We start from the raw sequence: 144,179 nt of genomic DNA, 5'->3' as shown, positions 1-144,179 counted from the left end.
CATGTTATCTAGAGCCTTATTTTACAGATGAGTAAACTCCTACATATGAAGTTCAGTGTCAGGCTTTCATAAGCAGAGCCCAAACTAGAGGGTTCCATCTATACTTATCAACAATGTGTCCACCACCTCTTTTCCATAATAGGCTGTCAGCAACTTCAGGGTAGCAACTGTGTCTGAATCATCTCTGTACAACCTTCAGCATTAACACAGCCATTCCAAAAGTAAGTGGAATGTATAATGGTAGCGAACAGGACAGATGGATTAGCTATATGCTCAGATCCCAAACAGGCCAAAGAACTAGATATTTAACATTCATAAAGTATGTTACAATTCAAAGTATTCCCCACATTCCTCAGCAAAGGAGTTTTCATAAATTATGGATATACACTGTGGAGCTAAGCTTGTGGAAAGGAGTACATATTTTAAAAGTAGAAAATATTGTTTTCTGTAATAACCTCTATTTTTTCAGTTTCCCCTTAATTCAATTTCCAGAATTACAAATAACATACTACCACCTAACTTATTTGAAGACTACATACCTATTTACTTTGACTATGAAGAAGCCACCTTAAATGAAAAAGGAAGCAAAAACTTCCTCTGAGTAGCCAAAACAGATTTTATGAAGCATAGGCACTAAAGAAATATATTGCATTGAATCTTTAATGTTTGTTCATTGCAGAGTGACTGAGTACTTATGTTTCCCTGTGCAATTAACTCACTCTGGGACTCTTAACTCTAGTTTGGGCACATTTCAGACATATAATTTTCATATCCTGTAGTCATTGAAAAGCAGCTAACAGGAGGTGGAATATATTGGCAAAAAGCAGGCTATTTCATCCCATTCTCATAGTTCACTGTAATTCCAACAGCCATAGGCATATGTCATAAAAGCTAAAGAATGGACACAATGCACGACCAGTCTATTGATTACAGTACTTCATAACATCTGCAAAATGTGTTATATAAACATGCTGTGCAAGAGAAGTGGGGTTTTGGCTTAGCAGCAGCCAGACCACAATGGCTTAAATCAAAAATTATTCATTTATCTTTCCATATTTAAAAGGCAAAATCATTACCTTTGTGTAAGTGAAGGCATTTTGTTACTGCAAGACTCAAATTCCCTTCCTTTGCATTTTTCAGCTTCTGAACAGATTTTCTGTAGTTATTTTTCACCAGCAGGGGGAGGTTAAAAGAAGGAAGTCCTAAAAATGTCCAAGTCTTCACCAGAGGGGCTGAGCCTTTTGGAATATGACTTTACAGCAAGATCTCACTTAGAAAGGTTAGGAAATAGTGTTTAACATTAACTGAGGAAACAAACTGAGGTAAAACAAGTAGCAAAAAGGAAATACTCTCAGCAGGACTGGCACTTGCACAGTGGCTTCAAGAACAGCTGAGAGAGAAACTCGGTGATTTCTGCACCACTGCACACTGACAAGAAATCTTTTTTTGCCATAAAATCACACTTGGCATATGTTTACAGTGAGAAGACACCTACAGGTCAACTCGGGGAGAGGCAAGTGCTCACTCTTTGTTGCACTGCAACTGATTACGTAAAGGCATCTGTTGTTATTTTTATGTGGAAATCTTCATGGGTAAACCCAAGTGTTTGGCCAGATAATAGGAATGAGCAGAGGGCAGCCAACTCCCCACTGTAGATTCCAGGAGTTCCAGCAAAGATGGGTGTGGCGGCCTGAAGGAACATACTGTTACCAAACCAAAGTGGGGTTTGGCTGCTTGCCACCACCAACAGGAAAATTCCAGAGACAGGGGTTGGTAAGGAAGGAAAGAGATCTTTATTCAAATGCCTCACAGTCTGGGAGAAAGGAAGACTCTTGTCTCTAAGTCCATACCCTCTGGGAAACACAGAGGGAAACCACGTCACCCTTAGTCAAACCAAAACCAAAGACAGCATCCAGACTTCCTTCTCCTATTCAAAGTACCATCCCTTGGGAGCCACAGGTGACTGCTGAGTGGTCATCCAGGCAGGTCTTAAGCTTTCTCCTTGGAACCTACACGTGCGGTTGGCACCACCAATGGCCACATGGCTTCCAGGGCCAGAAACTCCACAAACATACTGGCCAGTACATTCTGAAGGTGAGCAAGGGACCCATCCCTTCCTTTCTTTGGGTTTATATTCCCACGTGGGCCAGACCAGATGCTTTCTCAAACCAAACTTCTGTGTACTCCGAGAGGTTCCATCCCCCAACCAATCCCTCTTTTTCTCCTGGCTAGACTGGCAGGTTTCTTCGATACGGCACCTCCCCATGCCACCATTTTTACTTCTATGGTGCTTGTGCCTGCCTTCCCCTGGTCCCACCCCCAATCAGGTACCAGAAGTGGATAGGAGGGCTTCCCCACCATCCAATCATCTCACGAGCCTTGCGCATGCTCAGTCCAATACTTCCACCTGTTGCCATCTTGCCTGGTGGTGGGGCATCTGCTGCCAGGCTATCAGTGTCAATGCCATTCCATTTAGGATTTTTTCTGGGAGGCTGAGTAAGCAACAAACTGTGAAGCTCGCCTTCACCTTAGCACAATACTGAAGAGCCACCAGACAAAAATCACACTGCAGGGCAGAGGGAAGTCTGCTTTAAAAATGAAAATTTTGCCAAACCATTTGCATCTCCTGAGACACAAGAACAAGCATAGAAAATTCTGGGGGAGTCCAAGCTCTCACACATACTTGGTATGACCGCAAACAAGTTACAGATCTCTTTCTTCAGTTACTCTATGTACAAATTAACAAAGGAGCATGGACTACAGAATCGCTGAAATAATCTCAGTGCCAGCATCCTGGGATCTATGATTCAATTGCTAAATCAAAAATACGTAAGTGGTATTATCTTTCCAAACTAGTATTATCATATTTATTTGTTTATTCATAATAAGAAAGATGGGTCAATTATTGTCATTATTATGGGTCAAACTTCATGAGGTCTGTTTAAATTCTGGCTAGGTAACTCTATTGAAGAACAATAACACTTCTTATGCTGAGTTGGCTGTAAAATTCCTCTCTGGGAGAGAACTGTTTATATTTAGGACAAAGTCCATATCTGGTTATGAAGATGAGCCCCCTGGTCTGTGACTGAATAGTTTGAGCTGAGACTATACTAATAGTTAAACTGCTCTCCACAAGAAATGAAAAGAAATTGGTGTTGTTAAAAGGAAATGAGCTGCAGAAGGACAAGAAGAGGTGAAAGGCAGAAGCAAGAGGTCGTGCAGCTCAAAGAGCAGCAGAATCATAAATATAAAGGAGGTCTGGAGAATATCTCCCATGGCTAGTGTTATGGATCAAACTTAAGTAGACACTTTGTATTTTAATTTCAGGTGTGAACAACACATAATTTTTAGTATTCAAATTCCCCAAATATTTATTGAGATATAGTTATACTTCAAAAAAATTCATTGTTTATCTGAAATGTAAATTCAACTGGGTGCACTGTATTTTTATTTGCTAAATTTGGCAATCCTACCAGGGCAGAAATTACAAATATTTTAAGAATTTCCCTCTGATGTTGTTTAGCTGTACTAGGGTGTAAACCCCTTTCAGGGCTGCCACTAACCCATACATCAAGTTTGAGTTAATTAGTAAAAGGTGCCCCTTTCACCCAGGACTCAGTGAGAGCACAAGGCTTAAGCAGTGGCTCATGGGCTGAATTTCTGCCTCTGTTTTCTCCCCAATTCCACCTCCTTTTCATGTCTTAAATCCTTAGCAAATTCGGCTACACACAGTCCTAGGTCAAAGGTATGAGTAACAATGAAGTCCCATCCCCCAACCCCTGATACACACACCCAGTGCAGGACTTATGTGAAGCAATGCAGGAAAAGAGAAGCAGGTTTATTTCAGGGGATAAGCCTCAAAGCAAAGATCAAGTGGCCACAGAGAACAGAATTCAGAGGTGACTAAATAAAACAGTTCTTAGCTCTTACCAAAAATCCCTAGATATTGGAGGGCATCTGGGCTGCCCACTTTGTATTGGATGGGATTAGAGTCCATTATAAATGCCAGGGTAAAATTCAACCATGGGACTATTTGAGAGTATAAGTGTAGATATATAACTAAATAAAGAGGTAGAAGAGTGATAAAGATTTAGAGAACAGAAAGAAAGAGGAACTCCTACTCAGACTTCAAGACAGGTCAACTGTTACCTTCTCTGTGAAGATTTCCTGATGGCTCAAGGCATAATTCATTCCTTCTTTGTGCTCCATTATTCTTGACACCAAGCTCTGTTAAGCCACAGGGAAAGAAACAATCTGAATATAATGTACAACTCTCTCTCTCCAACTAGATTATGAATTTGAAGGTGGTGTAAGAAACTTCCAAACCTATAGAGAATTTTTATGAATTTATTTGAATCAAACTGACAACATATGCTGGGAAGCAAGATCCTAAATGCTCTGGACAATAAGAGTTTTGCAGCTTCTTTTATTTGTTTGAAATTAAGGAGGGAACTTAAGGAAGGTTACAAAGTGGGCAAAAGCAAGGCAGATATTGGATTACAGGATAGTTAACAAAAGTATGTGCTTTCTTGTGGGTGGTTACAATTTATTTCAAAGGTTCATAGACGAAGGTCTATGTTAACTTAGATGCATAAAAACAATGGACAGAGTTTGTTTAAGGCAAGGATTAATGTTTTATTAAAAGTTATATGCCTAGGGCATGACTATCCACAATGACCTGCCTAGTTAGAGATTTATGATCAGATCACCATGTGAGGCTACTTTCCATAGAACTCCTTTTTCTTTTTCTCAAAAAAAAAAGAAGCAATATGTCACCCCAATATATGTCTCTTTGGCAGAAGCATTATTTTGTTATTTCTAGGCATTTTGTATGTTTTATTTTTGCTCTTGTATATAGTATTTTTAACTTTGTTTTTCAGTTACTGTTGACATTCAATATTATATTAGTTTCAGGTGTGCAGCATAGCAGTTACATGGTAGGCAGTCAGACAGACGTAAGCAGAGCAAGGACGGTGGGCCAGGTACAGAAAGTCACCAGCATGGAAAGCCTCATGTGCCTAGCAATGGGAAAAACTGGGAAAACAAGGACCTCAGCCCCAGGGTAACCTTTCCTTCCCTAGCATATCATTGCTCATGCAGTTTAGAGCCCCTGACCTTTCATAGTGCTGGCCATGTGGTCCAGACCCTCCCCTGACCTTTCTTCTTGTGGCATGTCACTAGTCCTGAGGTAGACCCCTTCCAGGTGGAACAAAGGGCAGAAGAGTGGCTTCGTGTAATTCCCATCTAGGCCCTTTCATGACCACTCCCTTAAGCATTAACCCCTATGGATAATATCTAGGCCTCAATTCTGTTTCAGCTCCAGGCCCAGAGAAGCAGCAAAACCAGACAAGTGACTCCATGGCTGACATCAGGACCAGCTGCAGTGACTAATGAACCCCTGCTCTGGCACTGAACAATTACTGGAGACCATGACCCTGCAAGGACACATCTGGAAAGCTTATGAATATGCTATTGGGGTTCTCCCCTGGGACCTCCAGATAAATACCCTCAATATGGAGGACCCAGTGTGGCTCTCTCTATGGAGCAAGCCAGTACCTTTCCCCACCCTCTCCCCCCAGGTACACTTTTCCTTGTCTCTCTCTTTCTCCAAAGAAAGGGCCTTTCTTTTGCCTCTGTAACTTGTTTCCTGAGTCCATTTCTTCTACGACTGACTTAGTCTACCTCTGTGAGTTTCTAAATAAACTTTCTCTTACAGTTTCCATCTTGACTCTGAATTCTTTCTTAGCCAGAGCTCAAGTACCAAGGTTGCTAAACCAAGGCCCAGTCTGACTCCACCAGTATAACACCTGGTGCCATTTCACCTCCAACAGTTAGATATTTATAAAACTTACAAGGTGATCTTTTCCCCCTCATAACTCTAGTACCCACCTGGCACCATACACAGTTACTACAATATTATTGACTATATTCCCTATGCTGTACTTTACATTCCTGTGACTATTTTGTAACTTCTAATTTTACTTCTTAATCCCTTCACCTTTTTCACCTAGTTCGCCAACATATCTCTCATCTGGCAATCATAATTTATTCTCTATACCTATGAATTTATTTCTGCTTTGTTTGTTTATTTTTAGATTCCACATGTAAGTGAAATCATATGGTACTTATCTTTGTTTGACTTATTTCACTTAGTATAATACCCTCTAGGTCCATCCATATTATTACAAATGTCAAGATTTCATTATTTTTTATGGCTGAGTAATATTCCATTGTATGTATGGACCACTCTTTATCTAATCGTCTATCAATGAACATTTAGGTTGCTTTCACATCTTGGTTATTGTAAATAATGTTGCAATGAACATAGGGGTGCATGTGTCTTTCTGAATGAGTGCTTTGGATTTCTTCAGATATATACCTGGAAGTGGGTTTAGTGGGTCATATGGTAGTTCTGGTTTTAATTTTTTTAAGGAATGTTCATATTGTTTTCCATAGTTGCTTTACCAATTTTCAAGGCAGAAGGATTATCTGTAGGGGTTGGTTTTTTGTTTTCTGTTTTCTGGGGTTTTTTTTTTTTGTTCTGTTTTTTTGTTTTTTTTTGTTTTTTTTTTTTTTTTCAGAAATAGCAGATGGGCAGAAGCTCTGAAAACCAGTAGAAGTTACTCTTTTCTAAGATATACTCACATTTATAAGGGAAATCTCTATTAGTAAGGGGGTCTCCCTCTCTGTACCAGAAAGAGGAGGATGACTCAATCTCTAGAAACTCTTTTCAATGGAGAAGGCAATAGCCTAAATCTGTAAAACACTCATACCCCTGTTTACTGTGCTTTGCCCAAAAACCTCCCAAAATTGACCTCCCTCCACCTCTGACATCTTGTTTTTAGCTTGAAATGGCACTTAAGATGATAGCTTGGGACATTTCTGGGAGCTACTCAGTTTTCCTGGGTCTCTCCTATGTATACAGGAGATATACATGTTATTAAACTTCCCTTTGCTTTTCTCTTATTAATCTTTTATTATGGGGTAGGTGGGAGGGTCTTAGCCAAGAATCTAGAAGAATAGATGGAAAATTATTTTTTCTCCCTTACAAGCTTTTTTAAAGCAAACAGTGATTCATTAATTTATTAATTTTATAGCCACAGTGACTGGCAGATATTAACCACTTGATAAATTTTTGGGAAAGAAAAAAGATACTTTGAGTTTGAAATTAAGACTGTGGTACAATATAATAATGGTTTTCTAAGAAAAATGAATATACAGAAACCTCATTTGAAGTGAAGATGGGAGACTTCCAGCCAAGATGGAGGCATAGGTAGATACACTGTGCCACCTAGCACAACCAAAATAAGGTCAGCAACAATTTAGAAATAAGATAACAACCAGATCTGACAGAAAAGTGAACTGTATGAAAGTTGGACAACCAAGGAGTTAAAATATACACATTCATCCAGACTGGTAGGAAGGGAGGAGTCAGGCAGCCGGGTGGAGAGGGGTTGCAGCACAAAAGGCGGTGGCACCAGACACATAAGGCATCCCTGGCACAAGACTGCAGTGGGAAGACCCTGGGCATGCAGGCGGCTGGCAGACCCAGCGAGGTGCCGACTATGAAGCGAGGCACTGCATGCAAGGCGCCTGGCTGTCTGGGCAATCCCACATTTGTGTGCAGATAAACCAGGCGAAATTGGGCAGTGAGACAGACTGTGCAACCCAGGGTCCCAGCACCAGGGAAATAGAGCCTCGGGACACTGATTGAAAACACCTGTGGGGGTTGAGGCACAGGGACGGACTCCCAGACTCACAGGAGAGTGTGTTGGAGAGACCCACGGGGATCTAGAATGTGTACAAGCCCAACAACATGGGAATTAGCACCAGAAAGGTCCAGTTAGCTTGGAGGAAGCGGCAGTAGGGACTGAAATCTGACAGAGAGAGGAGCAAGCGCCATTGTTCCCTCTCAGACCCCACCCCCACATACAGCATCACAACCCAGCAACTGTGTTGCCCTGCCCCGGTGAACACCTAAGGCTCCACCCCTCATTCATAACAGGCCCGACAAGAAAAAAAATGGCCCAGACTGAAGAATAGATCAAAGCTCCAGAACAAATATAACTAAGCGATGAAGAGGTAACCAGCCTATCAAATGCACAGTTCAAAGCACTGGTGATCAGGATACTCACAGAATTGGTTGAATTTGGTCACAAATTACATTAAAAAATGAAGGCTACAATAAGTGAAATGAAGGAAAATGTACAAGGAACCAATAGTGATGGGAAAGAAACTGGGACTCAAATCAATGGAGAGGACCAGAAGGAGGAAAGAAACAACCAAACAGAAAGAATGGAGAAATAAGAATTCAAAAAAATGAGGAGCGGCTTAGGAACCTCCAGGACATCTTTAAATGTTCCAGCATCCGTTTATAGGGCTACCAGAAGGGGAAGAGGAAGAGCAACAAGTGGAAAAGTTATTTGAACAAATAATAAAGGAGAACTTCCCCAATCTGGCAAAGGAAATAGATTTCCAGGAAGTCCAGGAAGCTCAGAGAGTCCCAAAGAAGTTGAACCCAAGGAGGAACACACCAAGGCACATCTAATTACATTACCCAAGGTAAAAATGAAGGGGATAATCTTAGAAGCAGCAAGAGGTAAGGGGACAGTAATCTACAAAGGAGGTCCCATCAGACTGTCAGCTAATTTCTCAAAAGAGACCTTACAGGCAAGAAGAGGCTGGAAAGAAGTATTCCAAGTCATGAAAGGCAAGGACCTACATCCAAGATTATTCTATCCAGCAAAGCTTTCATTCAGAATGGAAGGGCAGATAAAGTGCTTCTCAGATAAGGTCAAGTTAAAGGAGTTCATCATCACCAAGCCCTTATTATATGAAAAGTTAAAGGGACTTATGTAAGAAAAAGAAGATAAAAAACATGTATAGTAAAATGACAGCAAACTCACAATTATTAACAACCACACCTAAAACAAACAAACAAAAAAAGAAACTAAGCAAACAACTAGAATAGGAACAGAACCACAGAAGTGGAGAGCACATGGAGGGTTAGCAACAGGGGAGTGGGAGGAGGAGAGAGGGGGAAAGGTACAGAGAATAAGTAGCATAGATGGTAGGTAGAAAATAGGGGGAGGGCACGAATAGTATGGGAAATGTAGAAGCTAAAGAACCTATGACACATGGACATGAACTAAAGGGGGGGAATGTGGGTGGGAGAGGGTGTGCAGGGTGGAGGGGAGTGAAGGGGGGAATGGGACAACTGTAATAGCATCATCAATAAAATATATTTTTTAAAAAATTAAAAAATAAAGTGAAGTAGGGAGGCCAGAAGGGGAAGCTCTTATGCCCTATATCTATGCAAAACACACCAGGAAAACAGCCTACCCAATTTCTTCTTCTTCTTTATAAAAGATATTATTCTCTTTTGTTTTAGTGGACTTGGCTCACAATGGTTGCATGTACTAGATTTCAATTCCTTGTTGTTCCTGAATAAATCCGTTTTGCTGGAAAAATATCTGGCTGACTTTTTTTTATAGTCAACACTCCTCATGTATACAATGGCTTGCACATTTGTTCTCATGCCCATAGAAAGTAAAAGAAAAGGACAGATATCTCAAATGCAAGATGAGGGAACTAGGCTAACTATAAGGAACAACAGAAACAACTGGGCATCAGCTTCTGATGTGGGCTTTATAAAACAGAAAATAAATAATTTTTCATTTACTTTAGTCAGTTTAGTATGGTCCTACCTCAAGGTCCCTTGCAAATCTAGAATCCTGTTTCTCATGATGTGGAATTGTAAATATAGTGTAAGTAATAGCATTACTGTTTCCCTAACCCAGTAGCATAGTTCACTATTCAAATTGTAATGGTGTGACCATGGCCAGGAGAACTGACACTTTGGGAACCTACACAATAACACGCTGTTCAAAAAGGAAAATATGAAACTGCCAATCCAGAGGGGACCCTGAAGCTTTGATTCAACTCAGAACTTTACCTTTAAGGTGGATAAATGCAATTTACTCTTGAATGCCCTGTTAATTCAATCCTGTTGACTAATTGCCTTTGGGCAGGGGTATTTTCTTCCGGGTCCACATCAGCCCCACAGTTGCCATCAAAGGGCTGAATGTAATTTCAACTCCTTAACAGTTAAGGAGCAATTACATTTATACAGTCCTAAAATTATTTCAGCCCTTGGAAGGCAGCCGAGGCTGATGAGGCCCCTGGTGAAAATAAGTTTGACACCCCTGCCTTAGGGCAATTTTGGAAGTGCTGGAACTCTCTGAACTCTCATATGAAAGAATTGTAAATAGAAATCTAGAAAGGAGAAAGGAAGGGACAAGTCAAGTCTCAGAATAATATTGCTAATAGTGATACATTTCTGTGGCCTACAAAATGAGAGACTTCCTTCTCCCTCTTTTGTTCACATTTTACTTTTCCTTAAGAGTCAAATGTGAAACATTCCCTGCCCATAGGTATCTTTGTGCTCACCCTTCTTCTAGGACTTTACCCTGTTAATTCTTGTTTTTTTTTTCTTACTCTTTTCCTTCCACCCTTCAAATTCCTCTTCTGGCACCTTTCTCTTGGCCTACATCCATGCTTAGCTCTCTCCCAAGCCAGAGACACTTTTCAGCTTCTCTGACTCTTCCTCACTAATATCTGGTCCTCCTCTCTTTCTAGGAGTATAAAGTCTTCATTTCCTACTCCCTTGCAGTTAGGTAGACTCATGTGACTAGTTCTGGCCAATGAATTTGGGAGTGAAGGCAACATTTCATTTAGAGACAAAGTTTAAAAGAGTAGGTGTGAAATGTTTGACAAGATATGGCAGCAAGATGATTGAAGCCTTGTCAGCCAGGTTCAACAGGACCTCTCCCCTGGCTTATGATGATCATACGGTATGAGTAAGAAATTAGCATTTTTCACTGAGAAATGGGTCAAAAACACTGATATGTGGGGGTTGTTAAGGAAATTTTTCCTATCCCATCCTGATCAATAGTCTCCTTTCTCTTCTACTTCACTGACAATTTTCTTCACAAAACAATCTAGTAAGTGGTTCTCAAATCATCCTGTGTATAAGAAATACCCAGAGTGCTTTTTAAGGAGCCAAATTTCTAGGCCTCAACCCAGACTGGATGAATCTAAATACAATTCTGGGTCTGACACTGGACCACCTTTTTATAGTCTTACCAGCTGATTCTGAGTCAGCTATCCTGTACCATTCCTCAGACATGTCCTACCATGAATGCACCACCCCCCATAGTCAACAGTCCCTCACCTCTCATTTATTCATCAACATTCTATAACCTGGTTTCTCCATCCCCTACCCCTTACCACAGGCCATGTAAGACTTCCAGAAACTCGTAATTGTAAAACCATTCAGTCTCTGTCCTACTCAAATTCCCTGGTGCATTTGGCACTGTTATTTGCCACTCCCTTTTTTGAAATTATCTCCTCCCTTGGCTTTCATGACAGGATACTACTGTTATTCTTGTTCCAACTCTATAACCAATACATTTTTTTAAATTTCCTGTCCTCTCTCATCCTTGGTAGAAGTGATCCTATGCTTTTAACTTTAGTCCTCTGCTCTTCATTATATACTCTCTTCCTTTATTAGTGTGCTAGAGCTGCCATAACAAATTACCACGGGGGGGGGGGAGCTTAAACAACAGAAATTTGTCTCACAGTTCTGGAAGCTAGAAGTCTGAGGTCATGGTCTCAGCAGGGTTGGTTCTGTCTGAGGCTGTGAGGAAAGGAAGTATTCCAGGTGTCTCTCCATGGCTTGTAGGTGGCTATTTCCCCCCATATTTCTTCATACATTATTCTTTCTATGTGAAATGAAGCAGTATATGTTAACCCAAAATATGACTTTTTGGCAGAAAGATTAGCTTGAGTTGATTATTTTTTTAAAAATACCAAACAGGAGAGAAGCTCTGAAAACCAAGTAGAAGTTACCCTTTTGTAAGAGGCATTTACATATATGAGGGAAATATACATTTACAAGGGTGTGTTCCTCTCAGTACCAGAAAGGGAAGGATGACTCTAAATCTCTAGAGCTTTGCCTGGTAACCTTCCATAACTGACTCCTCTTCCCCCAACATCTTTTGTCTTTTTCTGGAGATGGTGTTTAAGGTGACAGCTTTGGCCATTTCAGATAGTCACTCTGTTTTCCTGGGTATCTTCCATCTATACAGGGGGTAAACAGGTTATTAAACCTGTTTGGTTTTCTCCTATTAATATACCTTTTTATTACATGGGGATCTCAGTCAAGAACCTAGAAGGAAAGAGGGGAAATTATTTTTTCTCCCCTACATATGCATGTCTGTCTCTGTCCAAATTTTCCCTTTTTATAAGGACATCAGTCATATTGGATTATGTCTCGCCCTAATGACCTCATTTTAATTTGATTACCTCTGTAAATATCCTATCTCCAAATAAGGTCACATTATCAGGTATTAGAATTTCAGAATTCAACACATGAGTTTTAGGAGGAAACCATTCAACCCATGACATTCCTTCAGTGACTTCATCTACTTAGTGGCTTCAATGATCACTTCAGTAAATGTGACCCATCAGATTTGGCCTTGACCTTGCTCCTAATCACTGATTTTAAAAAGTAGTATTGTGCCTTGGCTGCTGTAGCTCAGTGGATTGAGCACAGGCTGTGAACCAGGAGGTCACTGGTTCTATTTCTGGTCAGGGCACATGCCTGGGTTGCAGGCTGGGTCCCCAGAGGGGGCCATGTGAGAGGCAACCACACATTGACATTTCTCTCCCTCTCTTTCTCCCTCCCTTCTTCTCTCTCTAAAAATAAATAAATAAAATCTTAAAAAATAAAAATAAAAAATAGTACTGTGAACCTATGATTTCTCCATAATACACTGAACAAGGAAACTTCTCCTCCAAACAGAGCTAACAGAAACTCATTACACAAATAGCTACAAGGGAAGGTGGTGAGTGTAGAGGTAGGGAGAGTATGGGGACCTATGGGAACCTATGAGAATGAGATCTATCCTCACTTTTGGATGTCTCCATTTAGATGTTCAGCCAGTACCACAAACCCAATGTACAAAACCAAGCAAATCTCCTCTTTCAAATCAATGACTTCAGGTGACCTCTATTTCTATGAGTGACTCTATTCAACAAGTCACTCAAGCTTCAAACTAGTTGTCATCTTTGTTTCTTCTCCTCCTTATTCCCAATAGTCAATCAATCACTAAGTCAGAGTCAACTTAACTCTCCAACGTGTCTGTGAGTCCTGTCTCTATTCTCTTTTCACTAACACCAGAGTAGGTCAGTCCCATATCATCCTGACTTAGACCAATGCAATGGCCTAACTGCCTTCCACACTTCCAAAACATTCTACATAACACTGTCCAACTATCATTCTAAGTAGTAGCTGCTGTAGCTGGCATTGGAGTCTATCCCAACATATCTTTCCAGCCTCGTTTCTTGTCACTTTACTTTCCCCTACTTTACCTGGCACTGTAACTAGAACATGACCCACGTTTTTCATCTCTCTTCATGATTTTATTATGTAAGGTAAGATACTTTCAAGGTGAAAGTAAGGTGTAAGGTGAGTGCATGGAATGTAATACCCATTTCTATACCCACTGTACTCCAGTATGATTTTCTCATAATCAATAAATACAGCTCAGTAAATATTTGTTAAATGACATGTGTGGTGTTCTATGTTTCACAAAAGATATATCATTAATCCTCAAATTAACTTTTCAGCATAGGTACTGCATTTGAAAAGTGTCTACTAATCTCATTCATACCTCAAAACATATAATTCCTCATGATTGTCAGCTCTTGGCTAACCTTACTAGACCATGAAGAAGGGAAAGACAGCTATTCTAGAGCTTTAGGAGCATACCCCTTTCCCAGCAAAGCATACCAGGCCACACAGAGGAAGGCTGTATTCCTGAAATTGCTTCTGTCACCAGTTTCAACTCCCTGCATCTTGCTTTCCTCTCTGCTTGCTCCCTTATGCTTCTCCGGCTTCCAGATAGTACTGCCCTTCCAGTGTGGTAACCTGTTTGATCAATCTTGTGGCTCTTGACTCTCCTGCGTTTCTTCCCAGCTCTAAATTACTTTCTTCTTCCAGACTCAATGTTCTGAGACACTTCCAAGAGACCATTAGGCTTGGCCCAAGAACCTTAAGACAAGGAAGAGCATAGTGCCATTTTTTCCAAGAGGGATCATCTATCTAAGGAGTTCTTTTCAAATTTTGTGCTCAAGTCTGATAGCGGTAACTGAAAACTACCTCCTGTCTTGTTTTAGCATGAGCAGTACAGCTTACAAATGCTTGGGTGCACAACCTTGCATCAATTATTCCTGAAATCCTGAGTCCTGATGTGGAGGCTATCAGGACCAAAATTGATTAACCTCTTAGCAAAATCTCCTCTGAAACCACCATATTTATTGACCACAGAGGGACTGTACATTGATTTCCCCCATTGTGTGTGGTGTCCTTATCACCTCCCAGCATAAAGCTCCTTGTTAATTTTTCTACACTGAAAAGAGAAGGGATTATCTGTTTTTCCCCTTTCTCATTTGCTTAAAATCCTGTCATACATTGATGCTTCTGAGATGGGTGATAGAAAGGTTTTGTCTGAAGGGCTTCAGGACACTAATCCAGACACATGGCAGACCTGGTATCAGTGTGTTTGTTGTGCTTCTCTCTTCACAGTTCCTGAGCAAAAAGCACAGGGCTAGGATGAAAATATTCACACGTTCTTTCCACAACTATCTAAGGAGTGCCAACTCTGCACGAAGTGCAAGGAAACCAGAGGTTGCATCCCTCAAGTAGCTCACAGTACAGTAGGGGAGGGTCACACAGATCATTTTCTTTTTTTATTATGATCATTCAAAGTACACATTTCTCACATTTTGGAGGGCCCTATTCAACCTTTTCTCATCAGCTTCTGCTATTTTTCCCCTGCAAAAGAAAATGAGAATTTTGCTTAGGGAATTTTACATGTAGATCCAGTGGGCAAAAGATAAAAGATTTCCATGGCAGTGGTTTATTACAGCTTTTTCTTTGCAGAGATTATTCAGCCATAGACAATATTCCATCCACAGGAGACTTTGCTTCATTTTCTCTTTCTTTCATCTTGAAAAAACTCTCTCATCAGGTAACATGGACTTGAAAATGCCCCACTTCCACAAAGAGATCACTTCCACACATTGTGAGTAGAGCAGAGAAAGATGTGAGGCCATGCTGCCAAATAAATACAAGAGACCAGGCCTGGTATCCAGCCCAGGCTGGATTGGGTAAGCAGGCGGGGAGTAAGTCAGAGTAAGAGAACTATGGTGGGGGAGGACCCCAGGCAGAGCAGACAGCATGAGCAATGGTGTGGGGGAGGGAGGAACACACCACCACGATTACTGGACAGCCAGCAAGAGATGGGAGATGAAGCTGGCACAGTAGACTGAGTCAGGTCACCAATGAACTAGCTTTACTTCCTCAGTAAATAGGAACAGCAAAATGTCTGAAAATTATCTACCTCTGTTATTTGGGAAACCTCTTCATCAATTTGGGGGTGATTTCTCCCCATGTTGCTATAAAGGAAGGAAGTTTTCACAAATGACACTGAAGCAAAGAGCACCAGTGAACTGGCAACAGAAGTCAGTATGACTCTTTGAAGATGCCATACAGTGATGCAGGGCTGAGGAAAGCCAGAGAAAAGATATCAGTCAGATGTTGATGCAGAAGGAATAGTGAATGGGATACATGGCCCATTGTAGCATATATTAGTTTCCTGTGGCTGCTATAATAAATTACCACAAACTTAAAACAACAGAAATGTATTTTCTCACAGTTCCAGAGGCTGGGGGTATACTCCCTCAGGAGACTCTAGGGTTGACTCCTTCCTTGCTTCTTCTAGCTTCTCTGGCTGTTAGCATTCCTTAGCTTATGGCCACGTCATTCCAAAGCCTACTTCCATCTTCACATGATTTTCTCCTCTGTATCTGTGCCTTCTCCTCTTCTGTCTTTTATAAGGACATTTGTTATTGGATTTAAGGCCTACCCAAATAATCCAGAATGATCTCATCTTGAAGGCCTTAACTTAATTACATCTGCAAAGACTTTTTTTTCAAATAAGGTCACATTCATAGGTTCCAGGGATTAGGGCATGGACATAGATGGGGAGAAGACAATCATTCCACCCACTACAACAGTGTTTACAAGGGGTAGAGGTATCCATTCTTTTTATGACTGTAAATTTAATACATGTTCATTATCAAAGTATAGAGAGTATTTTTAAAGCACAAAGAAAAATAAAACCCATCTTTAACTCCACAACTCTGGGACAGCCACTGTTGCAAATTTGAGGAATTATATTCCAGACTTCTATGAATATATGTATATATTTTTATTAGGCTCCTACTATACTTACTAATGTGTAATCTCCTTTCTCCTAATTATAGATATATTGTGAACATCATCCCATGCCATTAAATCTCTTTCAACAACATTTTACCAGCTGCATAACACACCATCATATGACTGCATCATAGTTTAATTAGTCAGCTCTGTACTCTTCAATATTTGAGTGATTCCCAATTTTTCAGTGTTATAAATAACATGGAGATGAGAACATTCATGCCAGCATATTTAAAAGAGGAATTGGGTTGTATGATACAAAAGGATATTGATCGTGTATACCTGACATTCTCTGAGTTTTATAGTAAAGCATACACTGGACTGCATGGAATCAGGCCAGAGTTAGGCCAAGGATTTGCCCTGAAGTTCAGAATCACTTTACTACTACTCTCTTTCTTTCTCAGAAAAATGCCTCATTTTTCAGCTTCATCTCCTGCCATGCTCTGTCTTATGCTTTTTATTTTCAAGTCAGGGTTAACACAACCATTGCCTATTTTTAAATTGTATTAATATTTTATTAATGCTCACTATCTTATCTAGTGAAGCAAACATCTTTATTCAGTGACGTACAAATACAGCTTTTTATTTTAAGCCCCATGATAAAGTCTGAAATGAATAGCACTATAAAAAGCTACTATGATTCTTTTTTTTCTGTACCTGCACTGAGAAATATATGTATCTAGACTAGAATAAATGCAGAATAGGAGAGGGACCATGGGTAAACTGAGTAAATACAGAGTTATTTGAAAAAGCTACTGAGGCGCCAGAAAAAAACAGAAAAGATTCATGTGAAAGAAGGGAAGGGTTTTCAGGAACAACTATAAGGGACACATGGAAAAAAACCAAGGTGGGGTGGAAGCAAAGGAGGGAGGTGGGTTTGGCTGGGGTGGGGGGAGTGGTGGCAGGTAAATGCAGACAACTGTACTTGAACAACAATAAAATATTTTTTAAAAAAGAAGGGAAGTTTATGTTGAAATTACAACAAAGTCAATACAACCTATCTCATAGTCTTATAATAAGAACAACAAAGAGCTTCCAGAGTGTTAATTAAAGAAAATTAGTATTTGCTGAGGAAGTTCATTCATTGTTTAATTTAAATTTTACTTCTCAATTACAATTTAATATTATTTTGTATTTGTTTCAGGTCTACAGCATAGTGGTTAGACAATCATATACTTTACAAAGTATTCCCCCCAACATTTCCAGTACCCACCTAGCACCATGCATAGGCATTATTGACTATATTCCCTGTGCTGTACTTTATATCCCTGGGACTATTTTGTAACTACCAATCTGTACTTCTTATTTCTATTTTTATTTTTTCAATTACATTTTACAGTCAATATTATTTGGTATTAGTTTCAGATGTACAGAAAAGTGGTTACAAAATCATGTACTTTACAGAGTGGTCACCCTGCTGCTTGAAGTACCCACCTGGCCCCTTGAATAATTATTATTGACCTCATTCCCTATGCTGTAATCTATAGCTCTGTAACTATTCTGTATCTACCAATTGTGCTGCTTAATCCCTTCACCCTTTCCACCCTGCCCCAAACCCTCTCTCTTCTGACAGCTGTCAGTCTGTTCTCTATATGTATGAGTCTACTTTTATTTTGTTTGTTCACTTACTTTGTTCTTTAGATTCCATATATAAGTGAAATCATATGATATTTGTATTTCTCTGACTGACTTAGCATAATACCCTCTAGGTCCATCTATGCTGTTGCAAAAGGAAACATTTCATTCTTTTTTATGGCTGAGTAATATATTCCATCATATATATGTACCACAACTTTTTTATCCACTTTTCTATTGATGGGTACTTGGGTTGCTTTGAGGAAGTCTATTTTTGTGACAATCCAGCTTACTTTTTAAAATGACATAGGAACTAGCAAGTTCTGATATATTTGTGATTTCTAGGATTATTTCCATAGAATTTTGGCTCCTAAAGTTAATATTCTTTCTGGTTTGTCATTCTGCATTCTTAAAGTGAGAAACTGCTAAAAATTTAAACATTTTAAAAGGTTAGTCTTGATGTTATCTTTGCATCTGAGTAGCACAAGGAAACAATTAAAAAGTGACAGCAATATACAATAGTAGTATATACAGTTTCAAAAAATATATTGAAAGTGCATTTTCATCACCCACTCTGGTTGACTCCAATGGTGATTTACCAAATTATATTTTTAGCCAGTCCTGGAAGAGGGAGTTGTTGAGAACTTCAGAAAAACACATTTCAGTCCAAACAATCAACCCAACAGCAGCTTCTGCCATCTTGCAGACTCATACAATTCATTGCTTTCCACACTGAGCCTTGACACAACAACATGAACACTTAGCCTTTGAATCAGCCAATAATGCACTTTTAGATTTGTCCCATTCAGTTATTTCTTCATTCATCAAATATTTACTATGTCCACTATCAGTGATCTCAAAATCTAATAAGAGAGGAAACACAGCTGAAAGCATATAGCCTTCTAAGTATAGTGAGAAAGGTAAAAGCATAGAGGAGGAACAAACACCTACCGTGTTTAAGCCATGCTCAGTCTCTCACCTCCAGAGTGAGATACCATGTAACTTGGTATCTCAGCTGACTAGCCAATGTCTAGACTCTTCCCATCCCAGTTACAGAGTTAACATTTATTTTTTTTATTTCTATTGTGCTTACTATATGGTACATATTTTATATACATTAACTTATGTAATCCTCAGAAACACCATATGAGGTATATAAAAATTCTATTTTGTGGGTGTAGAGAAGGTGAATTGAATCACCCAAGAATTTGAGCCCAGCTTGGCCTAACTCTGGTACTCTGGCACATCGTATCTCATCATGCTGAGCCTCCAATTTTAAAACAGAAAGTGGCTAATAAGTCAGAGGAGTTGACCAAGGTGAGTAAGAAAGGGTCTTTGGATTTCATCCTTAGGAAATCACATTTGTACTCATTGTACTAGTTAGTGTCCTAGGGCTGCCCTAACAAAGTCCAACAAACTGGGGGGCTTAAACAACACAACTGTATTGTATCCCAGTTCTGGAGGCTAGAAGTCCAAGACCAAGTTGTCAGCAGGGTTGGTTCCTTCTGAGGGCTCTGAGGGAGAATATATTGTGTCCCTTTCCATGCTTCTGGTAGCCTCAGGCATTCATTGGCTTGTAGGTGGCCATCTTCTCCCTGTGTGCCTTCATATTGTTTTCCCTCAGTGTCTATCAGTCTCTGTGTCCAAATTTCCCCTTTTTATAAGGTCATCAGTCTTACTGGATTAAAGCCCACATTAATGATGTCATTTTAACTTGATTATCTCTATAAAGACTCTATTTCTGTTTTAATTTTTATTTATTGGTTTTTACAGAGTGGAAGGAGGAGAGAAAAAGAGAGAGAGAGATTTGTTTTCCCACCCAATGATGCACTCATTGGTTTATACCTGCATGTGCCCTGACCAGGGATAGAACCGGCCATGCTGGCATATGTGGATGATGCTCTAACCAACTGAGCTACCCAGGGCAAGACTCCGTTTCTGAATTAGGTCACATTCTGAGGTACTGGGGTTAGGACTTCAGTGTACAGATTTTGGGAGGACATGATTGAACCTGTAATACACACTGAATAAGCACTTTCAGCTCAATAACTACAGAATGCAGGGAAGGGATAAGGGCTGTGATGTAAGGTGACAGGAATCAGCTGGGAGCTAAGGGAGGCTTGAGAATATTTTCTAAGTGGGAGAAAGCCTTCAGGAAAAAGAGAGAACTTCAAGAACTATGGAGAGAGGATACCTGATGGAGCAGAGTCTGCCAGGGAACTGGACGGGGTGCAGATCCTCAGAAAGAAGTTAGGATGCCACTTCTGCAACAAAGGAAGAAGGGAGAGATTTAAACAACTGATATTTATGTACATTTCTAGAGACATCTGCATCACATCAGCCCCAATGTCATCCCAGATTCTCCATAAGCCTGCTTCATATTTCTTCAGTAACTTAATTATAGCTTTATAACCATCCAATTTGAAGCTCTATAATTCTCAGGTATTGCTTACCACTTAATACAAAGTATCACAGGAGCTTTCCCATAGTAATTTCTAGAAAAACAGAGTGAACAAATGAGGGCATAAATATAAAGAGAAAAAGGAAACGTCACACAAAATAATCAGGTTTTGTATCACACTGCTCTGCATGGGTGAGGTTAAACAGTGAGGCAAAGCCTGTGGGCACAGGCAGGGAGAAAGCTCTGAGCAAGTGTGTCAACAAAGCACATGCCTGTGCCAAGAAACATGACAGAGAACAGTCCTCCATTCACATCTGCTCATATTCCAATAACAGGACACTAGGATAAAACAACTGCAAAATCCATCATCTTCATTTCCTGCTAGGGTAAGCAGCAGCTACGTGTGAACTGAAAACCTCATCATACAGTGAGCAGTTTCTATTAAAAGGATGCTGTATTGCCTAAAATTCAGTATTTCAAACCAGTTGTCAAAATTTGAAGCATTTAGATAAAGGGCAAGTACTACAAATTGGTGCAAGGTGAGCATTTTTGAAAATGGACATTTTGGATATGGTGACTGACCAGCCAGCAAAGTGCCAGTGATTCCAGCAGTGCTATGTGGAGTTGGCCATGGTGTGCTGACCTGGGACTTGGTAAAGCTTGCCTCTTGCTACCTCATCATGTTCATTTTGGCACATTAAGAAAAGCTCATTAGGGAAAATTGAAATGCTTTCCCCTGGATCTTTTAGCAGATCAGTGCAAGTGTACAGACTGTGACCTGAGAGGTCCCTGGGTGGCCAGCTTGTCTCTTAATCATGAACAGTGGCCTTAAGAACATAGCACAAAAGGCAAGTATGACAGCATTTCCAGTATTTCTGTTTCCCTTCCCAATTTCTCTTGGACTCATACTCATTGTATTTATAAAAAGAGTTTATATATAGCTTACCTGCCTAAAAGCATGATGCATTCCTTATAAAACATATCTTATAATTGAGCACATACTCTCTACTCTTTATTATCTCACTAATCTGACAGTTCTCTTTTGAAATGAAAAGCTCTCAAAAACGATCTGCATGTGTGTGCATGTATGTATGTGTATCATTGGCAAGAGAATATTTCAGTATTTAAAGCAACAGGGGACTAAATTCAATAAGCCTATCCCAAAAAGAATATGAAGTTTTCAGAAAACCTAACAGGTTCAAACGTTAAGCCTTTTCTCTTCAAGGTATGGACTCAAAGAAAGAGATTTTTGAAATTTTATATCAAATTACAAAAAGTATTATAGAGTCCCACTGCTCCACTGCCTGTTTATAATTCAAATATTCTATTTTCAAAGTAGAGTTCATATGAAGAAACAAACCACAGAAACAATGCCTGTGGAGTAATGCAGTAAGACAATTTCCTGCTTGGTTTTCTTTTTTCCCTTCTCTCTTCTCCTTTTGGGATCTAAGAGGCAATTAGTGTTGTCTGTATGCACTCTGGTTAACCATGGCAGAACTCAATTCAGAAAGTCCAACTGTTGCTCGCTCACACCAATTAAAGGGCTCTGTGCTTAAATATGCTCCAGGCCATATTTCATAAATGAGCCTTTCTGACCAAAATTCTCAGGTGGGGAAAGGCACTGAAAATTAATTAGTACTATTCCTGGGCACCAGTGAAGATGCTGCAGTGCCACTGTGCTTTAGGAAAGCTCACCTGGGACTTGAAGCTATGCTCAGAATTTGCATCAGCTCACTGATTTTCTAAATTGATTCTTACAAATGACAGATACTGACAGACAAGTTTCAGGGAAGGTAAAAGTCAAAGAGCAAGGAACCAAAAGTTGGGCTGAGCTTTCAGTTCATAATACACATGGCCTTGACCTTCCACTTCAGAAGATATTTGTATAGCAAGGATAGTGACTGAAGTTAAAAACAGCTTTTGGATCCTCTTTTGTGTGACCTAATGTTGAATTTAAGAATAAACAATGTCAAATGTTCAATTGGTTGGTCTCTGTTGGCTCTTCTCTATCCCATCACACCCTAACCCCAAATCCAAAAAAAAAAGAAAGAAAGAAGAAACGAAAGAAATTGGCAAAGAACTAAATTGACCTGTCATGATGATGGAGTACAATGATGTCTTAATTATAATACATTGCATTCACTAGAACAAAAAGTGGTTCTATTACAATATTTGCTTTGACACATTTGTCACTGCCCAGTACATTTGCCATCTTGCAACAAAATTATGAGGAAATTATCTCCCACCAAATCTTTAAATGAGTGAGGAGTCCCCCTACACACAGTCAACTCTGAAGCCCTCCTTCTGAACTGAGGAGAGTGCAAGGTCTAACAGTGATGGGGCTCCTGGAAACAACAAATTTTGTTCTGCATTTACTGCATCAGCCATATACCTAGGGTCTCTCAGATCACCTCAGTGGCTATTAAGGTGGCTCAATATGTCTATTTCAGTCTTCCCAAACTCATTGATCTTTAAATGTTAGAGGGTCACATGTCCCAGTGTTCACACATCTTCCCTTCTCTACACTTACTCCCCTGGTGAATTCATCTGTTTCATATTTTTGTTTTATTTTTTATTTTATTTTTATTGTTGACACTATTAGAGATATTCCCCATCTTTTCATCTATATGCTGACATCTCATATATATGGTGTGACAAGAGTAGGTTGTGAGTATGTGAAATGAAACACCACTTATTCTTAATATTACTATTTACTTATTGTATTATTTTCCATATGAACAACTGTAAAACTACTCTTGCCCCATCCTTTGTGTATGGGGGTGGGGGATGTATATATATTTTTTGAAGCCCAGATATGTATATCCACCTGCCTCAATAGCTCCATTTGAATATATAATAGGCATCTCAAATTGAACATGTCCAAAACCAAAACGTAGACTTTCCTCCTAAACTTGTTCCTCCTCAATTTTCTCCATCTAAATTCATAACAATCCCATCATTCCTGTTGTTCTGGCAAAATCCTTACAGTCATCCTGACTTCTCACAGTCACACTCCATGAGAAGGAACCCATCAGTAATACCTTCAGAATACATCTGGAACCCCTTCTCTCTTACTGTCCTGGTCCACCGCAGATTGTTGCTTCTGCCATGGCTTCTTTAAGTCTGTTTTCAACACAGCAGGCGGAGTTATCCAGTTAACAAATGTCAGATCATATTGCTTCTCTGTGAAAACCCTTGTACTGGGCTCCAACCTCTTCAAGTCCTTGTGCTGGACTACAAGACCCTCCATGATCTGCTCCTCCATATGACCTATGACTTTGTCTCCTACCATTCTCTGCCTCCTTTACTCAGCTCCAAACACCTGACATTTCACAGAGTTGGGTACACATAGATCTATCTCGGGGACTCTGCACTTGATGTCCTCCCTCCACCTGGCCTGTTCTCTTCCCCAGATACCTGCATGCATCATTCCTTGAACTTCTTCAAGTCTTCACTGAAAGGGTGCCCTCTCAGTAAGGCCTTCACTTGCCACCCAATTCTAAATGGCACCCTCTCCCATTTACCACAGGGGCACTCCTTGTCCCCCCACATTCCTTTGTTTTATTCCATAACAATGACATAGATTACATAAACAACATAGAGCACAATTTCATTTATTGTTTCTGTGTCTCCTAACACTTGAATGTATATTTTATGAGGTCAGAGATTTATTCCTGTCCTCTTCTCTGCTTTACCCCTAAGCCCTAGAACAGTACATAGCACATAGTGGGTGCTCCATAAATATTCATATATAACAGGTCACACATTGTCTTCATAATCACCAGTAAGAGTTGGCACGGTTCATCATGTAGGCTCAGGGTCAAATTCGGTTTCAAGATTAAGGGAATTTCACCTATACACTGTTTTCTTAAATACACAGTGTCATAGGAAACTGTGTGTAGAGACAACCAGAGCCCCCTGCTGCCTCCTTCTGTCTTCTGGAGCAGCCAGTTGGAGGCAGACACAGTCAATGCAGCCAAAGGCTGGATTCCGAGGGCTGGTCCTTGCATTCAGCCATGTAGCTGTTGAGATAGCCATTGGTCTTCTGCTTGGAAAGCCCTCCATTCAGGATGTTCTGGATGTATTGCATAATAAGGTTGATGGCCACTGGGTTGTCTACCGCTCTAGGAATGATCACATCCGCGTATTTCTTTGTTGACAAGCAGAATTCCTCAAAGGCACATTTGGTGAACAAAACGTACTGGGATAAAATCTCCTCCAGGTCTTGCCCTTTTTCGCTGACATCTCTTAATACTATGCGGGAAAGCCGGGTGTCCGCATCTGAGTCCAGGAAGATCTTCAAGTGGAACAGATCTCGCACTTCCTGGGAGTAGAAGGCCAAACTGCCTTCAAACAGGACCACTTCCGCGGGGTAGACAGTGACCGTCTCCTCCTTCCGGGAATGGGACACAAAGTCGTACACCGGAATCTGCACGGTTTGCCCTTTGGTGATTTCTTTGAGAGTTTTGAGAATGAGTTCATTGTCAAAGGCATTTGGGTGATGGAAATTGAACTGACCTTTCAGGGCTTCGATCTTCTGCTCTGAAGTGAGGACGCGGTAAAAGTTGTCCTGGCTCAGGATGACCAATTGTTTCTGGTGGCACTCCATTTTGCTCTGCCGCAGAAGCTGCACAACCTTTAGACAAAAGGAGGACTTGCCGCTAGCCGTGCCCCCGCTGACGCCAGTCAGGAAGGGCTCACTGTGGCAGTTGGTGAGTTTGTGGTTAAGTGGGATCGGCTTGCCATCGACGTCGCCATCGCTGTTGCGGGCCATGGCTGGCACCACCCCTTCTCAATGGCCAGCACGTGCTGACACACGAACCCTCATTAAACATTCTTTGAATAAATTAAAATTCCAAGGCAACCCGTCAATTCAGAAGAATGAGATAAATGTATTAAAGTAACTAAACGTTTATTAGAATGTTAAGTCCAGCCAAATATTTACTATTTGTAGGGGAAAAGCGTGTGTGTGTGTGTGTGTGTGTGTGTGTGTGTGTGTGTGTGTGTGTGTGAGCTAGAGAGAGAAAGAAACACAGAGAAAAAGAGACAGAACCTTTGAAGCAATAGAGACAGAAAAGGAGATGGGGTAACTAGGCAGAGATGCTCCCAGCCCCTGAGGCCCCATCAAAGCCAAGGCCAATTTTGCAGGCCTAATGTTTTATAAAAATAACTTGCAAAGTTATGATGAAGTATTATTGACAATCCAATAAGCCATAAAAAAGGCAGATTCATCCAACCCCAGGCTAATTTTTTTCATTGTGCTACATAAAAGGGCTATAATCAGTTACAGCTATAAACAGAATTACCAAGTCTGATTATTTTTTATCTGGTACTTCATCATCAATAGAAAAACATACTAGACTCAATAGAAGGAAAATGTAAGTGCTATAAGAACAAAATGTGGTTTAAAAAATTAATAATCATGTTTGCCTATTCTACTGTAAAGCCCTGCCTTTCTTACCACTCATTTCTGCCATTGGAGTAGAAAAGCTATCTCCCCCCCTTCCAAAAATTAAAATCAGGCACTTCATCTCAACCTGCATTTTTTTTACCATTTCATATTTTTCTTCCCAGACATGTTGTACCATGACAGAATTTCTCAGATGAAAGCAGAGTTCAAGATAAGTTACTATGCATACATCTAATTAAATATTTTAGAAAAATAGGTCTTTTGATCCAGTAAGAATTCAAAAATTTACTTATTTTTGTCTACTAAAAGTAAAATCGGGGTCATTAAGATGGCTGAACAAAGAATAACTAAGCTGGTTCAGACATCGACTCAGCTTGTGTTACAGCAGAATGAGATAAAGGCAAGAACACTAGCCAGTTTTTAAGAGTCTTGGTTTCTATACCTACAAGACAATTACTCTTTTGCCTGCCTATCTCAAATGGTTGTTGTGAGATCCAAATATGAAAACGAATGGGAGTGGGATCTATCAATTTTAAAATGCTGCCCACATATAAGCCAAAGTATTGAATACTTGAAAACTAGAAGGAACCTGCTTCTACTTGATTCCCAAGATGGGAGAGCAAATGGAATTGTTTAAATCTAGAAACATTTGGCCCCCAAAGACAATGAAATGCTTTAAAAATCAAAAGAACATTGTTGTGTTGAAACACTCAAAAATTCCTTTTATGTTTCATCTGCTATAATGTATTATCTTTGGAGGCAATATGATGCTTCCCTTCTAAAAATGTCACACCTTTGACAATAATAATTTAGGAATTTCAGACAATTCAATGAATTTCTCTTAGAACATCCTTTTAAAAAATTATCAAGTATAAATCTTTTACTCTCAATTTGTGTCACAACAATTGATAACCAGAATATCTGGCTGACTTGTAATTGCCTACATCCTACCAACATGGCTCTTGATTCTAGAATGCAGGGGGGAAGCAACTACCTTTATAAAAATCAGAGATACATATTGAAAGTCAGCTACTTATATAGCATTATTTTCTTATATGTGAAAAACCTTAATACCTAACCTGGGTAGAATGGTGTCCTCTCTGTTCCCTTTTATCCATGTAGTCACAATATGCTATACAATTGTACCTCATTTTCCATGAGCTCCTTTCCTCATTTGCAGATTCTTACACAGAAAGTATGCCAAGTGATTATCATGGCACCCTCTAGTTAGAATTCAGAAAGAGATTAAGTACAACTTAACATGTTTCTGCAGTTGAACTATGAGAGGGTTTACTTCACAAATCATCCACTAGTGCAATCTAAATCTCAAAACTATAAAATGGAAAAAAGTCAAATCCTTATGCTGTCAGTTATAAGACTGAGCTCCAGTAAACCTGTATAAGTAGGTCAACCAGTTGTACCTCAACATCCCAGCTCTGTAGGTTTCCCTGATGCTTTCTCTTGCTTTCTTTATTCAAAGGCAGCAAAATTACTGATAATAAGTACAAACATTAGCTTCCACCCTATTATGATACACAGTTGGCAGAAATCAAAGATGAAAGAAAAGTACTGTTTATTTTATCAAGTGCCTACAATGTGACCAGCAGTTTAGACATCATTTCACTCATTTATTCATTTGTTTCTTCACAATGACCTCTAAATATCAGACAACCCAAAATAAACACAGCAGACAACGTTCCTACTTTCAGGTAGATTACAATCAAGTTTAAGAAAAAGACATTTAAAAATAATCACACATCTTCTGTGGCTGGTTAGAGCATAATAAATCACAACAAGTAAATACTCCTACTATAATAATTAATTAAATACAGATACATCACAAAAATCATATTTTAAATGCCTGGGAGAAATACCTAAGGTCAATAACAATTAGGACTAGATGAACTACAATTTCAGAGATTATACAACCACTCCAAACTCTGTGCTACAACAAAGACATAAGGAAATCCTTCAGCATGGATGGACCTAGAGGTTATTACGCTAAATGAAATTACACAAGTAATTCAACAGAGGAAGGACAGTCTTTTTTAAAAATGGTGCTGGAGGAATCAGACATTTATAGGCAACAAAAATGAAGTTCAAATTAAACCTCATACCTTATACAAAAATTAACTCAAAATGGAGTACAGGTATAAATCTAAAACTTAATACAATAAAATTGTTTTAATGGGAAAAAGCTTCAGGATTGATATTAGTGTAAAAGTTCTAAATGTGACACTAAATGTGTGATCCATTTAAAAATGTTAAATTGGACTATATCAAAATTACAAAATTTACCTCTGTAAAAGACCCACTTTATAAGATGAAAAGACAAGCTACAGTCTTGGAGACAATATTTACAAACCATATATCTGACAAAGGACTCATTTCTGTAATACGCAAAGAACTCTAAAAATCCAGTGGGGAAAATGCAGACAACTGTACTTGAACAACAATAAAATAAAAATTAAAAAGTTATTTACAAATTTTAGAGACTGAAAAAAAGAACTCCAAAAAAAGTCAGTATAATTGGAAAGTAGACAAAAGACCTACACAGACATTTCACTGAATAGGATATGCAGATGGTTAATAAGTAAATTATAAGGTGTTCAGCATCATTAGCCATAGGGAAATACAAATTAAAACACAATGAATTATTGCTATACACTTATCAAAATGTCTAAAATACAAAATAGTTACAATAACAAAAGCTTTCAATGGATTAGAAACTGAATCCCTCATACATTGCTGAGTAATGTAAAGTGGCACACCAATTGCAGAAAATAGTTTGGTAGTTTATTTAAAAACTAAACATTTAGCCCTGGCTGGTGTGGCTCAGTGGAGTGGGTGTGGGCTGCGAACCAAAGGGTCGCCAGTTTGATTCCCAGCCAGAGCGCATGCCTGGGTTGCAGGCCAGGTCTCCAGTAGGCGACACGAGAGACAACTGCACATTGATGTTTCTCTCCCTCTCTTTCTCCCTCCCTTCCCCTCTCTAACAATAAATAAATAAAATCTTTAAAAAATAAAACCTAAACATTTAACTACCATATGATCCAGCAATTGCATTCCCAAGCATTTATCCCGGAGAAATTTAAATTCCATCCATAGCCTAGTTGGGTGGCTCAGTTGGTTGTAGCATCATCCCATACACCAAAAGGTTGACAGGTTTTTCTATTGTAAGTAATGTGCTCTGAACATTCATGTACAGGTTTCTATGTGGATGTAACTATTTTTTAAATCCTCGCCTGAGGATATGTTTTATTTATTTACTTGGTTGTTATTTATTTTTACTTATTTGTTTTCTAATCCTCACCCAAGGATACCTTTTTAAATTTTTTTATTGCTAATTTATTTTAATTTTCTTTGTTATTTAGTTATTTTAAATTTATTTTTAAAATTTTTAATCTTCACCCTAGGATATCTTTACTGATTTTAGAGAAAAAAAGAGAAACCTTGCTGTGAGAGAGAAACATGGATCACTTGCCTCCTGTATGTGCCCTGACTGGGGATCTAATTCCTGTGCCCTGCTCAGGAATTGAACCCATGAACTTTTGGTATATGGGATGATGCTCCAAACAACTTAGCCACCTGGCCAGAACACCAAATTACTTCTTAAAAATGAAGGTGGCCCTGGCTGGTGTGGCTCAGTGGATTGAGTGTTGGTGTATGAACTGATGGGTGGCTGGTTCAATTTCCAGTTAAGGCACATGCCTGGGTTGCAGGTCAGGTCCCAGTTAGGGGTACACAAGAGGCAAGCAGTCAATGTTTCTTTCACAGACCGTTCTCTCATATATTGATGTTTCTCTCCCTCTTTTTCTCCCTCCCTCCCTTCTCTCTAAAAATAAACAAACAAAATCTTTTAAAAATGAAAGTAACATGGAGACATTTTCAAATAAACAAAAGCTGAGACAATTCATCATCATAAGATCTACATTATCAAAAATATTAAAGAATATTCTTCAGAGTGATAAAAATTATAATATATTAAAACTTTGATCTACACAAATGAAGAATATCATAATGGCAAATACATGACTATAAACTATTTTTTCTCATTTTTAAACTTCTTTGAAAAATCATTGATTGCTTAAAGTAGAAGTAATGATATAATATAGGTTTTATAACATGGAGAAATAAAATGTATCACGACAGCACAAAGAACGGTAGGTAAATGTTGGTATAATGTTATGATTTTTTTATATTACATGTGAAGTAGCATAATATATTAATTACTATATGGCAGTCATTTATTTTATATACATAATATATATATGCATATTTGTATACATACACATACATTCACACATAAATACATGTGTTCTGAGACATAGTCCATAGGATTCACCATTTAAGTACATGGCACAACAAGTTTATAAACTCCTAATTGTGAGAAGGAACACAAAAGATCCACCAGGTGACTCAAGATATGTAAGTATTGAGGGTGTTTTAAGGATGGTGACAGAATGCCTTTGTATGTTCCATCGCTTTATAAGACAGGGGTGTTCCTTGACAAGCATAAGATGGACTTCTCTGATGAATTTTGCTGCCAGAGCAACTGTAGCCATTATATCTCCCCTTATTTTAATGATGTGTCATGATGTGTCGCTTTCTGCTTCAGCCTCAACTCAGCCACAAGGACAAAAGTCCATGGAATGTGAGTGAAGTTTAATGGCAGCTACTACCTACTCTCTTCACTTAACCCAAGAAGCCATTGCAAATAGCCCAAAGACCCACTGTGGGAGATGGACATTATTTCCCAGAAGTAAATACAGCTCAGCTTGTACTTTGGAACAATTGGTGAACCTTGCCACTTGCACAATCTTCTAGCAAAGGTTATCCAGTACCTGAACATGATCATGGCAGAATCACCAGGCCTCCTCACCATCTGCCTTTTAGGATATCTACTCATTGCTGAATGTGCAGGTTTGTTTCCTTTTAAAAGATACATTGAATATGCTTGTCTTTTAGGTATATAATATCTGGTACTGCCTTCTTCACTAAATAATGGATACAGGATTTGACAGCAATATTTAAGATTCTGGTAGTCAGTATGTGTGATGGCAAATACTGGTTCTCTGGTAGCTGTGTCTCCTTAGTATTTAAAACTAAATAGATTTACAATGCTTGTGGTACATTTTTAATGGACACTGTTGGACTTAGGATTTGACCATGTAATTCCTCTTAGAAAACAGTTATCTCCTTAGTTAAAAAAAATCTTAAAAGTTGGAAAATGCTTTAACAAGGAAATAGCAGAATATAGAGAAAAAAATAACTGTCATTTTGGTTATTTGTACTCATCACTTTGAAATCAAAAAGGGAAACATTAAAGCCACAAAGATGCTTTCTTTCATCTGCACAAAAATTTTTATTTTAAGATCTGTTATGTGTTTCAAAATTTTATAACTATATAATAAGACATGCCTTTAATTTTTTAATGTATATACCTTCAACTTAAAGCTTGAGTTAAAACAAATTTTTTCATTAGTAAGTTGTTATTTATCACCAACATTTTTCATGGATTAGGAAGAAATTATTTTATCTCTGACTCTAAACATCTCAGAGTTAATACATGAGGGAACTCAATACTTGCACTCTTAGGAGAGCAAAGCCAGTCAGAGAATTGACATAAAGGGTAGAAATTGGTTAATGCAATGTGTACCACTTGTTTTTTTCACAGCCTCAGTGACTTTATGCACTGTCCCCAAAGGAAAGCACACAGGAAAGAAATTACCTCATTTAGACAAACAGCATGTTCTCACAGGAAGCATTTATCACACTTAATTGTCAGCCTACTATAATCAAATCTAGTCACTGACAGTGCCAGGATCAGGGGTGCCAACCCTAAGGGTCCCCAGAAAGCAGACTGGCCCTGTGGTTCCCACTCCAGACATGATGTCAGACTGAAATGAAGAAATAATGGTACAAGAATGCAAAGGTTAAATCAAACTAGCCAAGTGGGTAGAGTCCAGGAATAAAGAAATTTAGCTGGAAAACTCACAAAGCAGGACACAAAGCTAGGCCTTTCTCCTCAGTGTGAGATCAGCAGGACAAAAGACCTAAGACCTTCCTTCAGGATAAGTGGTGAGATGATGGAGATGTTAAGAGGGCTGCTGACCCCTTGAAGAACTCAGATGTTGGGGGGAAAGGACAAATAGGAAGAAAAAAAAGAGGAACTGGGATTTCAGAGCTTGGGAAATAATGACTAAAATAGATAAACCTGAAAAAATTAAGATACTTGATCCTCAATCAATATGAGGAGAAAAGTAATGTGATTCTGGAGTGACTGGAGTCAAAGAAAAAAGGCCCTTGAGGAGAAATGAAGGGGACTTTCCCTAAGGAAGAGCAGTATTGAGGCAGCACTCTCTGCTGCTGTTAAATTGGCATTGACTTCTAAAAGCAGTTTTGATGAATGATCTACCGAGTTGTTGCATTTTCATGGCTGCTGCCCTTAGGTTTTACTGCATCAATTTGGATTTTGAAATCAAAACTTCTGTGAAACCAACTGAAGTTTCTAAACTACATGGACCAAAACTGTCTTTCATTCAGAATGAATGAATGAAATGAATGAGAGAGAGAGCATCGATCCATACACTTTAGAAAACTTTACAAAACCAAGTGACTACTACTATGGTGCCAGGTACAGTGGCAAGGTACTAGGGACATGGGGACAAACCAGACTTCCTTCTTTGGCCTAAGGCACCATAAAGTCAGGAAATATAATTTAATATAATGTGCTAAAATGTGTACCAGGTGCTAAAGGACCATAGAAAATGAAATACATTAACTGGGGAAACACTTGACAGAGAGATAATATTTTGAGCTGGGCCTTAAAAATGAGTAGATTCATCCTTGAATGTCTGATCTAGGGCATTCTAAGCACAGAAGATCACTCATGTGCAAACATCCAGATCCACAGAGAATGTCAAGGCTTTCAATAACTCATTATGTTTTGAGTGTTGAATAGGACAAATGAGGCAGGATACCAAGGCAGGGTCAGGTCATCAGATAATAAAAGCCCTAAACTAAAGAGTTTTTACAATAAAAAGCAATGTGGTCCTGCCTGGTGTGGCTCAGTGGATTGAATGCCAGCCTGTGAAGCAAAGGGTCACTGGTTCGATTCCCAGTCAGGGCACATGCCTGGGTTGTGGGCCAGGTCCCCAGTAGGGGGCATCTGACAGGCAACCACACATTGATGTTTCTCTTCCTCTCTTTCTCCCTCCCTTTCCCTCTCTAAAAAGAGAAAGAAAGAAAGAAAGAAAGAAAGAAAGAAAGAAAGAAAGAAAGAAAGAAAGAAAGAAAGAAAGAAAGAAAGAAAGAAAGAAAGAAGGAAAGAGTCTTTAAAATACTCCCTTTAGAAAGCCATGCGGACTCATCAGAAGTACAAACAAATACCACTGATGGCTGATTTTCGATGCTCAGGCTAGCAACATTATAATCAACTGTCTGAGGAAGGGGTAGCAAGACTACAGGAGACCAATCTTGAGGCTATTGTAATCATCCAGGGAAGGCAGGAGGGCCGGAACATGGACATTACCTATATAGTCAGAGGAGGAAAAGGAATTCAAGTAACATTAAGGAAGTAGAAATGATATGACTTAACCATCTGGGTATGGGAGGGGAACAGGTTTAGAGAAAGTGTACTGAGTATGTCCTGATCATTTTTATGTGATTACTGGACACAACCTAGGCCTAAAAGCATGAACTGTGCATCTGATTGCCAGAGTCAAAATCCTGGCTCTGACACATTAGTATGTTACTTGGGGCAAATCACTTAACCTCTCAGAATCTCTGTTTTTCTTAGTTCCAAAAATGAGGTAACAGTGCCAATCTCATGAGACCATTGTGAGTATGGAATGAAATGTTAGCAAATCACTGAGTACAGTGTACAGCACATCAGAAGCATTAAATAAACTTCAGTGCTCTGTCATATTACAGTGTACAGTTAGGGATCTGGAATTCAGAAGATGTATCTGACCAGTGATGAATATTTGGAACTCACTGTCAAATAACAGTAGTTACAACCATATGAATGACGATCCAGGAAGTGAATATGGGTATTGTGTCACTTAGTATAGTGCCTGACAGTAGTGAGTGTTCAGAAAATTGTGTTGAAAAAGCTAGGACTGTATTATGGTGAGGCAAGCAAGGCTACTAAGACATCAGCATACTTGTACACACTAAAAGAGAGTGCCTCCTTCAATTTTGTGCCCTAAATGCTTTGTTTACCTCACCACAGTCCTGGCCTTGGCAAGGATGGAAAGCATGAAAAGGCAAATGGCTGAAGCTGGAGCCTGGGAGAACTCTGAACATTTTCAGGGCAGGCAGAGAAGGTGAATTAACTGATTCAAGTGGCAGACGAATAACAATAGTTAGAGTAAAGAGGAGAACCAGAGTAGAGTAATTTCATGGAAAGAGTGTCCTGAAAAGGGAAAGATCAATAATTAGGAATGTTTCAGAGCAATCAGGAAATACATAAACTCAGAATTATCCTTTAGGAGGCCCTAGCTGATCCTGACACCAGTCATTTTATTACATGACAGTAAAGAAGGGAAGGAGCTACAGAAAAGAGCTTTAAAGAGCTAATGGGAATTGAGGAAATTTTGAGACAGTGTAAGTTTCACAGGTTGATGTACTTAAGACCATCTACATGAACACGAAGTAACCTGCACAGCAAATTCAGAGTCCCTTCAGTTTGAGATCCAGTTCTATTTTCCAGGAAAGAAGGAAAGAAGAAAGGGAGGGAGGGAGGGAGATAACCAACATATGAGGGGTCAAACAACCCAAAATTATCTTCTGGAGGGTAAGGCCCTTGTAGTACAGGCTTCCCCCACTAGGTGAGTGTTCTAGGAACCCAATCTGTACCAGTGTACTAGCTGGCATTGTTGTGAGAGGCTGAATTCGGCTTCAGTGAATTTTTTTTGAAGAATCTTTCAAAGTGTTCACCCATTTCATGATGGGTGATTTACAAGTGCACCTGCCCACACTGCTGAGTGTTCAGAAGTTTTTGACCACAAGCAGCATTACCCCTGTGCACCGCCCCCTGCCCCCATTCAACCGATCTCACCCTGAGCAACTCTTTTGTTGTTGTTTCCTGAATGAAAAGAGTCCTCAAAGGGAAACGTTTTGCCAATGTGGAAGAAGTGAAACAAAAAAATGGCAGAAGCACCAATACACATCAAAATCATTGAGTTCAAAAACTGTTTTGAACAGTAGAAAAAACATCTTGATAGGTGTATTGCATCAAATGGAGAGTACTTTGAAGGTGATTGAGGTTTAAATGTAAAAATAAATATACAAGTTTTTATAAATAAATTTCAGGTGTTTTGGGCCCCCCTCATATACCAGCCTACACATATTATTATCTCATGGATCCTTTCAACAACACTTTGAGGTACATATTTGTATTATCCTACTGGTACACCCATTTTACATTGAACCAAGTTAAGCTTCAAAGATTATGTGATCTCACAAAATCTTTGTGAGATTCATATGAGATCTAGTGATCTCACAGCCAACAGATGGTTGATTGAAATCCAGAGGCATCTGATTTGACTCCACAACTCTGTTTCTTCACTAGACCACATTGTAAATGGATACAAACATAGGTGATATTGTAGATGTGCCCAGGACCAAGCCAAAGAATTGCCCAGCAGGGAGGAGGGCCTGGTGGAGGCTGAGAGGCATCAATATGAGGTGGCATCCACCTGTAGCATGGGAATTGTATCCCATGGTGCTCAGGTGCCTCAGAAGAGAAGGAAGGCACAGATGGCTGTACTGATCTAGGGGTTGGGACTGCAGGATATTGCAGCACCGAAAAAAGGGTAAAAAAATGGAGAAAGTTGGCAGGTGAATCCCAAGGATTATTTGCTGAACAAGAGAAAAGCAAGGTTGTCAAGAGACTGGAAGCGTCCCTAAAGTGAAGAGCTGTAATGAAAATAGGAGAATATAGTTTAGTTTCTTTTTTTATGGTTCTTTTGGAGTTAATGAGAAAGGAGTCCCAAAATGCCCTGGAAAGTTCATCTTAGAAGCACCTGGTCCTCTGAGACGGTGTCAGATAGTCTCTTGAAGAAAGAAACAACTCCAGGCAACTTCCTGAGTTCCTGTTATTAATTATAGATATAAATATAAATAATAGATCTGTATCTATTTATATATCTATAGAGGGAGACAGAGAAATGGGAAGAGGGAAATTTAAGAGGGGAATTGGGAGAATTGGTTAGAGATCTCAGTCCTCTAGAGCTCAGGAATTATCTCCACAGGCTAGGCAGTCATACCTAAGATAAACCATATCCTGAATCCCGGGGAAGATTTACATCACTGAAATTCCTACAACACTTGCCAACAGAAGGTGTTATGAGTCTGAAGATAAAAGCAGTGAAGGCAGTGTTTTTTCTTTTAAATCTAGTGAGAGCCCCTGGGTTTGTGTCTGCAGTTGGACCACAATTAGGCTTCTGTTCTTCCAAGAGAAATTTATCAAAGTAATTTGGGCAACTGCATCCTGAAAACAGAGCCCGGTCATCAGGGTTGGAGGGAAGGGGTCGGATCACCTTGCAAGGATCTGCAATTAGCTATTTTCAAATAATGACAAAGTATGAAGTTAAGTGCTTATTTAAGAACTTTCTTTTTCATGCAATGTAAATTCAAATACAATGGAGAATCTGACCTTTTATTAGTGGAGCTCTCTTGACTAAGGGTAAAATTTAATTTTAATTCCTCAGTCTCCATCTCTATATAGTACCATGAGAACATCATAGATTTTTGGCTCAATTTTCCAAAGATAAATTGGCTTTAGGATTACTTAGATTAAAAAAAAAAACCTTCCCTAAGAGTTGTATGTAATTTTCATGATATGTTCATTTTCATAAAGCTAAATAATAGCTCTTTCAAATTTCAGTTTTCCTTGATCATGAAAATGCCAACAAAATTCTGAATCGGCCAAAGAGATACAATTCAGGTAAATTGGAAGAGTTTGTTCAAGGGAATCTGGAGAGAGAATGTATGGAAGAAAAGTGTAGTTTTGAAGAAGCACGAGAAGTTTTTGAAAACACTGAAAAAGCTGTGAGTATTTCCACAAAACATCCTTCAAATACAGAACAAAAAATAGTAAACCTTTTTTTAAAAAAAAGAAAACAACTTCTTGTAATTTTAAAATATCTATACATATATGTGTATTATAAATGGTATAAAAGAGAAGGAATTAAATCCAAAACATTTTAAATGCCACCATTAACCTCTCCTTTTTCTTTATAGACTGAATTTTGGAAGCAATATGTTGGTAAGCAATTCATTTTATCCTCTAGCTTGCATATGAAACATTTGAGAATTATGTATTTTCTTTCTCTGTGTAAACACATAATATATTAAACTCTGTCAAAAGAGCTCAGATAAATAAGTTCCACTCTTTTACCCAAGATTGAAAGGTGATACACTACAGGTTTATGCCAGCATGAAAGACATCAGTTGGCAGATGAGCTTACTCCTCCCTAGGGCTTCAAAAAGAACATTGTTCCACCCCAGGAAGCTGGAAGGAAGAAACAGAAATGACTGCATCTGGGGACTGAATGATGGTTTGCAATCCCCAGTAGAGAATCAGAGAATGTTGATTGACTTAAATGTTTATTATTTAACCATCCTTCTTATGATGGTCTATAAGGCCCTCCACAATTACCCAGCCCTTCCCTTACCATTGCCCCTCCCATCTCATCTCCTACTGCTCCCCACGTTACACAATGGACCCCAGCCATCCTGGCCTCCCTGGTGCTTCTTGCATGCTCTAGGTATGCTTCCACTTTAGAGTCTTGGATCTGGCTGTTCCTTTAATGTGGAATGCTCTTCTGCTAGGTTTCCCTAGACTCACCACCTCACCTCCTTTGGGTCTACACCCAATGTCACCATCTCAATGAAGCTGACCTTGATCATATATTAATATTCCAACCTGCCCCCCCATAACTCCTTCACTCTAGACACTGTGTCCTGGTCTATTATTATTAATACATAGCACTTTTCACCATCTGAGATATCATATAATGGTCTTACTTATACTATCTATTATTAATTTTCCCACCTAAATAGAGGGCTCACTTCATATTGGTAGCATTCAATTGGGGTATTCATTTTTTTTTTTGTTTATTGATGTATTCTTAGTAACTTCAACACTATCTGGTAAAGAAGCACTGAGTAAATATTTGTTAAATGAATTTACCATAATGAGGAAAAGTCAAAACTTTAATGGCAGCTAAGTTTTAAAATCAATTTAAAATCCAGCAGTAGGACTTTGTGGCAGTGTCAATTTCACAGGTTGACTTACCCAGGCAGCAAATTTAATGAGTTCCTTCAATTTGAGATCCAGTTCTATTTTCCAGTTTCTGTTCTGGAGATACTGTTGGGCTTGTTCATACTCTGATAACTCATAATTCCTCCGCTTTTGTTCTTAAATCATGGTGGAAGAAGAGGTTCCTTTCATTACATTTGCTTTATCTGCCTTTCCTTGTTCTTGGTAATAAACACTACCAGGACAATTCTCTACTGAGGTATTCCCATACAGTTATTAGTCTAAGCAAGACTTCTCATTCTCTATTTCAACTATATTTAAAATTTCTCATCTTCTGATATATTTTTAGAGCACACCAATTCCTAACACACACACACCCCCCCCTGCCACCAAATATTCCTGACTGTATTTAAACCCCTATGACCCCTTCATTACCAACCCCATGACCTGATCTCCCACCCCGTAGCAGGGTTAGGTCAGAACCTATTAAGACCTATATTTTTAGGTCAGGCTCTTGCCTTCTGATCACAGGCAGTGGTTACTGTATCTCAGGTAAAGATACCTCAAAAACATTAAGGACATGATTCTGTCACTACTACTTTGTCTATAGAAAAATAAAACACAAACAAGAACAAAAAAGAAAAAATAATAACCCCATGCCTCTTTTCACTTGCAACTAAGATTCCTAATTCCCCCAAATAGACTATGCTAATTCTCACTGTGTGGGTGGCCACATACATCAGGGACGCAGGCCCCACACTCCTGCTCCGTTCTGTACCATCAACTCACCACATAAAGAGCCCAGATTAAGAAGGAATATCATTCAATCACATTAACCAGCACCTGTCAAGTACTTTACAGTTTACAAGAGTGCCTGTCACATTTAATCCTCACACCAACCCTGGGAGAAAAGTATTATTAACCTCATTTCACAGAGAAGGAAACTGAGGCTGGCCAAAGTTCACCCAGCTGGGGAGTCAAGGAGCCCAGAAAACAATCCAAGCTCTCTAATGTCCAATCCCTTGTTTTCACTATTATCCGTATCAGCCTTCAAATTTAAATGCAGTTATTTGCTAAACACCAACTTAGTAGCCTTAAACAGGAACCCATCTCTTGGCAAGGTCTTGTTGCTTGTTGTCTTTGACCCCTACTGTCTGTGGCTTTGCCTCAGCCCAAAGTACACACAGACAAGCACCCAAAGGAGGACTAAATGCAGGATAAAATGACACTCATTTTAAAGATATGTCTCAGCAAAAGAGTTGCTGTGTAGCTGGCTGCAAGCCCAGACTCTTTCAGTGAAACATCCTAAATAATTCAGATCTGTTAGTCTATAATATAAAGTGCAAATGTGGCTCGTTTTTTAGACCAGTTCTGAACATCAATAATAATAAGCCAGAGATAACATATTTTGTTTTCATGGAATTAGAACAAATTGAAGTATTTGTGCAAAAGCACATTGGATCAAGGGGCAGAGAGGACAAGGTCTAATTTTTACAGCAAGCAGACTTTCCAGAGAGGGGCTATTTCTGAGAAAGGGATATTAGTCTTTAATCAATGGGGCCTGGATACATGCTACTGACAGAGAACATGACAGACATTCTGGTGCTCTCCCTAGAGTAGGATCTCCAAGCTAGATGACAGGGAGCTTCACTCTAAAGTGTGACTGATAATCAGGAATTAGTTGCCCCTTTTCTCTCATTCTTTCAATCTTATGTCATCTTTAGCTCCCACTGTTTTGCTTCTCATGTATTGACTTGCTTATCTAGCTCCCATTTTTTCTTCAGGGCTATTTCTCCTAGCTCAAAGTGCATACCAGTCTACCTTATGGTACTATTCATCCCTTTCTCCTGAAGCTGCCTCAGAAGTGTGGATGGAGGCAGAGCTCTAAGAAACCAGACTTAAAGGTTCCCTTCTCATCTTGACCCTACCTTCCCCTCTTGTCTATTTCTTCCTTCTGTTTTCTTGCCACCAGTGTCTTCAAAGGTTTTCAAGAACTCTACAAAGGTAGAAACTTTAGGAAAGGTAGAAAAGAAACATAGTTGATTTGTACATAAAAAAGAACATTTTTCAGAATTTTTTTCTTTTTTATTTCTCTGTATCAAAAGTTGTTTCTCACTTTACTTTGACCAGTTAGGACCTAACTCATAGACAGAATACCTTTAAGAAGTAACATATGCTTCTGTCATCTTTTCTATTGTTTGGAACCATTACTGCACATTATACTTAAAAGTGAAATGACAACACAAGGAAGAAGATGCATTTGCTTCATGCCTAGGTGACCAGTCCTTTGAGCAAAAGTTGTTATCTTACTGAGCTTGTGCTGCAATGTGATAGAACAAGCCTTGTATGGCATATAGTAATAATTGTTGAAGTGATGTGATCTGATTTGGAATTAAATCTGCCACCATTCTATAAGAACTGAAAATTCCTCTTAGCCTATGCTGCTCCAATACATTTTTATACTTAAACATTCTTCTCTGTTTGCATAAACTATGTACATGTCTTCCTCAAGGCAACTTCCTAAGACACTGTTAGCATAAGTACCATTGTCTGGGTTGCTTTTAGAAATGCAGAAAGTCAGGGGCATCCCATAAGCACCTGGCTTCCTGACCCTAAAATTAGGTTCCCCTTCCCATGAGTCAGTGGAGGGAGGATCAGGCATTGTAAACAATTTATCTGCTAATTTAACATCTTAACCTATCTCAAAGATGGAGACCAGTGTGAGTCCAACCCATGTTTAAATGGTGGCATGTGCAAGGATGACATTAATTCCTATGAATGTTGGTGTCAACCTGGATTTGAAGGAAAGAACTGTGAATTAGGTAAGTAACTAGTTTTGGATTACTCATGGTTCAAAGTTTCCCTTTGAAAGCAGATGAAACTGGAAAACACAGTATTTATATATCATAATTTTCCCTTAAAACCATATACATTTTTATTATGGTAGAAAACACAACACGAAATTTTGAAGTGTACATCACAGTATTGTTAACTACGGGCACTATGCTATGCAGAAAATCTCTAGAACTTATTCATCTTACATAACCAAAACTATACCCATTGAAAAGCAGCTCTTCATTTTCCTTTCCTCATTCTGTGCTCTTATGTGTTTGACTATTTTAGCCACTGCCTATAAGTAAAATAATGCAGTGTTTGTCCTTCTGTAACTGGCTTCACTTAGCATAATGTCCTCGAGGTTCACCCATGTTGTTACATATGACAGGATTCCTTCTTTTTAAAACCTGAATAATATGCCATTGCACAAAACATACTTTCAAAGCTTATAAACATTTGTTTTATCTGTAGTCATATTTTCCTGGATAAGTTCAAGAAACTATATGAAGAGCAATAATAATATTTGGTAGATAGTAGGTAACATTGTTCCACTCACTTATTAATCCTCGATAAAGCCATATGCAGTCAGTACCATTATTATTATCCCAATTCCATGATGATGAAAAAACTATAGATCAAAAGTAAATGGTCAAGCCAGGAGGTGGACTTCAGTTTGACAAAAGCCTATACTTCTCACTACTATCCACAAAATGCAAAGAAAACTGAACCTGTTAACCTCATGACTAAATTGCTATCAACATAGGCACCAGAGGTCAAGCAATTATAGAATCAGGGTATGACAAAGTCAGTTCTGTCATATAGTAGGCACTTCTCCACACACACAAGCCACTTTACATGTAAAATTTGTTGACAAAAATCTGAGCTCATACACTGATTACACTGAAACAGTAACATATCAAATTGAGTTTCAGTGTACATCTTTTCCTCTCATAGCCTAAACTATTTTTTTTTCCTGAGATTTTGGCAATTGGAGCTGTAAACCCTCAAAGTCCTTCAGCTACTTGTTTATTGCTTCTGGATGCAAGATTACTGGTATTGTGATTGTGAAAATCACACAGTGCTAATGACAGATTCTCTTTCTACTCTGAAACTCCAGAAGAATAGAGATGCAATCCTGGGGAGCAAATTTAACACCGCAGGCTGTATGACTAAGGGCAAAGAGTAGAAAATTAGCAGGACTCTATTAAGGCATTATAGCAATCCACCCAACCCATAGATGAAAAAGGCATAAAACAAAATGAAACACAGCAGCTGCACTTGTCCTATTGAGAAAGGGAAAGAAGTCACCTGCAATGCTCAGAAATCCTTTCAGTATTAAAGAAAAATCCATTGATCATCCTCCTCTGAGATCAAAAAGATAAAAAAGAATAGAAGATAAGAAAAGGAAAAGGTGTCAGGGACAAAACACTTTAAAACACAGAAAAGAGTGAATGCAGGTGGATGAACTGGTACACCTGGCCTGCATTCCCATTCCCTCAGATTTCCTAGTGAGGGGACAAACCGATGCCTGGGCTCCCTTTCCCATGAGTGGGTTGACTGGTTCAACATCTCTGAGGTGCTACTTTCATATGAAAGTTTATGATTTCTAATTCAGATTTAGCCAGATAAATTTGAGCTTGTTATTATGGAAATCTACAAAATTCTTTGGAATAGTTACTCATTTTCAGCTTAAATAACATAACTATTGGAGCTCAGGGAATGAATAACTCAATTAGTCTCAGTTAAAAATGAAGGACACATTATGGTAAAGTATAACTGAAAATAGTATTTTGCATTAAATATTCCTAAATGTCTTCAGTTTAAAAATAAAGTCACTGTAAAGAAAGAGAATAGGACTCTGGCCAAGATGGAGGCATAGGTAGACACACTGTGCCTCCTCACACAACCAAAGGAAGGACAACAACAATTTAAAAACAAAAAGCAACCAGCACTGACAGAAAATAAAACTGTACGGAAGTCCCGACAACCAAGGAGTTAAAGAAGACACATTCATCCAGACTGGTAGGAGGGGTGGAGACAGGCAGCGGGCAGAGAAGATTCATGGCAAGGCTGCAGCTGGTGGACCCAGTGAAGTGGAGGCTGGTGGAGCTGGTGGTCCCACATTCATGAGCTGATAAACTGGGAGGAACAACTGGGGAGCGAAACAGACCGCACAACTCAGGGTCTCAGCACGGAGAAATAAAACTTCAAACCACTGATTGAAGACACCTGTGGGGGTTGAGGCCACCACAGGAGAAACTCCCAGCCTCACAGGAGAGTTTGTTGGAGAGACCCACAGTTCGTTAGAATGTACACAAGCCTACCCACTGGGAATGAGTACCAGAAGGGCCCACTTTGCTTGTGGGTAGTGGGGGAAGTGACAGAAATCTGGCAGAGAGCAGAGCAAGCACCATTGTTCCCTCTTGGACCCCTTCCCCACAAACAGGGTCACAACACAGTGAAGTGAATTACCCCACCCTGGTGAACACCCAAGGCTCCGCCCCTTACTATATAACAGGTGCACTGAGAAAAATAAATGGCCCAAATGAAAGAACAAATCAAAGCTCCAGAAAAAATACAACTAAGCAATGAAGAGGTAGCCAACCCATCAGATGCACAGTTCAAAACACTGGTAATCAGGATGCTCACAGAATTCAAAAAAATGAGGAGAGGCTTAGGAACCTTCGGGATATTTTTAAATGTTCCAACATCTGAAATATAAGGGTACCAGAAGGAGAAGAGGAAGAGCAACAAATTGAAAAATTATTTGAACAAATAATGAAGAACTTCCCCAATCTGGCAAAGGAAATAGACTTCCAGGAAGTCCAGGAAGTCCAGAGAGTCCTAAAGAAGTTGGACCCAAGGAGGAACACACCAAGGCACATCATAATTACATTACCCACGATGAAAAATAAGGAGAGAATCTTAGAAGCAGCAAGAGAAAAGGAGACAATTGCCTGCAAAGGAGTTCCCATCAGACTGTCAGCTGATTTGTCAAAAGAGGCCTTACAGGCAAGAAGGGGCTGGAAAGAAGTATTCCAAGTCATGAAAGGGAAGGACCTACATCCAAGATTATTCTATCCAGCAAAGCTTTCATTCAGAATGGAAGGGCAGATAAAGTGCTTCTCAGATAAGGTCAAGTTAAAGGATTTCATCATCACCAAGCCCTTATTATATGAAAAGTTAAAGGGACTTATCTAAGAAAAAGAAGATAAAAAATATGAACAGTAAAATGACAGCAAACTCAGTTATTAACAACCACACCTAAAACAAAAACAAAAACAAACTAAGCAATCAACTAGAACAGGAGCAGAACCACATAAGTGGAGATCACATGGAGGGTTATCAACAGGGAAGTGGGAGGGGGAGAGAGGGGGGGAAAGGTACAGAGAATAAGTAGCATAGATGGTACGTAGAAAATAGATGGGGGGGGTAAGAATAGTATGGGAAATGTAGAAGCTAAAGAACTTATATGTATGACCCATGGACATGAGCTAAAGGGGGAAATGTGGGTGGGAGGGGGTGTACAGGGAAGAGGGGAATAAAGGGGGGAAAATGGGACAACTGTAATAGCATAATCAATAAAATATATTTTAAAAAAGAAATAGAATAGCCCTGAGGAATGTAAATAGAAGCACAAAACCCCCTAACAGGTTTTGCTACATGTGTGAGTCTACAGTCTACATAATGAAAGTGCTAAGTCTACAATTGGATCCCTCAGTCTCTTGGGTTCCCCACATTTTGGTTTGGTTGCACTACCTTCACCACCAAGCTTGGCCTCTGGGTTACATTAATCTCCCCAAGGCCATTTATCAAGGCTTAGAAAAATCCTTCTAGCTCAGTTAGTTCAGAAACAAAGGGGGAATTCTCTCAAAAGAGCGCTTTATCTCAGACACTAGAGGACAGCAACAGCAAAAAGATACAAACTTCTGTTTATGCTGTTGTTTTAAACTGAACTAAAGACTAATCTCGAAAGCTCCTACATAGCACAGTTTATGGAGTACCTTGGCCCCAAGTCTCTTGCCACATCCTGGCTTTGAAAGGGAAGGGAGATTTCCATTGTTCAAAACATTTGGTTTTCCTTTTCTCTTGTCCATGAGGCTCCTCTCCGGGGAGAAAGGTACAAACATTCAGGACACGTTTTCTACTTAGAAGAATAACCATTAATTGGCTATTGTGTCCCTTTGGCTAGAATAAAGATCACTGTATATTCCCAACTACACATCACATCTGAGTCCTTTTCAGATAGATCAAGGTCTGTAAGAACTTGGTCATTCTTGTCCTTTCTCCGAGTACAAGAGACATTTCCCTATAGTAAGATAGGATGGAAAGAAAAAAATCACAAGCACATAAACACTTTGTTTTTTTCATTTTGCTAACACATCACAGATATTACTGTCTCATTTGCTATGTATTTCTGTGGAGTAAAGAAAGTAAAATACCTTCAGTTTAGCTGAATAACTGCATGTTTTGTTGTAAACTTGTTAGAACATCTTTTGTCCAAGCTTTGATTTTCACATCAGTCAATATATCAGCATAGAAGGAGGCAGAACAAAATAAAACAGAACAGTAACTTTTGTGGTAGACACAAGGGGAATGAGAAAGAGAAGTTTGGACCAACATGGAGGGAGAAGAACATAAGTTTTAGGCACTGAGACCAGCCTCAGAACCAGGGAGACCCATATCCAACACAGTGCCTAACATTCTCGTGCTCAATAAGTGACTGATGAATGAGTCTGATAATGACTGTTCCTTAGATCTTGGACTTCAAAACTTTCCACTGGATATCCTTGTGCTGTTAAACTATTTCCAGAATTTTGAGTACATTATCTGAGGGCAAAAGACTGCTGATTGGACAGCAATATTTCCCACTGCATGCATAAACCAAGCTGTAGAGCAACAACAACATACTGGACCACAAAGAGCAAGGACAAAGGAGAAAAATCATAGAGAGGTCTAGTTACTCAGTCAAGGGCACAGAATCAGATTTGGGAAAACCACAGAGTTCCCTCATGCCTGTTATACATGCCCAGCACCAAACTAGACTGGACCTACCACCTACCTCTGTTAACTTATCACACTCTCATATTGACTGAACACTTTCCACAGGTGGTATTTGATTTGGCTGAACACTTTAGTACTGCTTTGTAACAACAAAATGATAGCTAGCCTCATGAAAGAGCCAGGAATGGAGTCACTATGACTGAGGAGAAAGGTCTTTAAAAATAAATAAAAAGGACCAAGTGACATCTTTTTGGATCATGCACTTAATGGATTTTTGGTAGCAAAGGTTTAATGCTCAGGCTGGTTTCTCTCTGTCTATCTGGCAGCCATTGATTGGTGATTATTTCCTGAAGTGTCAGTAAGGAATATGAGCTAATTATTATCACAGCCTATGCTAGCCTGTATAAAATATAATTCAAAAATTTTAGGCCTGAAAACTCAACACTTCATAATAGCTGTGGCTAGTGTGGCTCAGTAGATTGAGCACCAGCCTAAGAACCAAAGGGTCACCAGTTTGATTCCCAGTCAGGGCACATGCCTGGATTGTGAGCCAGGTCCTCAGTGGGGGGCACGCAAGAGGCAGCCACACATTGATGTTTCTCTCACTTTCTCCCTCCCTTTCCCTCTCTCTAAAAGTAAAAAATAAAATAAAATCTTTTTTTAAAAATTCCACAATATATTCCAAAACCATACAGTCACTCTGTTAGTCTGGATTCCACCAGAAAAAAAAGGAGTCTGTGATACAAGCTTATTCATTACCGTGTGCAATCCTAGGGAACAAGAGTAAAGGACAGGGGAGTGAGGCAATGAGGAAAGGAGACCTATAAGATGAGTCTTCTCTTCATCCTCAAATGATTGCTCAATCTCCTGGGACTGTTTTTCAAGAATCCATATGAATTGGCCTCAGGATAGTCCATCTGGGAGGGGGAAAGAAGTGAAAAAATTTGTCCATCAGCATCTGTCTCCCATTGGTCAAAAGTTCAGCCCATGGGTTGAACACATCTCCAGCTTATACATGCTGGGACACTCAGAAAGGTCATGTGGCATCCCATGGCTCAGCATCAACAGGGAAGTGCCAAGGTAGGAGATGAGAGGCACGTAGTGCAGATATGAGCCAAGGCCATTCAAGGACACACCTATGAGGTCAGTGGAAGTCTGTGCAGAACTGATCACCACAGTGTTGGGAGAAGACACAGGAAAAGCTGAGAGGAATTAAGGTGGTGTATAGGAGGTTTCTAATAGTCACTCATTTTCAGTTTTTCCATGTTCTAACTGCAGTGACAAGTGAGCATTTCTATTGAAAGTTGTACTGCTGTTGAGCATGTAGGTAAGGCAGAAGGTGTTTTCTATTCACTGTGTTCCTCTGCTACTCTAGAGACAGAAATAGGTCCAAGGGCAGAGCCTGTTTCTCTTAACTCAGTCATCTCAGCTAGCAAGCCCTGAACCATACTACTTCCTGATATTGAGATGGCATGGGAGAAACAAAGGGAAAGCACAGTAATTAGAAAATATGAAATAAAATGGTAGAAATAAGCCAAGTATATCAGGAATCACAATTAATTTAAAATGGTCTTTATGACAGTTTTCAGTATGGTGTTAAAAATCAAATTGTATCTTGTGGACAAAAGAGATACCTGAAATGAAAATATAGCAGTAGGCTAAATTAAAGGGATGTAAAAAGATTTTTTAGGTAAATACTAACAAAAAGTAATGGGTGAAACAAACTTACTATCAGACAAAACACAATCCAAGACAAAAAGCATTACAAGAGAGAAAGAAAGATATTTTATATTAATAAGGGCTATTGTGTAGGAGAGTAAAGAAAATGTGAGCCACTGAAATGCTTATCAGTATCAAAACATGTCTTCAGCATTTAGCTACCTTAAAGGACTCTTTCATTCTCTTGTGTTGTTACATAACCCCCTCAGCCAGCTTCAAGTTTCCTTTGATAAATTGGGTTATACTAAAACTATGAACTTCTGTTCAGCAAAATACACTATGTAGTGTGAAAAGGCCAGTCACAGATTGGGAGACGGAATATGCATCACATATACCCAATAACTGGAACTCTCAAACACTGCTGGTGAGAATTTAAATGTGTATGATTATTTTAGAACACTACTTGGCAGTATCTACTAAGCCTGAACATATGATCCAATAATTGCACTTACAAGTATACATCCAGGAAATATGCATGCATATATTACCGAAAGACACATACAAGAAAAAAATAAGATTTTATTTATTTACTTTTAGAGAGAGGGCAAAGGAGAGAGAAACAGAGATAGACAAACATCAATGTGTGAGAGATACATCTATCGGTTGCCTCTCACGTGCCTGCAACTGGGGACCTGGCCCACAACCCAGGCATGTGCCCTGACTGGGAATCAAACCAGTGACCCCTTGTTTTGCAAGCCAGTACTCAATCCACTGAGCCACACCAGCCAGGGCTTAATAAACATTTTTAATTGTAGTACATTATTTCTTGAAAGTAGAATATCCAAACCTTCAGTTTTATGCCAAATCAAACATATTGCTGCCACCATTTTATACCTTATGAAGAATATTTTTAAGAATTTTATTTTATGTTTTTACTTTTAGCTCAAGGCTCCCCCAACCCAGCTTTTCTCCAAGAATGTTACCAGCTTATACTTGACCTATACCTGAGTCAGTAGTTTCATGTACCTTTTTGAAATGCATGTTAAATAATGTTATTGCTGTTGATTTTGCTTTCTTTCAGACGCAACATGCAGGATTAAGAATGGCAGGTGCAAGCAGTTTTGTAAAAAGGGCACTGGTAACAAGGTGCTTTGTTCCTGTACAGCAGGATATCGACTTGCAGAAGACCAACAGTCCTGTGAACCAGCAGGTCAAAATCTAAATAAGTTTTTTTAAAGCTTGGCAGATATACTCTCCAAATCTGTACTTGAACTGTTAGCATTTTAACTAGCCTACATAATTATAATCCCTACTTGTTTCTACTTCCTTTTGAAAACATAGAAAAGAATAGTCACTTGAATTGGAAAAAATTAATTTTTCCAACTGCATCATCATTTTAAAATAGAAATTCTGTAAATGTCTTTAGTCTGAATTTTTCCATGTGTCCAATTTTTTTTTTTACTTTTATGTCATGGAGCAATTGATTCATGTGATTTCTGTATATATATATATATATATATATATATATATATATATATATATATATATATATTTGTAATTCATCCAGTCAAATTAATGTAATAATCCTATGCCATGGAAGATACATAAATGATTGATTGATAGGCTTCTAATATAAGGATGGTGAATTTTAAGCATAATTCTGCTAAGGTGTGGCTGATTTCCTCTGAGAGAGTTATTTCCTATCCATTGGTCTCAGGCTGAGTTTATACCCTTGGCATCATAATAGTTCCAACAACCATTTGCTTTAAGCTGTGCCAGGGTGCTCAGCACAGTCCATCTATTCAGCGGTGGACAAAGCAGTGTTTCCCACTCATATCAACCATGCCGCCATGTTGACAGCTGCCTGTTGTATTCAGAACATCACTACTCCACATTCACATTGCTCTTGTCTGAAAATGAAAGCAATAGAAACTTTGATTTAAAAAAAGTAGGCTCTGCAGGATCAATTTCATTTGATAAATGAGGGGCCTTTTTGAAGCAATATACAATTTCTTTTGCATTTCCAAAGCCTGATATCTTATTAAATTGGTACATTAAATCATGCATCATTCCTCTGTAACTGGGTTCCATACCTATCTCAGCAATGCACTTAGCAGAGGAAATTAAAGAAAGGACCAGAAGCCAAGAGTATTCATGCTGTAACTAAAATAAACAGTATTTAATGCATCAAGGCACCACCTGCCTATCCTACCTGGTTCTTCACATACACTGCTTCAAAGCCAGCCTACCTTGGAAGGAGAACATATGTATGTTCCAGTGTACACAGATGGCATAGTAGCTAAACCCTTATAAACCCTTCTATGGTATGAGAGAAAAGAATTGAGAACCACCTCCAAATATTATTATATCTGAATATAGCCTTAGCTTTAGCAGAATAAGTAGGCCAAACCTAAAATAAGCTTTTCTGCCTTTCAATAGTAATGGTCCCTTTTCTCTAACAAAATACATAAGTATTTTGAACTAATTTCCTGTTTTCCCAACCACATGCTGCCTTCATGATACTTTGCTGCAGTTGGTTGCTATAGAAATGTCTGTTATAAGGAATGTGGCTGAAAGGAAAGTGAGAAATAAAAATGAAATGTAAGGTGACTTTACTTGACTACAAATTTCCATTCTGGTTGTCCCCAATGCATCAGAAGACAATTTCTTTTCTTTTTATTTATTTTTTTATCCTCACCCAAAGACTTTTTGGCTCATTGCTTTTAAAGAAAGGGAGGGAGGGAGGGAGAGAGAGAGAGAGAGAGAGAGAGAGAGAGAGAGAGAGAGAGAGAGAGAGAGAGAGGGAGAGAGAGAGAACAAGAGGACACATTGATTGGTTGTCTTCTCATAGGTACCACGACCAGGGCACATACCCCACAATCAGGGATCAAACCAGCAACCTAAATATGTGCCCTGACCAGGAACTGTACCTGTGAAATTTTGGTACACAGGACAATGCACCAACCAACTGAGCCACACTGGCCAGGTGACAATTTCTCTTCTTTAGGAAATAAACCAACCCAAGGTAATAAAGTGGCCAGTTTTCATTCCCAGGTGGATATGACTGTAATAATCATATTAATAATTTATTTGGTTAATGCTTGACAGCCAGGTAATTAAATCACAATTATCTCTCCCCTAAGAGATACCTAAAATTCACCTTGGAATCTAGAAGGCATTGTAGTCCACAAAAGAAATCCTGTTAACAGTAAGCAGCGGGCATCCCATTTACCTAATTCTGAAGTTAAAGTTACATGGCACCAATCATCAGATTTCCATTGAAGGAGAGTACTTGGGAATGACTCTTTAGTAAAACAAACAAACAAACTAACAAACAAACAAACAAACAAAAAACCTGCCCTGACTGCTGGTGAGGCTCAGTGGGTTGTGGGTTGGGCATCATCCTACAGACCAAAAGGTCACTGGTTCTATTCCCAGTCAGGGTTGTGGGCCAGGTCCCCAGTTGGGGGTGTGTGAGAGGCCAACTGATCAAAATTTCCCTCACACATCAATGTTTCTGTCCTCTTTCTCCCTCTCTTCCCCTCTGTCCAGATAAATAAATAAATAAAATCTTTAAAATACTAAACAGAAAGTCATTAGACTTTATAAAAGTCTTACAAAATTTGATTCTGGAACTCTTATCCTATTTCTGTAAAGATGATGAATTCCTGAGTCAAATGTTTTTTTTCATGAAGGGTTTGAAAATTTTCCATGAAAATAATGCAATTAACCTTTTAGTTTGAGACTATATTCATTGATTAAATTTTTAAAAATATTGATGGGCCTACTTTTCAGAAGTGACAAGGATGGGCCTCAGTTTTGATCTTTCGTAATACATGTTCTGCTTGCCAATGAGAAATATTCAAATACTAATTGTTTTTTCTGTTTTTCTAGTGCCATTCCCATGTGGGAGAGTTTCTGTAGCACTCCCTTCTGACGAGTTCACCCGTGCTGAGACTATTTATCCCAATAGGGACTATGGAAATTCTACTGAAGATGAAAATATTGAGGATAACGTCACTCAAAGCACCCAACCATTTAACAACTTCACTCGAATTGTTGGTGGAAAAGATGTCAAACCAGGTCAATTCCCTTGGCAGGTAGGTACTCTATATAGATGTGTCATAACTGGAGTTCAGAGGGCAAGGGGCAGGCCAGGTGGAGTCTGAGGCTAAGACACTGGGTAGACTGTCCTGTCTGCTGTGGGTCAGTGAATTGAGTGCCGGCCTACAAACCAAAGGGTCGCTGATTCAATTCCCAGTTAGGGCACGGGCCTGGGATTTGGGCCAGGTCCCTGGTGGGGGGCACGCCAGAGGAAACCACACATTAATGTTTTTCTCCCTCTTTCTCCTTCCCTTCCCCTCTCTCTGAAAATAAATAAATAAAATCTTTTTTTAAAAAGACACTAGGTAGTCCTATCAGGGTGAGGGAAGTGTTTAGGCAAGTTTCGGCACTAAGCAATATGAGGAAGCCCCCAAGTGGGGGTGCAGCTGGTGAAAGAGAAGCCCAGAGACAGCTACTATAAAAGGTCATGGAGAATTTGGCATCAAGGAAATAATAGCATAGCAGGATCCCAGACAAGCAATAGGGAGGGATGGAAGTGAGGTCACAGGTACTGGGGTTCAGGATGCTACTTTTAGCTTCTGCCCCTGTGAGAACTGGTAAGAGTCAGAAAATCTCTAGGTCCCGAAAAACTGTATTATTTCAAAGGGATTTTATAAAGGACTCAAGTAGGAAGAATTAAGACAAGAACTGGGCAATTGGAACCAGGTTATGAGAAATCAGCTTGATCTAAGGCTGTGGTTCTCAAAGTGTGGTAGCATTGGAATCTCCTGGGAACTTGTTAGAAATGCAAATTTCCATCCTACACCCTAGGCATACAAAATCAGAGTCTCTAGGGAGTGGGTGGGGCCCAGTAATCTGTGTGCTATAAGTACTTTGGGTAATTCTAATGCACACTACAATTTAAAAGCCACTGGTCCAAAGGCAATAAACTTGTTACAGAAATTAAGGTCCAAAACCCCAAACAGTGGACTCATGATACCTAATTGCATGTTGCTCCAGGTGTGATCTACAGGCAACACGTGTGAGAATCAACTGTGCACAGTTTTGAGGCAACATCCAAGAGCTAGACTTGTAGCAAAGCCTGGGTTGTAACTAGCTATAGCTAAAGCCTAAGTGATTCCATCAGAGAGAAAAAGTAGGCCCCAGAGGCAAGGAGTCAAGGCAGTCCTTATATAAAGTTGTACTGTCAAATAAGATAATTACTAGCCACATGTAGGTATTTAAATTCAACTACTGTTAAATCAAATTCAGAGTGGATTTTCTCAGTCCATTTCAAGTGCAGAAGAGACATAGGTAGCTAGTGGCTATACCATATTGGAAAGCGCAGGTACAAAACATTTCCATCATCATTCTATTGGACAGCACTTATAATAACTGAGTCTAAGATAAAAAACTCCTAGTGGCCACAATCATGTAATTTTGTAGTAATTTCAATAATGTTTCACTAAACCTCTACCGAGGTTTAAACATTTGCCCATAAAAAACCAATAGCATTAAAGAATTTTGAATCATCAGAGAGGTTAACAGTTTAAGCCAGGATCAGGTAAATGTCCCCGGGTTTAACACTAATGAAATTTTCTGAGACCAGCTATGTCTCTATCCAGGATTCTTTAGATTGCCTGTTATTTTCTAATACAATGGGTAAGATAATGAACCTATCCCTGGAAGGCAGAGATTTCGCACAGACATGGTGGAGAATGTTACTGAAGGGTTGTAGACCATCGCCACCAGAACTTCATATTTTCCTTTCTTTTACCTTTGTTTTTAATAACATTTGTTGGGCTTCATCTTATAAACAGTAAAATATACATATGTTCCTTTACATACCTTCCGTCCCCTACTTAAGCATCCTACCAATGCTTAATCCACCTTCATGCACCATGGCCCATTCCTTCACTCACCCACATCTTTACTTTCATTCATGACTATTCATAAGACTGACCCTTGACTTTGTTCCTCAATGTCTCCTTGAACAATCCCTTTTGGGTCAGCCACTATAATTATGCTTCATTCTATTTAACATCCATGTATCTAATTCCCTCTAATTTTACTACGTGTGATCTTGTGTATTTTCATTCATTCTGTATCCAACTTCCATGGGTAAGGTGCTTAGAACAAAAAAAAATTCTACTTTATAATTATTATCTTTCTTGGGCTTGTGGGACATAAAGCAGTACCTGAAATGGAGGATTCAGTCATTCAGGGGTGTTTCATCAGCTAAGAAGATGACTCTCCATTTAAAAAAACGGGATTTTTTAAAAATCCCAGGATGCATGCATTGCAGGCTTAGCATCATTCCCTTGTCAACCCAGAAATGAAATGCAAATACATTTAAAGGAGAGCTAAAAAGATGGGGTTTTATAAACTCTCAATTGAGTTACATAATCTATTCCCCATGCGTCCCCTTTGAGCCAGTTGCTTGCCAATTTTTTTTACAATGCCAGTCTTTCCTAATAGAAATTTTACTCTAGCAAACTATTTTTTTTCTTTTAAGCAGAAGAAACTGTTAGATGATGGTACAATTGTACTGTGAGGAAGAAGGTATAAATGATACGCATCATTTAAAATCTGTCATGTCCTCCTTACTTAACACTGGTAATTAAGTGTACCTGTTCTCTCTTTCCTATCAAGTCAAGCTAAAATCATTTGTAATGTTCAATATCACTCATCCACATGTGTGCATACATGTGCGCCCACACATTCACTCCCTATTTCACCCACATGAAGTAAGATTACTGACTGGAGAACTGCAAAGTACTAGGTGTTTGTTCTTAACCAAAGATAAAGAACTGTGAGCTACCTTCTAGGATACTTGAAAAACACTAAGTCGTATTTCTTCATTGTTTTTGTCCATCCCCACCCCCACCCAATTTCTTATGTAAGGTTACTTGTTTTAAAAATATGAGATAAACTGAGCATACAAAAGTCACTTTTAGACAAAGAAGAAACAGAAATAAAACAAACTAGAATCACTCATTTGTGGAAGAGCCAGCTCCACCCCATCATGGCTAATCTGCAGGGTGGAAATATTTGATTTGATTGCAGACAAGACTAAAGTGCACCTGCTACAGCCAAGGCATCAAGAGGAAACAAGCAACAGCTGGGGTTTCAAAGGCCAAACTATTCTATGGCAATGAAATAGAAAGGACTGTTTAACAACATCACCTAGAAAAGAGTGATTTAAAATGCTGATGCTTCTGAAACAAGGGGGGTAGGGGGATAAAGCAAACACTTCAATGTAGAGATCCCACAAAGAACAGGGAGATGACTTTCATCTGGAGTAATGAACGGTTTGAATGAAATAGAAAGATTTCGTCTGTTAAAGAAAAGTTTTAAGTGAGCTGTTTTGCAAGAGCTAAAGTGCCACAGGGAGAAGGGGAAGACGACTTTTTCTTTGTGGATTTACATGTGAAAGTTACAGGCAGGTAGGCAGGTTTTGGCCTTGGTTCCAAAAGCCCTTTGCAACCACAGGGTCAGTTATGTGGGCTAGGCAGCTTTGGGAGAAAATGCTGGTTGAAACAATGTTTGTCTGGTTGTTCACTGGGGACAGCAGTGGTGCATAACCCCATGAGGAGAATGTTGAGAGCACTGGTTCACCTAGGGGGAGATTAGAGTAGGCTAGGGGACAGCTTTGACATCCTAAGGAGCTATGTACACCTTCCATGTGGCCCCTCCAGGTCGCATTCATTTCTTACCTTATGCTGTTTAGGACTTTCATCTCCAGGACTGGAGGTAAGGGCTCCACAGCAGCCACTGTGGTTGCCACAGACACTTCAAAGAATAGCTATTGATTCCAGCCTGCATGGCTCTGACCCAACCCCCAACCTCAAAGGTGCAGGCCAGCTAGCCTGACCTCAAACCCTCATCCACTTGACAGAAGGCCTGATAGAAAGTGTGAGGGAGGTACAAGGGTAATTTCCTTCATTTTTCCCTCCAGATGTCCAGTGGTGGGCTCAGAGCCACTTTGAGAACTGGGAGAAAGGGAGCAGGGACTCTGTACAGACACCTCAGGAGGGAAGAGAGTAAGCTACAGGGTTAAGTGCACTATATAGGAACATAAAGGCTATTTCCTCATCTCAGTATAGCCTCAGCCTCCTTATCGCAGTGGGAACTAAAACAAGACTTGATTTTCATACAGCTACGTAGGGAAGCAATGGAAACTCTCGAACATTAGAGAAAAAGGGAAATCGCAACCCCTATACTACAAGACATCTTAAAAATGAAAGATTTGATGAAGCGAGGCAGTGTTGAGACTTTCCAAAACTTTAATTTGGTTTTCGTCCCGTGACCTTGAGCCTGTCAACTGATCATTCTGAGCATGCTCAAAACCCCAAGTACCTTATCCCACACGTTCTGCTTTGGCTTAGATCTGTTTGGCCCTGAATGCCAAGTACCTGGTCTGCTGTTTTCTGTTCTATCAAGAACAGAATACAATGGAAGCCAGGTTGTTAAGCTTTCCTTATCCTTTATATTAAATTGTATCATATGCAATTGCCTGTATTTAAATATTTTAACAGACAAAATGCGTCTATTCTTTAGTTTATTCTCAGCCTAAACAATCTTAAAATGTCTTAGTTTTTTCCCCAGTCTGGGCTTTCCTCAACTTTGGGCTGAAGCTATCCTTAAAGGTATGCAAGTTCTTGACTGTACAGCTACCTGTACAGACCAAATTCTTTCCATTCTATTAGGACACGCCCATGGCAGACAGCATGCAAAGTTACCATATGTATGAACCAGAAATTTTCCTTTTGCGGGGGGTATTGGAAGGAAGATGTTATATCAAGATCCTAAGACTATAGCAATATCTTCACCTGGAAAGGTAACCCTCTATCCTAGCTCAGATGATAAAGTTCCAATTAGGAGAAATAAAAAGATGACAAACATAATCCTACCTGGTCTCACAAAACTATTTTGGACAGAACATTTAGACTATTATTCTCTAGAATAGTTTGATGAAATCTATTTCAATGACCAATCTAGTTAACTAGTCATTAAAAACTGAAAGTGAGCATTGCCTCCATGCCCAGAAAAAAATGAAGTAGGGTTTAGGGCTGGGTGAATCACACCTGTGGCCACAACAAGCTACACACCATTCAGAAATGGTTTTGCTTTTTATATGAGAATGAGTATGCAAATATAGAAAAACATTGTAAAGCTGGAGGTGGCTAGGTGGGCAGAATAAAGATTTGCTGAAATCACAGGGAAAGGCCAGGCTCAAGTTAAAAGTTTAGGAAGTGAACAACAGGGCAACAGCTGTTACACCTAAGTTGGCATTGTCAGTGAAGAACACCAGAGCAGATATGTAAATGTGTATTTTGTATATGCATGTGAGTGTATGTGGTGTGTATCTGTGTCTGAAAGGGAGAAAACAGGCTTGTGTTAGGACATTACAAACATTAATAGGTCAGAACGCAGATGCCATGCCCAGAACATATGCTTTCCCATTTTTCCCATCATTCTCCAAAGGGACGCCTTACAAGAAGTTGGCCTTGGCCAAGCAGACAGTTCATCCCCAAATAGCTAATATTTATATAGCTGTGACCCTGAGGTGATCAAGCAAACATTCCAAAACCAAGTCATTTATAATATCTTTCAATGCAAATATATTTTAGGAATTTTCTTGGCAAAGATGTTTGCTAAAATATCAAATACCAATCAGGGATTGGCAAAAAAAAATGCTCTTCAGGCTTAAAAGAACACAACCCTATTTCTCAGTCATCCCCAGAAAGCTGTTGAAGCTCCAGGCAGCAAGTCTTTGGCAGGAGTCAGACTGGCTACATCATAGTCTCTCTGCCCAAGGGCTATAGATATCACTCAATTTGGCCTAACTAGCACATTGTGCTGAGAGATGTCTAAGTCACCTCTGACACAGAGGAGAAGTGTCCTTACATCACTGCTTGTGCATTCTTAACTCCAGTTACTTGAACAGAGGTATTCAGTTGTAACCATTAGGACCAATATAGAACAGTGTTGCCCAAATTTGCTTGGTGATGAAAATCACTTGGGGTCAAGACCAGCTTCATGAGCTTGTGACCATTGCACAGGGCCCTGCATCAAGAAGAGTCCCCCATTTAATCCTCAATGCTTTGCATTTGTGTTTTATGACTCAAGTCTGATGAGACAATAGGATATACATGGGCTATGGACTTGGAACCTGGAATCACTGCAGTCTCACTTGTCACACCCCAAGGGGATGTATTTTTGGACCTCCTACTCCCCTGTCTCCTGGTGCTTTGTCCAGCCCTGCCTCTGGCTTCTAACACTTGCCCAATGACCACTGCCACCCCCAACCCAGGCACACGGACATATTCCCCTTCCTCATCCCCAATAGCTACCACAGTCATCTTCCTCCTGCACAGTTACAGGGAAGGTTGAGATGGGTGCACACACCCTATGACATCTTTGGAGGGGGAATGGCCACATGACTCCTCAGGACCAAAAGTGTGTCACAGAAGATTTGGAGGGTGAATCGTGGGGAAAGATGCTTGCCCATCTCCATTCCAGATGCTGACCACTTGCAATCCCTTGGGAATCCCCATTCTGGGAATGATTGCTGCAGTGGGTCAGTGGGAAAGCAAGATTGACCTACCCTTACCACTGCTGGGCACAGGGCACCAGTCAGGTGTGAGGAGGGTACATATACTTGCATGCTAACTTGCAGGATGCAGGCCCTGGGCACCTGTCAATATCTGCCTTCCCAGTAATGATCCCCCATTCCTGAGGGAGCAGGACATTAAATAGTAAATTAAAAAATACCCCAATAGGTTGGTAGAGGCCACAGAAGGAAAGCAAAATTTTTGTATTTTAATGTCTTCAATGCTATTTTTCTTGGCTTTTGAACAAGGGTCCCCAATTTTCATCTTGCAGTGAGTCCAGAAATTATGTAGCCCAATCTGTCCAGAGTGAGCACTTTTAAAACATAAAGGTCACCAGCCCTTGAGAATTATGAAACAGAGTTTTTCAAAATTATGTATGTGTAAGGATATCCCAGAGATCTTCATTTTCTGTTGCCCCACGCCCCCCCAAATATTCTGATTAAGTCTTGGTGGGCCTCCAAATCTGCATTTTACAGGCATCCCAGGTGATTCTACCACAATTGGCCCACCAACCACACTTGGAGAAATACTGGGCACTTAGAAACGTAGATTCTGAAGCCAGGCAGACTCAAGTTTGCATCCTAGCTTTGCCACTAACCTTAGGGAATTAATGTGCATATTCTAAAGCTCAGTTAGCTCAGTATAAATGATAATATTAATATCACTCCCCAATGTGTTGTGAGTATTAAATATACATAAAACACTTAGCACAGTGACTAGACCATCATAAGCAACCAATAAATGCTCCCCCAAAATTAAGACTATTAAGTCTAGGTGGTGTGTACACTGGAGTTTATTGTATTATGTGAGTTTTCCAACATTTTTTCAACTTTTCAAAGTAAAAAAGCAAAAACTAGAATGAAAGAGAAAACTAGAGCATGGAAAGGGGAGTCTGAAGCTTGCAATGAGTCAGCCCCATGGGTCATAGGACACTGGTGCTCCTGCATCTAAGACTTAGTGGGTGTTCAATTGAATTCAGGACAAAAAGAATCTTCACTAGAACATGTCCCAAGGACCTTTTCAGACTCACACTAAAAGGAACTGACCATTCCTTTCTCCTAGTGTATGAATGGGCTTATGCCTGGGGCTTTGTGTGCTTTATTTAGTAAAAGAGCATCTATTCACAAGAGCTAGTCAGAGTCCACAAAGGATTTATCAAATGTTAAGTGTGCCCTCTAGTGTTCACTTTCTCTGCTTTCCTCCTAGAGAGGTGGATCAAGGCCTTTGCTTACATTGGAAGTGAAATTCTCCAAGTTGATCTAGTCACTGAGGTGGTGAAAATATTCACTATCTACTCTGATTATGCCATGAATGTGCAGATGAAAGACTAGAGTGGCTTCTTATCCAATAATGCCCAGGCTCAAAGCAGCACCCAAACTACCTTTGTCCACTGTGCCTCAAAATAAGGCACAGCTAAGTACACCTTTTAGGACAAAGACAGCTGACAAATCTAGCCACGGGCAGTCAAATATGGTTAGGGACAATGGAAGGAGTGCATGAGTGGATGGCCATAAACATAGCCCTTATGGAGGCCGTAGGTCTCATTTCAGAATATTCCAGTTTAAGAATGGCTTGAAAAGACCTCCTTTAAAAAAATCAATATTTTTTTCTCTTCAAATAACCTGCAGCAAAAAGATTTCCTCATGCAAGGACAGGAGACTCAAATAATAACTACTGAGCTCAAGGAGTTGACTCAGCACATTTGTGAATGTACAGTTCTGGCCATTAGAGAATGTAACTCACCGGGAAATGGAATCTGAGGGTCCCAGATTTTGAGGAGAAGCTGTTCCCTCATATTTACCTCATCTCGAGCTTCCCCTGGCTCTCACCGAACATTCTCTTCAAGACAGTTACAGAAATGGCTTTTTTGATTATGCTCCAGAAACACTAATTAATCTGCAATGCTGACACTTTCCAGAAACACTCCAGTTCTGCCAGCACCTGCAGGCCAACTTTTTGACCACTTCTATAAACAGCACACATTTATTTTGTTCTGAATCAAATTTGTTATAAGATTTATAATTTTGTTTCCACAGGTCGTTCTGAATGGTAAAATTCAAGCATTATGTGGAGGTTCCATCATTAATGAAAAATGGGTCGTAACTGCAGCCCACTGTATTGAACCTGGTGTTAAAATTACCGTTATTGCAGGTAAATAAACAAAAGGATAATAGTCTGCAACATCACTAGATCTTCTATAAGACTAGTATATCATATTTTACCAAAGTCTAAAAAGATCATTGATAAATAAGTTGGGCTAATGGTAGAAGGGCCATAGTTTCAAAGCCCAACTTGTTTTATCCTCTAAGCTCCCCAGAGTTCTTTTTGTGTACCCATATTAGTACTCACTTCAGTGAAAAACAATTCTATATTGATGTCACTACAAGACTGAGCCTTCCCAAAAGCTGTGTCATATCACAGATCTTTGTATCGCTGGTCCCTTGCACAACCTGTAGTGGGCCCTCAACTAACATTTGAATGAATGACCATAAAAAGGAGCCAAAATACTTGCAATTGGGAAAGTCTGGAATAATTCATGACAAGCAGATTATCACCTGCAAACAACGTTAAGACTTGTAACAGCAAGGGTGAATGAAACCATCTCTATGATGGGTCTTAAATCATGTTTTGGTCTGAAAACTATGCATTGGCCCTCATTACATGTTACCCAAATGATACCAATGTAAGATTAAGATCTTTGACACTTGGCTGCCACTTAATTGAGTGATGCTGAGTGGACACTCTGAAGGCCTGTTTCTTTATGTGAAAGACTATTTGTGACTGAAGATAAATTTATTTTCAGTGGGTGAAATGCTAGTTAAGTAATTGATGCTTGGTGGACACTTGGAAAATGTGTCTCTCTATGGGAAAATGTTTCTCTATGGGAAAGACCGTGACTGACAAAGAAATCTGTTTTCAATAGGTAAACATAACATTGAGATGGAGGAACAAACAGAACAAAAGCGAAATGTGATTCGCACTATTCTTCACCACAGCTACAATGCAACTATTAATAAGTACAGCCACGACATTGCCCTTCTGGAATTGGATAAACCCTTAATGCTAAACAGCTATGTAACACCTATTTGCATTGCTGACAAGAAATACACAAACATCTTTCTCAATTTTGGGTTTGGCACAGTGAGTGGCTGGGGGAGAGTCTTCAACAGAGGGAGATCAGCTTCAGTTCTTCAGTACCTTAAAGTTCCACTTGTTGACCGAGCCACATGCCTTCACTCCACAAAGGTCACTATCTATAATAACATGTTCTGTGCCGGCTTCCATGAGGGAGGGAAAGATTCATGCCAAGGAGACAGTGGGGGGCCCCATGTTACTGAAGTGGAAGGCATCAATTTCTTAACTGGAATTATTAGCTGGGGTGAAGAGTGTGCAGTGAAAGGAAAATATGGAATATATACCAGGGTATCCCTGTATGTCGACTGGATTAAGGAAAAAACAAAACTCACTTAAAGAAAAATGCATGTTTAAGATTAACATATTTGGGGTTCAAAATTAACAAGGTCATTTACTAACTAATCACTTTTCTATCTCATCAAATTTGAATATATACATTCTATGAACATTGCTTTTGCAGTTTATGGGAGAAGTCTATTTAGAACTGATATTTTACTAGAACAAGTAGATTAGAAAATGGAATCACTTGAAAATATAGGGTCCAGCAGAAGTAAGGCCTGCTTGAGTGTGGTTGGTAGGGAAATAATATGGGTGTAAGTAATTTATAGTTTTAATTTGAACATTTCACCTAAAATGTCATATGGTGTGCTTGAGTGTGATATTGTTGTGTTACAGAATTACAAGCTTATGATTTTGTAATAAAAGATTTTGTAATATAAAAGAAGTGTTATTTGTGTTGGACCTGTATGTTGTGGTAAGAATTTTTGGACATAAAAACACTGGGAAGATAACTTCTTTATCCTGCCCATCAAGGTATTATGTTTATCCACTGAAGCAACTTCCTGATTCTCCCTCTTTAGCAGCATGCCATGTTCCAGATCTTTCTTACCTTTCCTACCAAAACACCAACATATATTAGAAGTGTATCCAGGATATTTGGTCTAGTCCATCACAAGTCCAGCACTACACTCATAAAGGAAGAATACAGGAGTAGCTGACAGGTTAAAACTCATAAGAAACACTAATTCTTCTGTACCCTTATTTTTGCATCCTTTAACTTTTCCAACTTCTAATCTCCAAATCAGTTTTTTTCTCTCTCTCCCCTTCCCCTGACCCATAGAGGAGGGAAGGGGAACATCATACTGTTTTACTGGTACACACAATTATACATGTCTGTCAAACCCAGACTTGCCTTCAGTTTAGTCTTGGACTTGCTTATCTGAACATAGGGATTAAGTAAGTCCTAAAGAACTTGGGTGAAAAGCTCCTCTCAGAGAGTCACGTTATTAAAATAAAAATGTAATTGAAGGAATGCCTTATCAGAATAGTTCCCTAAGATCTTGTAATTGTGTTGTTATGGAGGTCTGACCAGAAGTGGCTCTATAAATGCAAGTTGATGTGGTATTGTAACTAAGAAAGCTGAAAAAAACATTAAGATAAAGAGAATAGTCAGGTTATATGAATTCTGCAAGGAAGAATTCATCAGTGTGTCTCCAGTACTGACCAGGGCTAAGGAAGAAGTTGCCCAGAACAGAGAAGATTAGCATCATGTCCCTCTAACTAGTGTATCCCTGTAGTGGAGAAGGGTGCACCAGGTTCACAGACGTGAGTCATTCCAATGAGCCAACTGACTCTCCCTCTTCTGGTTTCATGCCCACCAAGCAACTTTTTATTATAATTAGGCCTTCTGTATTGGATTTTCTAAACAGTTGCTGACCAGCCAACATGTGTACTTCAGTTGATTAGACAGAATATCTCCCTTTATGAATTAATAAACCAGTGCTCTGGTTCATACATCAGCCTTCTGAATTTAGTTGATGTGAACCAGTCACCCTAGCCAGACCTCACTATTGCTGATTTCTTTCCAGTTATTACAGTTAATAGTTTAGTCTTTCAAAATAAATATCAATACCTGGCTGGCGTAGCTCAGTGGATTGAGCGCGGGCTGGGAACCAAAGTGTCGCAGGTTCGATTCCCAGTCAGGGTACATGCCTGGGTTGCAGGCCATAACCCCCAGCAACCACACATTGATGTTTCTCTCCCTCTCTCTCTCTCTCTCTCTCTCTCTCTCTCTCTCTCTCTCTCTCTCTCTCTCTCCCTCCCTTCCCTCTCTAAAAATAAATGAATACATCTTTAAAAAATATATCAATAAATGTATTTCTCAATTCCTCAAAAAGTGTTTCTTGTTGAATCATTCACAGAAAAGAATCCCAAACACTACGTTCAGCCTAACAATCAGAAGAATGTGTCCAAAAGCAATGCAACACATCAGAGTTTTGATGCTCTGTTGTGTCTCAATTTTCACTTGAGTGTGGATCCTCCTGGGACAGAACTAAGTTTAAATAGCTGCGAATATGGTCTTGCATAAGTCACTCTACATTTTGGCCTTTGATTTCTCCATTTGTATAATGAAGGATTTTGACAGGATTCTCTCCAAAAGTCCTTGTTGACCTTGATAGGCTGTGCTTATATTTCTTTATTTAAAAAATATTCTTTGGGAGTAAAAGGGAGAAAACTGTATTTAAACAATGATTAAAATAAAAAAATTTTTAAAAAATATTCAAACAGAGATTACTCTGTGCCACATATCATTGGTGTTCATTAAATTTCTTTTTTTAAAAAATTTTATTTATTCATTTTTAGAGGGAGGGAAAGAAAAGGAGAGAAACATCAATGTGTGGTTGCCTCTTGAGCACCCAGTCCTAGGGACCTGACCTGCAACTCAGGCATGTGCTCTGACTAGGAATCGAACCAATGACCCTTTGGTTCCCAGTCCATGCTCAATCCACTCAGCTACACCATCCATTAAATTTCATTAAATGTGTTCATTAAATTTCAATCCTTATTTATATATTTTGTGAGTTAACTAAAATAATGTATGTAAATTGCTTTGTCAGTGCTAACTGTATTACTACCCACTAGATGCTCAATAAATGTCAGCTGAATCTGAATCCATGTTTATTCCAGAGTAGGAACAAGCATTGTATTGTGTCATGAAAAGAGGCCATACCTAAATAATGAATGAGATTGAGGTTTAATAAAAAAAAAGAAATCAGTCCTGCAATTGTTGGCTAAAGAAGGGAGAGAGAGGGGGGAGACACTGTAATTGTCCATCTTAGGTTTACAGAGGATACTAATTCATGCATGGAAACATGTTACTTCAAATTTTAATGACTAAAGGTCTTTACACCCATTAATTTAGCATTTTAATGACTGGGTCTACAGTGCTCTGCAATTGGTAAAAGCGAGTCACTCTGGCCTTGTTGCCATGGAGACTACCCCTTACAAAGGCAGCAGTGGGGGCATAGATTTACACCTTCTGTGATTGGTCTTCTCTGTCACAGGAGGTCCTAGACCCATAAATGTCTAAGCCACAGTTATCCTTTTTGCCATGAGCTCAGAAATGAGTGAATTGATCATGAGCCACCTGTAGCATGTTGCCATCGTTAAACACATGGGTCCTTCAAGTGCACCTAAGAGCCAAGGTCTTCAGAGCCATGCCCCCCTGGATGCTACCTAAAGCATTTGAAATTGCCATATAAGAATCATTAATGCTTTCAAAATTGCTGTAGCTTCTTATCCTATATGGGCTGAAACATACATGCTGTTGCAATACTGGAAATGACAGATTAAAATAGAACTCTCACTGAGTGAAGAAAAGTATGTTAATATAGTACAGTCATTTTAATTTGTTTAAGTATAATTGTTTTTGGTTCTTTTTGAATATTGGATGCTTCGTGCAGATAGAAACTAAGCATGGTTCAATTTTCTGTGCCAAGGGAAAAATAATGGGTTTTCTCCCTACTCACCTGAACCATGACAGACCAGTTCACAAAACTGCTTCATTATAATTTTGCAACAATTTCTGAATGCAATCTAACAGCATCCAATTTAAGAATGTCAGAGCTGCAAAGGCCTGCAGACAGTATTGTAACCACTCTGCCCATTTAACAGATGAAGAAATTGAGGCCAAGCCCTGGCTGGGGTGGCTCAGTGGATTGAGAGCTGGCCTGCAAACCAAAGGATCACTGGTTCTATTCCCAGTCAGGGCACATGCCTGGGCTGCGGGCCAGGTCCTCAGTGGGAGATGTGTAAGAGGCAACCACACATTGATGTTTCTCTCCCTCTCTCCTGCCCTATCCCTCTCCCTAAAAATAAATAAATAAAATCTGAAAAAACAAAAAAATAAAGAAATTGAAGCCCCTGGTTGGTGTAGCTCAGTGGATTGAGCGCAGGCTGCGAACCAAAGTGTCGCAGGTTCAATTCCCAGTCAAGGTACATGCCTGGGTTGCAGGCCATGACCCCCAGCAACTGCACATTGATGTTTCTCTCTTTCTCTCTTTCTCCTTCCCTTCCCTCTCTAAAACTAAATAAATAAATATTTAAGAAAAAAAGAAATTGAAGCCAAGATAAGGCTAGGCCCAAACTAACAGTGGCAGAGCCAAAACTAGAATAGAAGTCAGGTCTCCCACTCCATACTATGAAAGCATAGTGCTTTTTTGACTGGAGCACTGTCTATATTTTTAGAACAGCTGGGGAATTCTGCATTGGCGGCAATCCTTTCAGCAAACCTGGGATTGAAACTGCCTGGAATTCTTACTAGTAATGCTTGACAAACAAGTGGCTAAATCAAGATGAACAGATAGCCTGAAAAGCAGAGTAGCAGTCAAATAATAAACTGAAAGTACAGTCCCTGACTCATAGTAGGCACTCAGTAAATTTGATGGGGGACCCTAGAGAACCAGAATTTATTTGTTTTTTTTATATTTTATTTATTTATTTTTTAGAGAGGGGAGGGAGGGAGATAGAGAGAGAGAGAAACATCAATGTGCGGTTGCTGGGGGTTATGGCCTGCAACCCAGGAATGTACCCTGGCTGGGAATCGAACCTGGGACACTTTGGTTCCCAGCCCGCGCTCAATCCACTGAGCTACGCCAGCCAGGAGAACCAGAGTTTATTTGTAAAAAATTGTGTATTTATTCGTACGTTTAAACTTCAGTCACCTTCAAAGACTCTCCATTTGATGTAATACACCTGCCAAGACTTTTTTCCATTGCTCAAGAGTTTTCGAACTTGTCGATTTTGATGCCTTTTAGTGCTTCTGCCATATTTTTTTTTGTTTTACCTCTTCCACATCAGAAAAATGTTTCACTTTGAGGAATTTTTTCATCCATGGAAACCAAAAAAAGTCATTTGGGGTGAAATTGGATGAATAGGGAGGGTAGAGCATGGGGGCCATGATGTTTTTAGTCAAAAACTGCTGAACACTCAGTGCAGTATGGGCAGGTGTACTCATAAGTCACCCATCATGAAATGGGCAAACACACCGAAAGTCTTGAAAACAAATTCACTGAAGCCAGTCACAGCCTCTTACAACAATGCCACTGGTACACTCATACAGATGGATTCCTAGAACACTCACCTGTCAGGGGAAGCCTGTACTTCAAGGGGCTTGCTGCCCTCCAGAAGATAATCTGGGGGTTTTGGGGTTCCCCATCATACACATGGAATGGACTTGTGCTGCTGGTGTCTGGTTTTTAACCAGCTGTGAGTACTGGGCCTTCCAGATGTGACATTTGACTTCTAGAGCACGTTCATCAGTGTCACCTGGCACACAGTAATGTAAGCAACATTTCAACTCACTGCATTGCAACTCTGCTGGGTAAGCCATATGCGGTCCACCAAGACAGCAGGCTACTCCAGAATCACTTCAAGGTTGAAGAAAAGCTTTAAAGGCCCACTGAAGGTGAGTTTCTGACAATGCAGTGGCAGATGTGTATGACTGGGAAACAGACTTCAGTGGTTGACAGGTCTGTCTGGGTAAAGCATGCAGGAATCAGGGCTCTTTTTAAACCTGAAGTTTATGCCATCTCCAAATGTCATGATTAAAGCCACCAAAACTAGCATGTTCTGCAAAATTGGAGGCTGCTGAGGGAATTACGGCACGGAGAAGGCTGTGGCACTCCGACCCTTTTCACCCAGTCCAGGTACACAGATCACCCTACTCATTTTCTCCAATTGTACTTTCAAGGCATACTTTTTTTCACCCTCTCTTTAGGGTTATGGCTTGCCTTGAAATTCCCAAAGTTCATCTCAACCTCTGCTGTGGATAAAGGTATCAGAAGGGATGAACAGCAGGAAGACCCTGTCTTATACATATAGATAGACAACAGCTTCTGGAACAGGACCAAAGTTTCTCCACACCCTCACGGGAATCTTTCAAACTCCTGGCTAGATCATTTCACTCTGGTAGAAGAATTACCCTCTTGGTTGAAAGAAGAATTGAAATAGGAACACAGATATTCCTGATTCCAAGCACTTCCCTTCAAAAGGTTGCTCCATTGCAATGTTAAACATGAGATCCAAATCTATAAAAAGTTGCCAACATAGTAAATCTCCTGGATGCTGTCATTCTTGAACTTTTAGAAATCCTGTATTTAGCACCTCCAGATCAGTAACCATGAAGTGGCTTAAAGGCTGACTTCATAAAAAAAGGGGATCTCATGATCTACACGTTACACGTTTTAGTAAAGATCTGTATATAAAAATCTGCCCTGGCTGGTCTGGCTCTGTAGATTGAGCACTGGTCTGCAAAACAAAGGGTCTGCCAGTTTGATTCCCAATCGGGGCACATGCCTAGGTTTTGGGCCAGGTCCCCAGTTGGGGGCATGGGAGAGGCAACCACACATTGACATTTCTCTCCTTCTCTTTCTCCCTCCATCCCCATCTCTCTAAAAAGTAAATATACACACAACACACACAGGTATGTGTGTGTGTGTGTGTGTGTATAAATAAATTTCCAACTTCCTCTTGGAATATTTACAAAAATAAGCATGCATTTTCATGATATTAAAACTCAGCTCTACCCCTTGCTGGTATGACTCAGTGGATTGGGCATTATCCTGCAGACCAAAAGGTCATCGGTTCAATTCCCAGTCAGGGCACATGCCTGGGTTGCAGGCCAGGTCCCCAGTTGGGGAGCATGCAAAGGCAGCCAATTGATGTTTCTCTCCCTCTCTTTCCCCCTCCCTTCCCCTCTCTCTAAAAATAAATAAATACAATATTTTAAAAAAACTCAGCTCTAAAAGTAAAAAGCTAAATTAAAAATGCAACAAGTCTCTGAGAATTCCGGGAATCCTTGTTATTGAACCATTAGTACAAAACTCAGTCATCTAAGTTAGGAATGAGATAGTCATCCTGAACACATAAGGGACTATGCCATAGGAAGGGAGGCAGACAAATATAGAGAAAACTCCTACATTGATTTCTTTCCAAGGATATAAAAATGGAGTTATCACTAATTTCCAGGAAATGTAAAAAACATTAGCCTAGATGGCTATGGTTATAGCCGTGGCTTTTTCCTCTTCTGTTAACGTTTATTGCTTTTGTGTCTGTGTTCTCTGAAGCTGTATTATCTCTTGTCTATGCTTTGTATCTTTGTTTTGGTAGGTATTTTGTTGTTATACCTTGTTTTTCCTTAAGTCAGCTGTTGGGTTTTATTTGGATCTTCAGGTTTTATATCTGAATTAAGTTGTCATCCTTGGTCACAGGGATTGGATTTCTCTCAATACACCTCACATGTTTTTCACTGTCCATAGCCTCTTCCAGGTGCTGTTTCTAGAGTTCTACACAATGATGCTTTAAGATTAGAATCTCTGCATCATTTGTTTAGAAAATGTAAATTTGGCTAACGTGCTAAGAGGATAACCACACATTACCTAATGCTGAGTTAAAATTCAAAAGTCTTACCACAGTCCAAAATGGAATTTTGCTGAATGCTTACTATGGGCCTAGCACTGTATCTGTTTCATAAGACAGAATCAGTGGTGTGCTGGGACTGGCTTGTACCAACTCCTAAATGCCAATTTTGTACATTTCTTTCCAACTCCCAGTTCAGAGATTTCAGGTCAGTAGCTTGAAATCCACCATTGTAGAGATATTTACACCATAGATATTGACAAATACTACAAATACATATTTTTAAGACATTCAGTTGTTTAACATTTACAAACATACTAAATGGATACATTCTAAATATTTGACTAAATGTTCATAATTTTCAATCTTCTAATCAATTATTGCTATGAGTGAGCACTAAATACACTATAAATTAAAATGTAAAGTTGTTTAAGGAAGCTAAATGTTCATGAGCTAGAAATACTGAAAAAATCAGACCTTTAAAGTTGTTCTCAGATGGCAATGAGTCATTATTTTATGCTGTAAAATAAAACATTTCTTCTTTAAAATATTTAAAGATAAATTATTTATTTATTTTAGAGAGAGTGAGGAAGGGAGAGAGGGAGAGAATCATCAATGTGTGGTTGCCTCTCAGACACACCCCAACTGTGGACCCAACTGGCAACCCAGGCATGTGCCCTGACTAGAATCGAACTAGTGACCTATCACTTTGTGGGGCGACACTCAACCAATCCATTGAACCACACTGGTCAGAGCAAAACATAATATTTCTTAAGTGCAAATATTTCTCCTATACAACACATTCACACATTAAGTCAACAGAGCTTTATTGTATGGTAGTTTTTTGCAGGTACATTAGTTCATAGCAATTTGTAATTTATTTATAAAGACTGTGGGAAAGAGTTCTTAACTGTTATTTTCACCAGCATGTAAGATAAAAAAGAAAGTCCTACAGGCATGCATGGAAGGTAAGATGTCACACAGTTTTAGTACACTTCAGTCATCGGGGCACATGGTATTATACTTTACTTTTCCAGTACTGAATTAAAGTGAGAATTTTTTAGTGTGAAATGTTTCAGACATATAAAAATGTACAGAGAATAATGTCATGAAGTCTTAAGCACCAACACTCATCCATTCCTTCTCTTCCGCCCACCTACGTTCAGAGGTAGCCACCATCCTTAATGTGGTATTCATCACTATCTAGCCTACCCATATACCTTTACTCTAAATTGTCCATTATACATTTTGTTTTGCATACTTGAAAACTTTACAAATGAGGTCATATTGTACCTATCCTGCAATTTGTTTCTTGTGAAATTCACTGATGTTGATACAGGTGGCTCTAGATCACTCATTTTCATTTCTACCTAGTATTTTATTATATGATATTCCATAATCTAGTTACCTCTTCTAGCATCCATGGCCATTCATATTGTCTCCAAATATGTCACTCTTCCAAACAATTCTACTATAAACTTTCTGGCCCATGTGTGTCCTTGAGCACATATGCTTCTCCAAGGTAGATACTTAGGAGTGGAGTTGGTCAGCCTTACAGTACAGACTTCGACTTCACTTGGCATTAGTAAGTTATTCACAAAAGGGTTGTGCTAATTTATGCTGCCTGTAGCAATGTGGAAGAGTTCTTTTTGCTTTGTCTTTCCTAATACCTGATGTTTTTAGCAGTATAGGTAGGTTTTTAAGCTACTAATATTTTAAATGCCAACTTTGCATTGAATTGAGAGATCTTAAAACTAGCTGTAAAGGTACAGGTACAGTCTTGTGTCTTCCTTGAGGTCTGTAATATTAGAAGCATTTTAGCTCCTAATATTAAATTTCAAAACATCCACTATAATTTTTTCCTTTTAATCATTTTAATTATGGTTGAAAATTAGTTACATTTTATTTGTTCTCATTTGATTTCTCTCATAGCTTGCCATGTAAAAGAGGACATTCACTATCCAACTGGGAATAAAATTTTAACTAAGAAAAGCCTCAGCATATCCAGTTCTTTTCATGCTTCCAATCTTTCTGACTTCCTCTCCTGCTCCATTATATTTTAATTTCATCTCCAGCCTGGTTGTATTGAGTTTGTTATTTTCATAGTGATTGAGTTAGTGAGTCTATCTCACAAATACTTACACAAAATGTATCTTTGAAATGGTTTATATTTTATTTTTGTTTTTGGTTTAAGGAAAGTTGTTTAGCCTAAGGAATACACTCTCACCAAGTCCAACTTCATTGGCTCTTCTCGATATACCTTATTAGTCTTATTTGGTGGACATCAGCTGAAACTATCTCCTTAGAATTTCATGTGCTAGTCCATATATGTGAAAATGAGGTCATCAACAAATATTGGGTTAGACCCTCACAGAGTGCAAGGAAAAATGTAAGACTTGAATGTGTCATGAGCCTTAATACAGAAAATACATTTTGAACTAAGAATTATGTTTTTAAAAATGTGCCTATTGTTGCATGGATGGACACGGAGATTATTATACTAAGTGAAATAAGCCAGCCAGAGAAAGACAAATACCATATGGTCTCACTCATATGTGGAATCTAATGAACAAAATAGACTGACAAAACAGAAACAGAGGCATGGAAACATGAAACAGACCGACAGCTGTCGGCGGGGAGGGGAAGGCTGGATGAAAAAAGGTGAAGGGACTGGATGAAGGACATCTATCCACAACCCATAGACACAGACAACAGTGTGGTGATGGCAGAGGCAAGGAGGGCAGGGGCTGGGTGGAGGTGGGCAAAGTTGGGGGGTAATGGGGATATCTATAATAATGCCAACAATAAAGTTAAAAAATATTTCTCTAAAACAGTGCCTGTTATAACTTTTATAAATTTTCTTTTGAACAAAAATATAAAAGGTTTAGGTTTTATTTTTAATACTGTTTTTTTCCTAAGCATTTTGCTGTCCTTGGGCGGGCCCCATAAGACTAATTGCAAACTGACCATTCCAAATCAATATACAAAAGTGTACTGAAATGGAATAAAAATGACTTTTGACAATTTGATACTTGATTCATTGAGACTCTAGAAAGTACTGCCCTTGTGGGAAGCTGATTCCTGTGGTCTAGTATATTAATAAGCATTATTATATTTAATAAGCATTTCTCTCAGAGAAAGTGTGAAACTGGATTGATTTCTGACTAAACCCCAAACAAAATCATTGACCTAATTTCTCTTCAAGTGGAGCATTTCTTACACGCCCTTACACTTTCAAAAATACACTCTGAAATTTTCTCTTTTTGTAACAGTATATTGTAGCTTAGATGCCAGGGTGTTTTTTGTAACAACTATATATATATATATTCTATGTTGTGAGACTGACACATGATTTTGGAAAAACATCAATAATAACATTTACTCCTCAGCCAACATAGGAATAAAAACTTAATTACACTTTAATTTTCAAGGTGTTCTTTGGAGTTGGATCAACTCATTAACTACTTCACTGATCACACATCCTCCAAAGAGCTCAAAAATAAATTTAAAGGCATGGGAAGTAGTTGACTCTGTGATGGGATGCTCATTAAGCCACCGCAAACAATCTCAAGTTTTAAATGGTGGAAGAGTCAATCAAACCAGCTTCTTGCACTTTTGTCTCCTAACAAATATCAAAACACAAGTTCTGGAACCCAAATAGGTTGTGAAAGAAAGCATTAAGTCTGGCAAACTCAACTAAGAATCCTTTGCAAGCAATGGCTCAGAAGACAATCACAGGTATCTAGATGCTTTCCAGGTTTCCTTGGGCTCCATTATATGGAAGAAGATTTTCTCAGTGTGCAAAAATATCAACTCATAAACTTGGCTATTGAACCCAGGAAACCTCATTTATTGCTATCCTAGATTTGGGTGAGGAAGATTTTTTGAGCAGGCTCTTTACCCTATTGCTACTCAGATATCTCTGTCTATCTCTGTCTCTCTCAGAGAATCATCAAGTTAGGCTGAAGGTAAACATTTAACTCAAAATGCATATGATGCCTATAAAGTATCACTAATAAACCAGGAGGAAACAGTTTTCGATATATAATTGATACTATACTAAACTGAAAAAGTATGTGAATGAATTTAAGGATGGACATTTTTAATGTGGAATTAAAACAAGTATATTTACATTGTAAGTACATTTACAATGTAATTTAAGTCTTCCCTTTGAAGACTTAAAGGGAAATTGCTGCTATATTTTATAGTAACACTCTTATAGCCCAATAAAATGAATACAGTGCAGTTACATGTACAAATGAAGCATCCATTGTACAGTGATTAAAATATTAAAAGACTCTAACTATATACTTGAATCTATAGAATTCAGTATTGTCTTAAATGATTAAAATCCCTAGTTTAATACCATGAAATTAAAACATTTTGTGCAGAAGGGCATTGTTATTCAAAAATTTTATCTCCCAATTCTGTCTTCTAACCACAGGATCAGCACACAAAAGAAATTAATTTTAATTTCATTTTGTTGTTATTTTTGCAGAAGCATTAAGTAAAATATCAAATATATGGGCATTTTCATGAGTAACTCATAAATCAACCATCATAAATTCCAGCAAGTGTACATGAGAAGATTTATAATTTCCAGGTATCTTTGAACAAAATACAACTGGTTTGTCATACAAATTGTTACATCAAATGATATCACTGGCATAAACTATGATATTGATATGACACACAAACCTAATTAAAAGATAAGATATTTTTGTATTATATAGTTATTGAAATGTTTATTGTAACACATTTCATCAAAAAACATGCACCTAATATGCCAACTTGATAACAAATGCATAATCCATGATTCAAAAGGCAGCAATTTCAAACCACTGTCTTCAGTGGACTTGATATAAACTACTCCAAGCATCAATTCAATACTGCATGCAACAGCTGGCCCTGCACTTTAAAACAAGTCATCACACTGTTTACATACATAAAAAAAAGACATCTATACATGTATTATTTTAACAAAAAAAAAAACCTAGAAAGAAACACAACATAAGAAAACCTTTACTACAACAGATATTTTTCCAGACAATTCAAAAGCAAGTAAAGACACTGAAAAGTAGAGTGTTGTTACAGGAACACCTCTTGTGCATACATGAATATTTAACTTAAAGCTGTGACAAGTGTATCTAAATTAAATTGCAATGCATAAAATGTAAACTTCAACACATCCTAACTACAGGACTTTCAGCTTTGGATCTTTTTAAAACTATAAGACAGCTCTGAAAACCTTAAATACCAGCCAAAAGTGCAAAAGAGGTCCTTCAGAACATCTCCCTTTGGTATGTTTTAGTCACATAGATAACAGAATTAAATAATAAACTATGACTTAACAAAGTAGTTTAAAATTTCTGATTCTCTCTCCTCTCTCTTTGGATTTTTGTTTTGTTCCTGAAGTTACCAACAAAATTACAGGTAGTCTTTTATCTATAAATGTTCAAACTAATTGATCTCCAATTTTTTTAGATAGAATCTGAATGCATGCCATAAAAAAAACCCTACTTGGAAACAAATACTGCATTTTTCACCTGCGGGGAATGGAAGGTGTGAAGATGCTTCTTGCAAAAATGAGACAAACTGTGAATGACGAAGTCCACCTCAGTCCTTAGGAGATTCTGTGAATGTCATGGGCAACACAGGATCATCCTGACTCTTGTGCTGTTTACTGTAACACTTTTATGAAATATAATCTAGTTCACACCTCCAAAGGAAATCTTAATTTTACAAGTCTATTCATTCTCCTTTAATTCAAGGGGAAGTTAGTTTCCTTGAGTTACTCAGAGCAGCATCTACAAAATAATGAAGAATGATGTTAATATTCAAGTGACTTTTCAGGCCAAAAATGTTCTCTGTGCTATAATTATTAACACTGATACTAAAGTACAAGATAGAATCAGTTAATTTGGGGGAAAATGTGATTCATTACAACACATAGTTGGCTTAGGAAGTATTCCAAATGTTAGCATCTTAGGTTTTATCTTATTCTAATGGGCATAATTTTTAATGCTGTAAAGTGCAATGTTTCCTTGTATATCTGTTTGATACTTATCTTTTCTGCTTAGTGCTTTTTCTGCCCTGTATAAAAATGAAATTATTATCACAAAGGGTAGGAGCTCCTTCTTTCTTTCTGCTGCATAGAATTCCATTGTATAAATGTACCATAGTTTTTTGACCCACTCACTTACTGATGGGCACTTAGGTTGCTTCTAGCACTTGGCTATTGTAAATTGTGCTGCTATGAACATTGGAATACATAGGTTCTTTTGAACTGGTATTTCAGGATTCTTAGGGTATATTCAAAGCAGTGGAATTGCCAGGTCAAAAGGCAGTTCCATTTTTAGTTTTTTCAGGGAGGGGGAAGGGTGATAATGGTGGAAAGAAGGGGAAGGCACTAGACAAGGAGCATGTATGAAAGACCCGTGCACATGGACAATAGGGTGGGGATTGACTGCGGAAGCAGGTCATGGGCAAGGCAGGGGAGAGCAATGGAGGAAAATTGGGACAACTGTAATAGAAAGACAATAAAAAACATTGTTAACCACTCAGCCATGAATATATTGTTCTGTTTTTGATCAAGCAAAAAAGGAAAAAAAAAGACTCATGGATGTGGACAACAGTGTGGTGATTGAGGGCGGTGGGGCGAGGGGGGAATAAAACGGATAAATGGTAATAGGAAAATACAATAAAAAATAGTAATTGCTCCTGGAGAAAAAAAAAGAACTTTACAATTGTAGCTTTTTATGTTTAGGTCTATAATCCAATCCAAATTAATTTTTGTATATGGACTAGTGAGGTGAAGGGATAAAGGTTCATTTTTTTCACCTTGTGGATATACAGTTGCACCAGCACCATTTTAAAAAATATATATATATATTATTGGTTATGCCATTACAGTTGTCCCATTTGCCCCTCTTCACTCCCTTCCACCCTCTCCCACCCCCATTTCCCCCCTTTAGTTCATGTCCATGTGTCATACTTAGAAGTTCTTTGGCTTCTACATTTCCCACACTATTCTTTTTTAATATGTTTTATTGATTATGCTATTACATTTGTATCATTTTCCCCCCTTCACTCCCCTCCACCCTGTACACCCTCTCCCACCCATATCCCCCCCTTTAGTCATGTCAATGTGTCATACTTATAAGTTCTTCAGATTCTACATTTCCCATACTATTCTTACCCTCCCCCTATCTATTTTCAACCTACAATCTATGCTACTTCTCTGTACTTTTTCCCCCCTCTCCTCCTCCCACTCCCCTGTTGCTAACCCTCCATGTGATCTCCATTTCTGTGGTTCTGTTCCTGTTCTAGTTGTTTGCTTAGTTTCTTTTGGTTTTGCTTTAGGTGTGGTTGTTCATAATTGTGAGTTTGATGTCCTTTTACTATACATGCTTTTTCTTTATCTTCTTTTCTTAGATAAGTCCCTTTAACATTTCATAAAATAAGGGCTTAGTGATGATGAACTCCTTTAACTTGACCTTATCTGAGAAGCACTTTATCTGCCCTGCCATTCTAAATGAAAGCTTTGCTGGATAGAGTAATCTGGGATATAGGTCCTTGCCTTTATTGACTTGGAATATTTCTTTCCAGCCCCTTCTTGCCTGTAAGGTCTCTTGGGAGAAATCAGCTGACAGTCTGATGGGAACTCCTTTGTAGGTTACTGTCCCCTTATCTCTTGCTGCTTCTAGGATTCTCTCCTTCATTTTTACCTTGGCTAATGTAATATATGATATGCCTTGGTGTGTTTCTTCTTGAGTCCAAATTCTTTGGGGCTCTCTGAGCTTCCTGGATTTCCTGGAAGTCTATTTCCTTTGCCAGAATGGGCAAGTTCTCCTTTATTATTTGTTCAAATACGTGCTCAATCTGTTGCTTTTCCTCTTCCCCTTCTGGTACCCCTATAATTCAGATGTTGGAATGTTTAAAGATGTCCTGGAGGTTCCTAAGCTTCTCCTTGTTTTTTTGAATTCTTATTTCTTCATTCTTTCCTGTTTGGTTGTTTTTTTCTTCCTTCTGGTCCCCTCTATTGTTTTGAGTCCCAGTTTCCTTCCCATCACTATTGGTTCTCCGTGCATCTTCCTTCATCTCTTTTATGGTAACCTGCATTTTTTTCATGTAATTTGTGCCCAAAATCAACCAATTCTGTGAGCTTCCTGATCACCAGTGTTTTGAACTGTGCATCTGATAGATTGGCTATCTCTTAGTCACTCAAAAGGATGAGTCCTGGGGGCACTGATCTGTTTTTCTGTTTCAGACATGTCTGTCTGTCTCTCTCTCTCTCTCTCTCTCTCTCTCTCTCTCTCTCTCTCTCTCCAGTCTGGTCGCTCCTGTTACAGTGAGGGGCGGACCCTTAGGTGCTCACAGGGGCTGGCCACCCCAGTCACTAGATTATGACGTTGTATGTGGGGGTGGGGGCGGGAGGGAACAATGGCGGTAGCTCCGTTCTCCTGAGACCTCAGTCCCTTCCCTGGGATCCTGGGTTGCGCGCTCTGCCCTGGTCCACAATCGCCGCCTCACTGGGTCCGCCAGCTGCCACTTGCGTACTCAGGGTCCATCCACTGTGATCTTGCATGCCCCGGATGCCTTACGCGATCCCAGTTCTCCCAGTTCTCTGCGCACTGCGACCCCCGCCCAGCTGCTCCTCCCTGCCCCTCCTACCGGTCTGGATGAACGGGTCTACTTCAACTTCTTGGCTGTCCGACTTCCATTCAGATAAATTCTGTCAGCTCTGGGTGTTATTCTGCCTCTAAATTGTTGTTCTAATCTTGGTTGTGGCTAGAGGTGCGGTGAGTCCACCTATGCCTCCATCTTGCCGGAAGTCTATCTCCCATACTATTCTTACCCTCCCCCTGTCTATTTTCTACCTACTATCTATGCTACTTATTCTCTGTACCTTTTCCCTCTCTCCCCCTCCCACTTCCCTGTTGATAGCCCTCCATGTGATCTCCATTTCTGTGGTTCTTTTCCTATTCTAGTTGTTTGCTTAGTTTTCATTTTTAAGTGTGGTTGTTAATAATTGTGAGTTTGTTGTCATTTTACTGTTCATATTTTTGATCATCTTCTTTTTCTTAGATAAGTCCCTTTAACATTTCATAAAATAAGGGCTTGGTGATGATGAACTCCTTTAACTTGACCTTATCTGGGAAACACTTTATCTGCCCTTCCATTATGAATGAAAGCTTTGCTGGATAGAGCAATCTTGGATGTAGGTCCTTGCCTTTCATGACTTGGAATACTTCTTTCCAGCCCCTTCTTGCCTATAAGGTCTCTTTTGAGAAATTAGCTGACAGTCTGATGGGAACTCCTTTGTAGGTAACTGTCTCCTTTTATCTTACTGCTTTTAAGATCCTCTCATCTTTAATCTTGGGTAATGCAATTATGATGTGCCTTGGTGTGTTCCTCCTCGGGTTCAACTTCTTTGGGACTCTCTGAACTTCCTGGACTTCCTGGAAGTCTATTTTCTTAGCCAGTTCTCCTTTATTATTTCTTCAAATAACTTTTCCACTGGTTGCTTTTCCTCTTCTCCTTCTGGTACCCCTATAATTCAGATGTTGGAATGTTTAAAGATGTCCTGGAGGTTCCTAAGCCTCTCCTCATTTTTTTTGAATTCTTGTTTCTTCATTCTTTTCTGATTGAATGTTTCTTTCTTCCTTCTGGTCCACTCCATTGATTTGAGTCCCGGTTTCCTTCCCATCACTATTGGTTCCTTGTACATTTTCCCTTATTTCACTTAGCATAGCCTTCATTTTTTCGTCTAATTTGTGACCAAATTCAACCAATTCTGTGAGCATCTTGACTACCAGTGTTTTGACCTGTGCATCTGATAGGCTGGCTACCTCTTCACCCCTTAGTTATATTTTTTTCTGGAGCTTTGATCTTTCGTTTGGGCCTTTTGTCTTGACGCGCCTGTTATGTAGTGAGGGTGGAGCCTTAGGTGTTCACAGGGTGGGGGGGCAACCCAGTTGCTGGGTTGTGATGCTGTATATGGGACAGGAGTCTTAGAGGGAATAATGGCACTTGCTCCACTCTCTGCCAGATTTCTGTCACTTCCCCCACTTCCCACAAGCAAATTGGGCCCTTCTGATGCTGATTCCCATGTGGGTGGGCTTGTGTACATTCTAGGACCCTGTGGGTCTCTCCAGCAAACTCTCCTGTGAGGCTGGGAGTTTCTTCTGGCACCTCAACCCCCACAGGTGTTTTCAATGGGTGTTTTGAGGCTTTATTTCCTTGTGCTGGGACCCTGGGTTGCATGGTCTGTCTCACTCCCCAGTTTTGCCTGGTTAACTGTGTGTGAATGTGGGTCCACTCGCTTCCATGCACACCGAGCCACACTCCACAATCCACCACCTCGCTAGGCCTGCCAGCCACCACCCTGCGCACCCGGGTTCTGCCAGCCGTCACTTTGCTGCGAGTCCTCTCCGCCCCAGTTGCCCAACTCCACCCCTCCTACCGGTCTGGATGAATGTCTCTTCTTTAACTCCTTGGTTGTAGGACTTCCATACAGTTCAGTTTTCCACCGGTACTGGCTGTTGTTTTTAAATTGTTGTCATCCTTCTTTTGGTTGTGCGAGGAGGCACAGTGTGTCTACCTATGCCTCCATCTTGGCCAGAAGTCCCGCACCAGCATCATTTGATAAACAATATTCCTTTCTCCATTCAGTTGACTTGACACTTTGACTGAACATTAATTGGTTATGTGTATGTGGGTCTACTTCTGAGCTGTTTTTCTATACCACACTCTATTTACTGTATAGCCTTATAGCACAGGTGTCAAACTCATTTTCACCGGGGGCCACATCAGCCTCGTGGTTGCCTTCAAAGGGCCGAATGTAGAGCTCCTTGCCCCTAGTTAGGTAGTAGTTACATTTATACAGTCCTAAAATTACATTTGGCCCCTAATTTTATTAGGCCGTAGTATACAAAGTCATTATACAAAATAAATTGTAATTCTGTATCTTAGCAACAGAGAATTTAAAATGAAATTTATGAAACAACACCATTTACATTGGTAATATAAAACAGATAATAAATAGAAATCAATCTAACGATAGATGTCTGAGGCTTCCATACTGATAGTCATTGCTGAGATATATTTAAAATGACCTAAGAAAGGGAGGAATATATATCATGTTCAAGAATTAGAAATATCAGCGTTAAGAAGTCCATGTCCCCAAATTGACCTGTAGAGTTAATGCAACCAAAATTTTAGCAGGTTCATTGCAGGGGTTGGGGGAGTAAAGACAAGTTTACTCTAAACTGTATACAGAAAGGCAAAGAATTACTTTGCTTTTACTTATTACTTCTAGTATTGTCTATTTGTGTATAGATTCCTAATGGTTTTGTACATAGACATGATCTCCTGAGCACAAGTGTTGCATCTTCTTTTATAATCATTTTATTTCTTTATTTTGAGTAATGGCACTGGCTAGGATTTCCAATAAAAATGTTGAATAGAAATGGTGAGAGTAAATATCCTCGCCTTGTTCCCAATCTTAGGGGAAAAACTTTCAATATTTCACCATTAGGTATGATGTTAGCTATATTTTTTCACAATAGTGCATTATCAGATTGATAGTTTGGTGAGGGTTTTTATTGTGAATGAGTCGAGTTTTGTCAAGTACTTTTCTGCATCTATTGAAAAGATTACAAAAATTTCCCCTTAATTATGTTAATATGGGGAATTACACTGAATTTTAAGTGTGTGATACAAGTATTTAAAGTTATCCATTTCCCACCCTCTTTGGCTGCATCTGCAAATTTTGATATATTGCATTTTTATCAAACTTGAAAAAATTCTAATTTCTCTTGTCCTTTTTCTTCTTTGCTCCACATGTTGTTTAGATTTGTGGCATTTAATGTCCAAATATTTATGGATCATTGATTTCTAATATAATACCGTTGAGATTTTATATAATTCCAATCTTCTGAAATTCATTGAGACTTACTTTATGACCTAGCATATGCTGTATCTTGGTGAATGTTTTACATATACTTAAAAATAATGGTGTATTCTGCAGTTGTTGGGTTTTTAAATGAATGTTACTTAATTCAGATTGTTGGTATATCAGATTCTTCTGATTACTAATTATCTAAATAATTCCATAATTCAATAATTATCTAAATAATTCAACAGTTAGTGCAGAAAACATCTGAAAGGTGACTCAGGTTTGGAGTACCCAAAAAACAACCAAACAAGAAGTGACTATTTGTGGGGTTCCCATGTAACCCAATATTTACATTGAGCCCTATCATCCTTTGATTTTATTTTATGCCATTAAATGAAATTTGGAACCAAATAAGTTACTCCTGCTCTATTAGATTTATCTAAATACAATGTACCATTACCTGGAATTTAGATACAAGTCCAAATTGGAAATACATACATATAGAAATAATAATCTTGTTCACAAACAAGTCTGGTTTCTCTTTCATGCTGCCTTTTCATAGATAGCTCAGTATCAGGGAGAAAATTTACAAAAATATGGGCCTGTATGCAGGAATTTTATGAAGGTTTGAATTAATAGAATAGAACACTAGGTTAGTTCTCATTGCTGCATACTATCTTCACACATTAAATCTTGGGCACAGACTCAGAGAAGTGTGTGTGTGCAGCAGAAACCTACCATAAGAAAAGGTCATGTTCTACGCACTAAGTAAAAACACACTGGTAAAGCATTCTTGGGTAGTAAAGCTGGTACTTAAAAGTATCTTATCAGTATTTAGTCCTGAAGGATCTCTTATAAGACACCACATGATCATGGTATCTTCCCTGCCAGGTCGAGTGAAGGAACATGTATAAAGGACTCAAGGACAAAGACAACAAGGGGGAAAGATTAGATGTGGGAGGTGAGGGCGGGTGGGACAGGGGAGAGTAATGGGGAAGAAATGGGGACAACTGTAATTATACAACGATAAAAATATAAAAATAAAAATAAAGACACCATAGTATCTGAAACTCCTTCAAACCTATCAACCTTGTAGGGAAAAGTTTTAACAAGTTTGTTAAATCCTAGCTAATGTAATATATTTGCAGCTTTATTTCTAAGTACAAAGAGGTTCTTACCCTATGCCAATTTTATACTTGGTAAAGCTTGAAAACTTTTAACCTTTAAACAAATAGTATACAGTCTGTTCATATTATACCTGTAACTCTGGCATTCCGAAACCTATAGTCACCGATTAAAATCTGCAAACTGTTCCCTGGAATCAGGCATTTTTTTCTTCTGTTTAGATTTTTCACCAACCTAAATAATAAATGAATTAGTAGCCAACAATGATGATATAAGCTAATAAAAAACAAAGACATTGCATTACAGCTCAAATTTTCACAAAGCTATTGCATGTATTCAAAGACACTGTTCTTAAGTCTTTTGAGTAACCTACAAAGGATTGAGGTTTCCAGCAAAAATGGTTATTGTTTTAATGACACATCATTCATTTTCACCCTTGTGTGACCCACCTTTAGGGTCAGAGTATATGGTCAATATAGAATTTCAGTAAAGTTATTGACACAATAATAATTTCATATAAAATTTCCAAAATTTGTGGAAGCTTCATTTAGTCCTCTTCCAAACAATATTCCTTCCTGCTTTGGGGTCTCTAAAATTAAACAGTACATTTGGCAGAACCATCTTTGCAATTGGTGCTACATGAAGTCAAATGCATAAGGATAGGATAAGACCAAAAAAAAAGTCAATTATCTGAATTGATAAAGGGAAGTGTGACTATGTTGTACAGGAGCAAGGCATGGTCCCTGGCACACAATAGGCATTCATTAAAGGTGTGATGAATTAATGAATGGCTTAAATTACCATGTATAATGCAATCCGTAGCCATTACAAAGCCAGATGTATCAGCTGGAATGTTTGAGCCAAAGGCAAACCACAAAAGAGCATGCAGACTCACAGCATTTCATTCTTTCAAAGCATTTTTCACTCACCAAAGGTTAACATTCCTTTCAGTGAGCTATAAAGGCATGGCTGAAGCAATGAAAATGAAACACTGATAAGAAATATGATATTTCTGCTTCTTGAGACTGTATAACAAAGATACAAGTAAAGCAGAATATTTGATTAGATATCCATGTGCCCCAGGCAGAGGTCATCACAGGCATGGAGAACACACCTACCATTGACCCTCAACATCCTCATGGAGAAGCTGAATGACATCTCCATTTCTAATCAGGAGGTCTTCTGAGCCTCTATTCCTGCAATCTGCTAGGGCTTTATATTTGTCTGGAGGCTGTAAGGTTGTTTTGAAAAATTACATTATAAACTTGATTGCAAAACTACTTGCACAACTGCATGCTCTCTGACAAAGAACTCATGTGGTACTTCAATGGCAAATGTGGTAGCTGCAGCAGCTTTGCAGGAACAAACAAACATGAAGCAGTTTGTGATGGGGAAAAAAGCAGAACATGTGTTTATTTAACCTGAAGAACTCGCTTTAATTTGCAAAAAGAGAATTACACCATGAACTACACAGAAAATAACAGAGCTACACAGAACTAATTTTAAGTTACATAAATCATAAGCATAACTCCAGAAAAAACAAACATAATTTTTAAATACTATTATTTGTAATCTACTCTCATGAAAAATTTATCTTGGCACATACAAAATGCAATGGCTCTAAACAAAGATTTACTAATGCCCTCAAAGGATTTCTGGTCTTTATACTGTTTGGCACAGGTAAAAATAATGGGCACAAAAGCTCTGGGTCCAACAAAAGCAGGTTAAATGTTGTACTTTACTTGGCTCTAACCTTTTGCAGCTATAATTTTAACTTAATTCATTAATAAGCTAAAAAATACAAGGCACACCAATTGCATTTAATTACAAAGTAGATGGAGAAGAAATAATAAATCTCATGTCCAAAAGTAGTTGGAGATGTTTCCAGCACAATATCTAACACATTGAATACATAATTTCAAAAAGTAAAAGTACCATAATTAAATTTTTTAATGAAAGAAGAGAAATAATTATGTGATGTCGATTCTTTACATATCCAAAAGAATTAACCTAAAAACAATATCCATGTCACTTGCGCTGAATGTCTTTTGAGCAGTACTTTTTATCAAATGGTCTGAGGAGCAGGTAGGAAAGAGCTATTTTCCATTTAACATAGTGGCTTCGTCATAATGGGAGAGTCATCCCCGACAGTCTCTAGGAGGTAAGCAGCACCTATTATTTCTGACTTCTGATTTGATAAAGCAAGGCTAAAAGAGCAGCTCATTGGAGCCCATTTTGCTTGTGGGAGTGTCTTTTTTGTGTGCATTTAATTGTAGGTGTTTTGTTTTTTGTTTTGGGGTTTTTCTTTTTGGTATGTGTTCCTTAGTAACACACCTTGGGGAACTATTGGGAGAATAGAAGAAAACTAATAGGTGTTTCTACATTCCCATCCCCTATGATTAAATCACTAATCAGTTTTGCATATTTCTGTTATTTTCTGATACCACAGCTGGACAAATGCTTACTGATGATTTTGTCAGTTCTTGACAATCCCCTCATAGAGCACCTACAGCAAACATTTAAACCCCAAATGCCTTCCCCTGGTTTTTCACTCACATCTGAACAACTACCATCCTCAGACATGATTAGTCTAAAAAAATGAAAGTTCTTTTTATTATTAGTCTAAACCAGTGGTTCTCAGTTTAGGAGGCAGAGCTTTGGGGGTTCCCGACACCTTTCCAAGGGTCTGCAAGGTCAACCTCTATGAAGACATTATTTGCTTTTTCACTCTTATCCTCTCATAAGTATACAGTGGAGTTTTCTAGGGGCTACCTGATGTGTGAGAGCACACAGACTGAATGCAAAAGTGGGTTAAAGCGACTTGCAAAAATATTTGAAATACCACTCTTCTCACTAAATGTTGTGTTTTGAAATATGTAAATTTTAATTAAAATGTCATTTACATGAACTTACTATGGTTTCGTACTATTAAAGATAACGAATAAATAACTTTATATTTACCAGTTTTAATTTCTAATATGGTAAATATCAACAGATGGAGACATGAGCTCTGTGGGATTCTCAATGAAGTTTAAGAATGTAAAGGGTTCCTGCATTAAAAAGTTTCAGTGCTGCTGGTTTAGACAATTAACACTGGACAAACCTCTTAGCAGCACTGAGCCTCAGGTTCCTCCTCTGTGTATTGGAGGTAATAAAGGTCTGCTCTGCCTCTCAATAATTCCGTGAATATTAAATGGGAAATTATATTGTAAACTGTAAACTGCCCAACAACTCTGTTTATGGTCACTGTATTATTAGTAGAAAGAACACTCTAGTACTTTTTGAAAGAAATCATTCAGGCTGATGCTCTGCAGCTTTGTGGTCCTCCATGCCATTATTCCCTTACCTCGAGATTAAAACCACCAAATTGATGTTGGTGTTCTGAAGGGCACCAAGGAGCAGTCCAGTACAATGCACCATTCCTACCCTACAAGCCAGTGACTTCAGAAAATTGAAGATATACCCTAAAAAGTCTAACTCCCCTCTAATAACCCAAGAGGATCCTAACAATATTGCAAACTACTTCTATACAACACTTTTACCCTAAAGCAACTTCCCTTAGTTTTATAGGGTAACCCCTTGCTCTAATATGCTGAGATTTAGTATCATTAGTACATTTTTGATAGCCCACTAAACCCTGTTCCCCAGATTTTATTAGAATTTTTAATGTGTAACATTTATTTCCTATATTTTCCAATCTGGAATCTAAATTGATTTTTAAAGTATTAATTGACTTTCCATTGTTCTCTGACTTTGTCTCATGTGCCTCCACTGAAAACACAGTGGTGAAGCTGAATTAAAGACAACACTGGTCAATGTATGGAGAATTGGAATGATTGACTATTCATCTCATCAGCTTCACTAGGAACTCCACATATAGCTCCAATAAGTTGACTGTTCATACCTGTTTCCAACCTTTGGCCATGCCATATACCTAATGACCTCAAGGATACGGACAAAACACTGCCCCTGTGTACTTCACCTATTTTATCAGTAAAATTATCTCAAGACTTCCCATTTATTTCTTTTAATATGTCATTACTAACCATTAGGGGCCTTTCTTCTTCATTGTCAACATAGGAAGAGTAGAAATAGTCGTTTACCCATGTCTCAGGTCCTTCAGAGATTTCTGCAGTCCAAACAATAAGAGGGTGGCAGTTACTTAATGATGCTGGTCCACCACAAGGAGAGAAGTAAACTTACAGCAATAATCAAGGCTACAGTGATCCAAGAATAGTATCTCCCTATAATAGAACCTCCAATTAGACTGAACTATTTCAGAATTGCTGATATTTCAGAAAGGGCCTGGAATGTCATATACTTCTTTTATTTATTAGGATGGTTTCAAATTGGGGTTTGTGGGAGAGTTATTAAAAACAGTAAGTTAAATAACATTCCAAAGAACAGTTACCCCTTCTTATAGAAAATAATCTCTTCCAAATTTTTCTATAGCATTTTATTGGCCTATTCAAATAGCACTTATAACATTCTACTTATTAATATCATTTTTGACTTGTCTTAAGTCTCTTATTAGGCAGAGACCATGTGTTATACATTGCATGTTGCATAAGAACCTTGAATCTAACAGGTACTTCTTTAATAAAATATTTTGACTGATATGAATTAAGCAATCAATATAGGCAGAGAATTAATAGACTTTCAATGTGGCCAATCTAAACACTAAACCATTCACATAACCTTGGAACAGTTGTGTCAACTTTTTCTGACTTGGTTTCCACACCTATCAAATGATAGCACTGATACTAGTCTCTCTCCTGACTTCTCTGGAGACCGCAGCATAGATGACCTGACGGAAGTGACCTTTACACTGACAACTGAAAGTTGAGCAGCATTATCATTATTTGTTTTTAAAGACCATCACATTTAAGTAGTGCATATCACGCACTCTGTTAGGCATTCCTCCAGAGGTCTCTGCTGTTGATCCCAGAGTGGTTTAGGTAACCCCACGGGATTCTTCCACAGTACATTGTACTTCTGTTAAAATAATCATCACATTTAATTTTCATTGCTTGTTGAATTATCTATGTTCTTAGCTTCATGGGGATGGCAGCTGAGTGCATCTCATTTTTTAAAGATTTTATTTAATTATTTTTAGAGGAAGGGGATAGGAGGGAGAAATAGAGGGAGAGAAACATCGATTGGTTGTCTCTCATATGTGCCCTGACCAGCAATTGAACCTGCAACCCAAGCATGTGCTCTGACTGGGAATCAAAGTGGAGACCTTTTGCTTTGCAAGATGATGTCCAACCTACTGAGCCACACAGGTCAGGGCCTGAGAGTATCTTAATTACACTGTATGCCCAGGGTTTTGCACAATTCCTGAAACACAGGCTGTGTTATATTTGTTGAGTTAAACAATTTTTGAAACCAGTTTAAGTGAAACAATTTGCATTAAAAACTATTCCAGCTGTAAATGACTCTTTTCTATTCATGAAACCTATGATGAGTAAAGTTTGCATTCCTTTAAGCCAGTATGTGTTTTATTCAACCCTGTATCCTGTGTAGAAGGAGTTCCCAGACTTGAAAATGCATCAAAACAACTGACATGGAGATCTGACTAAATCACAGATGGCTGCATCTCACTCCCAGAGTTTCTGATTCAGAAGGTCTAGGAAAAAGCCAGAGAATTCACCATCCTTACACATTCACAGGTGATGCTGATGCTACTGGTGTAGGAACTGCACTAGGAGAACCGCTGCTCTGCAGTGTCCGCCAGCATCTTGCACATGCAAGACATGCAAGCCTTATAAAAATGGGTTTTGTTTTATTTTATATAAGAGTAATAGACAGGTAGATTTTCCAAATTAACAATGGGAGAAAAGAATTGCACAGCAGTGAATCTGACCTTCGGACAGCCATGACACGTACCTGTACTGGCTTCTGCCTGAACTGCCGGGACTGCCTTACAGACCCCTACCACAGTGCTGGTGTGCTCTGGTTCAGTTTCCTGGGGGCCTATACAAGCCTCCTGATGCCCTCTGAAATAGTAAATATGCAAAACTAAGTGAGCTCTGGTACAGTCCACAAGTAATAAAAAATTTAAAATTTTTTTTTCTACTGATGCCATGTGTCAACGACATACCCTAAGAACCCATTCAAACACAACTAACTCCCCCTCTCTGTGTGGTAATAGTTCATAATATAGGAAAGCTTAATTCCTAGGATCCAAGCCAGCAGGGCCTCTCTTTAATATGAAAGGAAAAAAATTACTCCCTCACAACCTAACGTGGGTATAAGTTTCAAAATTCCAACACAATATTTAACTGTATATTTGAAATTTGCTAAGAGGTAGATCTTAAATGTTCTCAACACACATACACACACACATGGATAACTATATGAGGTGATGGATGTGTTAATGACCTTAACTATGGTGAATATTTCACAATGTGTATGTAGTTTAAGTCCTCAAGTTGTGCTCTTTAAATATACACAATTTTAATTGTCAACTACAACCTAACAATGTTGGAAAAATACAAACAACAAAAAATCCCTGTTACTCTATGAAATGTTAGTTTTAATTAATTAAATAAGATATATGTAAATGACGATGAAACTTTAAACTGATTAATACTGTTGAGTTCTATCAGCTACTATGAAGTCAAATACTACATGAAATCTAAAGATTTTACTTCTATAATATATGACAAGTGATTAAGTGTTGTGAAGATAAAGACTTCTTTTTAAAAATATATTTTATTTATTTATTTTTAGAGAGGGGAAAGGAGGGAGAAAGAGAGGGACAAAAACATCAATGTGTGTTTGCCTCCTGCACGCCCCCTGCTGGGGACCTGGCCTGCAACCCAGGCATGTGCCCTGACTGGAAATTGAACCGGTGACCGTTTGGCTTGCAAGCCAGTGCTCAATCTCCTGAGCCACATCAGCCAGGGCTGAAGATAAAGACTTCTAATGTGACTTTTAAATGGTTCGCCTAAAGCCCCAGATGAACCAACACACTTTTGCACCTGATTTTAGCTGTCTCTGAAAGATGATGTACAACAGAGACAGAAAGAGTATTTTCAGTAAGTCATTTAACGATCCCTCTATCAGACAGAGGATGCATGCTAAATTTCTGAGACAAAACCCTGGAATCAGTGTGGTGAATCTTTCTGCATGTCTGCAAATGTTCTATGGAAACTCTACCCTTTAGCATTCCTAGTGACTAAATACAAGGACCACATCTCTACACCAGTGCTCATCAGTGCTATCGTTTTGGACTGCTACCTTCCTCAAAGACTTCATGGTTGTGTCCAGGCAGAGTTCACTCCGAGAATCAGTACCTCATCTCTAACTACACAGAAAGAGAGGCCAAGTTGCCAGCAAGTGGTCTCCACCAAGGGACCACAAAGCTGTGGGCCAGTAGAAGCTGCCAGTCCTTCACCACTCTTACAACTGTTTCTCCAAGGAGATAGAAGGTGACCAAAAATATGTTGAAGAGAAATCCATGAGTGCAGCCACTTTTTGGTAAGCCTACATGTACATGCCAAATCCCCCCATCCCCTGATGTACTGAGAACAAAGCATCTGTAATTGTGTTTAGCCCAAACTACTGAATTATTTTTAACATCAAGGGGAACAATTGTATAACTATTAAGGAGTATCAGTTTCCAAGTATAAGGATAGAACTGAGAAAATGATATGTTTATGGAATTTGATCAATTATTGCTAAAAGGGCAGGTAGTTTTTATCTGAGATGCTTTACTAATAGTGTTTCATGTTACACAGGGAAAACAGGAGCTTGTGGGAGTGGTGGTTCTTAAAGAATAATCACTTACTCATCATTCTGCTGAGAAGAGAGTTGGCCATCTTCATGTAACTGATTGTACTGCTCTTGATGTTTAACTGTGGAATAAAAGAAAGCTTGTATAAGTGTCATTTAAAAGCCACACTTCTTCCTTCCTTGAAGACCAATGACTTTCATGTGTGCATGCACACCACCCATTCCCATAAGAGTTAACCTACACAGACTTGAAATAACCAGAGGGAAAGCCAGTATGAATCTGGGATGTGAAAAAGAACCAAATAATAGAATATTTCATTCAAGGAGTGCAACTGTATTACTGGAACCCCGGCCCAACATGAAGATAATAATAATACTTGAGGTCCTCAACAGTTGTCTCATGGGAAACACTCAGAAATGACACAGTCTTCTTGGTATATGATTTCACCGCTGTTTCTCAAGCACTACAGTCCATTTTCTAGTGTCAAGTTCATTCTCCAAAATAGTTTATACAACCCCAGGAGTCTTCATCTCCTACTAATTAGTTTAACAAACCCTTTCATTGTAAATAGTATAAAATAAATATCAACCCCATTCCCTGTAATAAACTCTGAGTCAATGAACTATTACAGTACTGGTTCTGAAAAATGCATGCTTAAATGTACCTGTCATAAGTTCTTGTTGCTTCAACAAAATACTTCTTATTTCTTTTAACCATATCATCTTCATATCTATGTTTGAAGCCTAAAGATTTTTAAAAAGGGGAAGAAAAAGACATGTTTCCCTTAAAAAGCCAGTGTAATCTGGTGTATCAAGCATAAACCTGAACCTGAATCCTGAACCAACATATTCAAGTTCTAACATTTTGATTCTTTGGACTTCTAAGAAGCAAGTAAGTAACCATCAAATTAGATGAAATAATAGTCAAAACCATTTTGAGCCCTGGCTGGTGTGGCTCAGGGGAATGAGTGCCGGCCTGCGAACCAAAGGGTCACTGGTTCAGTTCCCGGTTGGAACACATGCCTGGGTTGTGGGCCAGGTCCTCAGCTGGAGGGCATACCAAAGGCAATTGATCGATGTATCTCTTGCACATTGATGTTTCTCTCACTCTCTTTCCCCCTCCCTTCCCCTCTTTCTAAAAGTAAATAAATAAAATCTTTTAAAAAACATTTTGAAATTGCCCTTAAATAATGACACTCATAGGAAATGTGAAATATAATCTCACTTACTTTTCTTTGTGTGACTGTTCTTTTAAAAATATAAATGTTTTTTGCCCTAGCTGGTGTGGCTCAGTGGATTGAGTGCCAGCCTGCGAACCAAAGGGTCACCAGTTTGATTCCCAGTAGGGCACATGCCTGGGTTGTGGGCCAGGTCCCTGGTAGAGGCAACCACACATAGATGATTTTCTCCCTCTCTTTCTCCCTCCCTTCCCCTCTCTCTAGAAATAAATAAAATCTTTGAAATAAAATATGATAAAAATATAAATGTTTTTATATTTAATTTCAGTAAAATAAAACAAGTTCTACTGTTTCTGAAAAGACAATCTATTGCAGAGTAATCTTGATGGTGATAGCATGCAAGCTTCCTTAAATAGCTTTCCTTTACTTCCAAGATAAGTTTGTTAAAAGATAGCAGGTACCCTGGCCAGGTGGCTCAGTAGGTTAGAGCATTGTCATGTACATCAAAAGTTTGTAGGTTCAATTCCAGGTCAGGGCACATACCTAGGTTGCAGATTCAATCCCTGGTCCAGGCACATATGAGAGACAACCAATCAATGTTTCTCTCTCACACTGATATCACATTGATACTTCTCTCTCTCTCTCCCCCTCCCTCCCGCCCTCCCTCCCTCTCTCCCTCCCTCTCATATCAATAAATATATCCTTGGGTGAGGATTAAAAACAAATGATAACAGGAATTCCTATATCTCAATCAAACCAAGAAAACATTTTATAGATTGTAATCACCTAGTACAGAATTGAAACCAAGAAAAAACTACACTGGGCACTTTCAACAGATAACAGCACATTCACCCATGACAAGTCCTGATACAAATATTGAAATGAAAACATCCTCTTGAAATGTCCTCATTCCTCTCCCCTTCCCTCAAACAGGTTGGACCTTACAGCACATCTGGCCAGGGCTTTATCTATAGGCTTCAGAAACAATGATCAAGTCTGAGTCATCACATTGTCATGTCTCGTAATCAGGTGCTTTCCAAACATCAAGCACAAGAGGAACTCAGAACTACTATCAATCTGTAACCCTAGAAACTTGATGGGGACAGAGAAGCCCCTGGCAAGCTTTTGGCTATCAGCTATAATTCATAAATCTCCTAGTAAGGTTGCAAACACTTAAAGCCTTAGAAAGGACCATAGGCATATATATCTCAAGTTAAAAAAAGTCACTAAAAAAGTATTTAACTACATCACAAAAAATAACAATGAAACAATATTCAAATTACCTACATGAGAAGAATGAGAAGTTTTGTAATATAACTAGAGTAATTTTTAAATGACCAACCTGGACAATATAAATTTCTTCTTTCCCACCATACCAGATTTCAAACTTGCGGTTATCTCCTTTTACATGTTCAGTGATTCCAACTTCTTCCATCTATAAGTCAAAATTTTCATGAGCACTTTATTTTGAATATGAAATGACATTAAACCTACCCCCAACATATTCTAAATGAAACAGAATGTCTTACTTGGGAAAAATACACATTTTATATTCAAAGAGTATGAAATAATATTTCGATCACAGACATGAGTTTTTAAATGTTTTCACTGAATTATGTAGTTATAGTACAGATTACATGCTTCATTCCAGTGATTAAAACAAAGGTTATCTATCAATGTGAATATCCAATATGAATTCCATCTAAGACTGAATTATGTCATAAAGTAACTGTACACTCTGAAAACAAATTATTGCATCAAACATAGAAGTAGAAGCAATCAAACATCAGTGCAAAAGGTCATCTAAAATTAGTTTTTAATGATCATTTACAAGATAAGTTAATCTTATAGATTATTACTTATCTGTAGGGAAACCCTACAAGTTACAAAGATCTGATTTATATGGGGCAGGGGAAAATCAGCCAGGTACACAAGGATCCCCTCTATTTCCACCAGTCTCTCAGCCTTTCTAGAAGACAAATAATCTGTCATGGGAGGATGTCTTCTTGTAGCCAGTGAAAGTTTTACACACAATATCCCTTCCTTACCACAGGTTTTCTTCTCCTCCCTACGATTGTGCAAAGCAGAACCTCTTCCATTTTCATTCATTCTATGCTGCTATAGCGTAGCTAATCCCATTTTAAGCAATTTTATGACATACATTCTCCTTTAGTCCCCTTCTGCCTTCTCCTTTTTCATTCAATTCCTGCCTAATTATCTAAAGGAATGTCACTCTCCATTCCATTTAGGAGCCCTGGAAATGGCCCAAATTAGGGCTGATAAGCATTAATAGTAGTGCTAGTGAGACCCTCATATCAAGGAAAAGAAAAGGGATGACTAAGAAATAAAATGGGACATATAAATGCAAGAGCCTGAGACATCTACCCTGAACGTTGTCAGAGATTACTTTCAGAATGCCCCCAAACATCTTTCTATTACTATTCAACCATTCTAAGCTCCTGTTGCTCAAACATCAGAATTTAAGATAAATAACGATCTCATAGTCAATACTATTTAAATTGACTTTGCCTCAATACATGATTTTGTCTCAATAGCATGATACAACAGAAAGCACAAGTGCTTCAGAGTCCAAGAGGCTATGGTTGGAATTGCATCTCTACCACTTATTAGCTATGTGTCTTGGTGCAAGTTGCTTAACCGTTCTGAACTGCAGTTTCCTCAACTGTAAAATGGGAAGAAAACCTATTTCATAGAGATGATATACGATTAAATAACGAGCATTAAATGCTTGGGTCATATACTTTGCTTTTTAAAGTATTAGTTTGCTTTCTCAACTTTCCCTTATTTGAATTGCAACAGTTTTTGTTATTTTTCATTGCACATATCTAGTACATCATTATACATTAAATGAGCTTTTTCAAGTCACCCTGTAAAAATATCCATTATATTTAGCAGACAATATTGTTCTCAGTTCCAAACAATTCACTTACAAATGATCCAATGGTATATAATCCACTTGTAATTTGCAGACTATATATAGTTTCCCATATAACAAAACATAAAGGCTGTTTGAAAGGTTTCTCTTCATTTAATGTTCACTGTATCATGAACATTTATTTACTTATTGAGAACCAATAGGCAGAATTAATGGTCTAACTATATGTGTATAGCTATACATAATATACTATACAATAAATAATATATAATAAAATTAGGTTGATTCTACAGTTATGCCCTGTGGTCTCTCCTTTATCCTTCACATTTTCATTGATGATTCCTGATAGCTATGAGTATGTTTTATTATAAAGCATTTTTATCTCACTATGCCAAGTGTTCAGGGCCCCAACTCTTAACTGAACTGTCCATGATGAGGAAAGTTTGAAGATGTCAACTACCTTGTTAAACATCAACCAGTGGGTGAAGAACTCTGGGGTTATAACCAGTAACTACCAATATTTCCCCCCCTTTTTACTATTTACTGAATTTATTGCAGCGATATTGGCGCACAAAACCATGCAGTTTCAAGTGTATAACTCAACAAGCATCATCTGCACACAGTATCGTGTGCCCATCACCCAAGGCAAAGTAACTTTTTGTCCCCCAAAATAACTACCAATCTTAAGACTTTTATCTATGTCTCTGGGATAAAGTTTAGTTATTTGGGGGGTTAGTATTATTAGAAAATTGATCTTGAATCACATTAACAAAAAATGTAGCTAGGCTTAGTCCTGGCCAGTGTGACTTAGTTAGAGCATCGTCCCATACACCAAAAAGATACAGGTTCAACTTGGGGTCAGGACACATAGCTAGGTCGTGGGTTTGATCCCCAGTCAGGGCACGTAAGGAAGGCAATTGATCAATGTTTCTTTCTCACACTGAAGTTTCTCTCTCTCTCTCAAATCAATAAACATATCCTTGGGTCAAGACTAAAGAAAATGTAGCTAGACTTAAGTGCTATGAAGCATTAGAAGCAATATACTGGATATAAAGCAGTAACATGACTGTACCTCGAAAAGTTTTTGAGATCAAAATAAAGAAACTGAGAATTATAACAGATTAATATATATTAAAACTACCTGTGCACAAAACATTAGTATACATGTATTAAGAACACACCAAGTGAATGATATACATCAAATAAATTAGAATGGTTGCTACAAGGGTAGAGTGGAGGTAAGTGTGAAGAATGGGCATTAAAAAAGAATGAAGGTGCCCTGGCTGGTGTAGCTCAGTGGATTGAGTGTGGGCTGCGAACCAAAGTGTCACAGGTTCGAGTCCCAGTCAGGGCACATGCCTAGGTTGCAGGCCACGGCCCCCAGCAACTGCACATTGATGTGTGTGTGTGTGTGTGTGTGTGTGTGTGTCTCCCCCCATCCCTTCTCTGAAAATAAATAAAATCTAAAAAAAAAGCTGCTGAGTTAGTCAAAAAAACATTGCTCTAAAAAAAAGAAAGAAAAAAAAGAATGAAGGAAGGAAGGAATGAAAAAATGAATGAACAAGAACAGGCTTCCCGGCATGATGTAGTGATTAAGAGCATGGACTGTGGAGCCATCTGCCTGGGTCTAAAGCTGCACTGCACCACTTACAAGCTATGTGCTCTCAGGCAAATGACTCACCTCTCTAGAACTTAGCTTTCCCATCCTCTGAATGGGAATAATGGGTTGATAATAGTTCCTGCTTATATACAATTGCTATGTGGATCAAATGAGTTAACGATATTTATAAACACTCAACAGATCCTAGCACATAGTAAGCACTATGTTTGTTAAGTTTAAAAAAACAATGACAATAATAAATGCACAAAGTGATGACTCTGAAGAACTCAAATCTCTCCATCTGACTAACCTTAGGAACCTATCTCAGGGACTTTCATTTGCATAGAAAAGGTCAAGTTAAAATGCAGCACACAATCATTACTAAGTACGTTGTCAGGCCGGGGAATTGAAGCTTGATATGATGAAGTCAAGGCACCAATACACTGACAGTGAGAGAGAAGTTACTCAGCTGTAGAGAGCATCTGCATTGATCCTCTCTACCAAAGGGAAGACTTTGAAACCAGTAAACTAACTGTTGCCAAACACAACGACTAGTAATGCTAGTAATGATCTAATTCTGGAATCTCATGATAGGTAAGGAAGAGGAAGTAAGCATAGTGAGGCTTAAGAAATAGCCTAACTTCCATCTTTCTGTGAGAAGCATCACCATTTTCCTAGTAATCCTCATCTAAATCCTTGTAGGCATCACTGATTAATCCTTTTTATTACAAATACCAAGAATTATTGGGGAAACAAAGAAAAATCCAACTCATTTTTTCCTTCCAATGTCAGGTATTTATTTCCTATATCTAATAAGTCAACAAGCCCATTTATGTACCTTTCACTGAAATGTTTCTTGCATCTATCCCATCTGTTTCCATGGTGACTACTGTAGTTTGAATTCTCATGACATCATTATCTGATACCAGTCCCTCCTTACTCTAATGTACTCTAGAAATATTCTGTTGGTGTGCCCATCATTGTGACCAATTAAAGGTAACATGAAAAGTTAATACAGCCCTGGCCAGGTGGCTCAGTTGGTTGCAGCATCATTCCCATACACCAAGAGGTTCGATCCCCGGTTGAGACAAATATAGGAGGCAACTGATCCATGTTTCTCACGCTCTCTTTCCCCCTCACCCTTCCTCTCTCTCTAAAATCAATGAAATTGTCCTCAGGTGAGAATTAAAAATATAAGAAGTCAATACAAACAAGAAACACTTAGGTATTAAATAGGTTATCCCACAAGTGAAAAAGTGAACCAAATGAATTTGGAGCAAGCACGTTTATGAAGGTCAAGTACCTTCCCAAGAAATAGGTATACAGACAGCAAGAGATCTGAACCCTGTCAGAGATCAGCTGTAAGTTCTTGGTTCTCAACCGGTGTTTATTAAAGACATAAAAGACCCTTCAACATTTAAGGGGCTTTGGAGGTGAGTTGCTAATATCAAAGGAGCCGCTGGGCTTCTGCTATTTCAAAAAGTGAGAATTTTAAAGAAGTTGTGACACTACTCTGAGCTCAGAAGTAACCAGGGAAAGTGGACAGTAGGAAGATGGAGTCCTATACCTGGTCAAGAACTTTGTTAGAAACAGCATGGAACTGGTGACCCTCTGGGAACAGGGAAAAGCAGGGCCTGCTTATCTAGTAGCCTTCTGACACAAACACATCTGGCCTATCTCAGAACACTTTGCTTGTCCTTTTTATCATTGCTGATAAAAATATCATCAATTCTTAAATGTATGGGGGGGCAAAAAACCCAGAGTTTACTTATAAAAAAATGTATATTCATTCTTACATGTTTAAACTTAAGTCACCTACGAAGTACTCTCCATTTGATGTAATACACTTAGCGAGACTTTTTTCCCTCCACTGCTCAAAACAGTTTTTGAACCCAATTTTGATGCCTTTTAGTATTTCTGATGTTTTTTGTTTCACCTCTCCCATGTCAGCAAAATATTCCCTTTGAGGGCTTTTTTCATCCAGGGGAACAACAAAAAAAAGTCACTGGGGGGGACGGTCAGGTGCATAGTGGGCCATGGGGGCCATGTGTTTTTCAGGCAAAAACTGCTGAACACTCAGCAGAATGTGGGCAGCTGCTCTCACAAATCAGCCACCATGAAATAGGCAAACACATTGAAAAAGTCTTCAAAAAACATTCACTGAAGACAAACACTGCCTCTCACAACAACACCAGCTGGTACACTGATACAGATGGGTTCCTACAACACTCACCTAGCAGAATAAGCCTGGACTACAAGGGGCCCACCCTCCAGAAGATAATTAGAGGATAAACCCCCTTGTATAACAACTATGAAAGAACATGTTCATGACAAATGACAGAAATGATAGTTGTTAGAGAATCAAGGGTAATAATTTTCTCTATTTTCCAAATTTTCTCTAACAAATGCTATAGTGCTTTTACAATTTGAAACTTGAAAGAAAAAATTAATTAGGTGTAAAAAAGTCAAATTCACCAATTACAGACTCATGTGAACTGGAAGTTCCTCTTGTCAAATGTCAGGCCCACCTGGGAGTATCACTAGACTGACAGTGACTTCTTCAAACAATAGTGCTCTCATTTTCATATCAAACTAAAGTGGGGTAGGATCGAGGGTGGAAGGTGGGAATGGCTGGGGTGAGGGAATGGTGGGGGAAAATGGAGACAACTGTACTGGAACAATTAAATAAATAAATAAATAAATAAATAAATAAATAAATAAATAAATAAATAAAACCTAGTGTTAGAACAGAATGCAAATCTGGGTTATAGGAGAGGAGAAAGTCATTTCAAAGGATAGGACAAGACAGGTGTGAATAGGATTCAGCTGTGGGCAGGTTTGAACACCCAGGAAAAGAGATGCCAGGAAATAGAGGAAGGACACAAAAAGGAAGGTGGGGATTTGCTAAGCACATATTCATTTGTAAATTACAGGGTGGAAAAGGAAGAAACTGTTTCCTCCCAGTCTCTTCTATTACAAAGGCTCCCTGCTACCAAGACCAGGAACTCCACCCAGTACCAGTGGTAAGAGTGCTCATGCGGAAGTCAAGTCACTTTTCATTATTTCAAACTATGCTCTGCAGGACACTAGGGAGCCTGCCAAGGGTTGGAGTAAGAGAGGAAAGGATGGAGGCAAAGCTCTGCAGTCCCTCACTCATTTCAGGCAGAGAAGTTCTGTTTTACCTCACTTCTATATAGGATTTCTACCTAAGATTTCATAGGTGGGAGAAATAGGGGGAGGGGGGTTAAAGGGAAAAACACCTTTCAGTTATAAAATAAATTAAGTCCTGGGGATGCAATATACAGAATGGTGATGATAGTTAATAATACTATAATAGTGCATATTTGAAAGTTACTAACAGTAGATCTTAAAATTTCTCATCACAAGAAAAAAATTTAACTATGTAGGGTACTGGATGTTAACTGGGCTTATTGTGGTGATCATTTCACAATACATAGAAATATCAAACAATTGCACACATGAAACTAATACAATGTCATATATAAATTATACCTCCAAGGTACATGCCAGTAAAATATAAAACCCACGTATTTGAACTGAAAAAGTACACAAACTTGAAAATATATGTGAAAGAATATTACATTATACAATTCAAATTGCCTTACATTTAAGGAGTGCTTAAAACTGTATGACGGGTATTTGAGGGAACCTTCTCCACTTTCAACACGCCTTTTACAAAAAACAATGGCTTTTTCATACAAGAAAAGGTGCCGCTGCATTGGTTTGAATCTAGCAAAATCCTTCATTTTTGTAGTGCCTTTTTTGTGTCCAATCCAAACACTGAATGCACCCTGTATTATCATCTTTCCCAGATCATTTAAGTTTCCCTAGAATGGAAAATCAAAACTCATTAACACAAAGCAGAGCTACATTCAGATTTCTGACATCAACACTACAGTGTTTAGCTTGAACTACTAAAACCCTGAAGTATAATTGATAAGCTTTTAAAATTTCATCATAAATTTTTATATTAAAACATGCTATGTGTCAAATAGTTACAAAATTACTGTGGAGTGAAACATCTGAGAAGCTTCCTTTTCCCTGGCTTCATGTCTCCATGTGGAGGTAGTTGAGACAGGGTAATTCTCCCCAACTCTTTCTTGATCTTGATTGGCAATGGCATCAACTAGTCCAAATTTTCTCAATGGGTGGTAGTAACTCTAAGGATTTGATCTTTTTCTTCCATATCTATCCTGGACTAGGACAAGGGGCAATTCTGGGGCAATATGTCTGCTTAGAAGACCCAAATATTCCTTCAAACAGGATCAGTTAAAGTCTAGACTTAGAGGTAGACTACTGGGGACAAGCGGGATGTCACAAATCCATTTGGCTAGTGATCTGAAGCCAATTCTCCACTCAGCATTATCAGTAATAATGCTGACATTTGGGTCTACCTCCGTTTGTCTGCCCCCTCTTATTTCTCAATTGGTTCCCTGAGAGGAAGAGAGGGATATGTACATGCTTACCCTTTAAAATTGTGATAATCATTAAAGTCTACTTACAATATAGCCATTTATTGCAATCTGATGCATAGAGTCATTAACTGACTTGAGTAAATCCAGCATCGTGTCAAGTGCCTCCTTTAATTGTTCATATCCTTCAGAGTCTTTGCTATATTTTAATAATTCCTGTAATTAGAAGTCAAGAATTAAACTTAACAGTAGGCAGACATCAACAGCTGGAGGAAATGAACAAAATTTTGGCTAACATGCTTTCAAGGAGGAATTCCAAATAATGTCACTTTTTGTTTGGTTGGTTTTTAAAATACATTTTATTGGCTATGCTATTACAGTTGCCCCATACTCCCCTCTACCCTGCACACCCCATCCCACCCCCATTTCCCCCCTTTAGTTCATGTCCATGTGTCATACTTGCAAGTTCTTTGGCTTCTACATTTCCCATACTATTCTTACCCTCCCCGTCTATTTTCTACCTACTATCTATGCTACTTATTCTCTGTACCTTTTCCCCCTCTTCCCCTTTCCTCCTCCCACCCCCCTCTTGCTAACCCTCCATTTGATCTCCATTTCTGTGGTTCTGTTCCTGTTCTAGTTGTTTGCTTAGTTTCTTTTTGTTTTTGTTTTAGGTGTGGTTGTCAATAGTTGTGAGTTGGCTGTCATTTTACTGTACATGTTTTTTGTCTTCTTTTTCTTAGATAAGTCCCTTTAACATTTCATAAAATAAGGGCTTGGTGATGATGAACTCCTTTAACTTGACCTTATCTGGGAAACACTTTATCTGCCCTTCCATTATGAATGAAAGCTTTGCTGGATAGAGCAATCTTGGATGTAGGTCCTTGCCTTTCATGACTTGGAATACTTCTTTCCAACCCCTTCTTGCCTGTAAGGTCTCTTTTGAGAAATCAGCTGACAGTCTGATGGGAATTCCTTTGAAGGTAACTGTCTCCTTTTATCTTGCTGCTTTTAAGATCCTCTCATCTTTAATCTTGGGTAATGTAATTATGATGTGCCTTGGTGTGTTCCTCCTTGGGTTCAACTTCTTTGGGACTCTCTGAACTTCCTGGACTTCCTAGAAGTCTATTTTCTTAGCCAGAATGGGGAAGTTCTCCTTTATTATTTCTTCAAATAACTTTTCCACTGGTTGCTTTTCCTCTTCTCCTTCTGGTACCCCTATAATTCAGATGTTGGAATGTTTAAAGATGTCCTGGAGGTTCCCAAGCCTCTCCTCATTGTTTTGAATTCTTGTTTCTTCATTCTTTTCTGATTGAATGTTTCTTTCTTCCTTCTGGTCCACTCCATTGATTTGAGCCCCAATCTCCTTCCCATCACTATTGGTTCCTTGTACATTTTCCTTTATTTCACTTAGCATAGCCTTCATTTTTTTGTCTAATTTGTGACCAAATTCAACCAATTCTGTGAGCATCTTGACTACCAGTGTTTTGACCTGTGCATCTGATAGGCTGGCTACCTCCTCACCGCTTAGTTGTATTTTTTCTGGAGCTTTGATCTTTCATTTGGGCCTTTTTGTCTTGATGCGCCTGTTATGTAGTGAGGGGTGGAGCCTTAGGTGTTCACAGGACGGGGGGGGGGGGCGGGGGGCAACCCAGTTGCTGGGTTGTGATGCTGTATATGGGACAGGAGTCTGAGAGGGAATAATGGCACTTGCTCCACTCTCTGCCAGATTTCTGTCACTTCCCCAACTTCCCACAAACAAATTGGGCCCTTCTGGTGCTGATTCCCGAGTGGGTGGGTTTGTGTACATTCTAGGACCCTGTGGGTCTCTCTAACAAACTCTCCTGTGAGGCTGGGAGTTTCTCCCGCTGCTGCCTCAACCCCCACAGGTGTTTTCAATGGGTGTTTTGAAGCTTTATTTCCTTGTGCTGGGACCCTGGGTTGCATGGTCTGTCTTGCTCCCCCGCTTCACCTGGTTTACCTGCGTGCAATGTGGGACCACTATTCCACCAGCCACCTTGTGCACCATGCCCGTCCACAGTCCGCCGCCTCAGGGGTCCACCTGCTGCCGCTGCTTTGCCCTGAGCCCTCTCAGTTGGGCTGCCTGACTCTGCCCCTCCTACCAGTCTGGATGAATGTGTCTACTTTAACTCCTTGGTTGTTGGACTTCCATACAGTTCAATTTTCTGTCGGTACTGGTTGTTTTTTAATTTGTCGTTGTCCTTATTTTGGTTGTGCGAGGAGGCACAGTGTGCCTGCCTATGCCTCCATCTTGACCGGAAGTCCTAATGTCAATTTTTTTAGTAGTTTCTTTTATATGTTATTTGTCACATTAATACTACATTTAATAACAATATCCAATTGGAGAAGACATGGAATACTGAGTAAACACTATGAAGCAAAGCACATTCAATGCTTTTGCAGCTAAAGAACAAAACTGTTAGAATATACTAGAGATTAGTTTGTGAAGCAACTATACATTTTTTGGTCTTCTAGATACAGCAATTTATTTCATTTAGTATGCATATACAATAAAACATTGTGAAAATACATTTTAAACCAAGCTCTGCTGCATTCATAATTAACACAACATTTCACATTACACAAGGGATGTACCATCTTCACTTTCCATTGAAAAGACCCATATGAAATGTAGTTGCAAAACTCTTAGAAGTATTTGCTTAGTTCTTCTTGAAAACAATAAAAGTTCTGCAATAAATGTTATACATATGCCATTGTTACTTGTATGAATACTTAAATAGCTAGAAGGATGCCTGATATACTCAGCTTTATAGCTAAGCCTCCAATATTTGCATAGTCAGTGAATTGAGGGCCACACTGCATTGATCCTACCACTAAATCTAACCTTCATAGTTATTGAGTCTACCTACTTCTAGTGTTTCCTAGTCAGCTACTTCCTTTTTAATGGCTTTGGCACATCTGACCCAAAGAAGTAAATAAAGAAGCAAATGCTTAATGTACTTACTTTCAACAATAACTGATATTTAGTGAGTCGTTGCACTGGTTTGAGTAAATAGGAGTCCAGACCAAGTCTGTGTTTTAATTTTCTTTGGCATTCCTGTCATTAAAATATAATTATCAATCAACTTAAATTAAGACATATACCTGTGAAAATGCCAAGTGATCAGACCCAATGCATACTGATTTCTTAACTCACAAGGCAAATTTACCAGAAAATCACTGTTACATATGGTATGGTCATTAGAGACAGAAAATTCTAAAGTTTCAAAGACTAAGTTTTACATATAAATTCACATCGATGTGGAATGTTTAAAAGGTGAGAAAACAATGAGTGACCATAGATGAACACCATTAAAAAGTTCTTCAATATATCCAAGAAAATTAACAAAAGGCTCAGCTCCATAGCCCAAGGCCCAGAAAAGAAGTTGGTTTTACTGAATATAAATCAGACTGGGCATGAGAAAAGTTTTTTTTTAATATCACAAGAAAAATACAGTCCTCATCAACTGGTGCTATATTTCATGTAATTACTGTCTCACTGCCACTACAAATATAAGCATCATGACTTTGGGTCCTGGGAGCATTGTAGGGTCCATAGGAAGGACAAGATGGGGGCAGGATAGGATGAAGAAGTGCAGAACAGAAAATAAGTGGGAGAGGTTACACCTATGTACGATCCAGGTCCCCTTCTGGATATGAATAAAATCCAATAAGTAATGTAACTTAAACAGTCATCAACTGACAAACATGGTGGATAAATACATGTACTGAGCTCTCCTCACTCATGAAACCCAACTACAATGATGGGAAAGTTATTTTTACAAGGCAAAATCCAAGTTACAAAGATGGGAGAGAAAAAAACATTGACAAAATGTGGAAACTGGAAACCAAACTGACAAGTATTAGACAATTGAACATATAAGAGAAAGTGAATCTGAAGTTGACACAGGAGAAAGCCATGGAGCAACTCAATTTACATTATAGAACACTTTTCCCATCTCCACAATGAATTACAGACACTAAGTACCTCTGAAAGTGGGAGGTGAGAATAGGGTTTGAAAAAAGATGGTTGTTAAAAATGTCTTTAAGAAGTAATTAAACACACCCTGACTGGCATGGCTCAGTTCATTGAGCATCATCCTGAAAAGCTAAAGGTCTCCAGTTTGATTTTGGTCAGGGCACAGGCCTGAGTTGCAGACCAGGTCCCTGGCAGGAACGTGCATGAGAGGCAATCGATCAAAATTTCTCTCACACGTCGATGCTTCTCTCCTTCTCCTTTCCTTCCCCTCTCTCTCAAAAAATAAATAAATAAAATGTAAAAAAATATTTATGTAACTCTTCTGGGAAAGTTTGAGGTAGAATTAAGGATAAGTACCTAAAAGTGAGTAAAAAAGACAACTGCAAGAAAAACAAAAGGGAAAGAAAACAATCATCTTATGGTACATAATTCATCTAAGCATAGAAATCACAGGGTCTTAATAATTTAACACTGTATACCATCCTAAGCAAAATTATGATATAACTATATTAAATGATTTGGAGGAAAAAAGTATGGGTATGAGTATGGGGGCAGATGGGGCCTTCATGGTCCATGGTGGGAAGTAGCAATATAAGCACTTAGCTACCAAAAGAAGTAGCTAAAAGAGCTGAAAGCGGTTGCCTCTGGGAAGCAGCATAAATGTGGTCATGTGTCTGTGCATGCATGTGCATGTGTGTTTGGGGGAGTATAAAATTGTTCTTTAATCAATGTATGCATATATTAAAAACCACTATATGTATATTGATTATCAATATATGTATATATTGATAATCAATATATGTATATATTGATTAGAGTACTTAAAGTATTTGACCTTACATAAAGTAGAAACTGAGTTTATAAATAAGAAATATCCCAATATCTTCCAGAAAGAGTATATCCAAAACCAGAAAAATTACTATACCTGGAAAAAGGCACACTCTGAATACTTCTTCCACACTGCCTCTGATCTGGGCTTATTCTGACAATACTTTTCATACATCTGAAAATCAGCTTTCTGTGATAAAAGTGAATTCAAACATATTACCAATGTGTGACCATGTACTTTTCTTATCAAGAAAGGCTGAGTGAGAATGGGTGCGGCTGAGCATTACAGGGAATGCGGCCTAAAGGGCTGCCACATCGGCAGCATGCCTATCAGACCAGGTAGATGGACACATAATTATCCCAGTAATTTCATAGCTTCCACTTACCGAATTTGAGAGTTAGAGTGAGAAAAGCCTTCTCTGAATGTATTATAAAAGCAGACCCATATTTTCACAACCATGAGCTAATAGGATACCAGAACATATTACCTTATTATGTTGTTAGTCAGCTGATTCCCTTCTAAGTGAACTTGTAGCTAACTCTCAAGGTCCTTGGTTTACCATTAGGAAATCATCATTGTACTATATAACCCACTGGACATCTGGCCATGCTATTCTCTCTCCCTGGAATCCTCTTTATTTGACCCTTTTCTCATGGGCTGACTCCTACTAACTCTTTAACATTCATCTCATGAGTCACCTCTTCTATAAAGCCATCATTTACACCTCCGGTCTACATAAGATGCACCTCTTCTTGGCCCCTATATGTCCCTTTGTATATCTCTAAAATAGCACAACTCACACCATATACAATGGATTCCCTGTTTTCCTCCATGAATAGTCTTAGGCTTGGTATCCATATAGCCTAGCACAGTGCTCAGCACATAGCAGGTTCTAGTAGACAGCTGTTGAATGAATGAACATATCAAAAGGCATGAATTAAAACTAATACTGGTTGCCAAGAACTCTGCTAACTTTATAAGAGACACAAAGATATATAGGATGTGGAGACTCAGCAGCCATTGAAGGGAGGACCATGCAGCTGTGGCAGTGAGGAGAACCACGTGCTTTTAGCAGAGTGTGGACCCCTGCAGCCATGAGAAGAATCATTATGCGGCTTCAGCAGAGAACCACCAGGCGGCTTTAGCTGGAGATCCCGGTGACACAGCTAATGGTGCTGGGAACCAAGGGAGGCCTCCCAGCCGAGCACAAGTTACTGGGAAGAAGCAGGGGCTGCCTAAACCATGGACTTCTATTTCTTTTCCTGAGATACGGCTGAGCCTTCAACGAATTAAGCTTAAAGAGATGGAACATGTCACCTCCATTTGTAGAGAGACCCTGCCATGGAGGCAGCTGAGCCACACCATTCCATGTAGCAGCACAATGAGGACAAGGAAATCTTCGATCCCCAACAGCATGGAAAAGCCTGGGCAAACAGCATCCTGACTCCCAGACCAAAACTCTCCTGCAGGTACATCTACTTTTTAATCTCTATTTATGGGCACAACAGGTTTATGAGCTGCCTTCAATTTTCCACTTCCAGACTTCTTCCCAGTTTTGTAGCAGCCCAAGATTAGAAATAATTTTCTCTCCAGAGTCAGGAAGAACCATTAGGGAGACTGGCCTGTTGACTTTCCATATGCTCTCTCATGTCTTCTCACATAAAGACATCTAGTTACTCTGTATCACATGCAGCTCCTAAAGGCCCTCATAAGTAGGGCTCAACTCTACCAGTTATGTCCAATCAGCATAAAGGAAAAGAATGAAAGCAGGGGAAAAGAAAAGGGTAAAGTATAAAGAGAAAAAAGAAGGGAAGGGAATGAATGAATAAGAAAAGAGAAAAAGGAAAAGAAAGGATAGAAGAGAAGGAGTAAGAGTAGAAGGGAGAAAAAAAAAGAAAAATTAATAAATCTCAAGTTTGCTAAAATAATGTGCATTTACATCTTTTAAATGGAAATTAGATTCACCTATTAGACTCATATTAGTGTTTTTACCAGTGATACCCACTTTGTAGATTGCTAATTCACTGCTGGATATAATCATACTTAAATTGACCCAGAAATCTGATAGGAAAACAAAAATTATAAGTAGTCTGTTGGGAAAATTTCCCAAGGTGTACTAGAACCAACCTCCAAAGGAGAATGGGGCCTAGAGACCAAAGAAAGATGTTGACCTATCCAAAATTGAAGGGAGTAATTAAGGGAACTCACAGAAGTGGAGTCTTTGGTGGCAGCAAGACAATCGAACTCCACACCCAAAGGGGGATGGAGGCTTGCGGCAGTGGGGGGGGGGGGTACAAGGGTACGTGTGTGTATATCCTACAGGAACACAGGGCTTGTAGCAAAGTGACATGTACTTGGTAAGAGCAATATATTCTAATTCAGCTAAAAAAAAAGATATATAGGATGTGGACCCTGTCTCAGAGTTTTCCATGAAGTTGGGCTTTGAATATATGTAAAGATGCATAGTAATTGTAAAATCCCCAATAAGTAGCACAGTCACTAAGTCCTACAGGAGTCCATGGGAAAGAGAGACTGCTGTTGCTGCGGGAAGAATCTAGACATGGTTTAAACATGTTTAAAATTAGGGTATGTTGAGAAAGGTAACAACACAAATTTCTTTCTTAACCTTAAATGTTTTCTCAACCCATAAACACTTTCTGAGATATCTATTAGGAAGCTTTCAATAATCATTCTTTCCAATTGACCCTCAAATTAAGACAGAACTGTTATGTCAGGAACAGGAGGAACTAGATAAGCAGAGAACATTCTGAGAAGAAACTCTAATGGAGGAGAGTATGATTATGAAACTTGAGAACTCAACTGTATTAAGTATACTCTTGGAACATGGAGAAATGAGCCTCCCTGACTGATCTCATAGAATAAAAAGAACAGACAGCTCTCTGTTTATGCAAACTTCCTGTGATAGATGCCGTGGGTCTGAACACCAGATTACATTTGATTCTACTAAGACTTCACATGTATTAGAGGGAAACACCAAGGCATCTCTTAGGCTAAAAATTAACCAAGCCAAGAATGGTTGTGCTAAGACGATCCCAACTCTCACATCTTCATAGTGAGGATGGTGCTTAAACTCCCGGGATCACCCAGGGGTCAGCGGTCACAAGCTGAGCCAGTGAAGCATTTGCTAGCACATAACACAATGGCCATTTGCATGCTCTTGATATCCCCATTGCACCAGTTTCTGTAACGAAACCTAGTTTAGCATTAAATACTTGCTGGAGTGATGTGTCTCCTCTAAAAACATAAAGACATAAAAACAATACCTACCTTGTCTCTAAATCTGTTCTTATAAAATGAGCTGCTATTTTGGTGGTCCATATTTATATATTTTTAAATAATAATTGAACTAACCCTTTCCAGGAAACAAAGTCCCACTCTTTCTGGAGCATCAATGCAATTTTCCAGACTGCTCATGAAAAGGCTATGAAAATTTCAGAGAAAAAAAAAGAATATATGTTTATGTGGAATAATTGGTCAATTGCCCTTTAAATAATACATGAAAAATTCAATTCAGCAATTACATACTTGTTATGGAATTCATATATTTCTGCCATATTTCCAAAGAGAACATCCTTTTTATTTCTCAGGAGAGGTGGCATAAGATCAAACATCTCTGGATTGTCCATCTCCGCTCCATAGCCCTGCCCAAAATAAACACATTCATTCATTTAAAAATATTCACATTAACAGTTGATCGGCCCACCAAAGGTGTAGGTACAGCAAAATGCATAGGGGATTAGTGCATGAAACTGTTTGTAATTGTAACAGTCAAGTCTTCTAGTTCTCAAATTTATCCATTATCATTACTTTTTTTTTTTTTTAGAAAGTAGGACAAGGAAGTGTAGGTCTTCCACTCAATGGGTAGATCAAAGTGACTGCTCTTTGGCCTTCAGAGTAGTTTATAGAGTAGGAAACAAAGCAGAAGCAAGTATGAAAAATTATATTACAGATCATCAATAAGTGTTTAGGTTTTTTCAGACCAAATTCATAATGACATTTGTATGAAATGAATGTTTTTCTCTCATTTTTGGTTCTTTACATCACAGTCTTTAAATAGCACAATGGGAATAGTTAGAGCAACCTGCTGTATCCCTAAAAGAACAGCTTTTCTTGTCTGTAATAAATTGTGAATCCACAATTCTCACTCCTGAGGGGGAACCTGAATATGTACATCTCACAAACATGCAGCCTCAAAACATAACAGAAATACCCAATGCTGCCATGGGACCATCAAGGAAGAATACAGAAAAAGAAGACGGCCCTCAGCACTTCCTAATGGATGAAGCAGGGAGCATTTAGAAAAAGATGGGAAAAATGCAGTGAGTCCCTTACCAACAAAACAGTAAACAGCTCGCAAACATACACCTTCTCAGTCTGTATCAGCTCATTCAGGACATGGCTAAAATTAAAAGACCATGTTTATCAATTACTTTATCACTTTAGAATTATATTACAATGTTTCAGTTATTATCACTATAAATTGTCTAATGTAAAAACTGTCTCTTCACAGGAACTACCAATGGTTTTAGTTTTATTATCAAAATACAAAATTATTTTTATGGTTTCTAGAATAAGTACCAATCCCAAGATAAGAATCTAAAATATATTTAAAAGAAATGGAAGCAGGGCTCAGAAGTTATTTTTAAGTGAAAAAACCCACTTTATTTCTAACTCACTAAGCTTAAGAATCTAAACCCTCACAATCTCTACTACTAAAAATCTGGGACATATTTTTTGGGGGCAGCACAATTTCTGAGCTATAGTTCCCTCTCTATCTCCATCACACTCAAAAAGAAATATTAGCATTTTAGGAATAATTTTTCCTTTTCTCAGTAATGTTCTGAAATTTTCCAAGACATTAAATGGATTTATTATAGCGGTTTTCCCAAGTATAAATCATACTTAAGTTTCTGTAGTAATTTTTGTTACTGTATCTTTAAAATAAAATACATTTTCTTTCCAATATCATTTCTAATTGACATCATATTTAAAATTCATTTCCTCATTCCCCAATATAAGTAACTCTCTTAATTTAATGTCTATCTTTGGCCTCTTTTTTAAAAAAAATTTTACCCTTTAAGCATTAACATTTAACAATCATATACACACAGAGTGGCACAAACGTAGGCTTACAGTTGTGAGTATGTGAAACACAGTTTCTCCTTGTATTATTATTTATTAATTGCATTATTTTCCATACAAACAACTGTACACCTACATTTTCCCCACCTTGTATATGTTCACATATACCTTGCCCTAAAATACTGGCTACTTACAACTGTATGATATAAAATTTAAAAGGTAGATATAGTTACGTGTGGAATATTAACAAAATACTGTAAGAGTAAACAAAACAATGATTATTAATTTCTATAAAATAACATTGTACGTATACATAATCCTTTGTAGCTTTTGGGACACTGTCCCATTCACTCTGACCTCTTTTACATAAAAGGAGCTTAAGATTCTGAAAAGCTCTAATTTTCAAGTCACATAAACTGAGCATGGGTTGGCCAGGCCCAAATCCAAGACTTAAATCTCATCTAATGCTCTTTTCATCACACCCCACATAACCCATACTGTGAAATCAAAATCCCAAGCATGTTCGCCTTGAATACTGAATTGGTGACTCCTACTGATAGACTGTATATGAATGTCTGTTAATAAATAAAAGATACTTCTTTAAAATATCCAAGCCACTGTTACTGTCCAAACTGGAGGGCGGAACAGAACTTGTCTTCTCCAGACAGTCGTGCAACACTTCAATCTGAAATGACAAAAATAACTGAAATTAGCATCTAAGCAGGTATTGTTCTTCCTCAAGGAAATCAAGTTCGTATTAACTTTTCCCTAACTCTGTAGATAAGTTGAAAAGTATGATTATTATTCTTTCAGACATAATATGCACTAGTAAAAAATGATTTGAATTGCTTAAGAGAACAGATTTAACATACTAATTAGAATTTGTTTTATACATTAAGTCATGTTTCATTTATTTGGCACTTTGGGAAAATAAGGTTAATTCATGAAAAGCTGATTGTGCAAATAACTGAAGTTTATTCACTGAAGAACCAAAATGGCCTTTTAATCTTAATGATTTTTGATGGAAACCTTTCTAGAAAATATTACATGAATCCTTGAATTCTTTAACCAAGGATACAGAATACCATGGCTCCCTTTCCCACTGACTCACTGACATCAATCATGAACATGAGCCCTGCCTGGTGTGGCTCAGTGGATTGAGTGCCAGCCTGCGAACCAAAGCGTCATCAGTTCAATTCCTAGTCAGGGCACATGCCTGGGTTGCAGGCCAGTTCCCCAGTAGGGGGTGTGCAAGAGGCAACCACACATTGATGTTTCTCTCCTTCTCCTTCCCTTTCCCACTCTCTAAAAATAAATAAATAAAATCTTTTAAAAAATCATGAACATGAATGACATGATAAAATCTAATGACAGATTCCAGGGCTAGTAACATATGAAGTGTCTGTTTCTTGAAATGGCTATAACCTGTTCATCTGTCTCTGTTCTCTGCCACATGTCAGTTTTTGCCACAAGTGACCTCCCTGATCCTCAACTGCTACCTAATGTGCAAACTCTATGGGACTCAGTCTGCCTTACTGAGTCAACTACATGAGATTTATCACAAAATGAGATTCTTTGCTCTTCAGAAGTATTCCGGGGATCCTGGTTTCATTTGACAGCTGAGATGTGCGAAAAAGCCTAACCCCTGAGTAAATGTGGCATTACCTTGTGACAACTAGAACCCAAAATGAAGTATGGAATCTATCAGCTGCAAAGCATTTCCATGGAATATGACCTACTGATCACAAGTGCAGGTGGAAAGGAATGAACATTTCTTGACTACTTTATATATAATATATTGTGCAGGCACAGTCCTAAGTCCTTAACACACATCATTATATCAAATCTTACAGCAATTTAGCAAGCTATGTCACACTCATCCCCATTTACAGGTGGGAAAACTGAGGCTCAGAGAAGTTTAGCAACAGGGCCAATGTTGCATACCTAGTAAGTGATGAAACAGAGTCAAGCCTATGGTCTGCCACCCACATCATGCTCCCTCTTTAAGAATGTGCTTCAATTTATGTCTGCTCAATGTACCAACTTTATCATTTTAATACCATAATTAAGACCGAAAAGACTGCATACTCCACTTATCAGGTAGGTATACATCATTTACTTCTAAAGGGTTTCTGAAATACAAATTTGGAGAGTTCTGAAACATCAATTTATACTTTTAAATACGTAAAGATTGTGCACATTGACTTGAATTGGAATAATATGTCCACTTGGAACAAGGCTCACCAGCTATAAATCTCACTGAGAAACTGTACACAACCACAGCCTCCTATGTTTTTCTGGGCGATGTGCAAATGAATAAATACACAGAGCTGAATGTTATGGTAGTCGTGAGTTAAAACTAGAACTGAAAGACATGTGCGACTATGGAATTTGGCGCTCAGATTCTTGAAACCAGAACTTGTGGCTGTACAACATGATAACCGGGCATGATATGTAAGTATAGGCCACTCACTGGTCTGCTAATAACTGTATAAAACCCTGAGAACACTACCATGTGTACCATATCCCACACATTATTCAAAGTACTTCACAAGAGTTAGATTATTTTATCTTTACACTAATTCCATGATGAGGGCATTCTATTATTATCCCCATTTTGTAGAGAAGGAAACTGAGTTCCAGAGAACTTACCCAAAGTTATACAGCCAGGGAGTGATGGAGCTGGGATTAAAAGCCAGGCCGATTAGCTCTACAATCTATATCACTATGACAAACTACCTCCTGGAGATATATTCTTGTCCTTATTTATCATCAAAGAAAATGTGGGGTGTTGCAGTTATGATGAGGCTACTCTCTGCAGATACCAGAATATCACGGATAACTGAGGAGGAACTGTGTATTTATTGGGAAAAGCAAAAATGCCTTTTTTGAGCCCAAAGTACGGTCCATTAAAACTCATCCTTTGTCCATGCTTTGCAGGACTAGAATTACTTATGAAAGAAATTTCCTTTTATAAAAACGTGCAACACTTATTTGTGTTTATTGAGGTGAGGTGGAGGGAAAAGACGCTGGAACTTACATGAGATACTCTACAGAAATTATTCTGAACTTGACCCGACACTTGAGAATCTGCTCATACATCTGGGGATATGCCAGGACTGCAATTAGACACAATGCAGTAGCAGCTTTTTCTTTTAGATGAAATAGGCTTTCAAATGCACAATACTGGTTGATTAAATTAAAATATGGTTTAATTTCCCATACCAATTCTGCAACCACAGCAATAAAGCCAACTTTGAATTAATTAATGGTATTTACTTTTAAGTTCCTCTGACTTTGTTTCCAAATCTTCTTCCCTGGGAGAGAAATGTGAAAGAATAATTTCAGACCAGAATGAAAATCAAAACTTTTAATAAAAAGACATGAATGTTTATTAAGTAGAGAGGTCATAATATTACAATGTCTTTATATTATTCATATTTTTAGATCATATTATGCAAAACAGTTGAATGGTTAAACTTAAGTATATGATCTCAACTTTTTATTGAGTATGATTTTGCCATGTATTAACCCAGTCTCTCTCTCATCAAACATTTGCTTGATTGCCAAGCAAGCATGAAGTGAGGTGTTACTACTCCTAATTTATTTGCAGATTTAGTGCTCATTTTGACACATAAGTATTTAATTGTACTGTACATACATTCTTTTCCTCCTTCGCAGGACCCATGGCAAAGCACACTCGGGGAAAGGCTATGCTTTTGTTTTCTAAATTGTATACTTCACTTTCATTTATTTTAAATATATTTATATATAATTTTATATATAAATTTTAGTGTGTATGTAATAATGTATAAATATGAATTAGACTTATTGGAAATTATAATATAAAATCAATTTCTCAATAAATACTGATGCCCACCATTTCAAAGACACCTGATACAGAGATCTGAACTGATTCACTGGGTCAAAAAGAGTTTTGGAAAAAAAGTCTAAATTTAACTAATAATTATAGCATTTATTTGGCACTTACAACATGCTGGCACTCTTCTAAGCACTACACATGCATTTTCTTTTTTAATCCTCAAATTACCCTAAGAGATAAATACTACTTCTACCCCCATTTTAAAGATAAATAAGGAAGGTTAATATCTTGTCCCAAAAGCAGAGGTGGTATTCAAATTCAAACCATGTACTGTCAGAATCGGTGTTCCTAACCATTACATAAAACATTTGTGAAGCATGTTAAAATGCTAAAACAAAACTAAAAACAACTTCATCAACATTCCAAGCTTTAATCTTTCTGTTCTTGCTGTTTAATCTTTTCTTTTTCTTTCTGTTTAATCTTTCTCTTCTGTTTAAAAAGGGTGAGCCCCTATATTGTTAAGCGAGGAGTCCAGATGTTCCTACAAAGACCAGGGCATGGTCCACTCAAAGACTGGGTCGTTTAAGCTCCTAATTCTCAGGGCTGCTGAAAAGGCTGCCACCCACACAGGCTGCGTGGATCTCTCCTCTGCATGGAAGAAACATCGTTTTTGTCTTTTCCTCCTCAGCAGGAGCTATTGCAAGACACACTCAGGGAAAGGCTAGGTTGTTATATTCTCTAAATTTTATACCTCACTTTCATTTATTTAAAATACATTTTATACATAAATTGTATGTGTATATCATCATATAAATAAATTAGACTTACTGGCAATTATCATATAAAATCAATTTCTCAATCAGCACTGATGTCCACCACTTAAAAGACACCTGATATACAGATCTGAACTGATTTACAAAGATAACTTAGGGAGCTCCACTAATTAGCTGTGCTAATTAATTATTGGCAAATGCATTAAGAGATGAAAAAGGAATATTTACAACTTATGACAAATGCAAGTTTTGCTGAAAAGCAAGATGGATCAATTCATTCTTTTATCAATGAAAATATGTATATAAAATTATTGAGTGCCTATACTATGTGCTAAGCTCCATGTTTGGTGCTAAGGATACAAACATGAATTGTACACAGCTCTTGTCCTTACAGAGCTTACAGTCTATCAAGAGAAACACAAAACAGGAAATAACACTAAAGCTGAGAAGAGATGAAGGGGGAAGTTGTTATCACATAGCCAGAACATCTAACTGAACTGGGTGCAGGGGAGGAGAGGCAGGAAGGAAAGGCTCACCTAAAGGAGCTAGCAAAGGGGAAAGGGAGAGGGACAGGAACAGTGTTCCTGAGAGAGAACAGTATGTGTGAAGTGCAAAGGCAAGGTAACTAAGGGCATTTGAGAAGGGAAAATGGGGAGACAGGGAGATTGCTGCAGCTGTCCAGGCAATAGATGATATTAGGTTGGATTAGGTAAGTGGCAGTGAGAAATAGCAGTAAAAATGGAAAGAAGTGGACTTTGTTTGACTGATTACAGGTGGGGCATGAATGACAAGGGGGAGCTGAGGGCCTGGGAATCATGGTGCTATTCACTGAGATGAGGAACGCAGGGAGAACAGAAGGCTTGCAGGAGAGAAGTGATCAGTTTGTGGGATGCTGAGTCTCAGTTGTCTACAGGAAGTTTGAGGAGGCAAATTGTAAATGCAGGTTTGATGATTAGGAGAAAGATGAGACTACAGTTACAGATTTAATAGCTCCAAGCACATTTTACCCCTCGTGGATGATGTTCTTCCCAAACTTCCCTCTGTATTAATTGTTAATTCAACAAATATTTATTATATCCTGCTAGGTGCGAACAGGCACTATGCTAGGTATAGAATTCTATTTGATGCAAATTAATAAAAACTAAAAACAGAGAACAAGAACAGCTTGACTTATTTTATGAAACATTAACATTTATGTTTTGAGTTGAACAAAACTTCTATATCTGGCTCAGTAATTAAAACTCTTGGAGAATTATTTGGAACTGATTGTTAACTCCCATTATATAACTCATAGAGCAATTAGGTAAAATGAATGGTGTTTGTAGCATAAGTAATACTTTGATTTAATTTGTAAACCATGATAAATGATGAATAAAATCATGTATCTAACCATGTCATTTTCTCAGTAAGCTGCCCTCTTCCATATAAATACATTAGGCAGTTTGAAACTGCAGCAAATCTAACCTACTCCCAACAAATAGTTTTGTTGTGGATCACACAAGAGTCTATGAAATGAAAGAAAGTTTGATGCCTTTTAACACTGCCAACTGTTTTTCTTATTTTCTTTTTATGAGTGGCCATTCGATGAAAGAGCCTAATTAATCTACTTTTTATATAATTATTTTCCAGGGCTAAATTTAATACAGAGGGAATAATCAATGGTTATTATGAAAAAGAGAGAAAGTTAATCGTAGGCAAAATGCAAGAATGAATGCTGCTGGGTTTAGATGCCAAAGTGGTTTTTCATGTACACAAACTCAGAAAAATGTACTGATGAAAAGTAATAAAGATGGGCTCCTTTTGGGGAAAAAAAAAAGTTTACATGCTTGAAAGAAAGACCATCCAACTCCCGCTGCAGAAAGTATAACACCATTACATAAAAATATCAGAAAGAAAAAATGAAACAATGCAAAACACAATGTAATTTTAGTGATTAAGGCGGGGAGTGGAATTTGAAGTCTTTTCAGAACCCTGTTCCTCAATCCAAGGTGTGCCACTGCTGGACCCCTTTCAAGGAGCTGAGCATTTAGAGGACTATAAAGCAAAAAACCTTAGTGAGGACAGTCCAGTTTATTGAGTACTTCTTATATTCTACAATTTCTTTCACAAGAACCCTTTGAAGTCAGTAGGTGTTAATGTTCTCATTTTAACAGACAAGGAAACTGAGGCTAAAAGAGGTTAAGTGAACCACCAAGGTCACATAGCCAGTACATGAAGGCAGAAGTCTGAGATCTTAGGAATATCAACCTGTTCTATTTTTATTCTCATAGTTATTGTTTTTTAGCTCCTTATTTTTTTTTGTTCTTTTTACTTTTTCCCTGTATCATCTTAGTGAATGTTCTTCATTTTGGGGATTTAGTTTTATTTGTGAGTATATGTTTATATTTCATAAGTACTGGTTCTATAACTTGGATCACCTTAACCTAGTTACGTGCTTTTCTCACTCCTTTTTAATCTGATCCATGCTGGGGCTGAGCTGGACTTTTATACTCATTATCCCTGGCTCAACCTCCCTCCTAATTTTCCAAGTAGTTCCCATACATTAATAAAGTCTCTGATTCTCTCAGATCAGAGATGAAATTTAGTCCCATGTTCACTCAACTTACTTAAGGCTCCAAAGCCAAACCTCTCCCCCAACCAACAGGTCCCAGAGGCACTTCGAGGTAAACCTGGGAGCAATAGAGTCACCTCATTTCCAGAGTAGTTCAACATCACAGTGAGGATAATTGTTTTACCCCACAGAACACAGAAAGGAAAATGTATATTACATGATTAAAATGAGTCAACAAAGATTAAGACCAGAAAATGGAACCTGTCACAGGTGATTACCAGCAAAATTGTTCAAATTACTTGCACCTACTTAGAAAAGGCAATCTATTCTATTACCTAAGGCATTCACTTACAAGAAGCTTATAAGAACCAAGTTAGTTTATTGAGGTAAGTAATAAGAAAAATATGCATGAGTGCGTGTAGGCACACGTGTGTGCCACTTTCATATGCCTTCCTCTGTGTGCTGAAAAAAAGCATGAAGTTGAGGCTGGTATAAATGTTCACACTCATTGCACAACTGGAGTATTCGGTGCAGACTGGCACCGTCCTGGGCTGCATTAGATCACTACTGTGGTGCCAACCTCAACTCCTGCCTGTGCAGTATAATCATACATGATCAAAGACACTGAAATGAAATTTCAACTTATCAGGATTGAAGAACAAAGTCAGCGTTTATATCAAGAATAAAAAAGTAAATAAGAACAAAAAAAGAAGAGGTAGAAAAGGTAAGAACGTAAGATTCTTTACCAGGTTTAGGTAAAATAAATGTTTTAGATCGGAACACTTTGTTGCAAGCAGATGCCCCAAGCTGGACTGGCCTCACACACTTATCTTCCAGGTTCTTGAAACTGGCTTGTTGGTTCTCAAATATATTTCGAATGCTCTCAAGCTTGAGTTGAATGGTCTGCATTTGAATCTACAAGTTGCATAAGAATTTTATGAAATATTTTCTGAAATGGGGTCATTACAAATCTTATTAGATTTCTCAGACTTAGTCAAAAATTAATGTAGACTTTAAAATATAACTCAAAGAAATTTAGGATAGTAATGGAAAACAGATTAATGTATGATCTCCACATGGTTATAAAACCTGAAGATCTCAAGCAAAACAAATAAAAGAAGAAATTCATCAAGCAGTCATGAAATAGGTCACTGCATAAAGTGGTTTACCCTTCATAGGGTGGAAGGGATATTGGCTGGAAAAGAAGGCTTGTTTAGCTTGAGGAAGCCACCAAGTTAAGAATTGTCACAGTAGTTTGTTTTAACCTACAGGACATTCTTTAGCTCTCCATGTTGTAAGAGGCTCCTCAGAACCACTGCTAAAGAATATACCCTTCTGCTCCTTTAGATGATTTGAGGCACTTAGCTAAGCTTGGTGGCTTCCAGAGAATGACTGGGTCTCTGCCACAGCCAGGCTTCTGATTTTCTGGGGCATCCCCTAAGGACTGAAGCTAAGCATGGATTTAGATACTGCTCCAAACTTTGAGTCAACTAGACACTTTTAACAGCAAATAGCACCACAAATGCACTTACCTACAAGGTGAAGACAGTGCTTCATGACATTTCCAATGGGGTGGTACTGAACAAACCTATAGCTCTCCACCCTGCCAAAAGCAACTTCTGCCTACTCCCCCCCCCCCCGCCACATACCGAGAAGACCTGGATCTTTTCTCTAAACTTTCCTTTTCAAACTCAGTAGAAAAACAAGATTTGTGTCTACAGACCATCTGTTGGTGGTCACTGCAGCACAAAGAACATACATTTAGGGTAGGGCGCTCTTAACGCGGGCCCAATGTTCTCCTGTGAGAGCTTTGGGCCTTTCTCCAAGGATGCACAAGAAAATGTATGTGAGAACTTGTAGTATATGAAGAGTTTAAAAATAATGGAGTCAGACCTCAAAAAGGAAATTAGTCTTTGTTAAATAGCAAGAATAAGCTTTTGGACTTTTTGGTGCTTAACAGTGCCACTGATATCACCCCCAATCCTTAAGAGAACTATGTAATGGCAATTTGATACAAAGGTAGCTGTAAAGTAATAAAACTATTATCAATACTACTGTACTTAAAGTTTTTAAAAACATGTTTACTTGAAAAGAAGCTTCTTACCTTGAGTTCAGGAGATAAAATTACATCAAATTCATACTGTAGGGTTTTAGGATCACAATTTATAAAGGGCAGAGCCGTTTCAAGAAAATGTTCGATATCTTGGCGGGTTTTCTGAGCATCTTCTTTAGACTGAAACTTGTCTATCTCCTGATTAGCTAGAATATATTCTCCTTCATCACAGCACTGACGAGCCTGGTGAGTACATCACACACACACACAACCATGAGTAAATGAAAAACAAATGTGTGTCCCTTAAGACAGTGTTTATCACAAAGCAACAAACAACAAGTGTTGGAGAGGTTGTTGGAGAGGTTGGGAACCCTAGTGCACTGCTGGTGGGACTGCAGACTGGTACAACCACTATGGAAAACAGGATGGAACTTCCTCAGAAAACTAAAAATGGATCTGCCTTTTGACCCAGCAATTCCCCTGCTGGGACTATATCCTAAGAACCCTGAAACACCAATCCAAAAGAACTTTTGCACCCCAATGTTCATAGCAGCACAATTTACAATAGCCAAGTGCTGGAAGCAACCAAGGTGCCCATCAGTAAATGAATGGATCAAAAACTATGGTACATTTATACAATGGAATTCTATGCAGTAGAAAGAAAGAAGGGGCCCCTACCCTTTGCAACAGCATGGATGGAGCTGGAAAGCATTATACTAAGGGAAACAAGCCAGGCAGTGAAAGACAAATACCATATGATCTCACCTTTAACAGGAACCTAAACAACAAAACAAAGAAACAAGCAAAATATAGTAAAAGACACTGAAATAGAGGACAGGCTGACAGTGACCAGAGGGGAGAGAAGAGGGAATTTCAGGGGAGAATGGGAAGGGTTGACAGGAACAAATTTGAAGGACACATGGACAAAAACTAGGGGGAAGGTGGTCATGGGAGGAAAGTGGGAAGTCATGGGTGGGCGGGCTGGAATGGGACTAAAAGGGAGAAAAACTGTACTTGAACAATGATTAAAATAAAATTTTTTAAAAAGACAGTGTTTATCAGTCCTGGCTTCTGTCGATCAGAGTTGCTTTCAGAGCTATTAAAAAAAATAAACATATCCAGGTTGGGCCCCCAGAAATTCTGATTCAGTGGCCCAGGCCATAAGCTGGGCGTTTATATATTTACAGAGTTTTAGAGGTGTTTCTGATGTGCAGCCAAGGCTGGGAAGCTCTGCACTTGTTTCATAACAAGAAAATCATTCTGCAGCAGCAGTCTGACCATTCTCTCAATACGAACACTTGAGCTGCATGCTATTTTCCCAGAATCAATAACTGAAATATGAAACTCATAGCAAAATATAAAGTATAACATAAAAGTGTAATGATTGCCCAGGACAAGGATAAAAGTTTCCTGGCCACAGGAGACACGCAGATTAAAATGTTCATGTTCATATACAATGCCTATAAGTGATACCCCTGTTTTACATCCCACTGCCAAGACTGCTTACTCATGAATGGGGTCAGACCCACACGCCATGGAGGAATATGTTCCAGTCACTGTTTAATATTTTATTGCTTTAACTATGAAATGTAGGAGCTCCAGGCTTTCACATAATGCGCCCAGGGCTTTTCAAAGTATTCTGACTACAAACTATCAGCAGAGTATAGGCTTCAGAAATGTACCCAAAATAGAAAGAAACTGTCACAACCACGATCTCAATATTCACAACAGAGGCCAAAATTCTTGCAATACTAGACCTGCAATGAGTTCTGCAGAGGTAATATGGATTAAATGAGCATAGTCTAGCACAGACTCCTTGCAAATTTACTTCCAAAGCTATACCAGACCCAGACCCTATAACCTCTAAAAAGGACCCAAGAAAAATATTCATGTTGTGTTTCAGAAATGCACCGTCCCAGGACACTACCTGCTGTAGGAGTTTGTGCATTTTTAAGGTCCTGCTGAGCTGTATCCATTTGGCTTTGATCTCACTAACCAAAATATCAGAAAGATAACGTAGCTCGTTGCACCTCTGGCAGATCAAATCAAGTGCGTAATGGTGATTTGCTGCAAGTTTGTGTCCATGTAAAATCACAAGCTGGGCCTTTCTCAACAGATCCTGTTTTTAAGAAAGAAGTAAAACAATTGCATGATCTCTGTTCGAAGACACGGAAGAAAAAAGTAATTAAGAAGCAAATTGGTTGGGCACAGAGCTATTTTGCCAAAACTATTTGATGTCATACTTCTGTAGGCTGCAAAACAGCTTACAGTTACAGCAATTAGCTATAGCAGTTGATATCATCAGAAGCTCACGTATTTCTGGTAACAGAAAGAAAATTAACCAGCCTCCCAGAATGGGGATGAGATTTGCTTCTCCTGTGATGTATAGATTTAGAACAGAACTGCCTACATCAAATGAGGTACACACCAGCCAAAGAAAGCTAATTGACTTTACACATCTCAGCCTTGGAAATCCCATTAGAGTCATCATCTACCTGACTCCTTTACAGACATGAAATGAATGTGTCACTGGGTCTCCATGTCAAAAGTGATCTTACCTGCCTTGCCTCCACCTCAACTGCTGACCCGCCCCCAGCATAGTGACTGAAACATAGTAGGAGCCCAGGAAATGTTTGTTGAGGTAAAATAAAGAAAACTGCAGCCCCAAATGAAGAAGTACTAGCCTATCTAGCTAGTGGAAAAACTAGGGTCAAAATAGGAAGTCGTTTAATGGCAATAGAGTTTCAGTTTCTCAAGATGAAAAATTTCTGGAAATCTGTTGCACAACAATGTGAATACACTTAACACTACTTAACTGTACAATCTGAAATTGTTAAGATATTAAATTTTATTTTATGTGTCTGTCACCGCAATTAAAACTAAAAGTTATTCAAAACAAAAGCAAGCAAAAAAAAAAGCAAAGCCCCCTATTTTCCAAGGCAATCTGCCTTCTCTTTCTACTATACCACAGAGATCTGTGAATTGCCCCACAATCACAAAGACCTACAAGCACAATTCCAGAACTGGTCACCATGGCTGCTTCCTCTCAATTTTCATTTCTGGTGCTTCTGGTTTACCCATAAATCTATTTGTATGTTGAGAAAGCACCCTAAAAACCATGGCCTTGCCCTCGCATACAAGACAGGAGAGCAAAGCTAGAGTTTGTTAAGTAGTAACGCCATGAGTCCAAGCTTTAAGACTGGCAGCTAGCTGTTTGGAGTACTTACTATACAGCCATTATGTCTCAGGTACTGTGCTGAGGGTTTCATCTATGCCACCTAAATGAATCCTTACAATCACTCCGCAAAGTAAGTCCTTTCATCCCCAGTTTATAGATGAGGACAATGAGGTTTAGAAAATGTAATCAATTTACCAAAGGTCACACCACTAGTAAAACTAAGCAGATCTACCTGCATGAGTGTATGTCTGGTTCAAATGCATGTATCAAATGATGGATGTTTAAGGAATTATGTTCTTGTAACAAAATTGCATTGTTTAAAAACATTCGGCCAGGCTCTTCAAAAGTGATTTCGGATCTTATTGCCACTGGTAGGCCTGAAACAATTCACACCATTATCTCAGAGGCCTCCTACATGACACATGCAGTGTCACCTCATGGCTCACATTGCACAGAAAACAGACCAATATTGAACGAAGTATTTAGATTGTAGCTGAGAGATTAATCATAATAAGTGCTTAGACTAGTGAAAAACAAAATATAGCTATCATATTCCATAAATAGAATGAATATCCAAAATCTAATCTTACCTTAGACTTTTCATCTAACTTTTCCAACTGTTTTATTTTTTGTTTTACTTGAAGTATATTCCCTGTGACATCTGCCAGCTCTGCTTGTTTGGTTAATAGAAGTTCAATTTCACGTATGAGCTAAAAATAGGAATAAAAATTAGTCTTAAAAGCATATAAATTACTCATCATTTCCCTTAATAATCAAGTTTTATAGGAAATGCTATTAAATCAGAATATCAATATGAAAAAATTGTACATCTGGAAAATACTTTCAGTTATTTTATTCACACTAATTCTTGTATCCTATTTAAATTTAACCTCATAGAGATCAGTGTGTACTATTTATAAAATATCATTATTTACATATGAGATCATGTATATGTACACATATAGAAGTATGTATATCTGTCTATACCTGTATGTATAGCCCCCAATTCAATGGTGAACAGTTCTAGAAACAAAGACACTTCAGGAGCAGTGAGCATACCTAGCACCCAGATCTTGGTTTTTAGTATCATTTCCCAGGAAGAGATATCAGAGCTTCTCAAGAAAATGGCTTATTCTAGGGCTGAGGCAGAGCAGGAGTAATATGACCTTGGATCATCTCTTTTTTTATTTTAAAGATATTTATTTATTTTTAGAGAGAGGGGAAGGAGGGAGAAAGAGAGGTACAGAAATATCAATCGCTTGCCTCTTATGTACCCCCCAGTGAGGACCTGTCCCGCAACCCAGGCACGTGCCCTGACTGGGAATCAAACCAGTGACCCTTTGGTTCACAGGCTGGCACTCAGTCTACTGAGCCACACCAACCAGGGCTGAAAGCATTTTATATCTAAAATAAATTTCAGGAGCCCTGGCTGGGTAGCTGAGTTAGTTAGAACATTGTCTTGCTACACCAAGGTTGCAGGTTCAATCCCCAATCAGGGCACAGACAAGAAGCATCCAATAACTGCATTTGGAACAACACATCTCAATCTCAATCTCTCTCAATATCTCTCAATCTTCTCTTCTCTTCTCTTCTCTCTCTGCCCACCCTGTCCCCTCCCTCCCTCTCCCTTCTCTCCTCCCTAAAAAACATAAAAAATAAAACTGAATAATAAATGTCAGCATAGATTGCAACTCTGTCCCTCTCATATTTATTAGCACATAATTACGTGTTCTTTTGAAAGAAATGAACAAGCCACAGAAGTAGAAGTCTTGGCACTTAGTAGGTTGCTTTCTTCATTCAAAGTCAAGATTCACTAACTCACGGTTGCCTCCTTTTTCTCCCCATCTCTCCATGAGTGCAAATGGGCATCTTACGAGACTATATTTGTAATGATCAAGGAATAAGAACCTCTGACATAAAGAAAATAAATGTACAAAGAAATGTTTAACTGACCTCTTGAAAATCCTGCTCAAATTTCCATAGTTGCAGATACTGCTCCATTTTTAGTTGGTGTTTTTCCCAAAATCCATCAAAAGCAATTTCCATATCATGTACTTGAGCCAGCAATCTTAACAAAGAAAAGCCATAGAGTTCCTTTAAAACACTGGCTTGTTTTATAGGTATGTAGATAAACCTGGTCAGGACATTAGGAATTATAGGCAAAGTCACAGCCATGACACTCTAGCCAGAGATCATCAGTGTCCACAGAACTTCTATGAGCAAACTAACTTCTGTGAGACAACTGAGGAGTGAGTCCTCAGATTTCCAGAGATCCAGGAATACTTTAACACTTAACAGATTACAACAAGACACATGAAGTTCCCTTTCAAAAGTATAAAGAAAGTCTAAACCCAAAAGAAATTACTCACTTATTGATAGTTTGCCAATCACCACCTGTTTGCTCATGAGGTTCAAATCTTGAACTTACAGCTTCTTCCGTGTCAGGCACTTCCAGATTGGTTAGCAGAATTTTTCCTTCTTTGGTTACAGCTGTAATATCATTCTGTACAAAGGTATGACAAGATGTATCAAATACCTGCTAGGAACCTAATCGGAATGACCTACAGAGAAAGAAGCATATGCCTGTAACATGCAGAATAGAAACAGTAGCTTTAGAATGGCCTTTGCTTTTATGACTGAAAAAGCAAGGAATACCTCGGTACCACAGAATCCAAAAGCTGTTAGAATCTCTGAGAAGCCTCTGCCTGTTGAGGTGGATGTAGTAATCACTATTTCTACAAGATCTTTACAGACAGAAGTACGCTGTGGAGTATTCGTAGCCTCCTTCTCTTACTGGTAGAAAGTTCTGTTAATTTATTATGTTCTGCTAATAGTTTAATGTACGTAAATAAAACCATGGTAGCATAACAAAGACTACCATACTAGAAAGCATCCAGTTCCAAATAATATTTAATGTATATTCAGATATAGTTAGATGCCCTTCCTACTAATCCTTAATTGTTACCCATCACTGCCTACCCTAAGTATCATGCTCATGTTTGGATTAATCAATTAATCACGAAGCATATGCTTCTATTCAGAAGATCTTAATCTTGCGTGGTGGATTCTTCAGGCATGTAAGAGTGATACAGCATCCATGACATCACCACCAATGTGAATGAGAACACAAGCATTTAAGAGCTAATGGCAATTATGTGCCAAACAATGCTGTACATATACTGCATGCTGTACTTCGTTTCATCCCCACAACAACCCTACAAGGCATGCATGTGTCATCATCGACCTCACCGTACACACAAAAAAAGCCTGAACTTTAGAGAGGGTAAGCAAATTACCTGATCACATAGTTTGTGAGAGACAGAGCTTTCTTTCCTTGAACAGAGTTTTGCTTTCAGATTATAATTCACAATTTCACTTTCTCTCCTCTTCTTAATTTAAAAATGTCACCTCTGCATAGAGCTTGTATCTGTCAGTGACCCAGCAAGCCTTTATCATGTGAAGGACATGAATTCCACAGGGAAGCCTAGTGCTTGTTCAGATCATTTATAAACTCTGTCGGGAAAGTGAATTTAAAGCAGTTGGCGATTGTCTGAATCGGGTCTCAGAATCCTTCACAACCCAACACTCCAGACAACTGGGTAAGAGAGCCAAATCAGCTTGCTACTTATTGTACAAAACAACAAGAACTAGTCCTCTGTGGAAAAGAAAGCTGGCAATCAATTTATCAATGTTTGACTTGGTCCCAATGCTAGTATACAGCAGAGGTGGGACAAGAAACCAGGCCTCCTGATTTCTCACCAGGTTCTCCATTTTACATGGTGCCTGTGGTAGATGTTCAAATAGAACACCTGTGTGCCTCTTCATACTCTAAGTTTCCAAATGAGTGGGCCTTTCCATGGGATAAAGAATATGTGGTAACAAAAATGACTTTAGAGTTCTTATTCTGGAGCATTTATCAGCTATTCTATTTACAAATAAAAAACTTCTGAAGAGAATGCACCATTTACAAAGTACTTAGATACAACAATTCCAGGACCCTCTCTTGTATTCTTATTTTTTACATGTGCTTTATAATATATAACTGTATCTTTTGTCTCCCTACCCACCAATCAGTGTGAAATGGACACACTGAATACCTCTCTAGAAAAAGACCATGGAAAACATTTGTTTGTCCCCTGTCAGACATACCTTCAACAGGTGATACCTTTCAGTATGAATTGCAAGAAGTTTTTCTGTTGAAGAAATATCATCTGGTAGTTCTGTCTCAGCCAGTTCAGTTCCAAAGGACTGTAGCATCTGAGCCATGTCTTTCACTGTGAGGGCAAAATTTTCTATAGCCTGCAAAGAGCCAGTGATTCTTTTAGTTTTGTGGGACCTGTGCCAGCATATCAGAACCTGGATCAGTAACTGCATTTACTTTTATTTAGGTATGACAGCAAACACATATACTATGAACTCTCCTCTGCTAAGGAGAGTTGGCATTGCCCTTGGCAATCAACTCTAACTCTGCATCTAAGCCTCTAAAAAACTAAATAGTCAGGTGAAGGGTCTTCTTGAATGGCCTTTATCTAAATTTCTGTACTTTGACAATGATGGAAACTCTTTCTAAAAGATGCCATGTCCTGAGTAATTTAGTTTATGACCTTGAAAACCCCAGTGTCTTCCTTGTTCTAGTAAACTCTGCAATTATAAAACCACTTTATAATAACTTTCCTTCTGGAGAGAGATGAGAACATCAAGATCACTTGATATTTAGTATAGTTTATGAACAAGTATTAGCATTCTGAGTAAGATGATGAAATGAGGCGATGTAGGGACTCTAGTCACAACAATTCATCTCAGGTTTTGTTGCCCTAAAATGTCAAGTAAGGTTTTGCTGTTCATTCTGTTTCCAAAAGCAATTACTCAGAGAAAGAAAGGGACAACATATACCCCCTGTTTACCACACAGCTCAGGATACCTGCTCTTTTATTTATAGCTTTATCAGTTATGTAAGGCTAGCCACTGCTAATTTTGACAATGTGCCTGCATATGAAGGACTATCGAATGAAGAATACACATGAGGAAAACAGAACCCTGGTCTAATTAAACAGTATTTAATTACTTCCTTCAGAAGTTTCCTATATGTGTGGAATTTGCAGTAGAGACTCTTATACCACAAACTCACCCCTGTGAGATGCAGGACCCTTGCCTATTTGTAAATTTCTAGAACAGAAGGACTCTCTGCTACAAAGCTAACTGCCCCAAGGAGCACCACTACAATAGCAAGATCAATAATATGACTTGCATCTTTTGAAGGCACGCCATACTCATAGGCGAGGCACTGTGCCAAACATTTTACATTTGCCGTCTCATTTCATCTTCCCAATATCCCTCTGAGTTAAACTTATCTATTATTCCCATTTTACAAGAGGGAAAACTGAGACTCAGAGAGGTTATATAATTTGTGCAAGGTTATACAACTAAAAAGCATTGGTGCTAAGATTTGAATCCTGACCCTTTGTTTCTTCAGGTTACTACATGGCCACAGGAGTGGGTAGGACAGAGGAAGATCTCCTTATTCCCTAGGCCTCTCTTTCAACTGCCACCCTCAGTGACTCTTCATCATTTCTAGATATTTCCTATGGAAGAAAATCAAGATGTTGAATTATATGCTTTTAAAAGCTAGGAGCCCCAGAAATCTGTTTTTCCCAAAGAGGAAAAGAATTCTAGCACTAGATTTAAAAGCTAACAAGAACCACAAGCTCTACAGTAAGGGCAAAAGAAACATACATTTCTGAAGAGGATCCATTCACTGTGGCAGTACTGCAAGGTGCCGCCTAACTCAGGGGTTAATTGCTTGTCATCAATGTATGTCAGCAATTCACTAACTGAGCCCAGCATAACAACCTATATAAATAAGCAAGAAAGATACTGTTAACTGCCCTTTGTGGCATCCCTCCATTCAACTGTACAATGAACTTTAGCATTCACTTAGCAGAAATTTAACTTTTATAAATGCTTCTAGCAAATCTCTCCTGCTCCTCCCCCCACACATGTATTCACTACCTTCTTCAAGTAGTAACGGGTTTCATTTATAAAACATTTCTCTATAAAGCAAAATTAATCTCCATAGAAACCCAAACACCTGATTCTCCTTGATCTAGAATTTTGCACTGTTAACAATCAACCTTCTGAAAGAGTATTATGCCTACTGCGAAGTAAAAGGGCTTTATGGAGTCCGTTATAATTAATCAGGAGAGGCTGATCTTTGCAAAAATATCAAAATTTATGAGCACCCTCGCCCTAAAAACATATAAAAATATCTTTAAAAAAACAAAAACATGCTGCTCTGAACTACCTCAGGATGCAAGTTCATGGGAGTACAAATACATAAAACACTCACTTATTATTTTCTAAAATGAAGTGCCCTGATTTTATACACACATGCACACATACATACACACACAGGGTGAAGAAAAAGTAGGTTTACAGCTGTTCATATGAAAAAATACAATAATCAATAAATGATAATACAAGAATAAACTGTGTTTCACATACTCTCAACTGCAAACCTACTTTTGCTCCACCCTGTATATATAACATATGTGACATATATCATTTTCAAAAGGAATTGCTTAATTACAAATTGATTAATCTACTCCTTTAACAGTAGAAGCAGAAGACTTTCAGTCATTTTTAAATGTAGATTAAAAATCTACATTTTCTGAAGACAAATTCAATTTTTTCCTTTTACATTTTTCATGAGCACATATATAACATGAACAGCATGGCACAAAGTCTTCATGAGAATAAAAGGAACAAAACGTTTTTTAAAATATACTCTTACCGGTAGTTTGAGCATGAAATCCTCCTGACTAAATCGAAATCCAATGTCTGTGAAAGTCCGTTGAAGAAAACTGGTTGGACGTAGAACCAATACCAAATGTATGTTGCCTGGGAAGGAAGTCTGTAAAAAGAAAGAGTACAGGAAAGAAAGAAAACATTGTCAAAACATGTACTCAACTGAGCACATACCAGAAAACTGTAATGAAAGGAAAGAAATTTTAAAATCATAAAAGCCAGCCCTGGCTGGTATGGCTCAATGGATTGAGCGCCAGAACCAAAGGGTTGCTGGTTCAATTCTCAGTCAGGGCACAGGCCTGAGTTGCGGGCCTGGTTCCCAGTAGGGGGCGCTTCAGAGGCAACCACACGTTGATGTCTGTCTCCCTCTTTCTCCTTCTCTTCCCTTCTCTAAAAATAAATAAAATCTAAAAAAAATAAAAGTGCTTTAAAAATCATGAAAGCCACTAAAAGGACAAACTTAAAAAGGGACAGTGATAACATCTAAAAACATGAAAATAAAAATAAAACCAATATAAGGTCATCAGGTCAGATCTTCGCAATGCTCATGGAATGGAATTTTCTCACACTAAAGTCTCAAGTTACAAAAATTATACTCTTAAGCTTCATTTTAAAGTTATCTATTTATTTGTACTGAAATTCCATTTGTTCCCTATAAACAGAATTAGGAGACAGGTTCCTAGAGTATCCCTAAAAATCAAAGGGAACTAAAATCCTGCATACTTGTAGTAACAGAAGAAAACTATTTTATGAACTCAAATGTTTATTTTTATCCAATCAACATTCACTGAATATCCTCTGTGTGTCCACTCCATGTATTTAAGTGAGTAATTATCAAGCACTGTTAGCATTCAGTACACCCAAATTAATAAAATACAGTCCCTACACTTCTTACAAGAAAATGACAGTCTGGAAATAGTGGAGCACATTAATAACCATTAGCTCTATAGCATGATAATTTAATAAGTGAAACAAGAATATTAGTATAAGACACAACAGCAAGTGGTAGCACTGCACGTTCCAGGCCTAGGAATGTCAGAAAAGGTTTCAAAGCATAAGGAGAAGTTAATTGGAACAATAAAATGTCGTTCTGATGCACCAACACTTCTCCAGCTTCTAGAATTCTGGTATATAATAAGTTATCAAGAAATAATTGCTAAATGAAGGAATGCAAAGGACAAGGAGGGAACTCAGCAAAATTAGTAAGGGATGGACTAGTATAGGCCCATATTAATAATAAACTACCATGTATCAAATGCTTTACTATGTGCCAAGTATTTTGCCAACATTATCATAGTCCCTCTTCATAATAATTCTTCCAAGTAGTTAGGCTACCCTCTTTTAGCAAAGAAAGTGAGGCTCATATATTTAAGTGTAATTGACCCAACTGGCGAGGCTTTAATTTGCACCTGAGTCTGTGCCATTAATCACTATTATCCCATTTCTTCAAGAGGTTCCAATCAGGAAGGCTAGGGGGAAATGATGCTGGAGGTATAGCAATGGGAACTAGTGCTAAAAAGATGGGCAGGAGCTGGTTCAGGAAAGGCCTTGGGTTTTCTCCTGGAGAAGAAAAGGGGAGACTCTAAGAAGTTTCAAGCAGCAGAGCAACATGATCAGTTTTCATTTTAGGAGGATCACTCTGGCTTTGGGACTGGATTTGGAAAAAAGTGAAAGCAAAGAGGTGAGCTAGGAGGCTAGAGTACAGTAATCCAACTCAAGGATGACGATTTCCTAAACTGGAGCAACAATACCAGGGATGAGGATAGAAATCAGGAGAGAGAATCTGTAAGACATGATGTCTGAATGTGTCTAATAAGAAAGGAAAACCTGGAAATAGCCTAAGTGCCCATCCATAACTCAGTGGATCAAAACACTGTGGTGCATTTACACAATGGAGAGCTACACAACGGAAAGAACGAATTCCTACCCTTCACAACAGTATGGATGGAACTGAAGAGTATTATGCTAAGTGAAATAAGCCAGGTGGTGAAAGACAAGTGCCATATGATCTCACTTATTGAGAAACAGAGTCAACAAAACAAACAAATGAGCAAAATAGAACCAGAGACATGGAAATAAAGAACAAACTGAGAGTGACCAGAGAGGTGGGGGAAGAGGGATAATGGAGGAAAGTAGGGGAAGGAGCAAGTCAAAAAACATGAATAAAGGACTCACTGGCACGGACTATGGGGGGTTGACTGTGGGAGTGGAGGGGAGTGGAGGGGGATGGAGCAGGGAAGAGCAACAGCAGGGGGGAGGTGGAACAACTATAACTAAACAATAAAAATAGTTAAACCAAAAGGAAAACCTAGGAAATCACTCTCCAGATTTCTGGCTTGAGTAACTGGGTGAATGGTAGAATCCTTACTAACATGGGGAACACAAGAGGAGCAGGTTTACATGAGGGGGACAAGATGCTGATTCCCATTCCTGGACCTGTCAGGTTGAAAGGGTAAGTAGAACATCCAGATGATGTGCATCAGCAAACATATGTACAAGGAAGAAGGGAAAGAAGGCCAGACTGGGAATGCAGAGTTGGGAGTCAGACTCAAAACAGAAGATTAAAGCACAATAAAGCAAAATATGTCAGAAATGTTTAAAATACAGTAATATTTCAGCCCTGGCTGGTGTGGCTCAGTGGGTTGAGCACAAGCCTGAGAAGCAAAAGGTCACCAGTTCAATTCCCAGTCAGAGCAAATGCCTGGGTTGTGGGCCAGGTCTCCAGTTGGGGACATGTGAGTGGCATACGATCAAGGTTTCTCTCACTCTTTCTCCCTCCCTCTAAAAAATAAAATCTTTAAAAATAAATATTCAAAAATATAATATTTTAAGCATGTTGAAATATGAGTAATTAAAACTACAATACAAAAATTATTAACATATTGTGGGACAGAGTAATGGGAACTCTGTACTTTCTGCTCAATTTGCTGTGAACCCAAACCTGCTCTAAAAAAAATAAAGTCTAATAATTTTCACTCAGTTGTAAGAACTAAACTCTTAGGGAAATGACATGTAAAAGTGGAAATTTTAAAAATTCAATCAGAAATACTGATAAAACAAAAAAGCAATTAAGTGGCAATGAGAATTAGAAGAGAGCTGAGTGTCATACAAATAGATAGGAGAGCACAAAATTTAATCACTAAACAAAAATAATAAATAGATACAAATTGGGATGGCTATCCAACTCATAAGTCCTCCAGGTGGCCATGTCTGTACTATTCTCTCCCTTCATGAGAAACTTCCCCTCTGCTATACACTGAATGTTCATGCCTCCCCCAAATTCATATGTTGTAACAACCCCAAATGTGGTAATATTTGCAGGTGGGGCCATTTAGAGGTGATTAGGGCATGAGATTGCAACCCTCATGAATGGGGTTAGCAATCTTATAAGATGGACCTCCCAAAAGATCCCTCACCCCTTCTGCCATCTAAGGGCACAGAGAAAGATGACATTCTAGGAACCAGGAACTAGGCCCTCACCAGACATCAAATCTGCCAGGACCTCGATATTATCCTTCCAGCCTCTAGAACTATGAGAAATCAATTTCTGTTTATGAGCCACCCCATCTATGGTATTCTGTTATAGCATCCCAAATGAACCAAAAGAAGCCTCTTACAATTTTCATTGGTTCCTAATAGAAACTGTTGTCTTTCTACATGACCTTGCCCTTCCAACACACAATGATTAGTGGGATGAAGATTTGATGTAAGTAGGACAAAAGTCCTGCCCTAGGATTTTTCAAATTGGTGCTAAGAAAAGGAAACTTTGATGGCACAGTTCCAAAGCTACTGGGAATCATGACCCCTGTTGCTGGAGAAAGCTTATTTCAACTTTTCTAGAGAAACAGAGTTCCAATGATAATGTACATTCTCTCCTCTATTATGTACATGATATATATTGTGTTTTATGCTAAGCATGGTACACACCACCCATGGTTATTATAAGAATCAAAAGAAATAGTAAATATAAAGGTAGTTTGTAAACTCTAAAATAATTAATAACAATTTACTTTGGATTCTTAGACCCAAGGCCAAGCAGGGTTAGGTAGAAAACTACTGGAATATGGGCACAGTCTTGCTTAAGGGGAATCTCTGACAGGGATTCATAAGAACTCTGGACCTATTTTTAGATTGAAAACACTGATTCTATTTCTATTCCATTCACTTTAGGAGTTAAGTCATTCCTTCTCCTTCACGTAGGTAAATTACTGTATTATTATACTTACCTGCTTTAATCCAGCCTTTTTTTTTTCACTTTTCAATGAAACTGAAAGCACCCAACTTTTGCCAACACTTAAAGCAAAATTACTATTATTCTTTCATTGATTCTAGGTTGATGTGGTCTCATTGTCTCTGACTTTCCTTAATGTCATAGTCTATGGTGTGGAGTAGGAAATCTCTGGATGCAAGACCTTGGGGATGGCCAACTTAAAGTCTGGAATACTCACCATCCTCCAAAATCGGGGTGGAAGATACAATGGGAACAGAGAAGGCCATGTGGCAACTCTCTGCCTGAGCTAAAGCCCAGGTCTCCACCCTGCCATTCCTAGGAGAACAAAGCTGTCCCAGCAGCCAGGTCTAGGAACAGCTGATCACACAGCAGGGAGCAAAATATAAAGAGAGAAGCAGAATCACTGTCCACAGAATCCACAGGGATGGGTTTCAGCAGGGTCTGAAAGCATTCAGCTGCTCCAAAGCCAGGCAGGGGTTTAGTGTTGGCTGTTTATTAAACGACTTATTGTCACTATTTGATAAAGTAGTTTATCTAAAACATTGATGGCTGTATAGAATGCTTCTGAAGATAATTCTACATTCTAATCAGATCATTTTTAAGTAAAACTTTCTGATTATTTTATTACAGTCTCTTTCCTTAATTCCTTGAAAATGTTTAGTGACTTGCTTATCACCAAAAGCCCACAAAAAGTTGTATTTTTAAAGAAAATGCACTATATAAAGGATGAAGACTTCATTTATTGCCTATATAATAACATTTACAATGTTTTTGATTGTAGAATAATTTCAGCGACTGAAATAATTTATAGATCTTTATTCAGCTACTATGCAAATCTTCCATTTGGATGAATAAATAATGTGTATACAACAGCTATAAAACTACTAAATAATTGGTGGCACTGAAACAGTTCATTTGATTTGTCAGATCTTTTTGTTTTTTACAAAACTAAATTAAACTGTTCAGACCAGGTATATTGTTTCTATCCCTCATGCCCATTAAATCCCATATATGTAGCAAATACACTTGATTTTTCATCCCCAGGCCCATTCATTTATCCCAAACTGGAACGGGTGCTTGCCATATTGTCTAATTATAGCAAATCCACAAGCTCACATGAATGACTACTTTTCATAGCTTCTCCCTCTCTAGCAAAAAAAAAAGATATATAAATATATATTTGTATATATTCAGGGCCTCTCAAGGACTTAAGGTAGGAAAAGGAGATTGACTAGATTGCCATGGGTGGGAGTGGTGCTTTTTATTCAATTGTTATTGCAAAAAATATGCTAATCCTGAGCATTATTATGACATTGTGCCAAGTACTTTACATGCATTAGGTTCTTGTTTTATCCTCATTTCACAGCTGGAGAAAACTGAGAGTAGTAGGCAGAATAATGATTTCCCAAAGAGGCCCACATCCTAATCCATATAACTCATGAATATATAACATTACTAAAGAGACTTTGTAAATGTGATTAAATTAAGGATCTTGAGATGGGGAGATGTCCGTGGATTATCAGTACAGAAATAATGTAATCACAAGAGTCCTTATTAGACAAAAAGGGAATCGAGAGGACCAGAGTAAGGGAATAGATGTGATGACAGAAGCAGAGGTCAGAGTGACATGGGGCCACGAGCCAAGGGATGTGGGGGCCTCTAGAAGGTGAAAAGTCAAAGCTAATTCTCCTCTAGAGCCTCCACAAGGAACAAAGCCCTGCTGACACCTTTGTTTTAGCCTAATAAGACTCATTTTGGTTCTCATTTTCAGAACATTAACAGAACACATTTTAATATATTAACAGAGTACATACCATTTGCAGTAATTTGTTACAGCAGCAATAGAACTCTAATACACTGCCCTGGCTGCTGTGGCTCAGTGAATTGAGTGCCAGCCTATGAACCAAAGGGTCACTGGTTGAATTCCCAGTCAGGGCACATGCCTGGGTTGCAGGCCAGGTCCTCAGTAGGATATGTGCAAGAGGCAACCACACACTGATGTTTCTCTCCCTTTCTTTCCCTTCCCTTCCCCTCTGTCTAAAAATAAATAAAATCTTTTAGAAAAGAAAACTAATACACTTAAGTTTTCTGAGGTTCTTTTTCAAGAACTTATAGCTTGCTTAAGTGGCAGAATTAAAGATCAGATTCATCTGAGTGCAGAGCCAAACACTTAAACAAGCTTTAATTAAAAAAATAAAAGGAGTATATATATATCTATCTATATATATAGATAGATATCTATCTATCTATCTATATATATAGATATATATTCGTGTGTGTGTGTGTATGTGTGTGTGTGTGTGTGTGTGTGTTCACTTTAGCTTTCCTTCCTCTGGAGAAACACCTAGTGGACAGTAAAACAATCAACAGGAGAAATTTGGGGCAATATAGTAAAGATGGTACAAGGATCAGGTTTAAGGTCAAGAAATCTAAACGTGAAACCTAAAGCAAAGGGAACAAACTTGAATGCCTACCATGTGTTAGGGGAATAATGTAAATGCATGAAGTAGGCAGGGTTTAATTAAAACACAGCCTGATTGAGGTGGAAAGTAGCAACTCACACTCTTCCTAGATGATGAGAAGAAAGAGGAAATGTGCCAAACTGGAAAGCATTGTGGGAGAGGCACTCATTACTACTCAGTTCCAGCTAATTGTCATGTGGAAAGGTGGGCCCAACTCTGCCAAGTCTTTTGATTTCTCAAAAGAAGCCCCAAATCCACATTTCTCTGGGAAAATTCAAGATTTTTTAAAAGTTTTTTATTTATTTTTAGAGAGAGGGGAAAGGAGAGAGAAAGACGGGGAGAGAAACATCAATGTGTGGTTGCCTCTTGTGCACCCCTGACTGGCGACCCTGCCCACAACCCAGGTATGTGCCCTGACTGGGAATCGAACCAGCAATGCTCTGGTTCACATGCCAGCACTCAATCCACTGAGCCACTCCAGCCAGGGCAAAACTTCAAGATTTTTAAAAATGGGAAACAAATTAAAAAGTTTGGTAAAAGACTTTAACAAACACCAAATAATGTATGGTCTAAACAAAACACATCTATGGACTACTAGTTTGCAAACTCTGAATTAAAGCTTCATATATATGAACATGGGCCCATATCAATAATATGTACACTCTTCTGACTGTGATCGCTGGCAATAAGAATCTAGAGAAGACAGAGAACTCTTGAGAAATTTTAAACTGCAAGGACATTTAGATTTAAGATGTGTTTGTAGATAGGTATATAGAGACAGTGCTTTTCCTCTATATAGATATTTATATAACTAAACATTCAAGATAACCCATTTTAAAGCTAGTATTCAAATGAGCAATCAAACAGCATATCACGTATCATAAATAGTATAGCTGCATGCACGTTTCTTATAGCAAATATATTGCAAGACCATTGAACTTTTTCCCATTTTGGTTTGGAGAAACTACATCCACAAATTCTTGGGTATGCTGCTTTAAGGCTCTGTAATCTGTATGGTTATATAAACATGAAAAGGCACAGTTTCTATTTTCTCCAAAATCAAACCCTAGAATTTAAAACTATACATCATTTTTAGGAACTTAATCGGAAAAAGCAAAGAGATGTGGGCAAGGGTCACACTTGCTTTATTTTGTCACTTTTTCCCCTTAAAGAAACAGGTAGCATGAGAGAACAGTGTTGCTTTCAGCTTACTACAGGCATTGTTTTTTTTGGAGTTCCAACATGTGACTGCTTAAAGGTACTCGAGTAAAAGCCAAATATGTTGGTCATCTTCATAAGGCTCAGAGTTATTTCTCCAATCACTGTGCGTGGCGCCACCCCAGCCCTCTGCAGCAGTTCTTACTGGTTCTTCAGGTTCGTGGGCACAAAATGAGCTTTCTCTCCCCTTTTCCTCCAAAAGAAAAGACTTACTCCCTTTCTCCTCACATGTTCCCTCAGGTCACCCAATTATGTGGACTTATAACAGTAAGGACAGCAATAACACCGCCAAAAGGCATAAACTTGATACACCATTTCACTACCAAAGTCTAGAAATTCACCTTATTTCATTTCTTTTGTGCAGTACCTAATGGAGGCAAGTCATACACTTTATGTACACTTTTCATTCATTCATTTCTTTAAAATTGTCTAAAATGGCTTATCTAGTAAAAAGTGTGGTTACTTTAATATAAAAATCATTTATAGCCACGGCTGGTGTGGCTCAGTGGATTGAGTACCGGCCTGCAAACCAAAGGGTTGCAAGTTCAATTCCCAGTCAGGGCACACGCCTGGGTTGAGCGCCAGGTCCCCAGTAGGGAGCATGTGAGAGGCAACCACACATTGATGTTTCTCTCCCTCTTTCTCCCTCCCTTCCCCTCTCTCTGAAAATAAATAAAATATTTTAAAACCCATTTATATTTTTATTGCTTTTATTATATTTTTAATATTTAGGATAAAGAAATGCAGTAACAGAGGGAACCCTTGACTGAAAGCCTATTACATATGTGCCGGGCTTGTTACATATATTACCCTATTTACTCTTTGTACCATTGCAGTGATGTAGGTAGGATGGCCTTTTTACCGATGAGCAAACTAAAGCAGACTGGTGAAATAACTTGCCCAAGGTTACAGACAGGGAGCAGTGGCACCCAGGCCTACCTGAATCCTAAGGGTGAGCTTTTTCCACAGCACATAATACTTTTCAGGACAGGTACTTAACAATGCATGGACTGAATGCACACTCAGACTTGCTGCCTAGCATTTAGGAATGACTCGACATTGACATCTACAAAATGGAACAAACATCAACAGTCAAACACATTGTTGGAAACAATTTGACATCATGGAGCCCACTGAACAGAAACCATTATAATCTAATATTATAATAGAATATAATGTTGAGTTGTTGGAATGTGATCAGCCTTGATAAGGTCCAAACTATGTTTAGAAGAGGCTGGGAAAAATCTCATAACCTCAAGCTACAGAGCAGTGTTTCCAAGGCTGTGACTGACTGACTTCTGCACTCTTCCATACCCTACCCCACCCTTAATGAGTACAGAAAGTATGAGTTACTCTACACATCGCCAAACAACTTGCCAAGTGACCTCAGGGGCAGCACAGTTCCAAGAAATACTCCTTCCTTGTGGGTTGCCCTTCTTGCCACATATCTGTTCTCATCTCTTCCCTTGCACTGAGCCACAGTCACGGCAACTTCCACCAAGTAACCAATTTAATCCTCTCTTTAGACTTTAAATCCACTGCACCATCCTGTCAGGTACTACCTATCACAGTCTTCAGAATCAGGCCAACTCCAGAGTTTCTCCAAAGTTAAACCACTGTGTCATCAGCTGAGTTTCGGAGTTTTCACTCTGGTCAAGCCCTATCCATGTAAGCAGAACAAATTTGTCCTCCACTATAGCTCTGGATTTTAAGATTTAATCTAATCAATGCCAAGATATCAGTTCTCAGGGGCCTCTTAAAGTAATTCATTTAAAAGAATAATGGAGGAAAGAATCAAAGAAAGGTAAGAAAAACATATGCTTTTGCATAAGGTCTAAACAAATGTCATCTCCTCTTGAGGACTTCCCCACCAGGTAGAAATTCTTTCGTTTTAGTTATTTATGAACATGTCCTACCTTCTCTACTCAGTTGAAAACTCTTGCCTGGCTGGCATAGCTCAGTGGATTGAGCGTGGGCTGTGAACCAAAGTGTTGCAGGTTCAATTCCCAGTCAGGGTACATGCCTGGGTTGCAGGCCACGGCCCCCAGCAACTGCACATTGATGTTTCTCTCTCTCTCTCTCTCTTTCTCCCTCCCTTCCTGCTCTAAAAATAAATAAATAAAATCTTTAAAAATTTTTTAAATTAAAAAAAAAAGAAAACTCTTTCAGCTCAATAGCCATCCTGTATTTACCTTGGTAGTTTATATTGTGTGTAGCACAGTACTAGATGTCTCTCTTCAATGAATACTTGTGTACTGTATTTATTTGTGTGTATATTAATGTATGTGTATATACATGAAACTAAGTTTGCCACTGAAAAAGCATCTATATATAAAGGAATTACGAACTTTCTGAAAGCCTAAGTCAGTTACTTTTGATAACAAAAGTACTGATGTCAGTTGTACCCAATACTGCAAAGCACCTACACAGGCATTTTTGGTATACCAAAAATTGTTTATTAAAAGTCTGAAACTATTATTCCCATTATACAAAATCATTTGTAGATCTGAAGATACAATTCTGTCAAAATAAAAAGATTCATAACCTAAACTATAATTTTAAAATAGCATTCTGTGCTAAGAGGTTTTTCAGAACATAACTCATTTATTCACTCAGTGGGGGTCACTGTCTTTCAGCCACAATAAAATTCTTACTCATTTATCTCCCTTATCTTACTTTTGATTCCAAATATTATTTTATATGGCTGATCTTTATTTTTTTGTGTTATATCAATATTTTTAATGAGCAAGTATATTTTAAATCATAACATAAATAATATTCTCTTAAGTTTTGAAAGAGAAGTTGGCAGTTAAATTCCTGCTGATAACTAGTTAGTTGCTAAATTAGCTACAATTATTTCATATTTTCCCCCCAAAATATTTATATATCACTTCATAAATTTGCTGAGAATTTAGTATACAACTAAGCTAATGAAGGGAAAATTTTAGGTAGAAAAATGTTGGAAACATATTTGCAAGGAAAGATTTCTAAATTTTAGCCTATAATGCAAAGCGAGTCACTCTTTTTTCCTTTAAAAAAAGTTGTCAATAGGCTAGAGTTCTGTATCTTTAAAGTTTTAATTTAGAGAAGAACTAAAGTGAGAAACACTTCAATTCATTAGACTTTAAAATGTTGTCACTAGTACAATAACACCCAGGGAGGGCTTCCTTTTTAAATACTGATGAAGTTGTCTCCAGGCCTTATCATATCATACTGTACTTGACCACAGTGAAAGAAAGAATGAATCCTCCGTTAGATGTTATTTTAACCTGTGATTTAAAGCTGCTCTGCCAAGTGATTCAAAATTGTCCATGCAGTCTTAAGTGACTAACGGCACTTCCTCATAGAAACTTGATTACATTTAGATTTTGAAATTACATTCTATGCTTCCCTATGGCATCACCACAGTAATCACATCAATGCAATCCATGCAAATACAAGTCTCCATTCTCTCCATCTGTCCTTAAAAGCCCCATTCAGCAGTTTGTGCTATAGCACCATGCTGCAGCATCCCTGCACTTGAACTTGGGAAGAGGCTTTCCAGGACTGCAGGCAGAGCCCTTACCGCATTCCTTCTGAACCTCATCTTGCCTCTCGGGGGAGTTGCTTCTGCCATCTCGCTTATACACAATAACACTCTTCTTTTCCAATTGTCAATGCAACATTGATGAAATATGAGCTGCTTCTGAGGTAGTACTGAAAAGCGGCAGCCAAAAATCTCTACCAAACAAAGCTACCGTAGCTGTAGCAGCTTCCATTACCACTGTGGCAGGCACTGTAAGAAAACCACTATCCCTGATTAGTCAGCTGACAAATCCTTCCCTGCTGCTCATTGTAATTCAGAGTTGACACATTCCCCAATTACTTAGCCTGATTGAACCTCATGGATTAGCTTGTGCTGGACTGCTCAAGAAGATCAGGCATGTCCTAAGAGTGAAGAAAGGGGGAAAAAAAAAAGCCCCGACTCTCCTAGGGGTTTGATGGGACTGGCTTTCTCCTCTGCGCAGTTTGATTTTTAAGGTGGAATGGTAAGAATCTTTGTGAAGGTAGTATTAACTGATACCTTCATCCTTGTCCTTGACCTGGTCTATAACTTAAAATTAAATTCTATCTTTTAATTAAATTCTATTCTTTAATTTAATTCTATTCTATTCTAACAGTTTGTGAAATTTTTTCCTGACGATAATCTAGAAAGAATAAAACATACAAATTTTCTAAGATGGATAGGATTCTCTCCCAAATTAATATTTTCCCAAAATGTATAACTAAAATAATCGTGTCTCCTATCATGAATTATGAAGTATAACCTAACTGCATGGTTTATCTTGGAACTTACAAATTAAGGTCTTCAAATTGAACTACAAAATTATTTCATAGATACTCATTTAAAATAATATAGCAAAGACAGTTACACCTATCTATGCAATGGCAATTTTCACCACAAATCCTCTCTGAATGCCAACTGTTGCTCTTGAAGTTAGCTTGTATTCAGTATTTACCTTTATTGCAAATAGTGCCAAATGGTTGAGATATAATTAATGTGCTCTTGAGTTTAGGTATACAAACTACCACAAGCAGAAACATTTAAAATGAAACACTCATCCAGCAAAGCTATCATTTAGAATGAAAGAGCAGAAAGTGATTCTCAGATAAGGTCAAGTTAAAGGAGTTCATCATCACTAAGTCCTTATTATATGAAATGTTAAAGGGACTTATCTAAGAAAAAGAAGATCACAATTATGAAGAGTAAAATGACAACAAACTCACAACTATCAACAACTGAACCTAAAAACTAAAACTAAGCAAACAACTAGAACAGGAACAGAATCACAGAAATGGAGATCACATAGAGGGTTATTGGTGGGGAGAAGGATGCGGAGCATGGGGGAAAAGGTACAGGCAATAAGAAGTATAATTGGTAGGCACAAAACAGACAGGGGAGAGTTAAGAACAGTATGGGAAATAGAGAAGCCAAAGAACTTATATGTACAACCCATGGGCATGAACTAAGGTGGGGGAATGTAGGAGAGTCAGGGGTGCAGGGCAGAGGGGGATAAAGAGGAGAAAAAATGGGACAACTGTAATAGCATAATCAATAAAATATACTTAAAAAGAGAAACAATCTATAACGAGTTACATGTTGCCATCACCTGTACCCCCTCTCCTTCCCAGTGCCATCAATTTGACAGTTACGAGAATAAAGGGACCCTGAGTGCCCATCTCTTTGCTGAACCATGCATGGTTCATTCTTCCTCAGTAACAAAGCATTCCTAGGAAAATAGAAAGGAGAGAACTACCTCCCAAAAATCAGCTCAGTATTCCTCTGTTGACCCCAAATCAACTGGATCTTGACTGAATTTTATATTTCTGTTTTAGGAAAAAGAAGACCTCTATTCCAAGCAACATATTTGATTAGTAAAAAAATGAAACTTGAGCCCTGGCTGGTGTGGTTCAGTGGACTGAGTGTTGGCCTAGGAACCGCTGGTTAGATTCCCAGTCAGGGCACCCGCTTGGATTGTGGGCCAGGTCCCCAGTAGGGGGCACAAGAGAGGCAACCACACATGGATGTATCTCTCCATCTCTTCCTCCTTCCCCTCTCTGTAAAAATAAATAAAATCTTAAAAAACAAAAAAATTAAAAACACTAAAACTTGACCAAAAAACTGATGCCATGTGTCAAATGGTCACTCAATAAAAATTAATTTAATCAAGCAAGTAGTTATGGCCAAAAGAAAAAAGCGAGGCTGCGTAATTTAAAAGTTTCATTGTAACAAGTATTATATTTGGTATAAAATAACTGACCACTGTCACAAACTGAAGTCTGCTCAACATGCTTAAGGACCGACCCTAATAAGCCAGTGGAAGGTAAATAGCTGTTACTTCATTTAGCACCACTGATAAGGCCCAATACTGTAGGGAGGGCAGATTTACTCTCTCCAAAGGAATTCTACCTTTTTCTAAAGAACACTGAATTTATTTGGCTATGCACAATTAATTTGGAAAATGATAGAAAGCAGCAGGTGGAAAAGGCACCAACTGAAATTCACGAAAATTCAATTCTTGCTCTGGCTCTTTTTATTAGCTATTTGATCTCACATAACCTTTCTGAAGTGTGTGTGTCAAAGCAATGCTCTCATCCATAGGCCAATAATAATGACACCTGCTGGAGCACTTAATCAGGAAATAAAGAGAATCAATATTACTTAATAAATGTGACTGCTTTTATAAAGGCAAAAAGATATTATGCATACTCAAGGCTTTGTTATTTTATTTTAGTAACTTGTGTCAATCTGGTGTTAACTCTTCTCTCCATTGCTTAATTAAGCACCTCTGTTAACGAAACAAACAAAACAAAAACAATTTGCTGACTTGCCTAAGATGACTCTATTCATACTGGGTATGAAGAGAACAATGATCTCATTCATTTTACCATGTGATTTCCAGTACACAGTTGACCCTTAAATAATGCAGGATTAGGATCCCAACCACCAATATAGTCAAAAACCTGCATATACCTTTTGACTCCCCAAAACTTAACTACTAATAGCATAATGTTGACTGGAAGTCTTACTCATGATATAAACAGTAAATTAACACATATCCTGCATATTATATGTATCATCTACTATATTCTTACAATAAAATAAGCTAGAGAGAATAAAATGTTAAGAAAATCATAAGGAGGAGAAAACACATTTACAGCATTTATTGAAAAAAAATCTGGGCCTGACTGGTGTGGCTCAGTGGATTGAGTGCCAGACTGCAAACCAAAGGACTGCCAGTTCAATTCCCAGTCAGAGCACATGCCTGGGTTGTGGGCCAGGTCCCCAGTAGGGGGCACGTGAGAGGCAACCACACACTGATGTTTCTCTCCTTCTCTTTCTCCTTCACTTCCCCTCTCTGAAAAATAAATAAATAAAATCTTTAAAAAAAAGAAAACAAAATAATCTGTGTATAAGTGGACCCACATAAGTTTAAACCTGTGTTGTTCAAGTGTCAACTGTATTTTTCACACTTGTTAGCGACTTAGTATAGTGGAAAGAACCCAGGCTCAGAAGTCCAACAGCCTAGATTTTTGTCTTGCTGTCACATGTAAATCAACTTTCTCTGTTGGGCATGGCCTCCTGTGTCAGTCAGGAGACAAAGTAAAAATTTGAGATTGTTGATGATGTTGGACTCTCCAAGAAAAAATGTATATTGATTCCCAACCACTCTGATCTGATAGAGGAGGTCGACAACATGGTGCTTCCACAAACAGCTCCACTCTTGCCAGCTCAAAAGGAGTCT

General features: G+C 38.5%; 3 protein-coding genes across 3 annotated transcripts; 1 reads left to right on the top strand and 2 right to left on the bottom strand.

Moving 5' to 3' along the window:
• Window positions 1–24,291: 24,291 nt before the first annotated feature.
• Window positions 24,292–25,098, bottom strand: LOC123819061 (uridine-cytidine kinase 2-like). The gene has a single exon (XM_045839366.1). The coding sequence runs from the start codon at window positions 25,096–25,098 to the stop codon at window positions 24,292–24,294; it is 807 nt and encodes a 268-aa protein (XP_045695322.1).
• A 5,448-nt stretch (window positions 25,099–30,546) lies between these two features.
• On the top strand, window positions 30,547–61,954 carry F9 (coagulation factor IX). Its single transcript, XM_045839400.1, has 8 exons — window positions 30,547–30,657; window positions 36,629–36,792; window positions 36,985–37,009; window positions 40,714–40,827; window positions 48,585–48,713; window positions 51,398–51,603; window positions 60,201–60,315; window positions 61,088–61,954. The coding sequence occupies exons 1-8, from the start codon at window positions 30,585–30,587 to the stop codon at window positions 61,633–61,635; spliced, it is 1,374 nt and encodes a 457-aa protein (XP_045695356.1). The 5' UTR covers window positions 30,547–30,584; the 3' UTR covers window positions 61,636–61,954.
• An 11,827-nt stretch (window positions 61,955–73,781) lies between these two features.
• Window positions 73,782–140,675, bottom strand: MCF2 (MCF.2 cell line derived transforming sequence). Its single transcript, XM_045839391.1, has 27 exons — window positions 140,459–140,675; window positions 128,969–129,088; window positions 127,912–128,028; window positions 126,328–126,477; window positions 124,548–124,681; window positions 124,132–124,246; window positions 122,769–122,888; window positions 120,928–121,119; window positions 119,052–119,243; window positions 117,694–117,862; window positions 113,080–113,117; window positions 110,397–110,485; window positions 109,051–109,117; window positions 108,244–108,359; window positions 108,070–108,139; window positions 104,794–104,886; window positions 102,855–102,947; window positions 99,959–100,084; window positions 99,062–99,283; window positions 92,282–92,374; window positions 90,427–90,505; window positions 89,817–89,883; window positions 87,907–88,020; window positions 86,068–86,182; window positions 83,140–83,252; window positions 82,155–82,255; window positions 73,782–74,804 (listed from the first exon to the last, which is right to left on the bottom strand). The coding sequence occupies exons 1-27, from the start codon at window positions 140,507–140,509 to the stop codon at window positions 74,764–74,766; spliced, it is 2,997 nt and encodes a 998-aa protein (XP_045695347.1). The 5' UTR covers window positions 140,510–140,675; the 3' UTR covers window positions 73,782–74,763.
• Between the last annotated feature and the right edge of the window lie 3,504 nt (window positions 140,676–144,179).

This window comes from Phyllostomus hastatus, unplaced genomic scaffold (genome assembly GCF_019186645.2).
Source record: "Phyllostomus hastatus isolate PE091 unplaced genomic scaffold, TTU_PhHast_1.1 phas_contig_30, whole genome shotgun sequence".
Taxonomy (NCBI): Eukaryota; Metazoa; Chordata; class Mammalia; order Chiroptera; family Phyllostomidae; genus Phyllostomus; species Phyllostomus hastatus.
This window is presented reverse-complemented; position numbering and strand designations above follow the sequence as displayed.

Excerpts from the sequence above, each read along its gene's own strand:
- MCF2 (XM_045839391.1), bottom strand. The coding sequence starts at position 140,509 with ATGGCAGAAGCAACTCCCCCGAGAGGCAAGATGAGGTTCAGAAGGAAT. Across the intron at positions 99,284-99,958 it reads TTGCAATAAATGGCTATATT|GGAAACTTAAATGATCTGGG; the intron begins GTAAGTAGACTT and ends TTTCCATTCTAG. Across the intron at positions 83,253-86,067 it reads AAGAAGAAAGGCCCCTAATG|CCTCCAGACAAATATAAAGC; the intron begins GTTAGTAATGAC and ends ACAACCTTACAG.
- LOC123819061 (XM_045839366.1), bottom strand. The coding sequence starts at position 25,098 with ATGGCCCGCAACAGCGATGGCGACGTCGATGGCAAGCCGATCCCACTT.
- F9 (XM_045839400.1), top strand. The coding sequence starts at position 30,585 with ATGATCATGGCAGAATCACCAGGCCTCCTCACCATCTGCCTTTTAGGA. Across the intron at positions 37,010-40,713 it reads ATTTTGGAAGCAATATGTTG|ATGGAGACCAGTGTGAGTCC; the intron begins GTAAGCAATTCA and ends CCTATCTCAAAG. Across the intron at positions 51,604-60,200 it reads CAGGTCAATTCCCTTGGCAG|GTCGTTCTGAATGGTAAAAT; the intron begins GTAGGTACTCTA and ends TTGTTTCCACAG.